Genomic DNA, 108,849 nt, shown 5'->3' on the forward strand with positions numbered 1-108,849 from the left:
CCTCATTGGAAGAGTTGACTCATTGGAAAAGACTCTGATGCTGGGAGGGATTGGGGGCAAGAGGAGAAGGGGACGACAGAGGACGAGATGGCTGGATGGCATCACTGACTCGATGGACGTGAGTCTGAGTGAACTCCGGGAGTTGGTGATGGACAGGGAGGCCTGGCGTGCTGCGATTCATGGGGTCGCAAAGAGTCGGACACGGTTGAGCGACTGAACGGAACTGAACTGAAGACTTCTCTAAGTGTATTTAATCATGATTTTAATTACAAAGAAGCCTTTAAACCCGCGGGAGCCTCGCACAGCCAGCCCCAGCAGCCCCGCTTCCTCCCGCAGTCCCCGCCCCTCTTCACCGGCCCCTCTTGGCCGGTCCCGCCCCGCCCCGCCCCCTCGCTCCTCCCACCGTGGGGGTGCCTGGGAAGAGGCGGAGAACAATATGGCGGATGGCGAGGAGCCGTAAGTACCCGGGCTCTGCAGGCGCCCCGGGCCGGGCTGGGTTGTGAGAGAGCGCGGCGGTGGGCGGTCGCCGCCTCCACCCGGGGTCCTCCCACCCTCCGCCCCGTCCCCTCGCCCCCCATCCCCTCGCGGCGCCCAATGTGTAGCGTGATGCTGACCCTTCTTTTATTCTCTCTTTCTTTTAGGGAGAAGAAAAGAAGGAGAATAGAGGAGCTGCTGGCTGAGAAGTTAGTGCTGCCGGGAGGCCGGGGCCCTCTCCGGGGGCCCCCGCCTCCCTTCACCCCAGGCCTAGGGGACCAGCCGCAGCGGGCCCGGGGGGCTGGGAGGGGGGGCACCCGGAGCGCAGGCCGCGCGGCCTCATCCCCCGACCCCCGCCCGCAGCCCCAGGGGCCCGGCGGGCCCTCCCGGTCTCTGTCTCGGGCGGGCGCTGGGCCCGGGTACCGCGCTCAGGGTCCGCGCCGGCCCGCCGGGGTGCCTGACCGAAAGGTCTTGCGGAAGGACCCTTGCGCCCCTCTCTTCCTCCATCCCAGATTGTCAGAGCCGAGACTTTGTGAGAAGGGAGTCTTATCAAAACAGATGAAACGGACGATGGGCCGTTTTTTGGCCTTTCGAAAACACTGAGACAATAGTATTTTTGCAAACTTTCGATGAGAACTTAAAGTCTGGTATCGTACTAAGCACTTCAGTAATTTTTGCAAAATCATTGGTTCTGAAAGGAGAGTGTTGCCTCCGGAGAGCTTATATTGTCCATATATTACACACCTTATTTCATATCAGATGCCTAGTTTTGTGGTAGTGAGACAGGTTTAAACGAAGTGTGTTACACCCCGGGCAGCATCACCTATTTTTTCTTCCTCCTTACTTGGGACGGAAGAAAGTGCTCTAACAGTGGGCGTGGTGAGTTAGTCATTTCTGTGGCAGTCCCTAGTAGCAGGGCCTTAGGTATCTCAGAAAGTTGAATTTCAATCCGCAAGAGAACTTGGAACAAGTTTAGTTTCACATTTCTTCCCACCTTTCATTTCATTCCACTTTTGCTTAAAATGACAGCTACAATTTGAATGTTTACTATATACCACGTATTGTACTAAGGCCTCTATGTGGATTATCTCTATCATTTTGACGTTAAGAAGTAGCTACAGACAAGCTATAGATGAGGTTTATGGCTGTCCAGTAATCTGCTGAAGGTCACAATACTATTAATTGTGGAACCAAATCCAGCTGTGACGTCAAACCCTGTGGTCTTTATTGCTAGGCAATACTTGGTCCGTTTTGTAAAAATTGGATATTATTAAATATGTTTGAAGGTAGAAATTGTGGGGTTGTAGGAAATTTGAAAATTAAAAATAGTTATAAGGAAACCTGAGTCTTGCAATGAATAGAAAACATATTTTGTTAGAAGAGTCCCTCCTTACTAGATTGTATGTTCTAAAAGGTTTATAGATGGTATTGCCTACCTGTGACATAATTATAATCTGAAACATTGCCTGTGTTTAGTGGCAATAGAAGCCACCTTATAGTCCTAAGAGATTCTTTTTTGAAAATTAGGACCTCAGAGAAAAATGTGATGTTTCTCTCATCAGAAATAAGTTATACCTTTCAAACTTGGAAAGGACACATGAGTTATGTTAGATGTCAAGCATTAGGATTCTGGAAGTGGAGGGATTTTTTTGGTTTTTGTATTTTCTTGTAGCTTGTATTTTCTGTTCCAAGGCTCTTTATAGAATAGTTTGGGCAGTTTGCAGTGTTTAGTAAGTTCCAAATGTTTAGAAAGCCCATTTCTCGCTGATAGATCAGTATCCCAAGTTTGATTTTAGGTTATTGTAGGAACCCAGAAACATATTGATTATTTCCTCAATCTGTTCTTACCTTTACATAAACTATATAATAGCAAGAAAAGACAATAAAAGCATAAGCGTAACTACGTTGAATATTACCCTTTGTATTTGAGAAGGTCTGGTGTGGTTACCTTTTCATTTGGGGAAACCATATTAGTTGTAGGTGTGGCTTTTTCATACTGATCTTTGCAGCTGAATTTACTGTGTTCTGTGCAGAATGGCTGTTGATGGTGGGTGTGGGGACACTGGAGACTGGGAAGGTCGCTGGAACCATGTAAAGAAGTTCCTCGAGCGATCTGGACCCTTCACACACCCTGATTTCGAACCGAGCACTGAAGTGAGAAATGTTTATTTTTAAATAACTCCTCTAATAGTTTTATGTTGCAAATATAATAAGATGCTTCCTTTTTAATTTACTCTTATAATAAAAATACTAATAGAATTGTGTAAGTTATCTTGAAATAGTAAATAGAATATTTGCAACTGATTTTATCTGAATAATATTTGAGTTATTTTCACATTTTTCAAATGTAATATGTTAATTTTTAAGAGTAAAATAACTTCATAACCTCACTTAAAATTATGTTATACTTCATTTAAAATTCCAGTTTAAAATTAGTTTTGAGACACACCTTTTTAATCCCTGCTATGAAAAATTTAACTTTCATAGAGATACAGATGTGCTTGCTTAAATTTTGAAGTTTATTTGAAATGAGTATCTTTACTTAGAATTGAATATAATTAGTTTTGGAATTGAATATAATTAATTTATATATAATTACTTAGAATTCAATATAATTAATTGCCTGTTAAAAAGTATAAAAAATACGTGACTGCTGTATCATAGAGGAGTAGAATTTGGAACTGGTAGTTTTTGACTTAAAGCAAATGTTCAATTTAGAGATAACTTGTTTTTTTTATTATGGGATGGGAAATATTCCTTTGCAGTACATTTTTTATCTCCTTTTATGTTGATGAAGAGATACTGTTTTGAAATAGAAGTATTGTGCTGCTCCTGAAGATAAGGTGCAGACTCTTAGGTTTGACTCGTCTTATCTGAATAACCTGAGTAATCTTGGACAAAATTGACAGTCTTCTGTATTTCTTTGGATAATCCAGCATATTTTCTCATGCTTCTGATTTTCTTTTTTTGCGGGGTTGAGGCAGGGAGCTAATAATTTAAGATTCTTGTGTTAAGTGGTTGTTTCAAATCATATTTCTGCTGATAGGCAAAAAATAAGAGTTTTACCTGTTTTTTCTTCCTGCCATCTCCTGTTTTGTAAGTGTAACGAACTGTATGGAAAAGCAGCTGTTATTGTTCTTACCCCTTTTTTTTAAAGACCTCTAGACAGCTTGTGCAGTGCTTGATCTTCAGTTCTTACAATTTTTACACTTTCCTGTTTTTAAGAAGTCAATTAAATAATTGAGTATGATGCTCTCCTTTCAAAGTTAAAAAAAGAGACAACTCTAGGCATATTTTTTCTTGTTAGAAATAGTAGCTTTTTAAATTTTAACCAATAAAACTCAATTTAGCAACATTAAAGTTGGAACTCTCAGAAATCATTAGGGTTATACAATTTCTGGTTCTACCTTGTTCATAAATTTAAATAATTTACTAATTTCAAAGGCTGCTCTTTATCTTCAGTTGCATTTTTCATGGAAACAGAGAAACTCTTTTATAGTTTGTTGCTTTATTGATGGTACTTATGGTTTTTATGAACTAGATTTTAATATGCCTTTTCGTTCTTTACAGTCTCTCCAGTTTTTGTTAGATACATGTAAAGTTCTAGTCATTGGAGCTGGCGGCTTAGGATGTGAGCTCCTGAAAAACCTGGTAATATATATATAAAATATGTACTTTCCTTCTCTATGATAATTAAACCTTTTTCCTTTTCTGTCATTTCTTTATTATGATTGTTAACTGTTTCTCCTGAGCCTTTGTCGGATAAGTTTAGCAGGTCAAATTCCAGATAGTAATTAAAATGATGATGTAACTTAACTTTTTAAACCCTAAAGTCCTTGGCTATAAAGTAATGATTGATAGACATTTTTATTTCTCCTTTCTTCTCTTCTTTTTATCCAGCAAATTTTTGTGTTTCCTCTTGCAAAATGCTCATTAATTCAGAGAAGTAAATAGCAAAACTGTTAATTCATATTTCACATGTGATTTCAAAGTATTTATTATTTTGTATGTCCCTTGGAATAATCCACTTAGGTGAATAGGACTCATTTTATAGAGAGTAAGACACAGGTTCAGGGATGTTAAATGACAGGTTTTTTCTGGATTATGGTGTTGTGCCTGGAATCTAATCCAGGCCATCAATTTTTAGTCAAGTATTTCACTGAACCATTGTGTCATTACATGATCTAATCATACAGTAATTTTTTTTAATAACCATATGGTAGTAGATCCATAAAATATGGGAGAGCTAAACCTTTTTTTTCTAGTTTTGGTCAGTCTGTTTTAAAAGAACATCATTTCAAGAGAGGGTACTATTTAGTGAAGCTATTCCTAGGTATTGGATGGAATCCATAATTTGTGACTTAATTAGTTTCATTGACTTCTGATAACTACAAAGTAGATCTTTATAAGATTTTATCAGTTTATTTAACAAAAATGGTTAGGGGAAGATTGATTTGGAGCTGTTGTATGCTTGCCTTCTGATTAGTATGTGGAAAAGTGGAAATGGTAGAGCATACTCCTTAGAAAATGAAGCAGGTAACAGCCAGATGAAGGATCTAAATAGTCAGCCTTGGGACCTAAATTTAAATATAAATAAGCACATTACTTTTGCTAGGAAACACTAATGTCACTCCTAGTGAGACTGCAAAAACTTAATACACTTCCTGGTACTTAGTGCTATGCTTGGTTCTGTGGGCATTGCAGATCATCATGATGTATGTCCTTAGTGAATTTGAAGTATTCACACAAAATAAATAGCCGTATGTATCATATAGGGCTTACCAGATGGTACAGTGGTAAAGACTCTGCTGGTCAGTGTAGGAAATGCAGGAGATGCAGGTTTGATCCCTGGGTTGGGAAGATCCCCTGGAGAAGGAAATGGCAACCCACTCCAGTATTTTGCCTGGAAAATTCCATGGACAGAGGAATCTGGTGGGCTACACTACATTCCATGGGATCACACAGAGTTGGACATGACTGAGTGCGCGTGGACACACACACACACACACACACACACACACGCACACACACACAATGTGCCCTGTGAGAGAGAGAGACACATACACACATGATGTGCCCTATGAGAGAGAGAGAGACATACACACACAATGTGCCCTGTGAGAGAGAGACACACACACACACACATGATGTGCCCTGTGAGAGAGCGAGACATACACACACACACACACACACACCATGTGCCCTGTGAGAGAGAGACACACACACACATGATGTGCCCTATGAGAGAGAGAGCGAGACATACACACACACACACACCATGTGCCCTGTAAGAGAGAGAGAGACACACACACACAATGTGCCCTGTGAGAGAGAGAGACACACACACACACATGATGTGCCCTGTGAGAGAGAGACACACACACACACACATGATGTGCCCTGTGAGAGATACACACACACACACACGATGTGCCCTGTGAGAGAGAAAGCAAGACATACACACACACACACACACACACACACATACATACACAAGATGTGCCCTGTGAGAGAGAGAGAGACACACACACACAGGATGTGCCCTGTGAGAGAGAGAGAGAGAGAGAGAGAGACACACACACACACACACACACACACACACACACACACCATGTGCCCTGTGAGAAAGAGACACACACACACACATGATGTGCCCTGTGAGAGAGAGAGAGTGAGACATACACACACACACACACACACACACACACACACACACACACACACACACACACACACACCATGTGCCCTGTGAGAAAGAGACACACACACACACATGATGTGCCCTGTGAGTGAGACACACACACACACCATGTGCCCTGTGAGAGAGAGAGAGACACACACACACACACACACGATGTGCCCTGTGATAGGATGCCAAAACAGTACTTTATTAGATACAAATACCCTTGCAGCATAAGAACCAAAGGATTTAGGAAAGATACTGTGGTTTTCATAGGTATTGTATACACAAATCTCCTAAATAGTTAGCTTTTTCCATTTCAGAGCTGTTACTTGGAAATGTGATAGATACCAGTTTAAAATGTAAAGTAATTAGAAGTTAGATCTGAGGAGTAGTCATCAAGCAACTTCAGAAGTGGCTTGTTATTCAGTGCATTGTAATAATCTCTTACATAGAAGAAAACTGGGTTTTCAATTTTACCACTTGTTACTTTGCTTGTTTCACACATAGATAACAAGAGATATGCATGCATATTTTTTGAATTAATCGTAAGCCACCAAAGGCTCATTCTAAAATAAAGGACATGACATTAGTATTATTGATAGAGCAAATATTTATTGAACCTCTTTCTCTATATACCAGGTACAGTTTTATATGCTAAAGATATAGCCTTGAACAAAACAGGCGTTTGTATGCTGAGGGCTTTTGTTTTAGTGGAAGGAACAGACAAGTGAACTATGTTGTATGTCAGATGGTAATAAATGCTTAAATGCTATGGAGAAAGGAAGGATGTAATATAGCCTGGCGGGAGGGGAAAGGGTTCACAAAAAGGTGCTATTTGGGCAAAAAGGTCAGCAAGAACATTCTAAGCAGAGGAAGTATCAGGTGCAAAAGCTGTGAAGTGGGAACATAACTGTTATGTTCCAGGAGGACACAGAGGTCATTGTAGCTAAAGCAGAAGTCAGGAAAAGGGGAATTTTCTAGGAGGATGAGATAACAAAATGAGCTTGGAGTGAGTCACGAAAGGCTTCAGGTGCTGCTGTAAAAACTTTGCCTTTTACTCCCAGTCAGAAAGTCATTGGAGGAGGTTTAAGTCTGTGAGTTGACTCCATACAACTTTAACGTGGGTCGCTGTGGCTGATGTATTAAGAAAAGTCAAGAGGAAGAACAGAGCAGAAAGCTGAGAGGCTGGTTTGAAGGTTGTTGAAGTCACCTAGGTGAGAGGTGATAGGTAGTCCCTTAGAAGAGGGCAGTCGTACTGGAGGTGGTGAGAGGAGGTTGGATTATGGATGTTTTGAAGATTAAATCAATAGGATTTGCTGGTGGATTGGTGTGGGACATAAGAGGAGTCAAGGCTGACATGATAAGGTTTTTGCTGTGAGCAGCTGGAAAGATGGAGTTGGCTTTCACTGAAGTGAGGGGGGCTGGGTAAAGAACTGATTTGCTGGTTTGGGTCAGCAAGGGTGATTGGCTTTGGTTTTGGAAGCTGTTAAATTTCAGATATTAATATCTGTTAGACGATGGTTTACCTTACAAGATGGTCTGAAATCGCCATAAGTAACCAGAACTAGTAAGTGCAAGGGCGCCCCAAATTCTGGCCAGTAAATGAGGAGGGAAACTCTTGAGTGAGTAGTGAATGGGAAACCAATTTTTAAAAAGTGTTCAAATTCTTGTGAGTGAGGTGACCAGGTGAAGAAAGTGTTTCAAGGAGGCGAAAGGATCCATATACCCTGCCAAATACTTGAGATGGGTCATGTCAGAGAGTAAGAGTTGGTGATGGGAGGTCACTGGTGACTGACAAGTGTGGTTTTCAGTGCAGTGAGAGCTTGTTGACAGCAAGTGCAAGAGAGGAATTTGAGAATGAAAGTATGGACAGCTCTTACTATAAAGAGGGCAGAAAAATGGTGAAATTATTACCAGGTGATTCAATTTGATTACGTAAGTAAACTGACCATGACCAGAGACGCATAATTGAGTCTTGAGACCTATTTTTTTTTTTTAATCTGCTAGTAAGTTTGAACACCTTGTACTGTTAAACTATGTGGCATTATCATTGAAACACAAGAGTTTTGTTGCTTTTCTCTAGCTCTTTGATTGCTTGCTCTTGATTCTCCTTTTAAGGTATTTCTTCTACATGTCCAGGGTGTATATATATATGTGTGTGTGTGTGTGTGTGTGTGTGTGTGTGTATGTTTATAATCTTACAGTTATTTCTGATTGGCAGCATGCTTACAGTAATATAAATCTTGTAGGAATTACTTTCAACAGTATTCTAGAAAAGAATAGCAACTATAGTTAAGTAGTAAGAAGAGTAAAATTAAAATATCTAGCAGCAGCAGCAGCAGCAAAACAAACTTTAACAGATGTGTTTATGGGATTATGAAACAACCATAGAAATTTTGAGTTATTCTCTTTGGGTTATGGATTATTTAAAACTGAGTACCTACACTTTTTTGACCTTTATAAGAACCCTGAGTTTTATATACCTTGTATGACTCTAACCATTGAATACAATTGTGCAGAACTTATTACTGAGAACTTGTAGATTTAAGACCATTGAAAAGAAATTTAAAAATTACAAATGTGATGAGCCTTTTGCTTAATTAGATTTTTTTTTTCTTTTATTTTCACAGGCCTTGTCTGGTTTTAGACAGATTCACGTTATAGACATGGACACTATAGATGTTTCCAATCTGAATAGACAATTTTTATTTAGGTGAGTTTTAATATCCTATTTTAAAATTGTGGTAATCATTCAAATTTGAGTACATTTTCAGTTTAATAAAAAACTGCTGAGAGGATAATGCTAATTTTGTTAAGAACTGTCACTCCTGTCTTAGGTAAATTTTGCAGGAAAATTTTGGGCATTATGGCAAAAATAGTTCTGTAAACAAATACATGTTTTTGTTGATTTTAAAGAAATGTCCAAAAGGTGAATGTGATCTTTGGGATGATTGTGCCTTGAAGACACCGAGTTCCACTCTTTGCCTCCTGTTGATTTCATAAAAGAACAATAAATATATATTAGGCCCTAGTGAGATATATTGGTAGAGACTTATGAGCCAAGACTTGAGGGGTGACTCTGGGGCAGTGAAGTTATGACACAGTTTGAACTTTTTATAGAAGGTGAAATAAGATGGTGAGTTAAGGAGAAAAAACCCAGGAGCAAGTGAAATGGAACAGAGAGGGATAATTACCTTAGGTATAAGTGAAACGCAGTAAACATCTAAGAGCAACTTATGTGGAGTGACTTTAAATTCTAGAAGTAGTCCTTACATGCAGATCTGAGGAAAAGTTCGTTAATGAATAATACTATGTAGTGTTTAGGGACTTGAATGGCTTAGATAAAAGTGTGTATTTGTTACTCAAAGAATTATACGGATGGGCTTCTCTGGTGGCTCAGATGGTAAAGAATCTGTCTGCAATGTGGGAGACCTGGGTTAGATCTCTGGGTTGGAAAGATCCCCTGGAGGAAAGCCTGGCAACCCACTCCAGTATTCTTGCCGGGAGAATCTCCATGGATTGAGAAGCCTGGTGGGCTACAGTCCATGGAATCACAAAGAGTCAGACACGACTGAGGGACTAAGAATGTCACAGAGATAAGGACTTTTTTCTCTCTCTGTAGTGATCATAGAGTACTGACAAAAGGTGCTCAAGTAGTCTGAGCAGGATGCAGGATGAGGTTAGGTAGCAGAAAAGATAAAATTAACTTTGGGAAAGATCTTAAACAGCTTGAAGGGTGGGTTAAACTAAGTCAAGTTAATGAAGTATTGTAATTGTAGGGTGAACCCTACATTTAACTTTTAAGGTTTTCTTTGTATATTTTTTAAGCCCTTGATATTTCTCTTCTCTTGATAGAAAAAGTATGTGGGCCCTTTCCAGTCGGACAAATATTTAGTGTAGGACTGCTCTTGAAATGACACCACCAAATTGATTGGTTATTGATAATAAGCTATGCCCTTTAATATAGGGCTGAAATAATGATTGCAGATCATAGTGACAATGAAGATTTGTGAAGTGCTTAGGATATATTAAGTACTTTCTGAGCTCTTTATCTATACTACTTAATTTAATTTCAGAGCAAACCCCACAATAGGTTCTTGTTTTCCAGGTTAGGCCAAGATACCTTGCAAGGATGACGTGTTGTTGTTGTATAACAGTGCCATTCTTGCAAGGATGATGTGTATGAAAGGCCATTTTACTCAAAATACAGTTTTTCGGAGGAGCAATTGAATCCCCTAATTCTGGGATGGTAAAGTAGCAGTTCCCACAGAAACCATCTTAGAGTTCTTTTTTGGGGATCAATTATGAAAGCACATATAATACACAGTCTGAAAGATTCTTGGAACTATTTTATCTACTCCGTATACCTAAAGAGCTCTGTCTAGGGTAGTTGGATGTAATACTGAAATCAAGTTGCTTGACTTGTGCTAGAGTCTCTTGTAATAACAAGTTTGGACAAAGAATAAAACTCTTACAAGAAGTTTTGAGTCAAAAAAGCATTCTGCCTTATTGGAGAGAAGAAATTTGACCTGTTAAAGCATTTTTTAAAATTCCTATTTTATTTATTTTTAGCATTTTATTTAGCACCAAAAACATTTTGTGTTGGGATATAGCTGATTAACAGCGTTGTCGTAGTTTCAGGTGAATAGCCAAGGGACTCAGCCATATATAGACATGCTGCTGCTGCTGCTGCTAGGGCGCTTCAGTCATGTCTGACTCTGTGCGACCCCATAGACGGCAGCCCACCAGGCTCCCCCATCCCTGGGATTCTCCAGGCAAGAACACTGGAGTGGGTTGCCATTTCCTTCTCCAATGCATGAAAGTGGAAAGTGAAAGTGAAGTTGCTCAGTCGTGTCCGACTCTTAGCGACCCCATGGACTGCAGCCTTCCAGGCTCCTCCGTCCATGAGATTTTCTAGGCAAGAGTACTGGAGTGGGGTGCCATTGCCTTCTCCGATACATGTTAAAAATTCCAATTTTAAATAAAAAACGATTTCTAATGTGCACAGTGACTGTTTAATTTTCATTTATTTTTCAAGTGTTTACTCTGTGCTTAGCTAGGAAGGAGTACAAAGAGATAAGAGTATGGTAACTTTCTTCGTTGTTCATAGTCTGGTAGTTATGATGGACCTATGTATATAACCAAAAATCATGTTGTGAAAAAGTAGTAATGAAGTGCTTATTATGTATACCTGAGGGAGTGATTTATTCCCATGGAAGAATGAGAAAATATTAGGAAAGAAAAATATCATTCATACTGAGATTAGAAGAGAGAACTCATGTCCTGTCCTGTCTGTAATTGTGGTTATTATCTAGGAGTAACCTTTTGAGGTCTTTTATTTTTACCTTCTTGAAGATAGTGGTAACATTTGCAATTCTAGATACTGCCTTTGGAATTATTCCTTCAAAAAACATAGTTATGGCTGCTTATGGGATTCAGCATTTACTAGTTAATTAGCATACATGGGAAGAAGGGGAAGAATGTATATGAACATTCTTGCATCTTTAGGATCCCTTGATTATTTTTCTGCCAAGACCTGCATAGTAACACCTTGAAGTTCTGGGATTCAGGGCAAAGACATGGAAATCTATGGATCTGGGATACTTTTTTCCATCTGGGAAACATGCTGTTGTTACACTTTAACTTAAAAAAATTCATGTTTTCACTGAAATACTTAATTAGACTTGTTAGTACTTAAAAATACTTAATTTGGAATATCAACAAGGGTTTACATTTAGTGTTGAATGACTCATTATTCACCAGAAATACTTAGGTAAAAATATTCCTTCTAAATAGCCTCTAGATAAATTCACTGTGGATATTTTTATGTGTGAAAGTAGATTATGTAGATAACCTAGATTTATATCATGAATAATAATTTAAATATAATTTTTTCTGTAGGCCTAAAGATGTTGGAAGACCTAAGGCTGAAGTTGCTGCAGAATTTCTAAATGACAGAATTCCTAATTGCAATGTAGTTCCGTATCCTTTTGACAAATAAGTTACTCAATACTTAACTATTATTTTTATTATTATACAAGAGATGTTTAACACAGAGAATACAGATAGGCAGAAAAAATCAGCAGCAGCAGTAAGCTTATTACTGACATATCTTTTGGTAACACTTTGTTTTAATGTCCTTTCAATCTTTTCTTTTCAGGTTATATAAAATGTTTTTTGCCCTAAATTAAACTTAGGTAGCAAGTACCTTCATTTATTTGCCTATTGTCTTTAATTTAAATTTCAATTGCATATGTCCTCGACTAGACTCTTAAGTTTGTAGGCTGGATACTGGTAATCTTTGTATCGCCTTACCATAGCAGGCAAAGTAAAGAGTCAGTATATTATTAATCAAATGGAAAGTGTGTCAGAATAAATATATTTTTATAAGAAACATGTTTTAAAAAAGGATTATTCACACTTTGTTGATTCCCATACCTTTAGATCCAGGGAACTTTTAGTATTTTATAGAAACTTAGGAAATGGGATTTGTTATGTTGGAAATACCACAAGATACAAAAGTTGACATACACAAATACTAGCAGTGAACACATGGAAACTGAAATTTAAACTACAGTGCCATTTATAACCACTCAAAGGAGAAATCTAACAAAATAAGTATGGGTCTTGTATGCTGAATATTGCAAAATGCAAATGAAAGAAATCAAAAGTGATCTAAATAATGGAATGATAGTGTTCAAGAACTGGATGATTCAACATAGTAAAGTTGTCACTTAGCCCCAGATTTGTGTACAATTTGTATACAAGTTTCTATCAAAATTCCTGCAAACTTTTCTGTTGCTCCAAACAGGATTATTCTAAAATGGATAGAGCTAAGGATTATCTAAGACAATACTGTGAAAGAATAAAGTTGGAGGAATCACTGGCCAATTTCAAGAGTTGTTATCCAAGTACAATAATCAAGACTGTGGTGTTGCCAAGGAGAGAGTATAGACACAGATCAGCAGGACAGAATAGAGAAACCAGAAATAGCCACATGCAAGTATGCCCAATTTATACTTGACAGAGGTGTAAAAACAATTCTCCCTGGGAAGGACCATCTCTTCAGTAAATTGTGGTAGCAAAAAAAAAAAATGCATCTCAAAACTCAAATTACAAAAATAAACTCAAGATAGATCATAGGTTAAGTATAAAATGTAAACCTGTAAACTTTGGAAGATAAGAAATAGCTTTGGGATGTAGGGTTTGATAAAAATCCATAGACCACATCAAAAGAATAATCCATAAAAGGAAAAAAAATGGTAAATTGAGTGTCATCAAAATTAAAAACTTGTGCTCTGTGAAGGATCCTGTTAGGATGACAAGATAAGCTACACACTAGGAGATACTTATGAAGTAGGTATCTGACAAAGGATTCATCAAGAATATATAAGGAACTCTCATAACAGTAAAAAGCAGTTAGAAAATGGACCAAAAATATGAAGGGATATTTCACTAAAGAAAATAGTAAAAAGCTCATGATAAGATATTCAGTATCACTAGCTTTAAGGGAGATCCAGCTTATGATCACAGTGAGATTACTACACACCTTTTAGGATAGCTGACATAAAAATAGTAGTGAATGTTTGCAAAGATACAGGAAAACTGGAAGTGTAAAATGATAGTCATCTGGAAAATAGTTTGGCTATTTTTAAAAAATTTGAATATATACTTTCCATACAACTCAGCAGTTTCATTCCTGGGCATTTACCTACCACCTGTATAAAAACTTATTCTCCAACGTTTGTAGCTTTATTTGCAAGTAGCCAAAAACTGGCAACAACTCAAACATCCATCAGTAGCTGAATTGTTAACCTGTATTACAGTTATACTGTGTATACAATATACAATTATTGTACTCAGTACAATAATACTGAGCAATAAAAAACTAACTAATGAGGTGCAGCTTGGATGGATATCAAGAGTATTATGCTAAATGAAAAGTGCTGGTCTCAAAAGATCATATATTGTATGATTGCATATAACCTTCAGATACCAAAATTACAGAGATGGAGAGCACATTAGTGATTGCCAGGGATTTGGCATGTTGGAGGGGACAGATGTGACTGTAAAGGGGCAGCTGCTGCTGCTGAGTCACTTCAGTCGTGTCCGACTCTGTGTGACCCCATAGACGGCAGCCCACCAGGCTCCCCCGTCCCTGGGATTCTCTAGGCAAGAACACTGGCGTGGGTTGCCATTTCCTTCTCCAGTGCATGAAAGTGAAAAGTGAAAGGGAAGTCGCTCAGTCGTGTCTGACTCTTCGAGACCCCATGGACTGCAGCCCACCAGGCTCGTCCGTCCATGGGATTTTCCAGGCATGAGTACTGGAGTGGGGTGCCATCGCCTTCTCTGAAAGGGGCAGCAGGAGGGAGATATTTGTGGTGCTGTAAGAGTTGCACATCTTAATTGTAGTTACACAGATCTACATGTATTTAAATGACAGAACTTAACACACACATTGTACCAGTGTCACATTTGTAATTTTGCTGTGGTACTGTAGTTTATATGATGTAACCCCTAGGGGAAACGGCATGAAAGAAATACGGGACACTGTGTACTGTCTTTGCAAAAATAAAAAGTTTAAACATGCAAATGCATGTCCTTATAGGGAGAAAGAGAAAAAAAGAATGTGTACACTCTTTTGTCTGTCTCCCTTGTTTAGATCTGGGGAACTTTGGGTATTTTGTAGAAATCCAGGAGATGGCATTTCTTGGTCTGGCTCCTGGGTCTCCTATTTTTGTTCTGCTAATGTTTGCTCAGGTTCTCTTTTGACTTCGTTTTCTAGCATACCTCTCGTTTGCCTGGTATTCAAAAGGAATAAGGGTGTTGGTGGGTGAGGGCTAGAATTGAACATATTTCTTTATTTGTAGGCCAGAATAATAATAATAAAAAAATCTAGAGCACACATACTATGTATTGTCCCTCTTTTCCATTTTGGTTTTAAAGCCTGCAATGGATGATTTGTTTTAGGGGAGTGTAATTTATGTGTTACTAAATGAAATTGCTCCATTAGAAACAATTAAAAAAAATGTTTTTTTGCATACTGTTTTTTTGTGTACTGTTCAGATGTTAAGTACTATGATTCACACTCCTAGCTGGTTTTGAGTGGTGTTCTCTTGGCACCCTCCAGGCTGGGGAAAGCCTGCTTATATGGTCAGGTTGGGTAGAAAGAGAGAGACTTGAAGAACTGAGTTTAGTGAGAAAGGAAGAAAATTCACCCTTCCCCCCAACAAGGGGGAAAAATCAATAACAAATCATTAGCACCTGAAAAAGCTATTGGAAACATCTGTGTTTTCTAAAAATTAGTTTTGCAGTAACTTTTTTTTTAATTGCCTATGTCTGACATATAAAACTAAAAATTTAAGGTGTACAGTGTATTAATCTGTGCAGTAGGTTAACTCCTAGAATTCGAATCCCCTTTGTAAGTGGGAACTATAGCATACCCGTTCCCTTCACTAAACAAATTTTTATTGCCTCTGCTTGATGCTGATGGGTGAAGACACACATTCTATTTTCCCAGAGTTTATGGTTTTACATAAGAATTGCAGCAGAGTAGAAAGTATATGGGGGGTCGCACAGAGTCAGATACGACTGAAGCGACTTAGCAGTAGCAGTACCAGCAGAAAGTATAACAGAGATACAGTTATACTGATATGGAAGCTTGGGGATGAGAGAAACTATTCTATGTCATTAGGGGAGAGGAGTGTTTAGAAAACAGTTTTTTTAGGAGGTAGGATTGTTTTCATTTTATCGGATTCCTTGAATTCCATTGCTTTGAACACTAATGACTTATGTCTTGTTTTAAATATACATTTATAATTTGATCCTGTGGCATTGTTGAATTCATCTTACAAATTAAAAATTTTTAGCAGCTTAAGTTCCTTTACTTATACTCAGACATTTCAACAAGATTCAGGATTTTAACGACACTTTCTATCGACGTAAGTTTTCCACTCGAAATTCAATTCTCACTAAATTTTTGTATTTTTTAGTTGCTCTTTACAGATGGCTAGCTATTTGATTGCTATTTCTTTATTTGCTTTCATTTCTTGGTGTTGGCTTTTCAGGAATATTGTTGACTGAAAGGATGGCAAACTTTTTAAATTCTTAGTTGGCACCATTAGCTGCGTTTTTATATGCTGTTCTGAGTAAGGATTACTCAAGGATTGGAAGCTGTATGTTTATTTTATAATGAAAAATGTTTTTTGTTTCTTAGAAATTGTGAATCATTTTGTGTGGCTGCATTTTTAAAAACTCAACTTGCATTTTTTTTCTTGTAGAATTTCATATAATTGTATGTGGACTGGACTCCATCATAGCCAGAAGATGGATAAATGGCATGCTGGTAAAAACTTAGTGTTTTTACAGTTCTCTGAAGTTCTTCCTGCTGCTCTTAACATACTAAAAATGAGACTTTGTGTCATATTTTTGAAAAATCAGGGTTTATTCAATTTTCAGTAATAGATGTAGTTCATTGTTTATTGCCAGTCATTAATTTGCAGGTTTGGATGTAAACTGCTACTAATGTAATCCCTTGTTTGGTGTATTAGTATTTAGTAATGTGATTGACTTTTAGAATTGTTGAAAGCATTCTCCCTTTTTGAATTCTTATCCCCCTCTCCTTTTAAACCCTTGAAACAATTTTCCTAGATATCTCTTCTAAATTATGAAGATGGTGTATTAGATCCAAGCTCCATTGTCCCTTTGATAGATGGGGGGACAGAAGGTTTTAAAGGAAATGCCCGGGTGATTCTGCCTGGAATGACTGCTTGTATTGAATGCACGCTGGAACTATATCCACCACAGGTAATCACAAAAGCACCCCGCATCTGTTTGATAGTATCTTGGGGTGAAATAAGGGTTGCATTATTAAGATTAGTCAATATTGAGGATTTTTACTTAGGAATAACCATATTTTAAAAGGCATGCTAAGAAGAATGGTGATGAAATACGAAATTTTGCTCTATTTAAGGAAAGATACAGACATAATGTATCTTCCCTGATGGCTCAGTGGTAAAGAATCTGCATGCAGTGCAGGAGACTTGGGTTTCATCCCTTGGTCCGGGAAGATCCGCTGGAGAAAGAAATGGCAACCTACTCCAGTATTGCCAGAAAAACTCCATGGACAGAGGAACCTGGTGGGCTCTAGTCCATGGGGTTGCAAGAATTGAACACGGTTGAGTGACTGAGCACACATATACATAGACTCAATATCATCATTTTGATACTGTTCTGTTCTCATAATTCATTTCTATTAGTTTTTTATTTAGAGAGTAAGGATCAAGGGATCAGTTAGAAAGTTATATGTTGGGATAGAGCTGTAATTTGTTTTGTTTAGTTTTTGCCTGTGTTTCAGGTATATAAAGACACCAGAGATGAGAATGATATTTCCAAAGATGAAGCTCTTTAATCTGCATTTCCACTTGAAAGGGCATTTAGAAGTCTGATTTATGAATAATTTTATTAGTTTTTATTTGAAATTTATTTGTTTTGGTTAATTTTATATCTTCAAGTTTAAATCTTAAACATAATAGGGTACTCATATTTGAGAATTTATTCACTCCTATTCTTCCCATGTTCTAACAAAGCTTAACTTTATATGTTTTTTTAAGTGTAGGGCAAACCTATTTTTTTAGGGAGATCAACCTAAGTGAAGTGACTTAGATCAGCTGTGTTAATTTCAGAAGCATTCTTAATAGTATTAAATATTTTGTTTCTGTAAATGGAAGGCTAATATGAATTATAAGAAACTTTACAAACTAGATCATAACTAGAAGTTACATTTTAAAATAATTTATTTAAAATCCACTAAAAAAGGCAAACTGTGTTTTTAGGTTAATTTTCCCATGTGCACCATTGCGTCTATGCCCAGGCTACCAGAACACTGTATTGAGTATGTCAGGATATTGCAGTGGCCTAAGGAGCAGCCTTTTGGAGGTAATAAACCTAATTTCCTAATTCAGAATTACATAAGGTACTTGTCTATATTATTTATTTGGACATTTACCTTAAAAATAAGTTGATTTATGTGTACATGTTTCTGTCTTCCATTCCTTTTTTCCCCTCTTTCCTGACAGAAGGGGTTCCATTAGATGGTGATGACCCTGATCATATTCAGTGGATTTTCCAAAAAGCCCTGGAAAGAGCATCACAATATAATATTAGAGGTGTTACATATAGACTCACTCAAGGTAAGTTAGTGAATTTTCATTAATAACGATCTTAAGATGGTCCCTTTTTCAGAGGATGTGATGCTTTGGGCGAAATAATTGATAAGTGATTTCAGATAATACTATCCCTTTGTGATTCAGTAAAGGTGCTCTGGAAATAACCATTTCCAGCTGCCCCAAATTTGTTAGAAGGAAACTGAGTTTACTAGAATTATAGCACTTTTTAACTTGGAGAAATTTAATCATTGAATCTTACTTACTTAGGCTTGGAGGAGTCCCTGAGTCATCCAGGGCAAGCCATTCTTTCACTTTATATCTTTTGCTGAAAGAGCAGCTTATCCATTTCTGGGGCAGTCATTTCACATTTGGACAGTATTGTGAAGACAGTTCTTCTATGTATTGAAGAAAAATCTCCATCTTTTTCGTGTGGGCTGGATATCGTCCCAGTATGCCATATGCTTATGCCATATGTAAATTTAATTCTCTTTCAAGTAATAGACCTTAACATATTGAACCCTCCAAATTGTTGTCACTCCCATCAACCTTGCTAGTTCCTTTAACCCATCAATATGTTTCCATGACTCAAATTCCCATCATGCTATTTTCTTCTAACCATATTTCAGTTATCCATACTTTTCTGAACTATCCAGGTGAGAATGCAATGCTCTAGGATGAGTCTTAGGATACACTTCTGAGCATTGATGCAGTTTTAGAGGAGGCCAGGGTTTTGTATTGTTTGTTTGTGGTTTACATTGATGCTATACTTTTGATTCCTTCAGGTTACTGTCTGCTAAAATCTGGAAGTTTTTTTCACATATGCAATTGCTAAGCCATATCCCACTGCTACAGATTTGGCAGTTTTGGGGGATGGCATTTTTTTTTTCCCTTTATATTCAAGTATAGGTCCTTTTAAGTTTATTCTTAAACTCATCCTGCTGTTTGTATATATATGTATTAGGTTGGTGCAAATGTAATTACAGTTTTGAACTGTGAATTTTAAATCATTATAACTAGGCTCGAACACATCTTTATTAATCAAAATAGGAACCATTATTAATCAACACATTTTTGCCAATGAAAAATAAGTTTGTTTATTCCTATAGTATAAAAATCCATGCTTGGGGATTTGACGAACTCTTGGAAAGCGTTTTCTGCTGCCTGCTGGTTGTGGAAGCATTTTCCCTGCAGAAAGTTGTCAAGATGCTTGAAGAAGTGGTAGTCAGTTGGCGAGAGATCAGGTGAATATGGCAGATGTGGTGAAACTTCGTACCCCAGTTCATTCAACTTTTGAAGTGTTGGTTGTGTGATATGTAGTCGAATGTCATGGAGAAAAATTGGGCCCTTTCTGTTGACCAATGCTGGCTATAGACGCAGTTTTCAGTGCATCTCATTGATTTGCTGAGTATATGTCTCAGTAATGGTTTCACTGGGATTCTGTAGTGGATCAGATGGGCAGCAGACCCCCAATAGTGACCATGACCTTTTTTTTGGTGTGAGTTTGGCTTTGGAAAGTGCTTTGGAGCTTCCTCTCAGGGCAGCCACTGAGTTGGTTGTCACTGGTTGTCGTATAAAATCCACTTTTTGTTGTACATCACAATCCCATTAAGAAATGGTTCATTGTTGTGTAGAATAAGAGAAGATAATGCTTCAAAATGATGGTATTTTTGATTTCCAGTTAGTTCTTGAGGCACCCACTTATTGAGCCTTTTTACCTTTCCAGTTTGCTTCAAATGCCAAATGACCATAGAATGGTTGACATTGAGTTCTTTGGCAGTTTCTCATGTGGTTGTAAGAGGCTTAGCTTCGTTGATGGCTCTCAATTGTCGTTGTCAACTTCCAATGGTTGGCAATGATGCGCCTCATCTTCAAGGCTCTTGTCGCCTTTGCAGAACTTCTTGAACCACCACTGCGCTGTATCTTCGTTAGCAGTTCCTGGGTCAAATGTATTGATGTTGTGAGTTGTCTCCGCTGCTTTATGGCTCATTTTGAACTCAAATAAGAAAACTGCTCTTATTTGCTTTTTGTCTAACATCATTTCCATAGTCTAAAATGAATAGAAAATAAATAGCAAGTAATAAGTCATTTAGTAAAAAAACATAAAGTGAGAAATGCACATTAAAATGATGTATAACATACTCACATTTATTGAGAATGTATTCCAACATCAAATGGCAGATTTCAACACTGCAAAACCAGTTACTTTTGCACCAACCTAATATGTTCTTTATGCCTGTCAACTTAATGTATTCTTTTTAGCTTCATATCACTTGTTTTGATAGTATCTTTTATCTCTTTTCCAAATACTTAAAAATTTTAACTAGACTAAAGTGGCTGAGAACAGATAAAACTGAATCATGCTTCTGGTCAGGACCTTTTTAGATTTATTCCCTTCTGTTGATCATATGTTCTTGAGTACTTCATGTTTCTGTATCTTGTTCACAAGGATGTCATGAAAGACCTTTCCAGATGATCTATTGAGGCTTATCTTCCACATTCCCTTGGCTCCAAAGCTAGTAGTCATGGTAACTAAATGAGGTAGTCTTGTGACTTGTCTCAGTAACAATCCGAACACTGAGTTTTAGTGACTAATGTTTCTTAATGTATCTACTCATAGTTCACCTTTCCAAGAATTTTGTCCAAGATGATTAAGCTCACCAGAAAGAGCTTTGTCTTTTTGAAAATCTGCCATTTCTCTCCTGTAATTATTTCCTTATGTTTACTGATGTTTTAGTACTGTCATTTGAAAATTCTATTCTTACACACTACTTGTTGCATTTGTACACTCATTGTTCTAACCTGCTTTGTGTTCCTGGAGGACACCAAGCATGATCCCACCTTAGAACTTTAATAACTCTTGATCCTTACGCCTGGAATACTCTTCCTTAGATTCCCCTCAGGGTTGGTTGCCTGTCCCTCAGGTATCAACTTAACGATTTCCTGATCATACCAACTGATAATGACTTATAAACCATTCACTATTTTACCTTTTTATAATTGCTCAGAATTCACATAGCCTTGTTTTCCTATATGAAGAATATTTCATCCTTACACTCTGATTCATCCCTGTTCTGGGACCTTTGCCCCTGCCATGTACACAATTGCACTTTCCCCAGGTCATTGCATGAATGGGTCTTTTTCATGGTTTAGATTTCTATTCAAATGATCACCTCCCCAAGGAGACGGTCTAATGGACTCCTCCATCACTGTAAGATATTTTTTTTTACTGCTCCTCTATACAGCACCTAGAATGGTATCTGGCATATAATCCACATTTATTTGCTGATTGTTTGAATTAACAAATGAATTCCGTTTGTCCTGATCAGGAAGTGCAAACTCATTTCTGTGTGTAGTCTTATTTATCCTTCCATACTTTTAGCAAGGCTTGGTGTATAGTTCTTAGCTTGATGTTTGAGGGCCTTGACTAAGAGTAGAGAAGCCAAATTGGAAGTGGAATCCAGATTTTTTGAGGGCTAAGAGATGTCCAGTCTTTTATTGGGCAGTGTGTCTTCAGCTTCTCACTGTTTGTGACAACCTGTTTCTCCTTCCACTACATCCTGCTCTTTGTGGTTCACTGGAGAGCTTCCAGGAATCGCCAGGAGGTTAGCTCCTCCCTATTTCCTCTTTTCTGAAATTGCACATAATGGTCAGATGGTCAGAATTAATTTTTTAAAACAGCTTTCCAGCTCCTTAACTATCTTCCTTTCACATCTTCTTAGATATTTGCCTTTTTTCTTAAGTTTGTAAAACCTGACCTGCCAACACCTAGTATCTTGGAAACACATCTTTCAGGGCTCTCTCACAGTCTGAGATAATATAGCTACTTTTATCAGAATTTTTGTTTTCTAAAATGAACAGTACAAATATAGTTACAGAATATTTATTTTGTACCTAAAAAATGATTTTAGGTGGGGCTTTGGTCATTCCTAATCTGTGGATACTAATATGAAAAAAGTGGGGTAGAAATAGAGAACTGTGTTTAATATTTTGTATAGTCCATGTTGTAGAGTGAAACAAAGTGTTTAGGGGCAGTTTTTCTGTTTGTCTTAAATTTTTGTGAATAGAATGGCTAAAACTAATAGATGAAGAAAAACTAGTTAGCTCTTACTCCTCATACTTTACTCAAACCTTACTGAGGATAGTATAGTATACTGTATCAGTTAAGACTATGTACATTAGGGCAGATCTGGGTTCATATATCACCCCTATCTCTTACAACATGTATAGCTGTGGATCTTGTTCATTTCTCGCAACCTTATTTTCCTTATCTTCAAACTCAGAGTAATAAGACTAACATGATGTTATGCAAATTCATTGAAATTTTATTTAATCTTCATACTCTTGGAGCAAAATAAACACCCGAATATTTAGGAGTTATTAATATATGATTGTCACATCTTTATATGAAACAGTGTGAAGAATTATCTTTCCTACTATAACTTAGGATTCTGAACATGCTGTTAATACAAAATAATGTGAGTGCGAAAGAAGATTGTTTCATGGTTAAACTTAAGTCTATTTTCTTACCTAAAAGCCTGAAAAATCAAGTAATGGACATGATATTTAATAATAATCGTTGTCTAATTTAAGATACCTACTTTTTAAAAAAAGGAATAACCATATTTTAATTAATATATTTTTAGGAGTAGTAAAACGAATCATTCCTGCAGTAGCGTCCACAAATGCAGTCATTGCAGGTGAGGAAAAATGGCCACTACTTAATTTTATTTCCTTCCCTTCAGATTTTCAGTACCTAAGTTGGTATTTCTGCAGCTACATGATCTCAGAAAACTAGTGTTTTGGGGATTTGATTATCTTCTTGGGTGGATGGTTGTATAATTAAGCTGCCCCCAAAACCACAAGTTACTGGACCTTGTATATATCTCATCTTACATTATTTCATACATAAAATGCTCTATAATAAGACATTTTAGTGCCATTTCTTTTTAATCAGTATAACAGGCTACTCAATCTGAAGAAGAGGGAAGAAAACTTGTAATGTTACTTTATCATTTGGATTATACAAAACAAATATAAAATGTTATGTTTTCAGTTTTTAAAAATAATAGTGTTTTTGTATGTATTTTTCTATTTGTAATCAATAGCTTTGTAAATTTATCTGTTCTGATTTGTAACTAACTTCTGTTTTTAAATGTCTAATTTTCATTGAGTTAAAGCATCTTTATTTTCTTTTCTCTTTAGCTGTGTGTGCCACTGAGGTTTTTAAAATAGCCACAAGGTAATGAGTTTCATTTTTAGTATGTATGTAAGTCTGTGTTTTGATCTGGCTCAGTTATATAAAAATGAACACTTTTTTCATTACAGCGCATATATTCCCCTTAATAATTACTTGGTTTTCAACGATGTAGATGGACTGTACACGTACACATTTGAAGCAGAGAGAAAGGTTAGTAGTAGTATACTAATGAAAGCTTTTTTGATTATGCATACTTTGATTTTTAAATATTAATTACTAGTTGGAAATGTGAATGAAATTTCCCACACCCTTTGTGAGTATTTTCTGACTTCCAGAACCCTATTTACTATATGTCTTTTGTAATACAGCCTAAAATAAATACTGTGTAGTTAAATAATTTAGGAAAAATAGCCCGTTGGGAAAAGCAGGTTTAAAATATAAAAATTTGTTCATAGGAAATGAAAAACTGATGATAAAACAACTTGATTTTTATTTCATCATTATAATTACACTGTTATTGATACATGTGTCACCGTGATTTGTGTTTATGTCTAGGAAAACTGCCCAGCTTGCAGTCAGCTTCCTCAGAACATTCAGTTTTCTCCATCAGCTAAACTGCAGGAGGTTTTGGATTATCTAACCAATAGTGCTTCTCTGTAAGTGTTCAGGACTTTTGTTATGTTGTAGAAAAAAATGTGTGAGTTTACAACTTTAAAAACTAGAATTGTTTTTTTTGAAAAATGATTCTGATTTTTTTTTCTTACAATTTAGGCAGATGAAATCTCCAGCTATCACAGCCACATTAGAGGGCAAAAATAGAACACTTTACTTACAGGTGATCAGTGTTCAGTCACCTCCCCCCCCAAATTAAATTAAAAGTTTAATTTCACTTAATGTACTTTACATTATTGTTTTCTAGTCAGTAACGTCTATTGAAGAACGAACAAGGCCAAATCTCTCCAAGACATTGAAAGGTATTTTAAATGAGTGTATTTACTAATGCTAATCAATTTCTTCTGGTTTTTTTCAGTAAAAGTAATAAAGGCCTATTTTAGATTTCCTCTTAATGCTTTTGAATGGTAATACCATTCTAATTAATTATATCTTAAGAAACATTAATAGAATTAATTGATCTTTGAGTAGAGTTAAAAAATCTGTGTGAAATCAAATATAATATTACCTTGATTAAAGACAACTGGATTTTGATGTTTGTTCAGACCATACTTTGCTATAGTTTGTGAATGTGTTATCTCTTTTCTTGAGATGTTTTTTTTGCTTGGGTTAATTTAGCTTTTTTTCTTTTAGAATTAGGACTCGTTGATGGGCAAGAACTGGCAGTTGCTGATGTCACCACACCACAGACTGTACTATTCAAACTTCATTTTACTTCTTAAGGAAAATAAATCTGCACTTAATAGAAAACTCATGAAAATATTATACTTTGTGGATGCTAAGAAATATAACTGATGTCATTTTTAGCATTAATGTTGCTGGAATTTGACTTTTTAAAATATGAGCCACTTTTTTAACTTTATACCTTTCCCTTGAAGACAAAATTTTGGGGTTGGTGCTTGTGAGCATTTTCATTAGTAATACGGAAAATGGTGCCTGGGGAGGGAGATTAATGAGCAAATATATTGCTTCTTTTAGAGGAGGAGACAAATACCCTCTTGTATGAGAATTTGGATATGGTCAAAGAATGTATTCTTCAGTTTTCATTTGAGCACCCACTATACAAAAAGATGTCCCTTAAAAAAAATAAGAAAATTAAGTTTTAAATAACATTAAATACTGACATCTAGAGCATATGTTCAACATAGCCTACTTCTTGCTTGATTTAATATTAATTGTGGCTGTCCAAATGAATATTATTGCAAAATTACCTTGTCCATAATAATTTGTAAACGGTATATAGCTGAACACCTGTGCATGGAAATAGGAAATATTTTCATGTGTTTACCTTCAGTGCCATAGAGGCCAATATGCACATTAAAGCCAAGACATGGATGTTTAAAAGAATTTAATGTTTAAACCATTACCACTGATGCTTTCACATTATTTATTAATAAAAATCATATATTGTCTAATTTTCTCACTGAAATTTTAAAAATATATTTAGTAGTTCTGTACTGATGTAGAAATAATTTTAAAACATGTAGCAGAGTTGCTAATACAAAAATTTTATAGTACTTGAATTAGTACTTTAGCAACAATAAATACCTACTGATTTAATTTGCTCTGGCATAATAATGTAATGAAATGGAATGACTTAATTTTTATATTAGGGCCTCTTGAAATGCTTTTTCCCCCTTCCAAAAGTCTAAGGCTTAAAACAGAATTAAACACAAGTACTGAAAATGAGTTTTAGTATCTTAGTGTGGGAACATATAGTACATGTTCTTTGTTTTTGATTTTTCTGGCAGTTTTCTGTTAAATGCTTTGTGACTATGTGTCACTGGGTTAGATTTTCATTTATTTTTATTCTTTCCAGTTCTATATTGACAAGTAATTTGTTTCATTATAAAAACATGGTATAAATTCATACGATTTCCTTAAAAAGTTACACATTGAGTTTACAGGTGCTGTATACAGATTGAGCTTACAGGTGCTATATACAGGTACAACGGTAATTCTTGTGTAAGTAGCCTTGTGAGAATGTGGTATTATCTTCATCTGAGAGCTGAATAGATTTAGAAATTTAGGTCATTTACCTCAAACTACACAGTTAGAAGTCTTGGAAGGGTTTCCAAGTCTAACATGACACTTCCTCAGGCTAGTTAGCTAAAGTTGTTTGAAGTTACATTGAGTTATTTAGTACTACTTTGTACATTACTGAATTGTAAAGGTTTCATTATGCACATTTTTACAGAAGTTAGATAAAATTATGAGAAGATCATAACTTCTCACAGGCAGAGTTTAAATCTGGCTAAAAAATAAATAAAAATAATTCATTTATGACATGGTTCCTTGCAGTGGGGTAAAATACTCATTAGGCAAAAACAAGTGAGAGTGGGAGTGTAATTAGAATAGTGGGGACTGTGACATCCTGGAGTGAAAATTGTCAAAAGGGGCAACTGTTCCAGCTGACTGTTGCATGTTGGTGTACATATTTTTCAAAATCAACTGGAAGTCTGGGTTTTTGTATGAAATCTTTTACATGTTGATAGAATTTTAACATGGTGGCCTAACCAAACAGCTGCTGACTAGATTAGGGAGGCCACCAATTTGATTTGTTTGATGAGCACATGCAAAAAAGGTGTGTTTTAAATAATATGCACGGTATAGAGTACTAGTCTTAATGCTAGTTTGTTTCAACTGTAGCTGAGAGTCGACCTGTATTGTGAGGAGGAGATTGTGTCTTGTTCTAATTCCTCCTTGGGGAAGATGGCTTTTTATTTTCTCGGATCAGGTGGGCCGAGTAAGGTCTTTCATACGATGAGCAGTATTTTTAGACAAACCCAAACCCAAAGTTACTCTTTGAGGCCGAGTTAACACAACTGATTAAATATTTGAGAGAAGGCTTTATGAAAGAAATGCCATAGCCAACTTCCCTATTTTTAATGGCAATGCGCTAGCTCTTAGTACGAGAGCTGTTTTACAGGAAGGAACCCACTTGAAAAAACCTGCCTATTCCTCCCTAAGGCATCAGTCTCTGCTGGTTTAGCCACAGAGTTTATCCCGGGGCGAAGAATTTTCGCTGTACGCCTGGAACCAGTTTCAATACGAAGCGTTCCGCGTTCCTCGGTAACTATAGGCGAGCCTGCATTCCCGGAAGTGACGTCAACATTCTTCAGTTCTTCCGTCTATGGGCGGAACTCCGGGCTCCCGGAGTTGCCGGTTGTGTACGTGGAAGCAGCTAGCGCCTGCGCAGTTGGACCTGTCGTCTCAGCTGTGTGGGAAGCGGCGAGGGTAACATCTCGGGCTCGGGGGAGATCTTCGGGGTCATGGTTTCCCACTGACAGGGCCCGCCGAGTGGAGAAGCAGGCGAGGCTCTCCGTGCACCCTCCCCCGGGCCCCCGACCGTCAGCCTTTCCCTTGGCCTTCCCGCTCGGTGCTGGTGCTGCCGCTGCCGCCGCCGCCAACGCCGGCGGTTGAGGAGGGGAGATGAGCTGGTTCAACGCCTCCCAGCTTTCCAGCTTCGCCAAGCAGGCCCTGTCTCAGGCCCAGAAGTCCATCGACAGGGTCCTGGACATCCAGGAAGAGGAGCCGAGCGCTTGGGCCGAGACCATTCCGTACGGAGAGCCAGGTAAGGGCGCGAGCGGCGGCGTCCCTCTATCCCGCGGGCGTCTCTCAAGAGGCCAACAGGTGAAGCGGGGGGCGGGGGGCCGGGCTCCTGCCTGTCGCTGAGCGACGGACTCCTGCGCGTCCTAGCCCCCAGCACGGCCCCGAACGCTGCTTTGGCCTCTCAGTTGAGCTTTGCTGTGGTCCCGAGGGAAAACCCAGCCCCGGGGTCCCTCCTTTCTTGTGGCCCCGGGTTGGGGGCTGACGGGGACCCGATTCCGTGCGAGTGGCCCCGCGCCCTCGCTCCACAGACCACGGAGCACAGTCCCCTCTCCCCCTCCCCCGAGCCCCGGTGCGCTGCGTGCTCCGAACCCCGGAGGAGAACCCAGTATCGAAATCGGTCCATAGCGACGGGAAGAACAGTCGCAAACACTTGGCGAGCAGTGCGAGTTCGCAAGCGCTTCCTGTTCTCTGTTATGAGCGTCTCTCCTGGGACGGCTCCTCGGGTTCAGGTGCTGCCCTGAGTGTGGTACCGAGACGCGCGGTCACTTCCTCTCGGCCACTCCACCAGGGGGAGGGTCCGTGGGGGCGCGCCTGGCGGTTGCGGCTTGCTGCGCAGTCTAGTCCATCAGAGTCCGGTCTCTTTCTCTGAGACCTTGGGCTTTATCTTTCAGGGATCTTCAGTTGTTTTTGGCGTTAAGTCTAAGGAACAGTTTATCCTTTTGGTGTGTGGCGTGAAGATTGGCCCCTCTTTCGGAGTGTGAATCTCTAAGAGAAAGAATAAATTATTCCTGACTACTTCTTTCTGGTTTGTTTCTAATTTTACGTAATTGAGAAGTTAGGACCTAAATTTGAGGTACCTCATTTTAAGATGGTTTGGCTCAAGTGTTTATGTCATCATCCTGTTAACTTCAGTCCTGAATATTCATTGGAAGGACTGATGCTGAAGCTGAAACTTCAATATTTTGGCCACCTGATGCGAAGAACTGACTCACTGGAAAAGACCCTGAAAGACTGAAGGCGAGAGGAGAAGGGGACGACAGAGGATGAGATGGTTGGATAGCATCACCGACTCAATGGACATGAGTTTGAGTAAACTCTGGGAGTTGGTGATGGACAGGGAGGCCTGGCGTGCTGCAGTCCATGGGGTCGCTAAGAATTGGACACGACTGAGCAACTGAACTGCGTAGGACCTTGGTGGGAGTAGCTCAACTTCCTTTTTGTCGGGCTACCCCACATATTGAATGACTAAACTTTGAAAGAGACAGAATATTAATTGTAAGGATACTTCTTTCTGTGTATCAGAAAGAAGTTCTGTTCAAGTTTACCCGGGACTTGAATCCTGTTCTGTGATTCATTTTTTTAAAAAAATAGGTTTTCCAGAATAGGTTTAGGTTTTAGTGAAATGCTATAAATGTTCACTGATCACCTGTGTTTTACGTTGCCATCACTAAAAGATGACCAATGATTATCGCATAATCATAATCACAAGTGAATATCGCATAACTCCACGATTTGTGTAAAACTTTATCCAGCTGGTAAATTTGAGTTCTATCATTCATTGACATAACTTAATACAGCATTTTATCTTGCTCATTCCTTTGTATCTTTAATTTTGTTTTTCACTTTTTTCCCACTGTTCTGCTGTACTGAATAAATGGATATAATACTATACCCCCAAGCTAAAGTTTCCTACATACCTCCAAAGTCATATTAAATTAGGATAGACTTTAGTTTCAGGCTTGACAGCTTTTAGGAGCTTTTAGGTACTTGTGCTCTGCCCAACAACTTCTAATTGTTCACAGTATGTGATAAATTCTGCTCAGCCACTTTTGAATTTAGAAATGGGTGACTTTTTTTCTTAAGAAATGCTTAATTTTAGCAAATATGACATTTTTTGTTTATCATTGTATAAATTATGTTAAAAATAATTTAACATTATTTGTATGACTGACACAATTACTTTTTTTTAAGAAATGCTTAAAAGTATTTTAGCAAATATGCCATTTTTTATCATTGTATAAATTATGTTAAAAATAATTTAACATATTATTTGTATGACTGACACAATTACCTTTTTTGCCCAGAAGATGGTTATTTTCTTCCAGGTTTTTTTTTTTTTTTTTAAATCCTAGTGTAAACTGCTATCTTTATCAAAAAGCAATAATTCTAAAAATGCAATTCTGAAATTCATATGACCTTCTACTAATTATTAACATAATTTAGAGTTCAGCAAGAGAACAAAAGTTTCTCAGGGAGTTGGTTTGGAGAGTGGGACTTGGAAAGTGAGTTTGTCATTAAGTGGATGGAAATGAGTTTGTCCTTTAGAAGTTACTGTTCCCATTAGTTTACTTTGATCTTTGATAAAGAATGTTTGTCACCAGTATTTTGGGTTCAGTGTTGAATGTTACTGTCTGTATAGCTGATAATGATGCTTTATCATTGATATTCTAAGAATAGAATTAATATGAAACTAACTATATAGAAGGTAGATTCTATTTTTCATGACTCCACATGACCTGTAAGTGAAGATACTGCCTATTATTGTGAGATGCATAGTATGTATTTTGGACTTGGCATGGATTATTAACATCTACCATTACTTTATTAATTTTTTGTAGGAGAGAATAACATACTTGTTTCTGGCATATGCCAGGTCCAGTCTTTCATGTTTGTTCCTAGTTCCTCTTGGGCAAATGCATACCAGTTTTCATCTTTATGGCCCAAAGTTAACCGATGAACTAATTAATTATGTTGTAAGTGAGGAGTGTAACAGATACAAATTATAGGTTGTACTTTGTAGAATTTTAAAAAGACGTATTTATATTGACTTACAATAATTATTGCAATTTGCATACTTTATATGTGTGTCTAAAATTTTCTTTTTTAATTTTTTTTTTTTTTGTCAAAGGAATAAGTCCCCCTGTCAGTGGAGGATGGGATACTTCAACCTGGGGGTTAAAATCCAACACTGAACCTCAGAGTCAGCCAGTAGTCTCTCCTAAAGCAATTACAAAGCCAGTTCGGAGAACTGTGGTAGATGAATCTGAAAATTTCTTCAGTGCCTTTCTCTCTCCAGCTGATGTCCAGACCATTCAGAAGAGTCCAGTGGTATCAAAACCACCAGCTAAATCACAGCGACCAGAAGAAGAAGTGAAAAGCACCTTACAGGAGTCCTTGCACACTGGACAGTCAAGAACAACTGAAGCCACTGAGTCAAAAGTAAAGGACTCTCCTCCATGTGTATCCAAGGAAACTCTGGCAGTCAGTACTCTGTCACCTAAAACTGAGGATAAGCACGAAGAAACTGTTACTAAAGAATCTGATACGAAGGTGCCAACAGTGCATTTGAAAGTATCTGAAAGTGTTATGAATGTGAAAACAACTAGGGAAAATGTATCTAATATGTCTACACAGCCTCTCACAGCAGAAACCAAGGACATGGCTTTGGAACCTAAGGAACAAAAACATGAAGACCGACAGAGCAATACACCTTCTCCTCCTGTTAGTACCTTCTCGTCAGGTACTTCTACCACTAGTGATATTGAAGTTTTAGATCATGAAAGTGTAATAAGTGAGAGCTCAGCAAGTTCTAGACAAGAGCATACAGATTCAAAATCAAGCTTGCACTTGATGCAGACATCCTTTCAGCTTCTCTCAGCATCTGCTTGTCCTGAATATAATCGTTTAGATGATTTCCAAAAACTCACTGAGAGTTGCTGCTCATCTGATGCTTTTGAAAGAATAGACTCATTTAGTGTACAGTCATTAGATAGCCGTAGTGTCAGCGAAATCAATTCAGATGATGAACTGTCAGGCAAGGGATATGCTCTAGTACCTATTATACTTAATTCTTCAACTCCAAAGACCAAAACAATTGAATCTGTTGAAGGAAAACCTGAAGAAGCAAATGAAACATTAATTATGCCCAATGAGGAAACAGAAATGGAAGAAAGTGGACGAAGTGCAACTCCTGTTAACTGCGAACAGCCTGATATCTTGGTTTCTTCCACATCAGTAAATGAAGGACATGCTGTGTTGGCTGAGGAGGCTGAGCAGCCTGAAGCTTCAAACCAGCCAGAGGCACCTTCTGAGAAGGAAGATGTCTGCAAGGTAACTCTAAGAAATGGAAGAGGGTTTTTTGATATGTTCTTCAGAGATTAAATCATTGGTTTATTTTTAATGTTCAATGATGCCTAATGATTTGTCTTGATTAAAAAAGACAGGCCTTTTGCCATTTAAGTGTGGTGTTAAGGATCTTAAAGATGAAGAACTATTGACGTTATTTGAAATTTCTTCAAGGCAGCTATGGTAACATAAGTTGATATTTCAGTATAACTGAGCATAAAAAATTCCCATCATAGGCCTTTACTGTTGAGTTCTTATCACCTTAATATTGTCTTTTGCTATATATTCTTTGTCAGTTTGTAAAGGACTGTCTTCTTATGTAAACAGATACCTTCAACTCCTTTGCAGATAGAAGAGCACAAGCAAATCTAAATGTTACATGATTTTTCTTACACCAAACATTTTTTGCACGTTCACATTATTTGTAGGGAGATCTTAAATGAAAAAATTTGGTTTCAGATCATTGATGTTTTTCTGTTATTAATTGCCTCATTTTGTTTTCTTGTTTATGTTGTTTTTGATATTTCCTATTGATAGCTGAATGAATAAATGAAAAAGAGAAATGTCCAAGGATCAAAGGTGTTGCTTAGGAATGACAAATTGCTTTTATCTAGTAGATGAAAAAACTTCCCAGGTGGTGTTAGTGGTAAAGAACCCTTTTGCCAATGCCGGAGACCTAGAGATGTGGGTTCAGTCCCTGGGTCAGGAAGATCCCCTAGAAAAGGGCATGGCAATCCACTCCAGTATTCTTGCCTGAAGAATCCCATGGACAGAGGAGCCTGGCAGGCAAAAGGAAAGTGGTGAAAGTTTTTTGATATTAAGTCACAGTTTTGTTTTTTCTATGATTTTTAGGTATAGAAATTGACTCTAATCTGGCATCTGTAGTAGACTCCTCTGAGATACAGGATATCTTGAAGAAATGTTCTCTAAGTGTCATGTATTTTAATTATGTAATGTACAAAAAGTACCAGATTCTGTTAACTAGGTTTAATATTTTTCACAAACAAAATGTCTCTAGCTATAATAGCAGTTTCAATTCCTAGAAACACTATTTATTATTAAGATATTTTTGAACCATTCTTAGGAGGTCAGTAATTTCTAAGTTAACCTAGACCTATATCAGGTTAGGACTTTATTTTTTAGTACAAAAGGCACTGTTCCTCATGCACAGGTGTATTACTGCTTCAGTAAGCCCTAAGGAATTAGATAGTCTGATCATTTCTTTTTGCTTGGCTTTATACTGATATATTGGAGAAGGAAATGGCAGCCCACTCAAGTGTTCTTGCCTGGAGAATCCCAGAGATGGGGAAGCCTGGTGGGCTGCCGTCTCTGGGGTCTCACAGAGTTGAACATGACTGAAGTGACTTAGCAGGAGCAGCACCATACTGATATATTCTGGAGATTTTAAAGTTACGTGCCTATGGATTTTCTAAAATTACTTTTGCTTTTTTTTTTTTTTTAATATTTATTTTATTTGACTATGCCAGGTTTTAGTTGTGCCATGCAGACTCTTCAGTTGCAGCATGTGGGATCTAGTTCCCTGACCAGGGATCGAACCCCGGCCCTTTGCATTGGGAACATGGAGTCTTAGCCACTGGACTAAATGCAGTGTATCATGCTAAAAAGTTTACACATTAGGGTTAAAAAATAATGTGGAGAAGCAAACACTTGTATGTCCACTACCCAGATAACATAGAGAACATCAGTAGAGGCTTTGATCTTTTTTGATTGCATCTATTTTCCTCTCTTCTTTTACTGGACATGTCCACTCTTCCCTACATTTTTGTTGTTACAAATTGCTACAAATGTTCTTGTACAATTATGCAAGAGTTTTCTCCTCTGAGGTACACCTAAAAATAGAATTTTCTACATGAAAGGTTATATAGATTTTCACCTAGATATTGCTTGTTTTCCAAAACATTTTACCAAACCACCAGCTATCCAGCTTTCTGGTTGTACTACTGATTTATACCATCCTACCCACTGTGTATGAGTTCTTGCTGTTCTATGTCCACTGTGTTTTTTTTTTTTTTTTTAATTCTTTTTATGAAACAATGCTGATTTATTATAGTGATTAGGTGACCTTTACAGTTTTTACCTGCATGTAAAAATGATGTTTTAAAGTTAAATGTTGGACTTTTGTGTATTCTTCTTATCTAGACGGTTGAATTTCTGAATGAGAAACTGGATAAAAGGGAAGCTCAGTTATTATCTCTTAGTAAAGAAAAAGCACTTCTAGAAGAAGCTTATGATAATCTGAAAGAGTAAGTACAAATATGACTAATTTTATTCATTTTGTATTGGCCCATGCACTTGGTTGTTACTTAAATATGTTTTTTAAATTGAAATATTTTATATTTTAACTTATTTATAATTACTGAAAATTGAATAGCATTTCAGTTCTACCCTTAGAGATTACTTTTCTCCTCAAATTATCTTACTTTTTTACCAGTGGCACTGAAGAGGGGTGTTTCGTAAAACAATAACAGAAAAACTTCTTCCTTTTTAGTTATTAATAATCTTTTAGTATTAGAGATTTAAAAGGTATATTTAGAGAAAACTTAGATTACAGTTTAAAAAAAAATTGAGCATTGGTTTGCTTTAAGGAGGTGAATAGCAAAATGTTTCACAATAAGATTCAGAAATAACAAGTTTTATTTATCTTTTTCTAATTTTTGCACATCAAATATTGGTGACATTTTCAATTTCTAATGAGTTTTCTTTGAAATGTTTTAAAATAAGCAGGTAATTTTTCTCTTAAAAGTTAACACTCCTCAAATTAATCTATTTTAGTAAGGTGCATGTTGAAGAGAATGTTGTTATTTTTGGGGGGCAAACTGAGCTCAATTTTGGAATATATAAACACATATTTTCAGTCTTAGTATTATTTTAAATTTAGTGAAATGATCAGAGTGAAAGAAGAGAGCAGCAGTATTTCTTCCTTGAAAGATGAGTTTACTCAAAGAATTGCAGAAGCGGAAAAGAAAGTTCAGCTAGCCTGCAAAGAGAGAGATGCTGCTAAAAAGGTAATGGAAGTTTAAAATAATATTAATCTAACTCTATAGAGACATATATTTTTGAGGAGTGCATTAATAATATTTTGGTATTGGGAAAAAAAGTAAGATTAAAAGAATACCATGGAGTATATTAACACTTAAATTTTAGATTTTTCAGTACCTTTAGAATTTCAGATTTTTGATACTTTAAAAAAATTAAGCAAATATTTGTTTGTACACTTTGTGTGTAAAGTCCTTGCAAGGTGTGTAGCAAGGATCTTTAGAATAATTTTTATGAATTATAATTCCATCAAAATAAATAACACTTAAATCTAAATGGTACTCTATAAATTTTTAAAGTTATCATTATTCTCGTTTGTTATTTTCACTTCCACCTCAAATATACACACACACACATACACACACACTCAATCTTTCAAGTTAAAGTTATTTTAAAGTAAAAATTCCTAATGATTAGTGACATTGAATGTTAGAATAAAATATTGATTTATTCTAATGTAGGATTCTCCACCTCAGCATTGTTGCTATTTTGGGCTGGATGATTTTATATTGTAGTGCACTGTCCTGTACATTGTAGGGGATTTACCAGCATCCCAGGCCCATATCTACAAGATACAGTATTGTCTTGCCTTACCCACCTGCCATCCCAGTCCCCCCCCAATTATGAAAATTGAAAATACTACCAAATGTCCCCCAGGAGCAAAAATACTCCTGGTTGGAAACCATTGTTCTAGTTCTTATCATTTGGAGCAGTTTAGAAATATTTTCTTGTAATTAGAATAAATATTTCTTATAATTTGGCTATTTCAGAAATTAGTAACCAATAGGTTACTAATTATTGCTTGTATCTCAACTGTTAATAGTAGCATTTCTTATTAGGTGCCTTTCTAAGCTTGTTTTCCCCTTTCTTGACCAATGTTAATTTATAATTTTTCTGTGCATATTTTTACAGAAAAGAAATACATGATATACTTCTGTCTGCTTGGCTGATTTAATTAGTGACTTCCAATTAGTATCATTTAAGACAGTAACAGTAACCTGAGACTATCTTAACTAACTTAATTCTTCTTGTTCTTGCTCCATTCCATCTGAATACAGTACAAAAAGTAGATTTTAAGGAATGTTTGTCTTCTGTAGTGCGCTTTGCATTGTAGATCTAAAATAGATCCAAACCAGTTATATTAATAGGTGGAAAAATCTTGGGTCCTAAGTTTTTTAATACATTTTATGTGTACTGCCATGTATGAACTCCCTGCTTAGGATCCATTGGAAATTTAAAGGTGAATTGAATTACCTTAAGTGAAGAGTTTGCCTTCCTAGTTTGAAAGACAAATAATATCAACAAACATATAGTAGTAGGTGGATGAATAAGGATTTTGAAATGGCATCGTGGAGGACGGATTTTAATCAGAGGAACTGAGTGTTTTGATGGAAGGTATGATATTCTTCCTGGACCTTGATGGATGGAATTTTGGCAGTTGAAAATGGACAGCAGTGCTGTTGATAGTTCAGAGCATAAGCTTTAGGGATTCACAGACCTGGGTTCAAGTTATAACTCTACCTCTTTATAGCTTTCTGACCTTCAAAGTTTGCTCAAGCTTTCTTAATCTTAATTTTCTTACTTGTGTAGTTGAATAGTACAAATTCCTCCCTGCCAGGACTGTTGTAAGGATTAAATGATATTGGATACAAAGTATACTTTAAATACTTAGTAAATGTTAGTTGATTTGAGCTGTTGTTTAGTTTCAAAGCATTGTGAAAAATTTTAAATCATAGGACACTTTATATCACCATTGTTTCCAAAGGTAAAATATCGTAACATGTTTCTATTAAATCTCTGCTTAATTAGATTGAACCTTATGAAGTTATGTTTTTTTCCTCTCACTTTGCAACATATTTTAAAGTATGAGGATGAGGAATATTCACTTTAAGTATCAGATGAGGAAAAGAAATACAGTGAAAAATGGAGATATACTAGTTGAATGTTCCAAAAATAATGTCTCAACTGTAGAAAATATGTGTAGAGATACTCAAAAAGGGTGTTGAAAGTTAATTTACTCTCATTTACATTTCCATATTAAAATCTGCTTATGTCTGATTTTAAGTTTTCTATGTCATTTTCAAAGCTCTTTACTTGCTTTTGATTAAACAAGGTGATATAAACTCAGGTTAACAAAACTTACGGATTGTTACTGAAAATGCAATTAATTGAATATGGAAAAAATGAAAAATATGCCCAGAATGAAATTAATTCTTTATGGTATTTGTGTTTTTTTTTTTTTAATTAGGAAATCAAAAGTATAAAAGAAGAACTTGCTACTAGATTAAATAGTAGTGAAACGGCAGACCTTTTGAAAGAGAAAGATGAGCAGATCCGAGGGTTAATGGAAGAAGGTACGTAAAATATTCAGTCAGTTGTGAAAAATATTGTGACAATAAAATACTTAACATGTGACTAAGTGCTGCTTTTTCCTAATGTAAAAACATGGGAAGCAAGAAAGGTTTGGACTTAAGCTTCAGAAGTGATAGATAACAGTTGATGGAAGAATGTGGAGCAACATGTAGAGAAGTAGAACTATAATGTATGTAGCTTTGTTTCTAGGGAGTTAAAAAAAACCCAACTCTGTGAGAAATAGAATTTTGTGCTTCCCTAAGGAAGCTTGTAACAGGTTTTAGAGCCTTGATTTAAACCAAGATATTTGAAAGTTCTAATTATAGAGTTTATATAGTATCTGAATCTCTAGCTTGGGTACTATATGGTATCATTCTGTTGTTCTGGAATTTGATAGTGAATTTTTTCTTAAATTCCTATTTTAATTTTTCAATTATTAAACACTTTGTATATGAAAAGATTTATAATTAATAGGGTTATGAAAATTAAAGATTCTTCAGGAGATTAAACATTGCAGTTGGACATTGGAATGTCATAGGAAAGAAGGTAGTTTTGGAAAAGATGGTTAAATAAATTTTTCTTTTTCTTAAAGTTTTTTTAGTTATAAAATAATGCTTGCTGCTTCCAGAAAATTTTTAAGTTATAGGAAGTATATGAAGAAAGAGAAAAAAGATCATAATCCAGTTTTATAAGGAATTATTAATTTGTTTCCTTTTATTGCATTTTTAATATGTTTTTAAACATAATATCATATATCTAATTTGCAGTGTTCTTTCTTTTAAATTTCCTTAAGCCATTAAATGCACTTTGATACCATTATTAATGACTGTATTAAAGTGCATTATATAGACATATTTGTTTTTCTTTTCCTAATGTTATGTGTATATTTCTAAAATGTTAATATTACAAATCATAGTGGGATGAACATTTCTGTACTTAAATCACTGCATTTAAGTGAATTTCCAGACTGAGAGTAATTGGAACTAATCACTTCATTTGAAATAGTTTTGTCCAATTCTTCTTTTTCATTTATTCAGCTTATATTTAACAGCTAGTTGGTCAGATTCTGTTTCATATAGACAAATGACAAATGTGTAATAAATGACACATTCCCTGTCCTTTAGGCACTATAATTTAATGAGAGGGAAGTATAGGTACAGAGATAATTAAAAACAATCTAAGCACTAAAATAAAAGAAGGAAGAGTTGATTAAACATATCCCAAGACATCTTGCAGTCTGTTACTATTTTCTGTTACAGCATTAGAGACTGAGGAAAAGGCTAAGTACGTGGTTTCATAATTTTAAAAAATTATTTAAAATATCAATATCAAATTTCACTGTGTTGGAATTTATTAATTTAATTGGGGAGTGAGCTGATGTTTTCTTTTGCTTAATGAACTTCAGAATGATTTCATATAGGTGTATTCACATACTGCTCCTGTATACCCTAGAGGTATTTTTAAAGTCATAGCTGAAGAGAGGCAAGTCTCAAAGCTGAGTACACTACAATGAGTATCTGATTACTTCATTAACTAGAGTCATTGACTGTTAAGATCTAGCTATACCGCCTCCATATCTTTCTGCACATGCATATACTACCCTTTTGCCTAACCTCTTGAACGTAGTTGACAGATATCGTATCATTCCACTCCTAAATTCTTTTTTTAATCCAACTTTGCTGTGCTGTACTTAGCTGCTCAGTCATGTCCGACTCTTTGTGACCCTGTGAACTGCAGCCCGCCGGGTTCCTCTGATCATGGGGATTCTCCAGGCAAGAATTCTGGAGTGGGTTGCCATGCTGTCCTCCAGGGGATCTTCCAAAACCAGAGGTCGAAGCCAGGTCTCCCTCATTTACTGACTGAGCCACCAGGGAAGCCCTTGAAAGTTGCTCAGTTGTGTTGACTCTTTGTGGCATTCTCCAGGCAAGAATACTGGAGCGGGTAGCTATTTCCTTCTCCAGGGGATCGTTCCAACCCAGAGATCGAACCCAGGTCTCGTGCATTGCAGGGGGAATCTTTACCGTCTGAGCCACCAGGGAAGCCCAAGAACACTGGAGTGGGTAGCCTATCCCTTCTCCAGTGATCTTCCTGACCCAGTGATCAAACCGGGGTCTCGTGCGTAGCATGAGATTCTTTACTGAGCTGAGCTACCAGGGAATAATCCAACTTTGTTGAGGTATAAAAGTTGTGTATTTGTAAGGTGTACAGTGTGACTTTTTTATATGTATATATTGTGAGATTACTACCACAGTGAAACTAAGTAATATATCAGTCACTTCACATAGTTACCATTTTGTATGTGTGTGATGAGAGGCTTTAACATCTACTTTTTTTTAGCAAGTTACAGGTTTATAGTGCAGTATTCAGTTCAGTTCAGTTCAGTTCACTCAGTTGTGTCCAACTCTTTGCGACCCTGTAGACTGCAGCACGCCAGGCCTCCCTGTCCATCACCAACTCCTGGAGTTCACTCAAACTCACATCCATCGAGTTGGTGATGCCATCCAGCCATCTCATCCTCTGTTGTCCCCTTCTCCTCCTGCCCCCAATCCCTGCCAGCATCAGAGTCTTTTCCAATGAGTCAGCTCTTTGCATGAGGTGGCCAAAGTACTGGAGTTTCAGCTTTAGCATCATTCCTTCCCAAGAACACCCAGGGCTGATCTCCTTCAGAATGGCATGGTTGGATCTCCTTGCAGTCCAAGGGACTCTCAAGAGTCTTCTCCAACACCACAGTTCAAAAGCATCAATTCTTTGGTGCTCAGCTTTCTTCACAGTCCAACTCTCACATCCATACATGACCACAGGAAAAACCATAGCCTTGACTAGACGGACCTTTGTTGGCAAAGTAATGTCTCTGCTTTTGAATATGCTATCTAGGTTGGTCATAACTTTCCTTCCAAGGAGTAAGCGTCTTTTAATTTCATGGCAGCAGTCACCATCTGCAGTGATTTTGGAGCCCCCCAAAATAAAATCTGATACTGTTCCCACTGTTTCCCCACCTATTTGCCATGAAGTGATGGGGCCAGATGCCATGATCTTCGTTTTCTGAACGTTGAGCTTTAAGCCAACTTTTTCACTCTCCTCTTTCACTTTCATCAAGAGGCTTTTGAGTTCCTCTTCACTTTCTGCCATAAGGGTGGTGTCATCTGCATATCTGAGGTTATTGATATTTCTCCCGGCAGTCTTGATTCCAGCTTGTGCTTCATCCAGCCCAGCGTTTCTCATGATGTACTCTGCATAGAAGTTAAATAAGCCAGGTGACAATATACAGCCTTGACGTACTCCTTTTCCTATCTGGAACCAGTATGCTGTTCCATGTCCAGTTCTAACTGTTGCTTCCTGACCTGCCATACAGGTTTCTCAAGAGGTAGGTCAGGTGGTCTGGTATTCCCATCTCTTTCGGAATTTTCCACAGTTTATTGTGATCCACACAGTCGAAGGCTTTGGCATAGTCAGTAAAGCAGAAATAGATGTTTTTCTGGAACTCTCTTGCTTTTTCCATGATCCAGTGGATGTTGGCAATTTGATTTCTGTTTCCTCTGCCTTTTCTAAAACCAGCTTGGGCATATGGAAGTTCACAGTTCATGTATTGCTGAAGCCTGGCTTGGAGAATTTTGAGCATTACTTTACTAGCGTGTGTCAAGAGTGCAATTGTGCGGTAGTTTGAGCATTCTTTGGCATTGCCTTTCTTTGGGACTGGAATGAAAACTGACCTTTTCCAGTCCTGTGGCCACTGCTGAGTTTTCCAAATTTGCTGGCTTATTGAGTGCAGCACTTTCACAGCATCATCTTCCAGGATTTGAAATAGCTCAACTGGAATTCCATCACCTCCTCTAGCTTTGTTCGTAGTGATGCTTTCTAAGGCCCACTTGACTTCACATTCCAGGATGTCTGGCTCTAGGTGAGTGATCACACCATCGTGATTATCTGGGTTGTGAAGATCTTTTTTGTACAGTTCTTCTGTGTATTCTTGCCACCTCTTCTTAATATCTTCTGCTTCTGTTAGGTCCATACCATTTCTGTCCTTTATCGAGCCCATCTTTGCATGAAATGTTCCCTTGGTATCTCTAATTTTCTTGAAGAGATCTCTAGTCTTTCCCATTCTGTGGTTTTCCTCTGTTTCTTTGCATTGATCGCTGATAATTTATAGTCACTATACTGTAAATTACATCTCTAGAACTTATTCATTTTGCATAACTGAAACTTTGTACCCCTTGGCCAACATCTCCCCATTTCTTCTACCTACTAGCCCTTGGTGACCACCATTTTGTTCTCTGTGTCTACAAATTCAACTTTTTTGTATTTCACATTTAAGTGAGATCATCTGTATCTATGTCTGGTTTATTTCATCCTCTAGATTCATTCATATTTTCACAAATGGCAAGTTGTTTTTTCAAAGCTAAATAATGTTTATATCTCTCTATAGATTTATCAATCTGTGTCACATTCTCTTTATCAGTTTATGCATTGACTAAACATGGATTATTTCCGTATCTGGGCTATTGTAAATAAAACTGCAGTGAACATGGGGATGCAGATCTCTCTTTGAGATCCTCATTTCATTTCTTTTGGATGTATACTCATAAGTGAGACTGCTGGATCATATGGTCGTTCTATTTTAAAATTTTTGAGGAATCTTCATACTGTTTTCTATACTGGCTATACCAATTTGCATTGTCACCACTGTTACTCAAGGGTTCTCTTTTCTTCATATCCTCTCCAGTATTTATCTTTTATCTTTTTGATAATGGCTGTCCTGACAGGTATGAGATGACGTCTTACTGTAGTTCTGATTTTCATTTCCCTGCTGGTGGGTGATGTTGAGCACCTTTTCTATACCTTTTGGCCATTCGTATACACTGTTTGAGAAATGTCTCTTCATGTCTTTAGCCCATTTTCAAAATTGGCTTTTTTTTATTTTGCTATCAAGTTCTAGGAATTCTTACATATTTTGGATATTAATTCCTCATCAGTGTATGGTTTGCACATATTTTTTTCCATTCTGCAGATTATCTCTTTGCTCTGTTGTTTCTTTTAATGTGCAGTAGTTTTTTACTGTGATACAGTCTCACATATCTTTTTTTTTTTGCTTTTGTAGCCTATGCTTTTGGGATCCTAGTCAAAAAGCAGGTCCCAAGACTTATGTCAGAAAACTTTTCCCTTTTTTCCACTATGTTTTCTTCTGGTAGTTTTACAGTTTCTGGTTTTATATTTAAGTCTTTAATCTATTTTGAGTTGATTTTTATTTTTGATGTATGATGCTATAGTGTTTAGTTTTTCTGCATATGCATATCCCAGTACCATTTATGGATGAGACAGCCCTTTCCTCATGGTTGTACTCTTGACATCCTTGTTGAAGATCACTTTTTAAGCTCTCCATTTTGTTCCATTGGTCTATATGTCTGTTTTTATGCCAGTACCATACTATTCTGATTTCTATAGTTTAGTATTATGCTTTGAAATTAGGAAATTAGGAAGTGTGGTATCTCCAGCTTTGTTCTTGCTCAGACTCACTTTGGTTGTTTGAGGTCTTTTGTGGTTGCATATGACTTTTAGGGTTTTTTTTTTTTTTCCTGCTGTTTTTGTGAAAAATGCCATTTGGATTTTGATAGAAATTGCATTGACTCTGTAGTCCACTCCTCAGTTCTTCCATCTGCATCTCCCAAGGGCAATTTTTCTTGACAGGCGCAACATTGTCATCTCATCTAAGAAAATCAGCATTAATTCAGAAGTGTATTCTAGTGTGTATTTTGTCCTTTATCTCAGTTGTCTCAAAAAATGACTCTCATGTCTGGTTATTTGTTCTGCCCTAAGATCCAAAGTTCATTGCGTTTGGAAATTATATTCTTTTAGTCTTCTTCCAATCTAGGATATTTTTTTCATGACATCAAAGATTTTGTGGAGTCCAGTCGTCCTGTTGACTACCCCCCCTGTTTAGGAGTTTGTCACTTTCTTCATGGTTAAATTCAGATCAGATTTCTAGTAAATATAAAAGGTGATATTGTGCACCTTCTACTCCATCACATCAGTGGACACATAAGGTCAGGCTGTAGCACAGTTTAGTGATGTCAGAATTGAATGTTTGGTTAAGATTATGACCAGATTTCTCTGTTGTAAAAGCATATTTTTTTCCCTTTGTAATTTATAATATGTGGGAATGATTCTTTAAGACTGTAAATATTTTGTAAATATTTTGTTCCACACCATCCTTCTACTTAGTAATTTTAGCATTCATGTCCAAGTCACTGATTCCTGTCCAAATCACTTTAACATTAACTGTTACAGCATTGTGATTTTAAAGATATTCTGTCATTTTCTGTCACTGGTTAGAGAAAACATTCTACGCACAGTCTTAGCGAATCATCATTATTTGAACTTATACTTTTTTGCCATTGCCAGGAGAGAAACTTTCAAAACAGCAGCTGCATAATTCTAACATCATTAAGAAATTAAGAACTAAAGACAAAGAAAATGAAAATATTATTGCAAAGCTGAACAAAAAAGTTCAAGAGCTTGAAGAAGAGTTACAACATTTAAAACAGGTGAATATTAACCATTCTCTACGTATATGTTGCTGTTACTTCCAATATGAATAGTTGGCCATGACATACCTCAATGAATTATTGAGGTATGTCATTTGGGAGGAATTTTCAAGCAAGTAAATAGTGAATGTTAAGGTTTTTCTTTGTTATTATTGATAGAATGCTTGAGATTCCTAGAACATGGTTATTGACTGTGGTCTATTTTTTTATTGAAATATACCTTTTTCTCTTTTTATAATATAGGTCCTTGATGGCAAAGAAGAGGTTGAGAAACAACATAGAGAAAATATTAAGAAACTAAATTCTGTGGTAGAACGCCAAGAGAAGGACCTTGGTCGACTTCACATAGACATTAATGAACTTGAAGAAAAGAACCGAAGTATTCAGGCTGCTCTTGATAGTGCATACAAGTAAGAAAATGAACAAATATTCAACTCACTGAAAATCAATTACCAGAGCAAGAAATGGAAGAAACACCTTTTTTTATTATCTGATCATTAATAACATATAAACTTTCTGGTATATGGAGTTATGACTGGTTAAAGCGAGCTTCACAGAGTCCTTGTAATCAGTGTTTATTACGTGGTAAACTTCCTCATTCTGTAGAGCTCATGGAAATCTACATGGAAACTTAACTTGGTCATGTAATTAACTGTATATTATTTTAAATTAAAAACTATCTATCTATTTTTAAGAGAGCTTACTGATCTCCACAAAGCCAATGCTGCAAAGGATAGTGAGGCCCAGGAAGCTGCTCTGAGTCGTGAAATGAGAGCTAAAGAAGAACTTTCTGCAGCACTGGAGAAGGCCCAAGAAGAAGCCCGTCAGCAGCAGGAAACATTAGCAATTCAAGTAAGCGTTGGATGATAAATTAGTCTTTAAAAATCTTTGTGCTTCTGCAAAATAAAGAATCCATTAGTAAATTTGAATAAAACCTTATATAGTGGCATATGTGTTGCATTTCCTTTATAATCTTATTGGGCACTTCTCTAAGAATACTAGATTGTGCCAAATTTAATTAATTGTGTGTTTTTTAAACTGTTGTTAAAGTAATGCTTACATTAAACCAGTATTGCTTGTTATTTTCATGAATTTCAAACTTATTTGAGAGTGCTATGAAAACTAGGGACATTCTTAACCAAAAGAATGCATGTATGCAGATAAATACTACACATTGCATATAATTTCCGGAGAATCTGTTTACTCCTGAGCTCATTCATAGCATCTATGGGAATCCATGGACGTCAAATGAAGGAGTAAAACCAACATTTGTCAGACTTTGTCTTATAAAATCATCAATTAATTGATATTTGGGTTATTTATACTTTCAAATTTTATTTATTTTATTGAGGTATAGTTATTTTATAATTATATAAATTTCAGGTGTATGTCATAGTGATTCACATTTTTTTAAAGGTTATAGTCCATTTTTAGTTATTATCAAATACTGGCTGTGTTCCCCTTGCTGTACAATATCATTAGCTTATTTATTTTATATGTAATAGTACCTTTTAGTCTTGTACTTCTGATTTTCCCCTCCCTTGTTTTCTATTCCCTCTGGTAATCACTAGCTTGTTCTTTAAATTCATGGGTCTGTTTCATTTTTGTTAAATTCACTAGTTTTGTTTTTTTAGATTTCACATGTAAGTGATATTGTACAGTATTTGTTTTCTGTCTGACTTATTTCACTAATCATAGTACACACCATCCCTGTTGCTGCACATGACAAAATTCCGGTCTTTTTTATGGCTGAATAGTATTTCAGCTATATATATATCACACCTTTTTATCCGTTCATCTATTGATGGATAGTTAGTTTGCTTCCATATCTTGGATATTATAAACAATGCTGCTGTAAACATTGGAGGGTGTATATCTTTCCAAATTAGTGTTTTCACTTCCTCTAGATATACACCCAGGAGTTTTTACACTTTTAGGTTATTATGAATAATGCTGCTCTAAACATTAATTTACTTATTTCTATGTGACCATACGTTTTAAATTCTCTTAGATATATACCCTTGGGTTATATGTTAGTCTTAAACGTTTAACTTTTACAGGAACAACCAGACTTATCCACAGTGGCTGAACCATTTTACATTCCCACCAGCCATATATATGGGAGTTTCAATTTCTCCACATTCTTGCCAGTATTTGTCATTGTCTTTTTTTTTTTTTTTCATTGTAACCCTTTTAGGGGTGTTATATGGTATCTATTATGGTATTGATTTATTTTCCCTTAATTATTAATAATGTTGAGCATCTTTTTATGTGATTATTGGATTTCTGTCTCTCCTTTGGAGAAATTTATTCAAGTATTTAAATCCTTTGCCCTTTTTTATATTATCATTTTTATTGTTCATTTGTGAGAGTTCCTTATATATTCTGCATACTAGACCTTTATCAAATGTGGGATTTGTAAATATTTTTCTCCCACTTTCTATGTTGTCTTTGACTTTCTTCAGAGTGTCTTTTGATACACAAAAGTTTTTTAATTTTGATGAAGTCCAGCTTACTTATTTTTTGTTTTGTTCCTTGTGCTTTTGATATCATATTTAAGAACCTCTTGCCTAATTCAAGATCACACAGATTTTCACCTATTTCCTTCTATGATTTTTATAGTCTTAGTTCTCACATTTAGGTCTTTTGCATGTGAATATCAAATTGTTCCAGCACTACTTGTTGAAAAGACTATTCTTTCCTCACTGATCTCAATGCATTTTTTATTTAATTATACATGAATATGTAAAACATTTACATGATTCCAAAGTGAAAGCTACATAGCAAAATATACTAGGGTAACATTTGCTGCCAACTTAGTCCCTCCTCATTCCCTTTCTTTGCCTATAAATAGCCATTTTACTACAGTAGGTTTTTTTTTTTCAGTGTTTCTATTTGTAAATGCAATAAATTCCATATCTACATTTATTTATATTCCTCCTCAATGTGTGTATATATATACACATACACTTATACATATGTTTATTTGTACCTCTTTCATCTTTTCTACATAAAATATAGTTTACTGTTTACTGGAGAAGGAAATGGCAACCCACTCCAGTGTTCTTGCCTGGAAAATTCCATGGACAGAGGACCCTGGTGGGTACAGTCCATGGGGTTGCAAAGAGTCTAACACAACTGAGTGATTGAGCACACATCCTTTCTCCATAAAATATAGCTTTCTATTTGGTAATATGCCATTTTATAGATTGCTTTATGTACTTAATAAAACATCCTGGTGATCATTCCATGGTAGAGCATAGAATTTTTTTAAAAAAATTTCTTTTTACAGTTTTGTAGTTTATCATTCTGTGACTATACCATTCAGTCAGTTCCTATTAATGTATATTGGGATTGTTTCCAATATTTTGCTGTTGTAGATCACACCATGGTCCATATACTCCTGTGTTTCTGCTGCTCCCTCACTGGGATAGATAAAATATTAATATTTTAAATTAAAAATACATTGGGACAATAATAATTGAGAGAATTGAGATAAAGAGTGCATGGGGTTACCATTCAAACATCACCTTTTACAAGTACTGTCAGTTTGTGTATTAATTTCTTGTCTTTATCTGTATATACTTTTTTTTTATAATTTGATATCATTTATATGGGCTTCCCTGGTGGCTCAGACGGTAAAGAATCTACATGCAATGCAGGAGATGCGGGTTTGATCCCTGGGTTGGGAAGATCCTCTGGAGAAGAGAATGGCCCCACTCCAGTATTCTTGCCTGGAGAATTCCATGGACGAAGGAGCCTGGCGAGCTATAGTCCATGGGGTTGCAAATAGTTGGACATGACTGAGTGACTAACACTTTCACACTTTTTTCATATTATTTTATAGTTTTTTTCATTTAAGATTAAATTGTACACTTATGCATGTTTTTTGTGGTCATATTTTTATTGGGCATATTCCTGTTGTATCAACATTGGCAAAAATAAATTACTGCTAATGGGTATTTGCAGCATTTCTTGTTTTGTTTTTGTTAGTCTAGCTGACAGTGTAGAGAATATTTTTGTATGTTTATAGATCTGTTTCTATAGAGTGAATTCTCAGGACTAGGATGATCAGATTAAAGAATGTAAAAAGTTTGATGATTCTTTCAATATCTTGCCATAATGCTTTCTGCAAAGGCTATAGCAAGTTTACAACCTGTGCAGCTGTGTGTGAATATAGCAGCCAGTTTTTTAAGCTCATATAGTTCCTATCACATTCTGCCTTACACTGAAAACATTCATGGATGCACTGTGTTTCCTCCTATATTGTATGTCAGTGTCTGGACCTTGTACATATGTATATGTTCATGTGTGTATGTGTGTGTGTATGTGTGTACACCTATTGTGCTTTCATAGGTACATATTGAGTACATGTGGTTCAGGGATTGCCTGAAGAATGAGATATGTGATATTGCATGTAAATTGCTCATGGATAGCATAGAATATTATATATGAATCATAAGTCATATGTAATCGTAAGTCAACACAACACAAAAGATAATAGCAGGAAGTTAGAGATAATATTTGACGTTGGTTGTGATAGTGTGTTGGTTCTCTTCGTGCAGGTGGGGGACCTTAGGCTGGCACTGCAACGTGCAGAGCAAACAGCTGCCAGAAAAGAGGATTATTTACGCCATGAGATCAGTGAACTCCAGCAGGTACTTGTCAGAGTTTCCCTAAAATACAAATCTTGAGATGTTTTTCTAAAAATAATAAATGAGTTAATTGGGTAATGTTCTTCGAGTTGAGAAGATTACTGCCATACTCTTCATTTTCTGTATTTGTATGTGGTTTATGTGAATAAAATCAGAGTGGGCACTTCAAAAATGTATAAGAAAAAAACTAATTTTCTAGAAAGTAATTTTATCATGATATGTAGTATTTTGAGTGTTTTTTTTTCATTTGTAATGGCTGATTGATTAATTATTATCAGTCTTTGATTACTGTGGGGCAGAAAGCAATGCCTAATTTTTATGCTACTACTCTGTTGATGTCAGTCAGTGAAGTTGTGCAGGAGAAGGGGGAGAAAATTCCACTCATATTGATCTTCCTGTTTTATAAATACTTAGAAATATTTAGAGAGGAGGCAACTACTAAGAAGTTTGGATGATACTCTTTATTACCTGAAGGTAATCAAAGGCTGTCATTACATAGAAATGCTTTGAAAGAAGCACATACTTAGTTACTCCATTATGCAACTTAACTATAACTTAAGGATTGAATAGTTAGAAAGTAATAGAAAACAAGTAATTTTTTCCCGAAATCTCTCATAAAGTTTGTTTGCTAGCATTTTTAGTGTTTTTACTGCTGTCAGTAATAATGACTTAAGAATGTCATAATTCAGAGACTCCAGGAAGCAGAGAATCGAAACCAAGAACTGAGTCAAAGTGTTTCATCAACAACAAGACCATTGCTTCGACAGATAGAAAATTTGCAAGCAACTCTAGGGTCCCAGACGTCATCATGGGAGAAGTTAGAGAAGAATCTTTCTGATAGACTTGGTAACTGCTTTAGTTCTTAAGCTCAATGCAGTTCTTAAGCCCTTCCATCCTGTTTTAGAATTAGGGTAATGGCATGAAATTGAAATTCACTGAATCTGATGGTTTTATTTTGTGTCTCACTTGTAGATTTTGACCTCTTCTCTCTTACATTTATTTTCTAATATCATAACTGACTCTTTTCAAATCATACCTTACATAATGTGTCAGGTACTGTCTAAAATACTTTCTTGTCATTCTTTTGCTCATTTTTACAAACTTTTGCACTCTATTGTTTCCTCGTCCATTGCTAAATCTGACGTTGTTTTAGCTTGTCGGCGGTAGTATAGGAGGTAGAGATCGAATATGATTCTAGTCAGTGGTGGAATTCCAAGAGCAGAGATAGGTCAAGTTAAATCAAGTTCAGATTCTGGTAGACAGATGCTATGAAGTCTTATGATTCCAAATTTTGCTTCTTTACAAAAATACCCTGTGCTGTTAATAAAAAGAATTTTTTTTTTCCCAAGATACTTACTCAAGCACAAACAGGTAGAATATGTATATATTAGATATCCCAGAAGCTAGCAAATGGTGAAAAATTCCTGTTTCTTTTCTATGCCTAAAATTAACTGTAATTTGAGAGACATCATGGTGTAGTGATAAAAGCCAATGTGAATGGGTGTCAAAACATTTGGACTCATGGCTTTTATGGTTTGTTTTCAATCATCCAGCCAAACACTCTGGAGCAAGTCATGTACCTTCTCTGGACTACTCCCTGTAAAATCATGAGGGGTGAGCTAGATTAGTGGGTTTGAAACAGTGTTCACTAGATCTCTCGTATGTCTTAGTGCTGGCTGTCATGGTGAGAGGGAAGCTCGATAAGTAACGTGCTGGGCTTCCTCCAGGCTGCTTTAATGAAAGTAGTGCCTCCTTTGACTACCCTTTTTTTTTTTTCCTTGTAGCTTCATATAAGATTTTGTCTGAAATAGATTCATCTGCTTAAAAAGAAAAATCCCTAAACAGATGAACCTTCATCTACTGTTTAATTTCTAGATACAAATTTTAGGTTGAAAATTGAAGCTAGAAGCAGGTATTTCTGTGGCTTTTAAACTGGAGCCTACACACTCTCGGGGATGTATGGTGTTGTGCTACAGTGTAGGCAAAGCCACGGGACAAACATTCTTTATAATGCTATAAAAGCATAGATACAGTATTGAAAAGAATATATAATGTAAAACAGAGATATGACTGGGTCTATTTTAGTGGGGAAAATTATGAAAATTCTAGCCTTGGTTAAATCTCAAAATTTTATCCACTATTTTTTTTTAGTTGAAAATTTCAATTGAGATAACTAGATTCGTATATAGTTATAACATATGCAGAAGTGATATGGAATGGCCCCTTGCACACTTTCCCCAATACTCAAATGTTAATGTTTTGCAAGATTGTAGTAGAATATCACAACCAAGATATTGACATTGAAACAACCTTCTGATTTTATTCTAATTTGCCCAGTTTTACTGGTACTCACTTGTCTATATATGTGTGTTTATGTCTGTGTGTGTATTAAGTTTTATACAAGTTGACCACGTGTAGGTTCATGTATCTGTCACTACAGTCAAGATATTGAATAGTTCTAACACCACAAAGACCCCTCATTTTGCCCTTTAAAACTGTACTACCACCCTCTTGGCCTTCCTTTCCAGTCCCAAATCTATGGCAATCACTAATCCTCTATTTCTAAACTTTTGGAATTTCAAAATGTTATATAAATAGAATTGTATAATATGTGACATTTTTGGGAATGGGCTTTTTTTGCTTAGTATAATTCCCTGAAGATTCATGCAAATTCTTATATATATTAGAGATTTAGTCTTTACTGGTGAGTATTTTTTCTGTGTTTATATGTAGCATATCTTATTTGACCATCTACCTAACAAAGGATGTCTGGGCTGTATCTAGATTTTGTCTGTGCAGATCAAGCTGTAATGAACATTTGTGTACAGCTTTTAGTGTGAACTTAAGATTTCATTTTTCTGGATATATGCCCATGTGTCTAATTGCTGGGTTGTACGTCTAGTTGTGTGCCTAGTTCTTTAAGCAAATGCCAACTATTTTCCAAAGTGGCTTTGTCTATGAGAGTAATCTAGTTTCTTTACATCCTTGCCAGCATTTTCTTTTGGTGTTTGCCCCTATTTTTTCTTTTAGTCATTCAGACAGGGGTGTAGTGATGTCTTATTATGATTTTAATTTGCATTTTCCTTGTGAAAGATGTTGAATGACATTTTATGTCATTTTATATGCTCATTTTCCATTAGTACATCCTCTTCAGTAAACTGTGTCTGTTGCCCATTTTCTAATTGGACCATTTATACTTTAATTAGTGAGTTTTGAGACTTCTTTATGTAATCTAGATACTAGTCTTAGATAAAATGGTTTGTATTTATTTCCTCCAAGTATGTAGCTTGTCTTTTCATTTTTTTCACATTAAGCAAAAGTTTAAAATTTTGAGGAAGTCTGATTTATCAGTTTTTCTCTTTATGGCTCATAGTTTTGTGTTAAACCAAAGTACTCTTTGCCTATCCTTGGATCCTGAAGATTTCTTTGATTTTTTTCCTAAAAATTTTTATGATTTTTAAAAAGTTGAAGTATGGTTGACTTACAGTATTCTATTAGTTTCAGGTATACAGTAGTAATTTGACATTTTTATTTTAAAAAAATTTTATTTATCTATTATTATTATTTACTTTACAATATTGTATTGGTTTTGCCATACATCAACATGCATCCGCCACGGGTGTACACGTGTTCCCCATCCTGAACCCCCCTCCCACGTCCCTCCCCATACCATCCCTCTGGGTCATCCCAGTGCACCAGCCCCAAGCTTCCTGTATCCTACATCAAACCTGGACTGGCGATTCATTTCTTATATGACATTTTTATAGATGATACTTCATATTAAGTTTGATGAAATATTGGCTATATTCCCTGTGCTGTACATTACATCCTTGCAGCTTACCTATTTTATACTTGGTAGTTGGTACCTCTTAATCCCCTTCACCTGTTTTGCCCCTCCCCTCATTATATTTTCTTTTGCTTTTAAGTATGTAATCCATTTGAGTTAATTTTCATATATGTTGTGAAGATTAGTTTGAGGTTTTTTTGATCCAGCACTGGTTGATTCACTACTCTGCTGATACATGACTCCACTTTCAAATTAAAATATATTGGTGAAAAAAATGGTAAAGCACCTATAAATTAAGATTTTTAAAATTTGTCTCTGTAGGCAGGTCTGCCTTACTCAGTGAGTACTTAAATAGTTTTAAGTGTGGCTATCTGCATCATTAGAAGTTTGAAGTCAGAATCTGTTTGGTATTATTATCTTGGCCTCTTGAATATATGTATATATGATTGAAATTTCTTACTTATCCTACCATCAGGTGAATCCCAGACCTTGTTGGCAGCAGCAGTTGAGAGAGAACGTGCGGCCACAGAAGAACTTCTTGCTAACAAAATTCAAATGTCTTCCATGGAGTCACAGAATTCTCTCTTAAGACAAGAAAATAGTAGATTTCAGGCTCAGCTAGAATCAGAGAAAAATAGGCTAAGAAAACTAGAGGATGAAAATAATAGGTGAGCATGTTTCTTGAGTGTTATTCTTGATAGTTTCTTGACATTTTAAAGCACTTAAAAAATATGCTGTTGGTGTTTAACTTCATCGCACTGAGAACTGGAAATACATACTTGTAGTGTTTAAAGTCAGAGTCATTAGTAATAGGATGTGGAACCAAGTTAGGTGTAGGATTCACTGAACCTTGTATAGTCTCTTGAACATGTGTGGCATGTTCTGAATGTATTTGCATTTTCTAGGGAAAGGATTCATTGCTTTAATCAGATTTTTTTGAAGGAGTCTGTAACCACAAAGTAGTTGAAGACCACACACTGGAGTTATTTGTGTATGACAAGGGTTTAAGCATTGTTCCTCTTTCTAAACAAACGTCTGGGCTCTTTGGAAATCACAAGCTGTAATGTCTATCTGTGTGAAGTTAATTAAGGCTGTGAGGATGGGTTTTATCCTGTGAGTTCTTTGGAAGTTTTACTTTTTAAAAAAAGTAGTCAGGGAAAAATGATTTATAAAGTAAAGAATATGAACTTCTGCAGACATTTTTGTAGAACTCTGTAATGCTTTTGTAGAATCTGAACATACTAATGTTATGAAATGGTGGTATTCAAAATTCTATTTAGGAAGTCTCTTTTTAAATGAAATCTTAGCCCAAAGAACCAAAAAATACGCAGACATGGTAGTTTAGCTTCTGAATAAAACCCAGGTAATCTGGAAAATACAGTTGGAAAATCAAGCTGATAATAAAAATGACTACTAAGTATGTAACTGGAGGTAATATAGTAGTATGTTTTTAATAGTCTGTACTATCATCTTTTTTTGTTTAATTCCCTTTGGCTTAATAGGTACCAGGTTGAATTAGAAAACCTAAAGGATGAATATGTAAGAACACTTGAAGAGACAAGGAAAGAAAAGGTATTTCTATTAGTGTTCACTTACCTCTTAGAGCTTCCATTAGAGAATGGTTGGGAATGGTAGCAAGTTAATGAAATGACAACATGAAATGGGTGATGTTTCTGCTTTTGGTACTTGGGTCTTTAGTAGTAGAACAAATAAGACTGTATACATTATATTCCTAATTTGGAGATTGACTTATGATAACTTGGTTTCACAGAAATAACCTGACTGTCTCTCTCCATTAGACACTGTTGAATAGTCAGTTAGAAATGGAGAAAATGAAAGTTGAACAAGAAAGGAAGAAAGCAATTTTCACTCAAGAAGCAGTAAAAGAAAAGGTATTAAATTTTGTTGTTTTCTTTTTTGATGTAACCAGTTAGTAGCTGTTGGGATTAGTCATTGTTTTGTAATTCAAGCTAAACTTTATAAATACCATTTCTTAACATCTAAAGTCAGTAGAGTGATGAATTCTAGTAGTATAATCAGTGTTCTCCTCAGAGTAGATCCAGAGTGACTTGAGTTTATACAAAGAGATCTGTGATTTCTAGGAGATGAATTATGGAACGTCTTGTCCCTTTTTATTTTGTGGTCTCTCACTGATACTGATGCACCTCATTTGGCCCATAGGCACCTGGGAATGAAACTGGTTTGTTCACTTTGTTTCTGGTTAATGAAGGCAATTTTTCTAAAGTGAGTTTCCTGTATTTAAAGGATGGGAGTATACTCAGTAATTAGCATAATAAGTAAAAACCACCTATATGTACATTGAGACTACCTTCTGAATTTATTTGGTCTAAAATACAGTAAAAATAAAATGGATAAGCCAGAAACATTACAGTTTGTAAATCTTGGTAATCTTATTCTAGAGAAATATGTTTAATTGGTGGTATGTTATATAATATGAAACAGTTCATGTAATTTCTCTGTTAAAAACATTCACATTTCATAAAACATAAACCAAATTATACTGTAGAATATAAATGAGTCTTGTAATGATTTGATCAAGTTTTTCTATACTTTTAAATTACTAAATAATTGTGCTTTTGATAAGACTTCAGAAATCATATCTGTAACCATTTTATGAGGAAATTAGAATGAATCTTTGTTGTCATTGATCCTAGGAAAGTTTCTTGCTTTTTTATTTGCCATTTTACCCTTTAATCTGAATTTAATTTTTTTTCTTTACACCCTAAGGAGCGGAAACCGTTTTCTGTTTCTAGCACTCCTACAATATCACGTTCAAGTTCAATAAGTGGAGTTGATATGGCAGGCCTACAGACATCTTTTCTGTCTCAGGTGATGTTTTATTTTTTGTATGCATTCTTAAGTTGAATAATGAGAGTGTGCAGGATAGTAGTTTGGCTCTCACCATGACCTTGGCATTCTATGCACAATTTATCTGCATTTTTGTAAGGGAGTGCTAATTTCACTGAGGAAATAAGAGAAAATTTTCTGCCTTTAAGAAAATCGTAGACGATTTAAAGCAAGAACTGTCCTAACTATTTTGTTTGTACCTTGTGCATAGTCTATAGTAGTTGAATAACTGTATGTACTTTCTTTAATTAACATAGGATGAGCCTCATGATCACTCATTTGGACCAATGTCTGTGTCAGCAAATGGAAGCAATCTTTATGATGCTGTAAGGATGGGAGCGGGATCAAGCATTATTGAAAATCTACAGTCTCAGCTGAAGCTAAGGGAAGGAGAAATTTCTCATTTACAGGTATTATAAAAATGAAATGTGCTATACAAGGAAATGAAATTTTGAGGCCCAGTAAGTTGCATCCTTCATTTCTACCTGCTTTTTGAGCAAATTGAGAAATAAAGTGATAGTGGCCTATGAAGCCCCAAATAAATCATGTATATTAACAATAAAGGCTGGTTGGAGAACTTAGCCAAGGATGAAAGTCAGATGGGTCTGCTGAGTGCCAGAATTTGGGAGACTGTCACAGAAAATGATAGGCTAGAGTAGGCCTCCCCACATGTGATAGGTAGCCTGCCTCAGTAAGACTTAGAGGCATCTAGAAGCAGAGAGCTCCTTGCAGGCAGCTTTTTCCAGACATGACAAAAGCTAAGTTGCTGCGCTGAGCATAGCCATTTAATTCTTCCCAGATTCACCTCGTATATAAGTTACTCCAGCTCCCCCTCTGAGGAAAGAACAAAGGTGATGAGAGAGATTAGAACTGTAACCTGCTATACAAAAAAGTAAAGAATTTGAGTGGGACATCCTCCTATCTCATCTTGCTTTTCATAAACTTAATGTGGTGAGAAATGTTAAAATATTTCACTTACCTGTTTTCATTGTTAAACTTGATACACTCAAAAGTAGAACTTTCTTATTCTTATTTTATGATTTTAGTTAGGTGAAAATATAACTCTTATTAAAGAGGATGTCCTTGAATTGGAAGAAAATAGATCAGCATGATCTTAATACCTTTTATGTTTATGTTGCCTTATGTAACGCTTGAGAGTGCAAACAAACTTCTTTGGTAATTGGTAAGTTCTTACCAATATGACCTACACAGTTGGCACTACATTAAAGTTAGTTTTTGCTTCCCTGGTAGCTCAGTTGGTAAAGAATGTGCCTGCACTACAGGAGACCCAGGTTTGATCGCTGGGTCGGGAAGATCCCCTGGAGAAGGAAATGGCAACCCACTCCAGTAGTCTTGCCTGGAGAATCTTATGGACAGAGAAGCCTGGCAGGCTGTGGTCCATGGGGTCGCAAGAGTTGGACACATTCTAGGGACTAAACCACAGAATAACAAATATATTGCTATTTCCTTAGATTAGAGAAAAATACAGAGTTGCATGTTACAAACATTATTAAATTTTCTTTAGTTCTTTCTCTCTCATAGTAAATCTAAATCCTGTGAATGATATACCTCTGAGGAAAGTTGAAACCCTTTTTGTGCCACTGTTTCCTTTTATTTAAGAAAGAGCTTGTTCTTGGTTATATATTCACATATCTATTTCTTAAAAATCAGCACATTATATATGTTTATATTAGTGGGATTATTAAACAAGATATATTTTGATTTAAATCACTCTCTGGTAATGTGCCTCAGCTAGAAATTGGCAATCTAGAAAAAACACGCTCCATAATGGCTGAAGAGCTAGTTAAATTAACAAATCAAAATGATGAACTTGAAGAGAAAGTGAAGGAGATACCCAGACTTCGAATGCAGCTAAGGGTAAGTATTCTTCACTCTTATTTTTAGTTACATGCACAGTGGTTTTTCACAATCATGTTTAGTCCAAGCATAGGAAAATAACTAGATTTCATTTGGCCAAGGCTTTAATAATCCTGAACTTTTGCATGATCTGAGTAATATTTTATTGATTACTGTTAAATGTATCCTCACAGTTAGCATATTTGGATTGCCAATTGCTGTTAACCTATATATGAGAATATCTTTTGGGGTAAATGCCAGATAATACTTAAACTACAGGGAACCAGACACTTAAATTGCATCAAATGTGCTGAAATTAATGGGAGAAAAGACAGATTAAGCTACATATGGGGAGAATTGTAGATTTAGTGAAGAGATAGGTTAAGATTAATAGCCATCTAGTCTAGTATTTTTTTTTTTTTTAGTCTTTTATTCTAACAGACTAAAGTGCAAGTTTAATTTTTACGAGAGATGACTATATACTTTTATTTAGATTGTAGTGTCTTTACTGGTGGCTTATTTATGATAATATAAATAAATATTAAAGATTTTCTGTATTTTATAGGATTTGGATCAAAGATACAACACTATTCTGCAGATGTATGGAGAAAAAGCAGAAGAGGCAGAAGAACTTAGATTAGATCTTGAAGATGTAAAAAATATGTATAAGACTCAAATAGATGAACTTCTAAGACAAAGGCTCAGTTAACTTCTGCAAATTACATTCCCATCAAACTGAATGTAAACATTTAATATCTACGTGCAGATATCCAATAAATTCTTTTATAGAATTAGAAGGTGGAATTTACTGTAGTGTTAAAAAATTGAAAAAATTCTTTTATAGTGTATAGTAATATTTCCAGTTAAATTATTTTGTGCAATATTTGAACTTTATTTTTAAAACTATTCTTTAAAAGATTTATTTTTTAAAAGGTCTTTTTTTTTTTTTTGCCTTGAATAGCACAGAGATTTATTACTTTATCCTCATATCAGTATGGTTAGAGAAGGAGAATGGTTCATATGTTGTATTGTAGATATATAACTAATTATATCTATAATTTGTATGTTTTTGTATATATTGAGAACATTTAAAGAGTTATAGTAACGTTGACACTTTGAAATCTTTCGCACTTAAATCTTCAATATATCTTAATTGTGATTCATGAAAATGGACATTGTTTTCAAGTAAAAAAATTACTAAATCTGCAGTTATTAAAGTTTTGAAATAATTTTTTTTCTTTAAAAAAAGTCTCTGAAGTTTAAAAGGTAAATAATTAAAACTTACAAATTTTTGTGATCTCAAGTTTTATTTCAGTCAGATTTCACAATTAAGTCTGTACAAACTTTGGTACCTATTTGGAGAAAGTTGTAGCTATTCAAAGTTATCTAGGCATAATTGAATAGTGGAAAAATCTACTTTAAAAGATTTTGTGATAACTTCATTAACATTTTAGTGGTTTTTGAAGAGGTATTGTTTTACTACCCTATAAAACGAATCAAAAGAAATAAAATTACTAATGTAATTTTCTTTTTAATTGTTCACATTTTGTAAAGTCTTATTTTTGGCACATTAAAAGTAAATGTTGACATTCATAATAATATTCATAACAAAATAGAGAAATTATAGGAGTTAAATTTGACATTTTGTAGTTTTCTGCAGTTTATCATTTAATTTTTTTCTTGGACCTTTAAAATAAAAAACTAATAGCTGAAAAAATAGCTATTCCTTCTCAGCTGTGTTTTAGACTTGTGAAATATTTTGATAGATTTTATTACTTAAAGTCATTTAGATGCCTTTACTTGAAAATAAGAACTCTGACTTAGTTTTTAGTTACATTTTAAACACTAGAACTTTAGAGTATAGCTAGAAGTAAGCCATGCTGAAGATTGTGGAATGCTTTTCAGGGCAATTCAAGTGACCTCATTTTTGTTCTTTTTGGATTCAAGACAGTATTTCTGTCATTGGATCTCTGATTTGTAGCATTAATAAATATTCTGTCAGTGTGAGCCAAATTCATGACATTAATTTTCTATATTTTAGCAGTAAAAAGCAGTAAAATAGCTTTTCTTTTTTTTAAATTATTATTAATATTAAGGGGTTGACAGAATAACAAAATTGATAGCAATAGGAAATTTACAAAATTAGAAAATACGGGAAATACAACTTGCAAAATTCTATCAAGTTTTTGAAATCAGAAGTTTAGGGATTATGAAATTGTTCTTTTATGGTATCCATTAATGAAGAGGGGAAAAAAACCTTCAGTGGAGAAAAGATTGAGATAAAATTGCTTTACTTTTTAATTTTATAATATTAAACATTCTCTTTTCTTAATCCTTATTAATAAAATCAATTCAACTTAAAATTTTATGGTGTTTTTAGTTTAATTTAAAAATGGCAGCAGCTATTTAAGTCTTTGACTGTATATTACCATATATTGTTCTTTATCCACAAATTAATAGCTGATATTTATACTGAGTTTGTTTCATTATATGTTTAGATTTTTCAATACATCTATAAATTGAGAAAGTGTACCAATTGCTTTCTTGAAAAACTCCACTAAGTGGCAGAATACGTATTGGATATTGGTTGCTGTATTTTGCTGTTTGTCATTAAAAATTATCTATCCATATTCTAGAAAATATTTGTATTTTAATAGATAAGAAAATAGTTTGCAGTCAGATGTTTCCATTCTTGAAAGAAAATAGATAATACAAATCATAACAATGTTAAGAATATTAAAAAAAAGAGTAAAAGGTATGAACATTGTCGTTTCCATATAGACAAGTAAGCACAGATTGTGGGCATCCTTCTAACTCTTGGGAAGCTAAATTGAGAGTGCCATTTCTTTCTTTTTCTTTGCCTCTTTTTAGAGAACTTCCAATTGTATAGTGTGTAGCATGTGGGGATGCATCAAATCTTTGATTTTTAAGATATTCTAAATATGGGAAATTTCTGACCTAGGGAAACATGTAGTTTAAGTAAGTAAAAAGAAAAGTTCAGGAAAATTTTTCTCTTATAATCCTTCATTTGGCACTTATTAATTGAAAATTTTATTTAAATAATTTAAAAGTATGTGATTTATAATATATAGAAAATAGACACTAGACAAATAGAAAATGACTATAGATACTTTATCTTGTTTTACTATTCTTTGTTTAGTATGTGTACATGTATGTTCTAATGTATCATAATTTTTCATTTTCATTTGAGTCTAATTTCCCTAATTTTGTTCAGTTTTAAAATATAACAACTTTAACTTCATATTTTGTAAAGGGCTAAAAGTATGATTTAAAACTACTTGATATTATATTTTAATTGATACTATATTTTAATTCTAAATGAAAGATAATGTAAATAAGCATGATTCTGATTTGAATAAAGATTTTAAAGTAGTAATGTATTTCATTTTTAGCATGATTTAGAGTGGTCAGTATCAATGAGTGAAGACAGTTCTGTTTTATGAAGATAGATGACTATATAACTTTGAAATTTTTATTTTAAGAAAATGAGGGTAAGTCCAGATTTTTTATGAGTTATTTTACTCAGAGTTTTATAAGAATTCAGCATAGTTTTCCTAATGAAGATATGTTTTTGGAAAATATAATTGTAAGAATTTACCTTCTTGTATAATTACTGTAAGGATGATTTGTGTCTTTTTAAGGTCTTAAACTGTATCAAGATATTTTTCTAAAAGTCTTTAAAATATTTTTGTATTCAAATAACAGATATAACCAGTATCAGTTTAGTCAGTCGTGTCCGACTCTTTGCGACCCCCTGAACGCCAGGCCTCCCTGTCCACCACCAACTCCCGGAGTTTACCCAAACTCATGTCCATTGAGTTGGTGATGCCATCCAACCATCTCATCCTCTGTTGTCCCCTTCTCCTCCTGCTCTCAATCTTTCCCAGCCATTAGGGTCTTTTCAAATGAGTCAGCTCTTCACATCAGGTGGCCAAAGTATTGGAGTTGCAGCTTCAACATCGGTCTTTCCAATGAATATTCAGGACTGAACTCCTTTAGGATGGACTGGTTTAATCTCCTTGCAGTCCAAGGGACTCTCAAGAGTTTTCTCCAACACCACAGTTCAAAAGCATCAATTCCTCGGCACTCAGCTTTCTTTATAGTCCAAATCTCACATCCATACATGACTACTGGAATAACCATAGCCTTGTCTTAGATGGATCTTTGTTGGCAAAGTAATGTCTCTGCTTTTGAATATGCTATCTAGGTTGGTCATAACTTTCCTTCCAAGGAGTGTGTCTTTTAATTTCATGGCTGCAATCACTATCTGCAGTGATTTTGGAGCCCAGAAAAATAAAGTCAGCCACTGTTTCCACTGTTTCCATCTATTTGCCACGAAGTGATGGGACCAGATGCCGTCCATGTTCTTAGCTTTCTGAATGTTGAGCTTTAAGCCAACTTTTTCACTCTCCACTTTCACTTTCATCAAGAGGCTCTTTAATTCTTCACTTTCTTCCATAAGGGTGGTGTCATCTGCATATCTGAGGTTATTGATATTTCTCCTGGCAATCTTGATTCCAGCTTGTGCTTCTTCCAGCCCAGCGTTTCTTATGATGTACTCTGCATAGAAGTTAAATAAGCAGGGTGACAATATACAGCCTTGATGTACTCCTTTTCCTATCTGGAACCAGTCTGTTGTTCCATGTCCAGTTCTAACTGTTGCTTCCTGACCTGCATACAAATTTCTCAAGAGGCAGGTCAGGTGGTCTGGTATTTCCATCTCTTTCAGAATTTTCCACAGTTTATTGTGATCCACACAGTTAAAGGCTTTGGCATAGTCAATAAAGCAGAAATAGATGTTTTCTGGAACTCTCTTGCTTTTTCCATGATCCAGCGGATGTTGGCAATTTGGTCTCTGGTTCCTCTGCCTTTTCTAAAACCAGCTTGAACATCTGGAAGATCACGGTTCATGTATTGCTGAAGCCTGGCTTGGAGAATTTTGAGCATTACTGTATTAGTGTGTGAGATGAATGCAATTGTGTGGTAGTTTGAGCTTTCTTTGGCATTGCCTTTCTTTGGGATTGGAATGAAAACTGACCTTTTCCAGTCCTGTGGCCACTGCTGAGTTTTCCACATTTGCTAGCATATTGACTGTAGCACTTTCACAGCATCATATTTTAGGATTTGAAATAGCTCAACTGGAATTCCATCACCTCCACTAGCTTCGTTCGTGGTGATGCTTTCTAAGGCTCACTTGACTTCACATTCCAGGATGTCTGGCTTTAGGTGAGTGATCACACCATTGTGATTATCTGGGTCATGAAGATCATTTTTGTAGTTCTTCTGTGTAAGTATCCTCCATTCACAAGTTATTGTGACTTCATATTGCTGGTACTATTGAACTCTGCAACTTTGATCCTTTAAAGTACTTTTAAGCTATTGTCATTCCCTTCTCCAGGGGATCTTCCTGACCCAGGGATTAAACCTGGGTATCCTGCATTGCAGGCAGATTCTTTACTGTCTGAGCCACCAGGGAAGTCCTATTGCCTTTACATATACTCAGCTAACTTGTAGCAAATCAAGATCCTTTAACAAGATAGAATGGAAATTAAATATATATTAATACTTTAAAAAATAAATTTTCACAAATAAAACCTTACAATGCTGCAGTAATCCACAATTGTGATATACAGAATTTACTCATAGTGCTGTCCTGAATTTATTCCCCACACTGACCTACTCCCAAGTAAGCTAAATTTCATTTCAGTCCTCAAATAATACTAAGCAAGGGCTAATGGGAGGTTTTTCTGTTAAACTCTCTTCTTTTACAGGTAGTGATTGTCAGAGTATGGTAGGTAGAGGTGTTCCATGCCTATATGTCTTTTTTAAAATGACAATCTTAATTTTTACCAATACACATTATCAAACAAAAATCTGTGGTCATGGGTGATAATAGGGTACACAGTGCTTGCTTTGCTTTTGTTTAAGGAATTCACTTATATGGGATCATAATCACTTATCCACTGTCGCGAAATCTAGAAAGCTCTGAAAACCAATTGCTTTTTAAAAATAAGCTTGTCAAGTCTTTTTTGGTAGTAAAGCTTGACCTTCACTAACACAAGGCTTTAACAGGCTTTATCTCACTTAGTGTGAGCATTCATGCATTTTGCAGATCATGGTGTTATAGTGTTTGGATGGTGTGCATACCCTATTTTATTTAAAAAAATTCAGGAACATATGTGGTACCAAAGATTTTGGAAAAGAGATTGTATACCTGCACTATATCCTCAGATCCTTTTAAAGCTGATACCATTACCATCTTCATTTTTAAAATGAAAAAAGGTTAAGCAATTGCTCAAGGTCATATGGCAAATAATTTATGCCATTGGGCTGCAGAGTCCAAGCTCTGAACCATTAACTATCCACTGCTGCTTCTCTTCCTGCTCTTCTGTAAAACTGTAAGTATATAGATGAGCTGTAGCATAAGATCAAATTTAGTCAAAATTTGCTTGCTTAAAATTTCAATAGCTTTGATTTATGGTTTAAGTAATTGGATATATCAGAGAACCAATAAGCTGTATTCTGCGGATAGTTCATACTAACACTCTGTGAGCTATCCAAAATATCAGTATGAGTGGCAAACTTAGAACACATTTAGCAAACTTGTGATGTAATGATTATCCAAATTTCAAAGTTACATAAAATAAATAGCAGATAAATGAGTCCAATAAACTTATTAACATTTGCTTTTTAATAGCATTCAATTTATGATCCATTCTGTTTTTTGTATTTCGCTTGTGCTTCCTATCAATTCATACTGACTATTTTGAAGCAAGTTTCAGAAGTATGACTTACTTAAATCTGAAATGTTTCTGTAAAAAGTAACTTTACCTCATCAACTATTTGGATACTTGCATCATAATTCATATAGGAAAGAAAGGATAAATATGCTCCATTCTTTTCCTTTACCAGATTTCACAATTAAAATTGGTTCCTTTCTGTCATCAGAGATGAAAAATGAGGTTTTTGGCTTGTGTATTTAATCGATTAGTTGGATTTTTTTTTTTTAATTAATTTATTTATTTAGGCTGCACTGGATCTTCATTGATGTGTGGGCTTTCTCTAGTTGCATCGAGCCAGGGCTATTCTTTGTTGCTGCTTGTGGGGTCTGGGCTTCAGTAGTTGTGGCACATGTGCTTTAGTTGCTCCTAGGCATGTGGAATCTTCCTGAGCCAGGGATTGAACCCATGTACCCTGCATTGGCGGGGTGGATTCTTAACATCTGGACCACCAGGAAAATCTCTAGTTGGATCTTTCTGAATTTAATATTTGAGTACATTTGTGCTTCAATCCATTATAGTTACCCAGTGGATGCTTTTAAATTATTCTAATTTTGACTGGAGGGAGTCTTCTCAAATTGGTTCCTGAGTTCTTATGATGTGACCCTCATAGCCTTTGATTGCTTCCTTGCATCCTCCTGTAAGATCTTTCAGATTTTTCTAGTACATTTCCTGCCCCACATCTAAGATGATTTTTCTTTGGGTATACCAATTTATCCATTTTTCTTTGGATACCATGTTCCTTAAATGGGAAAGTGTTTGCCAAGATCGCAGTCTGGGCACAAGGAGTGTTTCTTGCTATAATACCATGTTGGTTGTTTCTAGGCCTTTTCAACAGATGATGGAGAGATTTGTTTTTAAGGATAAAATATATTGTTAGTTCACACTTACTCCATTTCAAATTTGGAACTACAGCTTCCATCAGGCTTATAGCTATACTGCATGTCAAAAATTTTAGCTTCAAAGATACCATCTTAATTACTCCTATATAGTTTATCCCAACCAACCAACCAACGTTGCCACCAGTAATTTGGCTTCTGCAAGCAGTTTGTGATTTATTGTAGTTCTCTTAGTCCTGAAGGTACATTTCACCAAAATGTACAGATTCTATTTCAGCGTCACTTGGTTTAGTACCCTTGTTGTGGTAAATGCAACAACTGGATGGCAGTTGGATTTGTTTCATTTTACTGTCAGTTTTCAAGGATTACTTCTTAAAATTTACTTTTGTTTTATAATGTAAAATGTTTACTGATTCTAAATCACATCTATACAATGTATATTCGGAGAACTTATCTTCTTTGTTCCCTATACCTATATTCCTTCTTCCTATAGGTAATCATTTTAATGTTATTCTATTTGTAAATAATTTATATACATAAATACATATATGTTGCCTTTCCTCAGTGATAGCATATTGCACATTGTTTTTCTACTGTGCTTTTCCCACTTAATATATCCTGCAGTGTACAGTGGTATTTTTCAGTCCTTTTTTACACCTGCCTAGCTCTGCATTGTATGGGTGTATTATAGTTTATTTATCAGTCTACTATTAATAGACATTTGAGTTTATCATTTAAAACTAAACTTTAACATTGATATTTTGGGAGGGAAATTTCTATGTTAAGAATGGTTGTTACTGTATGATAGAACTCAACCTCTTGTTCTTAAAGCCCCCTTACATTTTGTCTTCTCTGAGTCTGAATGACCACAACTTAATTTTTAGCCATTTAAAATAGCACTATGTGCACCTGGCAACAGTTGGATTGGCCGGTCTGCTCTTGTAATAAGACTATTTTTAGAAGCCTTTCTCATACATTGTTCTCATGTGTTCTTATATATCTATATATCTCTCTATATATCTTTATTGCATATCACTTAGAGGCAAACTAGCTTGTATGTTCTTTTTGAATCAACTAACAGAAAAGTTGTATTTCCTGTATGTGACAAAATAGGTTGGTGGCAAGTAACCTGAGAAAGCACTTTTTTATGTCTACTGTCCTTATTAGTAAGGGGTGGGCAAAGTATGAAATTATAATAGAACAGTAGTTCCTTTAGAGGCAAAATCTTACATGAAGAGTAAATGAGTTAGTACTGTAAATTGCTTTAGAATAACACCATGTTTCTGCATTGCGATTACTTGAAAAAAAGAAATCCAGATAATGTGGCTCATTTGGCAGGTTATAATGGAACTTGTAACAGTTCTCCGAGCAGTATCTAAAACGATTATTTGAAAAGTATGTAAAGATTTAGAAACAATCCGTTGTGTTTTCTGATGATCATAGTACTTAAAACCGGTGACTTTGTGTCTGAGCATAAATATATTCTGATGACATCAGCTTTGATCAGTTCAAGATGAAGCAGTAATCAATGCTCAACTTGACTGTGCTCTACACTACACAGTATACTATATGGACCTAGAGTGCCAAGAGTAAAAATGTGGGGAGATGGGCGTTCAAATAAGTATGGTAAGATAAACCATTGCAATTTAAATAACTACAATAAAAGGATAAAAGTCAAACTCCACAAAGTGACATTTGAGCTGATGAGTTTTCTGATAGTCACTAAGAAAGATAAGAGGACTACTATTTAATGTACAAGGCTTCGAAGAATTCTTACCACCAGAAAGTGCGGCCAACTACGAGGCTCGGAGAATGAACGTGAGGGCGACAACGTGTACCCTAAATAAGGATACAGTAACCCTCCACCTCAGTGCAACGGGAAGGAAGAAGGGAAGGAGTCCGGTTTTCTATGCAACCGGTCGCAGTGTCCCTTAAGCGCCTTTTCGCTACCTCTCAAGGAGGACAGTCCAGTATCTTAAAGTCCTGACCCTCCCCTGGCGCTATGGCCGGGGTCGCAGCACAGAGGTTCTCGTCCTGGTGGGAAACGCAGGAAACCGCGGACCACGCCCCTTGACTCCTCGTGAGGTCGTGCGCGCGTGGTCCCGGCTCCGGCCCCAAGGACCCCATGCGGGGCGGGGACCGGCTCCCGGCGCAGGCCGGCCTAGGTGTCCCGGCAGCTCCCGGGCGCCCCCTGGCCCGGCTCCGGCGCCGGAGGTTTCCGGTGAGCTACAGTCGCCGGTTATGACGACTCCCTCAGTCCGAGCCGCCGCCGCCGCCGCCGCCGCCGCCGCCGCCGCCGCCGCCGCCGCCTCCGCCTCCGCAGCCCCCGCTTCCCAGGCTCCAGGTGGGACTCGCCCCGCGGTCCGCGGAATCTTCACCCGCCCCCCGCCCTCTGCCTCGCCCGGGCGCGCGGTGGGCGCTTCTGCCTGCTCCCCGCGCGGGTTCCCGGCGGGCTGGCGCTTCTCCACGGGTCCGCCTGCGCCTTCCATCGCCCGAGGGCCGAGAAGGAGGACGTGGGGAAGCCGACCTGATCCTCCCTTTACCGAGGGCTCGGCCCCCTTCACGGTGCCTGCCGCGGCGCGCGGGGCCCCGAGACCGCCGGGCGCGGGGAAGCATGCCGGGTTTCCCAGGCCGGGACGGAGCCTCCTTCCAGGCCCCTCCCGGGCGTGTTGAGGTCTGGGGTGGGAGGGTGCAGTGTGCGGCGTTGGGGGGCGGGCGGTCCCCGGGAATCTCTGCGCCCCGAACCCCAGCGCGGCATCATGGCTGCGGAAGGGCGCTCGCCACCGACCCCGCCGCCTTGGCTCAGACGTTGTAGCGGACCGCTGATGGACCTCACCTGGCCATCTCAGGCCCTTTCCAACCTCCTGCCTCGTAAAACTAGTGCTAGTTGGGGCGAGCCGTTTTAGGAGTCCTTGTGGGTCTCACATGCGTTTAACTTTTCACCTGTCCACTGGCTTCTGTAAACTTTCCAACCTCTGTCAGAATGTTGACCCATCTCACCCACTGTGTTCCTTGTCACTGTCGGAGTTTCACTTCTCATTCTCTTTCAAGCTTTCTCCCTTTCCCTTCCCCTTTCTTAGGCCAGTGGAAATCCAGTCATGGTATCCCCATAGAGAGGTGGGGGGAACCAGCAGCTTTGCGCAGAAGGAAAAAGTAGCTCAGCTGCTAAAGCGTCCATCTCCTGAAGTGTGCCCGCCTGTCCCTCAGGGGCTCTTCCTGCAAGAGGACTCAACCCCGGAAAGGCTGTGTCAGGCCCTGGGGTTGTGCTTTCATGCACAACAGCCACTCCTGCTAGTTTATGCAAGTGGTTACGTGCCCTCAGCAAAAGCCAGGTTTCTGATGTGAACCTTTAGATTTTTCCTTTGGCGGAAAAATCGTTTACGGATCCCTGAGTTTAGTTATGGCTAGAGCTCAGTAGAGGACAATGGACTTGGCTAACCAAAGGTCGACTTGGTCATAAGAATGACCTATTTCTGGGAGAGACTGGCCATTCTGCCTGTTGAATCTGAAGGCAGGGAGCAATTTCATTCGGTGAGTCGGATTACTGTGGTGAGAACCAGTTGGATTGCTTGCTCTTGGGAATGTTTTATCTGTTGAGTGTCCTGTTGGCCTGTACCAGTTGGTGCCGGTATGAAGTGGGTCATCTCCTTCCTGCTCACTCTTAGCATCTCTTCTGTTAAGTTACTGTGTTGAGGATTGTACCTGCTACCTCACTTTTAGTAGCTTTTATTTGTTAAGGCAGAGAAAGGTTTTATAAGCCAGGCCTTCTGGTTATGGCTTATCTCACTAAATGCCAGACCGTCTGCTTACAGGTTATCTTATTACCTTCTCTCTTAATATTTCTTTTAATTCACAGTATCACCGGGGATGCAGAAGTCTTCTTTGATATGTTTTTTAAGGTAATGTGTTTCATTTCTGACAGATTTTAGATACCTGAAACATCACAGCAACTTCTGGGTGGTTCTGAGGATTAAAGAGGTAAATGTTTCATTATAATTAGAGTCACTGTTACTATTAATGTGTATTTTAAATTTTGTGAAATTGTTACGAACTCACAGTTGGGTAAAAGTCTCAATTAAAAATATTGATTCAGGTGACCTTTATTACAAATAATAAGATACTCTTTAGGGATACCTAAAGCAATTCATACCCACTCCAGTGTTCTTGCCTGGAGAATCCCAGGGACAGGGGAGCCTGGTGGGCTGCCGTCTATGGGGTCGCACAGAGTCGGACATGACTGAAGCAACTTAGCAGCAGTAGCAGCACGACTGAGTGAACTGAACTGAACTGAACTGAAAAGAACAATTATATTTACTGCAGAGGGGAAAAGGATTTCTTCTTGGCATTCCAACTGTTCAGTTATGATTGCTTACTCTTGGAACTTGAGACGTGATTGAACATAGCGGTCTGTTTCTAAAGGCCCCATCTCCATCAGCCATATTCATTGAAAGCTGATTTTGAACTTTGGATTTTTCCAGTATGCTTCAGTGACAGCAGACCCTGCTGGGAAGCAACTAATATGTACTAGAGCTTTATCATCTGGTGGGGAGACCACTTTGAAAAACTAGAGCAAATAAATCACTAAAATGAACCCCAAATGGCATGTTTATTATCTGGAAATACACACACAAAAAAATCTGATTTAAGAGATTTAATCTTTCTGGGATGAGTTAGAAATGCAGGAAGGTTCATGACCATTATCTCTTTTCTCAATGCTAAAGCCGGATGGAGAGAATTTAAGGGTACAGCTCTGAGGCAGACTGTCTGGATTTCACTCTTAGAGTTTTCTTAGTCTTAGTTCTTAATATCATTGTTCTTACACCCAGTGAAAGAAAAGCTTCACAAGGGCTTAGGAGTTTACTGTTCAGCTGCCCATTCCCTGCTGCCTCCTTGTACTTAGCAGAGTACCTGGCATGCAGCGTATTCTCACATACTTCAGTGATTGTTAGTTTTAACCCAGCAGGTACACACTTGCTCAGACCCATTGTACTTCCTTTCTTCTTTCTTCCTGGTATGTTTTCCTGGATCTGCATCATGTAGATCTCAGCTTAAATGTTACTTAGCAACTCCGCCCCATTCCGTGTAGTTTTAAACTTTTATTTAAGAAACACTTAACATAGCATTTAACATGCCAGGTATATCTAGACATGTTGCCAATATTTACCTCTCGGGAGTCCTATGAGAAAGGGTTATTCTGATTTCCATTTAACAGATGGAAAAACCTAGACACAGCAAGGTTAAATAACTTGCTGAAGGTCATTCTTCTTAGAAAGCTGCAGCCACATTCAAACCTAGGTGGCCTAGCTTCAAAGTCTGCATGCTTAACTAGCGAACTGTGTTGTCTATCATATTACCTGACTTACTCAGGCATCAGCAAACAGGGTCCTGTCAAGGTCCTCCTCCCATCTTTGTAAATAAAATTTTATTAGAACACAGCCCGCCTTTCCTAGCATAACTATGGCTGCTTTCCTGATGGGTGCAGACACTATCTGACCTATAAAGCCAAAAATATTTGCTGCCTGGCTTTTTCCAGAAAAAATGGCTGGCCCTTGGTTTATTTGATTCACAGCCCTTGTCATTATCTGAAGTTGTTTATTTGGTTGCTTATTTTATATCTACTGCACTAGCTTCCAAGTTCCATGAAAGCAGGGGTCTTTCCTGTTTTATTGACCACCCTATCCCTAGCTCCTGACCCAGTGCCTGGCCTACAACAATCAGTATTGAGTAAAAGAACATTATTCAGTAAAGTAGTGAAGTTAGTTATAATTGTACTTAACCCTTAACCCCTTTGACTTTGAAGGCTCTGTCTTAATGAGGATGTTATCAATTTGATCTTTAGGTTTGGAGGTTGCTATGTTCATGCTGCTTTTCTTTGGAGCATTGCTTCCTGAGGTCCCCCTGAGTGGCCAAGACAAGGCTCCTCCCCAGGCCGATGGCATTTCAGCCACCCCTCTGTTCAACTATGCCAGCCTCCGCCTGCCGGAAGAGCATATTCCCTTCTTTTTGCACAATAACAGGCATATTGCCACAGTCTGCAGGAAAGACTCACATTGTCCTTATAAGGTAAATCTTATTTCTCCTCTTGCATATTTTTAAAAGGTTGCAATTGAGGCTGGTTTACTAGTTCCCCCATCATAACTTGAATCTGCAGGTAGACTCCTGGTTGTAACTGTGGGTCAGTCGATGTTTGTATTTCAGTCGATGTTTGTATTTCATCTCATGCTTCTTAATGACTCAACTTTGCTTAGAAGTATGTCCTACTCACAAGGGTGAGATTACAAATCTAAATCACTAGTAAAAGAAATAGGCAGTCTGTATGGTTTGTCTAGTCTGTAAATGAAATAAATTAGGTTTGATACAGAAAAGAATATGTAGTTAAAAGTAACTGAGTAATCTCACATTTCTTTCTTAAATTGCACTTAAGAGGATCCCTCAGCACTTCATTTTGGTAATAACACCTACATCTCTGTCTCTCCATAATTAAGACTGTTACTGTGGCCTTCCTTCTGTTTTAGAGTTGTTGGAAAGGTTTCAAATTGGAGCCATTCAGACATCTCCCGAGGCCTCAGAGATCAAAGCGGGGCATTGTGAGCCGTCTCCTTTCCCATGGTGCTGGCACAGGAAGCACGTGGACAGGCCGGGCTGGGAAGCCAGCTGGCACTGCCCCCAGGGGCCTCACAGAACAACCTTCTGAGCTTCCTGGCCCACAGCAGTTGTGTGTCCCCCAAGGGCTACAGAGCTATTCCCAGATATTCCCAGAGTATTCCCAGATCTCTGCTGGTCTTGATCAATCAATAAAGCTGCTGATCCATTCAGTTTAGTTGTGATCCTTTTGGTGATAGAAATTCCATTTTTTATGACTCTCTTGGGACTGATTTTAGAATCAGTTTACTCACTTGACTTCATTAAGCTACTTCAGGAAGTTTCAGTTCAGCCAAGGGGTTCGGGGAGGGATGAAGTGGGAGCTTGGGGTTAGCAGATATAAACTTTTCTATACAGAATGGATACACAACGAGGTCCTACTGTATAGCACAGGGAACTGTATTTGGTATCCTATGATAAACCATAATGCAAAAGAAGATTTAAGAAAAGAATGTGTATGTGTATATATATATATATAACTGAATCAGTTTGCTACAGAACAGTAATTAACACATTGTAAATTTCAACTATACTTCAATAAAAAATGTTAATTAAAAAAAAAAATCCCAATTCAAATGATCTGTGGTAGTCTAGCTAAAACCCAGACTTTTGGTTGGAAAACAGACCTGGTAGGGGAGGGATTGGGGACTAAAGATAATTGCTGTTAAGAATCTCAAGACTGTTTTTCTTAGAATTTACTTATTTCTCTTTCATGAGTATGTATTATAAAATGTAAAAGTGAAAGTTCTAGAAAGGTTTTTTTTTTTTTATGGAAAAAAAAATCTACGAGTCCTCTCTGAATGTCAGAAGGTAGACCAGTCTCAACACACACCTCTTATGTTCCAGAAATACTTAGAAAATTTGAAATACTGCTGGGGTTATGAGAAATCCTGCAGACCAGAGTTCAGATTTGGTTACCCTGTTTGCACCTATGTGGATATGGGATGGTAAGTTACTGGATGGACTCCCTCCTGCCCTATACTTACCTCCTTTCTCTGCAGTGTATGCTGAAACATCAATTCCCAGCTAGACTCTTTTGGTATTAGATCATAATTCCTTTAGATATTAATTTGCTTACACATTCATGAGTAATTTCACTTATCTTGACTGTCTCCCCCTGGGACAGGAATATCTCTCATTTCCTCTGCCAGAGGGATAAAACAGTATGGTTCACAGAAAATACTTTTCCTCACTATATGCAAAGAAAAGAGATGGATGGCTGACTTTGGTTTTGGAGAAGAGAGTTAAGTATAATCAGTATTTCCAATACAGGCAGGGTTAATGGGGCAAAGAAAATGCAGTAATTAACAGTTCATTGTCTTCAGTTCCAAATGATCCTGAATACATCCATTTCCATTGTGTATGTTTATTATCAGGGAGTAAGTCTATAAATAACTTATTTTGGTAACCTCATGTAGTGAGGGGTAGATTTTTAAAATTATTATAGTTAAGAAAATAATGACTGACTTCTAGCAATGTAACATTTAGAAAATTTAAGGTCCAAAAAAAGTAAAAAGTTGAATATCACAGAATTATTTTGTTTGCAAACAGGACGGACACTCTTGAATCAGCCCAGGAAATATTCTGGAAGCAAGCCGACTTTGGATACGCCGCAGAGCGTCTGGAGGAGCTCCATGTGCTCTGCCAACCGAAGGAAAAGGTGGATGTTCAACCCCTTCATAAGTGAAGATGTTTATTTAAAAATACCTGTGGTATCTATTTATTCATTTATTTATTGAGGTACAGTTGATGTATAATATTGTGTAAGTTACAGATATACAATACAGTGATTCAGATTCACACTTTTAAAGGTTATACTCCATTTATGGTTATTGCCAAATATTGGTTATATTCTTTGTGTTATACAGTATATCCTTTTAGCTTGTTTTATACATAATACTTTGTACCTTTTAATTCCCTGCACTCGTAGTGGTTAGATTGTAATATAAATACCAGATAGAGGGCATTATGAGAGGAAACCCTCACTCTCACTATTATTGGCTTAAAGTTTTTTTTGACTTCCAAAACCTAGTTGGAAGCCATGTCCTTGTTTTCACACACATATTATCAGATGGTCATATTTTGAGGTAGGTCAAATATTTAAATAGTTTTAGAATTAATTATTCCCCCCAACATACACTAAAGAAGGTAAGTTGATGAATTACATCTTTATAAATTTCCTTGCTCGTAGTTTGGGACAGGTGATACACTCCCACCATGCTGTTCTATATTTTTTGGCACTTTACATTTTGCAAAAAACTTTTCAGTATGTTATATGGTTTGATTCTCACAAACAGTATAACAGATAGGCAGGGCAGGTATTATTGGTACTGTTGGACTAGAGAGGAAAGCTGAGTCCTCAGAAATGTTAAGCAACCTGTCGAAGACCACACAGCTACTAAGTGTGGTCTTTTACAATTCTGCTGCTGTTGTTGTTCAGTCGTTAAGTTGCATGCAACTCTTTGTGACCCCAAGGACTGCACCAGGCCACATGAGGCTTCCCTATCTTTCACTATCTCCTAGAGTTCATGTCATCAGTTCATCTCCATTGAGTCAGTGATGCTATTTAATCGTTTTCTGCTGCTCCCTTCGCCTTTTGCCTTCAGTCTTTCTAGAATTAAAATGCAGATGTTTTTCTTGTGCTTTCACTCATACCCCATTGCACTCAGTGATAAACACATTGTCAGGAGGCAGTTTGGGGTAATAAGGAGAAGAATGGACTACGGGGTTCAAATCTTGATCTGTGCAAAGGGCACCCAAACTTTTCCGTGTTCAGCTTCTTCTGCTTTAAAGCCATTCCTGTGTTACAGCTTGTAGTAAAGCTGAAATGAGATTCTGCATTGAAAAATGCTCCATGCAGGGCCAGGCTCACAGCAAAGGGCTCAGTGATAGTTTTTTAAAGCCCCAGAGAATCATAAGCACTTAGGATTAAGGTCCACCCCTCACCTAGAGCCAGACATCCTGGGATGTGAAGTCAAGTGGGCCTTAGAAAGCATCACTACGAACAAAGCTAGTGGAGGTGATGGAATTCCAGTTGAGCTATTTCAAATCCTGAAAGATGATGCTGTGATAGTGCTACACTCAATATGCCAGCAAATGTGGAAAACTCAGCAGTGGCCACAGGACTGGAAAAGGTCAGTTTTCATTCCAGTCCCAAAGAAAGACAATGCCAAAGAATGCTTAAACTACCGCACGATTGCACTCATCTCATACGCTAGTAAAGTAATGCTCAAAATTCTCCAAGCCAGGCTTCAGCAATACGTGAACTGCGAACCTCCAGATGTTCAAGCTGGTTTTAGGAAAGGCAGAGGAACCAGAGATCAAATTGCCAACATCCGCTGGATCATGGAAAAAGCAAGAGAGTTCCAGAAAAACATCTGGAACTGCTTTATTTCTGCTTTATTGACTATGCCAAAGCCTTTGACTGTGTAGATCACAATAAACTGGAAAATTCTTCACGAGATGGGAATACCAGACCATCTGACCTGCCTCTTGAGAAACCTATATACAGGTCAGGAAGCAACAGTTAGAACTGGACATGGAACAGCAGATTGGTTCCAAATAGGAAGAGAAGTACATCAAGGCTGTATATTGTCACCCTGCTTATTTAACTTCTATGCAGAGTACATCATGAGAAACGCTGGGCTGGAAGAAGCACAAGCTGGAATTAAGATTACTGGGAGAAATATCAATAACCTCAGATATGCAGATGACACCACCCTTATGGCAGAAAGTGAAGAGGAACTCAAAAGCCTCTTGATGAAAGTGAAAGAGGAGAGTGAAAAAGTTGGCTTAAAGCTCAACATTCAGAAAACGAAGATCATGGCATCTGGTCCTATCGCTTCATGGCAAATAGATGGGGAAACAGTGGAAACAGTGTCAGACTTCATTTTTTGGGGCTCCAAAATCACTGCAGATGGTGATTGCAGCCATGTAATTAAAAGATGCACTCTTTGGAAGAAAAGTTATGACCAACCTAGATAGCAATTCAAAAGCAGAGACGTTACTTTGCCAACAAAGGTCCATCTAGTCAAGGCTATGGTTTTTCCTGTGGTCATGTATGGATGTGAGAGTTGGACTGTGAAGAAGGCTGAGTGCCGAAGAATTGATGCTTTTGAACTGTGATGCTGGAGAAGACTTGTGAGTCCCTTGGACTGCAAGGAGATCCAACCAGTCCATCCTAAAGGAGACCAGTCCTGGGTGTTCTTTGGAAGGACTGATGCTGAGGCTGAAACTCCAATACTCTGGCCACCTCATGCGAAGAGTTGTCTCATTGGAAAAGACCCTGATTGGGATTGGGGGCAGGAGGAGAGGGGACGACAGAGGATGAGATGGCTGGATGGCATCACCGACTTGAGGCACATGAGTTTGGGTGAACTCCGGGAGTTGATGATGGACAGGGAGGCCTGGCTTGGTGCGATTCATGGGGTCGCAAAGAGTCGGACATGACTGAGCAACTGAACTGAACTGAATGTTCCTGAACTCTGCCCAAGCCTCTGACATCTTAGGAGTCTCTGTTATCTCCAGGCAATCTAAGAAACCAAAAAATATTTAAATCACTTGCATTCCAAAAGTGAATATATGCTCTGTAGTGCTTTGGAATGGTGTCACATGATAGAACTTCAAGTGATTCTAGCAAGGTGCCTGAACCAGAAGATTCAGGCAAGGTATTAACCTGCACTGCTACAAGGTGTCTTTAACAGTCAGTACTTTATAGTTTTGCTCGGGTCTAGCTGTTCATGCGCAAAAGGGCAGGAAATAGCCTCAACCCCATGTTGCACACATTTTCCAAGGTGATTTGCAAAATGCTTTCCTCACAAAGATCTGCTTTGATAGGTTTTTTGCTATCAGGGTGTGACCCCTTACCAACTCTAGATTCTAAAACACCATGCCGGTCAAGGTTAATTGCCATTAAGGGTCAATTGGGAGTTATGGGAAAAGCAACAAAGTGGTGTTTAAATCTCGCACTACAACCCAGAGCAGATAAAAATTTTTGAAGCTATCCCTCTGTCAACACAGTTGGTAGAAGTAGAAACAGGCTCTATGGTTGACTTTTAAACTCCTTTGCCTGCATGCATACTCAGTCACTTCATTTGTGTCTGACTCTTTGCAACCCCATGGACTGTAGCCTGCCAGGCTCCTCTGTCCATGGGATTTTCCTGGGAAGAATACTGGAGTGGGTTGCCATGCCCTCCTCCAAAGGACCTTCCTGACCCAGGGACTGAACTTACATCTCCTGCATCTCTTACACTGCAGGCAGATTCTTTACTGCTAAACTACTGGGGAAAGGCTTGCTGAAAGTAAGTCATATTTGACAAACTACCCTTCCTGCCTAGCATTTTAAGGTCTGTGGCATGTGCCTTCTTCCTTGTTTCCTTTGGCTCGTCTTTGAAAATGCTTTTTCCCACAGCTGTGAGGGTTGTGAGTGCCCTTTTTTTTTTTTTCTCATGAAGATAAATTGAACCATAAATACAACTCTGGGCTCTTTAAAATTTGAAGATTATAGAAATAGAACATTTGGGAGTTCTTTGTAGTAACCTAAAAGTGTGCAAGTTGGCAAAAGTATGCTTGGGCAATGCCTCCCAGGGAGGAAAATTCTTAAACAGAAGTGTCATTGGGAAGTACTCATCACAGTGTGTGGTTGGAACCTGAAGGCTACATGCTGTTAGATTGATGTCTAGCAAGTTTGGGTGTGTCTTTGAAGTGTTAATGCTCACAGTTATCTTTTTCTTGTTTCTCCACCTTATTTCAGAATGACTCAAGTCTGGTGTGTTCCCGTTACCTTCAGTACTGCAGAGCCACCAATATCTACCTTGATTTAAGAAACATTAAGAGAAACCATGACAGGTACTTCAGTGGTGGATGTTAAAATCTAAGGAAAATCTTGAAATATTTGCAGGTCCAGGAATATGCCTTGGATTTGCTTCCTAATAATATGGTGATGAGGTTCAAGAATGAGAGAGGGAAATGAATGACCCACACCTGTCATAATGAGTTGATCATTATGAAGCTATGTGATGGCTACATTAGATACGATTTTGCTACTTTTTGTAGAAATTTGAAATGTTCTATTACAAGAGTTAACTTCTAATGAAAAATTGATTTTAGAAATTGGTAGACCACTTTAGTTATAACTTGTGTGCCTGAGTCATGAAAAAGAATTCCAAATTCAATTTTTTGTTATCCACTAGATTCAAGGAAGATTTTGTTCAGAGTGGGGAAATTGGAGGATACTGTAAACTTGACATTCGTTCGTTGATGTCTCAAGGTCAGCGCAAAAGCCCTCTGCAGTCTTGGTAAGATTTTTGGGGGGGGCGGGGGCAGGGAATATGTTTCTGAAGTATTTGTCTTTATTTTTGATGCTTACGAATTTTGGTGGGGACTCCAAATGGAAAATGTTACTCCATTTGTGGGTAATTTGGTCTGAGCTGCTGGGGAGTGGTGGCTCCAGAGTGAGTCATCAGTTGTATTTGACTTAAGTATGTGTTCATAAAATATTAGGAAGTGATACAGTATTTACTGTTAGCTAACAAAAACGTTCAAAAATGAATTTTTTTAGCTCCTCATAATTGCTGCATGTGTTTAGAGGAATACATTTTTAAAAATACACACTTATTAAAGCAGATACCAAGCATATAGAAAAATGTAGAGTTTGGATTTTCAAAAAGTAAGCCCACTTGAGTAACTCTTACCTGGGTCAGAATTAGACCATCATCTACCCAGGCTCTCTCCCAAAAGCAAACCCCATCCTCCTTTCCAAAGATAAACACTACCCTGATTTTAAGCACCTTTCATAAGCTTTTTGAACTTTAGATAGATTGAAGAACACATTTTGATTTCAAATTTTTTGAATATTAAACTAGGTCTATCAAGACACTTACTTCTCTGGAAATTAGAGAGGTGGGGCACTTTAAAAACTTATTAGTTTAAGATAACTTTAGAGTCATAGACATTTAAGGATAATTCAAAAGTAGCATAAGAAGTTTAAAAATAGTACAAGGAATTTCCATTGTACCCTTACCCCAGCTTCCTCTAATGATAACATCTTAAATAAGCATAGCACAGTAATCCAAAGCAGGAAATTGACATTGGTACAATGTTATTTTTTTATTTTTCTAAATTGTAAAATTTATTTTAATTGGAGGCTAATTAATTTACAGTACTGTAGTGGTTTTGCCATACATTGACATGAATCCGCCATGGGTGTACATGTGTCCCCCATCCTGAACCCCCCCTCCCACCTCCCTCCCCATCCCATCCCTCAGGGTCATCCCAGTGCACCAGCCCCGAGCACCCTGTCTCATGCATTGAACCTGGACTGGCGATCTGTTTCACATATGATAATATACATGTTTCAGTGCTATTCTCTCAAATCATCCCACCCTTGCCTTCTCCCACAGAGTCCAAAAGTCTGTTCTTTATCTCTGCGTTTCTTTTGCTGTCTCACATACAGGGTCATCGTTACCATCTTTCTAAATTTCATATATATGCGTTAATATACTGTATTAGTGTTTTTCTTTCTGACTTACTTCACTCTGTATAATAGGCTCCAGTTTCATCCACCTCATTAAACTGATTCAAATGCATTTTTTTAAATAGTTAAGTAATATTGCATTGTGTATATGTGGTACAATGTTATTAAATAAACACATTTGAATATTATTAGTACTTCCATGCATTCTTTATTTTTTTGGATATAGAGCTCAGTAAAATTTATATCATATGTTTAGATAAATGTAACCACTGTCACAGTCACTAAAGAAACTGTTCATCCTAGAAACTGTCATGCTTCCCTTTATAGTCATACAGGACACTCATAATGTTCATTTTCTTTCTTTTTGGTGAGATACAGTTGATATACAATATTATATAAGTTTCTGATATATAACATAGGGATTCACGTTTTTTAAAGGTTATACTCAATACTTAGTTATTATAAAATATTGGCTGTATTCCCTGGGTTGTACAATAATACTTCCTTATAACTGTTTTGTATCTGTTTGTACCTCTTCATCCCCTACTTCTGTCTTGTGCCTCCCCACTTCCCTCTCCCAGTTGTAACCATTAATTTGTTTTTTGTATCTGTGAGTCTTTTTTATTATAGTCACTAGTTTGTTTTATTTTTTAGATCCTACGTATAAGTGATATCGTACAGTGTTTGTCTTTCTCTGAGTTGTTTTGCTAATCATAGTACCCTCCAAGTCTATCCATGTTGTTAAATGTTTTTTATGGCTGAGTAGTATTCCATTATTTGCTGTTACTGTTGTTCAGTTGCTAAGTCATGTCTGACTCTTTGCAACCCTGTGGACTGTGGCATGCCCAGCTCCCCTGTTCTCTGTTATCTCCCAGAGTTTGCTCAGATTCATGTCCATTGAGTCAGTGATGCTGTCTAACCATCTTATCCTCTGCCACTCCCTTTTCCTTTTGTCTCTTGTCTTTCTCAGCATCAGGGTCTTTTCCAGTGAGTCAGCTCTTCGCGTCAGGTGGCCAGAATATTGGAGTTTCAGCTTCAGCAGCAATCCTTCCAATGAGTAGTCAGTGTTGATTTCCTTTAGGATTGACTGGTTGGATCTCCTTGCTGTCCAAGGGAGTCTCAAGAGTCTTCTCCAGCACCACAATTTGAAAGCATCTATTCTTCAGTGCTTCCCTGATAGCTCAGTTGGTATACAATTTTCCTGCAATGCAGGAGACCCCAGTTCATTTCCTAGTCTGGGAAGATCCTCTGGAGAAGGGATAGGTTATCCACTCCAGTATTCTTGGGCTTCCCTGGTGGCTCAGCTGGTAAAGAATCCGCCTGCAATGCGGGAGACCTGGATTCAATCCCTGGGTTGGGAAGATCCCCTGGAGAAGGGAAAGGCTACCCACTCCAGTATTCTGGCCTGGAGAATCCCATGGACTGTATAGTCTATGGGGTTACAAAGAGTTGGATGTGACTGTGACTGAGCGACTTTCACTTTCACTTTTCAGTGCTCAGCCTTCTTTATGGATCAACTGTCACATCTAGTATTCCATTCCATATGTATATGATCTTCATTATCCATTCATCCTTTGATGGACACATAGGTTGCTTCCATATCCTGGCAATTGTGAATAACATTGCTGTGAACATTGGGGTGCAGGTATCTTTTCAAATTAGTGTTTTCATTTTTTTCAGATATATACCCAGGAGTGGAATTCATGGGTCATATGGTAGCTCTATTTTTATTTTTTTGAGAAAGCTCCATATTGTTTTACACAGTGGCTGCGCCAATTTACATTCCCACCAACAGTGAATGAAGTTTCCCTTTTCTCCACATCCTTACCAGTATTTGCTATTTGTGTTCTTTTTGGTGATAACCATTCTGACAGATGCGATTTTGATTTGCGTTTCCTGGATGATTAGTGATGTTGATCATGTTTTCATTAGTGATGTTGATCATCTTTTCATGTTGGCTATTGGTATGTTGTCTTTAGAAGAAATTTCTATTCAGGTCTTCTGCCCATTTTTTAATTGACTTGCTTGGTTTTTTGATGTTGAGTTGTATGAACTGTTGATATATTTTAGATATTAACCTCTTATCAGTCATATCATTTGTAAATATGTTCTCCCGTTCTTTAGGTTGTCTTACCATGTCATTGAGGGTTTCCTTTGCTGTGCAATAGCATTTGAGTTTACTTAGGTCCTATATATTTATTTTTGCTTTTATTTCCTTTGCTTTAAAAAGAGATCCAAAAAAAAAATTGTTAAGATTTATCTCAAAGAGTGTTCTTTTTTTTTTTTTGAGTGTTCATTTTTTATGTCAAATGTTCATGCAAAGCAAACTGTTCAGGAAAACTGTTTTTCACAGATTTATGTGGCATATTAGAGTTTGCAGTGCAAGATCTTACTTCATGTAAGAGACTTTTGGAGTAGGCTTTTCTATTTTCTAGTGGGCGTTTCTATTCCTAGTATACTTTGATATCTAAGATCCAAAATCAAATATTTGATATTTGTTTCCTAGTATCTTTTGATATCATGATAGTTCCCTAGGGTATATTTATGTTAATTATTTATTGCTGTATCATAACTTACTCAAACATTTAGCAGCTTAAAACACTGAACATTTTTTATCACACACAGTTTCTGACAGCCAGGATTTGGGGGTAGCTTAGCTGTGTGGTACAGGCATAGCTGGGCCTGTAGAATCTGTTTCCTAAACTCACTCATGTAACTGTTATCTTTAGGTTTTCTTCTCTGCTTGTTGGCTAGTGGTGTCATTTCTTTACCATATGGGCCTCTCCCTGAGGCTGCCGACAGCCTGGCAGCCGACTTCCCCCAGATCACGTTGTCTGAGAGAGAGCACGTGTAAGCATGGCCCAAAACGGAGACTTCAGTCTTTATATTTATACCCTAATGGTCACACCGAAAGTGACCACCGTCACTTATGCCATATTCTGTTCATTACAAGTGAATTACTAAGTCAGCTCACCCTCCAAGGCAGGGGATTCATCTCCACCTCTGGAAGGGAGGAGTATTAAAGAATTTGTGGACATATTTTTGAAACCACTGGAATAAATATTTTAGCGTTATGTGTGTTTTAAAAGGATCTCTTTGATACTTGTCTTACGTCACATATAGTCTCAAAGATAAAAAGTTTACAAATGATCTGTAGGTTAACTTGTGATTGTCTTCTTTTGTATGGAAGAAAATTGTACCAAGTGGCTTCAGAAGTGGTTTTCCGAGAAATAGAGTTTTCTTTATTCTGGTAAATGTAGTTGTCTGCAGTTTTTCCCAAGGTACTTGGTAAGTCTTGGAACGCTGTCTTTCTCAGAATCCAAAAAGGTTCTCTGGGTCAGTGTTCCTTCTGAGCCTTGCCAGACTGCAAGCAGCCTTTCTGAATCTTTCCACTTTACTGGTAGATTTTTTTTTGCCAACTCTCTGTGGAAACTTCTTCTTTGTCAGAAATGTTCCTAGTTGCTCTTGCACATTAGACTGAAATTTAAAATCATTTTTGTTTCTTGTCTCAACATTAAAATTGATATCAAGCTGCATAAGTATTAGTAAGTTTGAGAAGTTTCACATGTGTTTATGAGTATTTTCTGGAAATAAAACTCACCTAATGAACAGATCCTGAATTACAGTATTGCAACAAGAGATCCAGGAAGAGCCCTTTGAAAGCATCTCCTGATTCTTAATTCCAGGTTTGCGGAGCTACAGAGCTACACTGAGCTCAACTTCAGACCTGTAGAAGATGCTCAGTGTGACATTGTTATTGAAAAACCAACCTACTTCATGAAACTAGATGCAGGTGAGAAGTTAATTTGTCTATTTTATTTATTGGTTAATGTGACTTTGTTCCTTTTTATTGATATATGTGTTCCTATAACTTTGGGAAGCACTTCATGGCAAATACATGGGAAAAGTGGAAACAGTTGTAGATTTTATTTTCTTGGGCTCCAAAATCACTGCAGATGGTGACTGCAGCCACGAAATTAAAAAAACACTTGCTTCTTGGAAGACGAGCTATGACAAACCTAGACAGTGTTTTAAAAAGCAGAGACATCACTTTGCTGACAAAAGTCCATAGAGTGAAAGCTGTGGTTTTTCCAGTAGTCATCTACGGATGTGAGAGTTGGGCCATAAAGAAGGCTGAGTGCTGAAGAATTGATGCTTTTGAATTGCAGTAGCTGGAGAAGACTCTTGAGAGTCCCTTGGACAGTAAAGAAATCAAATCAGTCAATCCTAAGGGAAATCAACCTTGAACATTCATTGAAGGACTGATGCTGAAGTTGAAGCTCCAATACTTTGTGAAGAACTGACTCATTGGAAAAGACCCTGAGGCTGGGAAAGATTGAGGGCAAGAGAAGAAGGGGATGACAGAGGATGAGGTGGTTGGATGGCATCACCAACTCAATGGACATGAGTTTGAGCAAACTCCAGGAGATAGTGAAGAACGAGGAAGCCTGGCATGCTGCAGTCCGTGGGGTTGCCAAGTGTCACACATGACTTAGCGACTGAACAACGGTAGCAATGTGACATTGAACGGTAGATTTACTTTTTGCTTTCTTCTCTTGAAAAAGTGAACTAATTTGAACTTCCGACTGTTTTATGTTCTGGTGTGCTAGAAGAAACTTTCACATCATTGTCAAATAACTCTGAAAATTGAAAGATGAGTGGAGAAAGCCTGGGTACCCCTTTTGCAACTAAATTTACCCCATGTGGCTTCTCTAACCCCTTGATTTAGCTGGTGCTTCAATAGAACTTTTTAAAAATTAAGAGCCCTGTATGCAGTGTAGGTGGGAAAGGAAGGCCCATGGCCTCTTCAGGTGGACTTTCTGATACTGTCTCCATGACTGAAGCTAACCTGAAATTCTTTTGGAAGTTAGCCCTGGCATATATTCTTGAAAAAAAAAAAAAAAGTTAAAATTATTGTCCTGTTTACAGTTAAAACTTCTAATTCTCTACATGCAAGCACAGCTTTTGCTTTGTGAACTTGCTGCCCTGGAGAGAAGAAACACAAATTGTATCTGATTATCCTTCTTATTACAAGAAATGGAGATTTCTGTGCCACACCACATTCAAATTCATGAGAGGCTGGGCTTAGGATGAAATATAGAGAGCCCCCTGTCACGAATATTTCAGAATTCCTCTAATTTATTGATCATATTTTTAATGTGCTCCACCTCCTGAAGTCGTAATTCTTATATGACAAAGCCTGAGGTTCAGAAATCAGACAGATTTTAGAAATGCGAGCAGGTAAAAATGTTGTGTTCAAGGTCCCAACACATTTTTAAAATACGCAGATTAAAATGGAGCAAAGAAAACACTGATCTGTCTGAGGAAGGGTTGAACATGTGCAAATGGTTGAATTTATGTAGCTACTTATGCAATAAAGGATATAAAGTTGGAATAATAGGCTAGGGTAGATCTGCATCCTTTCTTTCCTGTGTTTATAAGTCTGCCTTTTTCTTCCAACTTAATGCCATCAGCCCACATTCCTTCTCATATAAACTCTTCTTTTTTAAAAAAAAAAAACAGGTGAGCAAATCTCATAAACATACATCAGTTTTTGCTCTTTTTTAAAAAAATAATGTATATTATTTTATTTATTTATTTTTGACTGTGCTGGCTCTTTGTCGCTGCATGGGCTTTTCTTTAGTTGTGGCAAGTGGGGACTACTGTGTAGTGGCCGTGCCCAGGCTTCTCATTGGTGGTGATTTCTTTTGTTGTGGAGCACAGACTCTAGGGTAGTGCAGTGGGGAGAGGGGGAACGAGGAGGAGGGGTGAAATGCTTTAGGACTTGTGGCTTATGGTCTCTAGAGCCCAGGCTTAGTTGCTCCGCGGCGTGTGGGATCTTCCCAGATCAGGGATCGAACCCATGACTCCTGGATTGGCAGGTAGATTCTTTTTACCACTGAGCCACCAGGGATGCCCCCATATTAACCCTTACCTTGAGAAAATGAGCATTCCACAGAATAATACTCAAGTGGGGCCTGTTTCTTGAGGACAGAGCCTATGTTTTCTCCCTCTTTTATAAATCCTCCTGGCACTAATTGCTGTTTTGTGCATTCGGCCTCCCTCAGTAAGTGCTATGAAGTTGCTGAACAATTCATGAGAAGCTAATGCAGGCTGTGTGCTAATCTGGGAAAAGGAGACGGCTTGTCATAAAACATCATTTTTCTTGTTTATTCGACAGTGTGCTCTTTGGCAGGCTTTTTCTGGGTGAAAATAAAAAAGTCCTTCCAAACATTCGTCTAAGATACTGGTCTAAAAAGAAGGGAGTAATTTTTTTTTCTTTTCCTTTTCCTTTGTTGAGATATAATTGACATCCAGCACTGTTTATGTTGAAGGTGTACAGTGTAATGACCTGACTTTTATAAATGGAGTCCTTTTTCCTCTTAGTTTCTGGCACACAGTGTTATTATTTGCTAGGAAGGAAGTCAGAATACTTTATGATTTCTGCTTTTGAAAGTCTCTGTTTATGTTTTAACTGACATTTCCTTTAAGGTGTCAGTTCTTGGGATTTCACCCCATTTAGATTTATACATTTGTTTCTTATGAATGGCAGAATTAGGAACTTACAAAGAGCAGCACCACCCTCCCCTTTCCTCTTGGACCCAGCACGCTCCAGCTGGTTGAAGTTTTCCCTCGTGCCAGGCACTGGGCTGTCTCTTTCAAGTATGTTACCTAAAAGCTGGCATCTAAGTATATTGACTTCCTATTTCCAGTAGAGAAGCTGAAGCTTTGGAATTTACAGACTTACCTGAGAATGTTGCTCATAATTCAACTTCTTCTTCTGAGTCCAGAGTTCTTACACTTTTAATTAGGACATGAGATTTCAGCTCTTTAAATGATAACTGGTTACTGTTTTCCCAAGAAGCAATATTATAAGTAGTGATTAAAAGGAGAAAAAGAGACAGGAATGAAAAATACCAAAATGTTAATAGTTGCCATCATTGCCAGTACCATCATGAGCAGGTGTCGATTGATCTAAAAATTTTTTTAAAAATAAAAGACCATAAAAATAGTGATTAGTCTTAATGGCTCTATAGTTCTCATGTTGATTTAAATAAGCTTCTGTTACTTTTTCTGGGAACTTAATCATCATATATTTCTTAGTATGTAAGGAAAAGGCTGGAGAAGGCAATGGCACCCCACTCCAGTACTCTTGCCTGGAAAATCCCATGGACAGAGGGGCCTGGTGGGCTGCAGTCCATGGGGTCGCTAGGAGTCGGACACGACTGAGTGACTTCACTTTATTTTTTCACTTTCATGCATTGGAGAAGGAAATGGCAACCCACTCCAGTGTTCTTGCCTGGAGAATCCCAGGGACGGGGGAGCCTGGTGGGCTGCCGCCTATGGGGTCACATTGAGTCGGACACGACTGAAGTGACTTAGCAGCAGCAGCAAGGAAAAGGCATTCCTAATTTCACATGATTGATTTGAAAATGAATGTTTGAGCATAATCAGTCAACTGAGGACAACTTGTGTATGATCATTTTATGTTTAGAAAATTGTTAATTTTCCACTGATTCATTTCAGCTAAAAGTCTACCATACTGTAAGTAGATTGGGTAGAATAAAAATTGTGTAATCATTTTTTTGGGGGTTAATGGACATGAATTTCTTTTTTTCTTTCAATCCTAGGTGTTAACATGTATCACCACTTCTGTGATTTCATCAATCTTTACATCACCCAGCACGTTAACAATTCCTTTAGCACAGACGTGTATGTTGTGATGTGGGACACGGTAAGTAAGCACTGGCTTTCTGCTTCAGTGCTGTCTTTACCTTGCTCAGTACCAGTTTGACTCTGATCTTATGTAATAGAATTTTCTAAGATGCACACACTTACATTTACACATGTACACACACATATTCATGCATGTGCAGATGGTGTGAATGCGTCTGTGTGGATGAATTTACGTTGTAGGTATACATATGGCTGGGCGTCCCTGGTGGGTCAGTGATAAAGAATCTGCCTTCTAATGCAGATGTGGGTTTGATCCCTGGGTCAGGAAGATCCCCTGGAGGAGGGAATGACAGCCCACTCCAGTATTCTTGCCTGGAGAATCCCATAGACAGAGGATCCTGGCGGGCTACAGTCCTTAAGGTCACAAAAGAGTCAGACATGACTGAGTGAGTGAACCACAATCTCAATACATATGGGAAGATGCACATGTTTTTGAAGTTTAGAATGAGGTTGTAGAAGCTTGCTTGCCATGCTTTGAGGAGGTCGAGCTCAGAGTGCCTCTGAGACGAGCATAAAAGATCATCGTTCATTACATTGTGGTCCTTGGGTGGGGAGAGCCTGCCTCTGTTCACAGGCTGGCCTCTGGTGATCGGCATCTGTTTTGCTTCACTGCACCTTCCCTGTTGCTTCCTGCTGCATGCCAGGTTGCGCTGCATGTATCTGAGTGTTAGGCCTGCATGTAGCTACACGTGTTGAATCACAGCTGCTCTGGGCTTGTTTTTAGTGCATCTTTTCTTCCCTCTTCTCTTTCTTTGCCTGCCTATCACTTGTTTTTTTTCCTATAGCTGGCCCTTCCACTGGGCAAGGTCATCCCAAAGTTGCCTGGTACTCTCACCTATAAAGTGGGAGAATTACAGTATCTACCTCAGTGTCGTTTTGAGGATAAAGCATATCATGTGCAAACAGTCCCAGCGCCTGATCCACAGCACATGTGCTCTGAATGGTAACTGTGACAGTGGGCTGGAGAACACATGGTATATAGTGTGCATGCGAGAGGCTGCCTAACCTGGGAAGTGGCAACACCCACCGAGAAGTCACCTCAGGTTCACCCAGACACTCCAATGCTCAGGACGCTCACAGGCCCCCCTCTTACCCCAAGTCTGTTGAGAAGGATGGTTCAGGGGAAATACAGCTTGCTGGCAGGGCAGCATTAGGCACTGCTTCTCAGGACTCCTTGCAGCCTGTACAGCACAGGTCAGGTGCAGGGAGATGTGATTCCCCCTGGCACAGGTACAGGTCCCCCAGGGCCAGGATCTTCTGAAACAACTGCATTGGCCACACCACCAGGATCCTGAGAGGCAAGCCAGTTACAGGAGTCCTTGAGCTCTGTCCCCTCCACACTCAGTGTACCCGTCAGGTGTCTTAGAATCACAAGCCATGGCCCCTAGCACACGGTGGAGGCATGCTGTCCAGTTCCAGAGGGCAGAGCTGCACTGTGAACTGAGGTCAGGTTGTCTTGCAGAAGGGGAACTGTTTTGCTAACACTTTCTTTGCTGATAGGGGGCTGGTAGCAGAGCTGTGATGAGAGGTTTCATCATCACGGCTCCCTAGCCCTATAGTTTGATTTCAAGCCTGATGAGAACTGTTTCTAACATTTTCAGCAACTTAATGGTCACTTTTTGCTTTCCTTTTTTGTATGTGTTTTCACTTCCCTCTTGTGTTTCAGTTTTGCTGCCACACAGTTCTATTTCTTAGAAATGTTTTTCTGAGCAAAGGGATCTGCTGTCCCTTTGTTTCCTCTTTTTGTATATGATTGTGGTTTCTAGGTCCCATGCACAGACTCCCTGTAGCTCTGAATGATTAACTTAGGGTTGTTGTGGTTTTTTTATTTTTCATTTGCATCTGATGTTCTCATAATGCTCACAACTCTCGTGGGCCAGGGTTTTTATTTGTTTATTTTAGAGATGAGGAAGCTGAGGTGGTAGTATTTCTAAGACAACACAGTTGGTAAGGGGTGGAGTCAGGGTTCCTATCTAAGCAGTCGTCCCCAGACCTGTGCCTTGCAACCACAGTGCTTCCTCGTCTCCCTGTACTTCCCTGAAGATCTTGTTAAGTTGACGGAAAGTTTTCCAGAAGCTTCCTTGTATCTCGTTGCATGCTTTTCTGTGTCTTCCTCTAGTGGAGTAAACTAAACTGAGCCAGCGTCTACAGCCTCTCCCCTTCTCTACGCCTGCTGGGGTGGAGTGAATAAAGTGCGTGGCCACCTTGGGGCTCCCCAGTTACTCAGTTAATGGGACACATGATGTTCGTGCAGCCTGACCTCGACTGCCCTGTACTCATAGAGTGCATTTAGTCTAGCAAGTTGGCCGCCCTGATGTGACCTCCTTCCTCTGCTCCTCTCTGTGATCCATTTAGAACCTGTTTTCTTGGTCAGAGAGGCCTTTGCTCGTGGCTCAGTCAGGGTCTCAGGACAGGCAAGTACCAGGTTGTGTCAGAATCGAGACCCCCAGAAGCCTGTAGGGAGGATGTGGGTGGGATGAGGTGTCCCGTGGCTGCCACCTGGTTCTCTTTTGCTGGAGGCCCCCAGAGACCTGTAGGGAGGTTGGGAGTGGTGGTGAGGTGTCCTGTGGCTGCCACCTGGTTCTCTCTTGCTGGGAAGGCCTTGAGGGAAGCAGCTCTGCCACCCTAGGCTGACATGAGTTGAACCCCGCTGCGGTGGATGGTGTTGTTCTGGAATCAGTCTTTGTGGCCCTGGACGAGCTATGTGCCCTGAGGAGGAGTTGGGAGCTGGTGGTGATCTGCACTTCAGATCAGTTTACAGACTCTCCCCACAAGGAAGCGTCTGAGGTTGCCCGTCTCACCTGCACAGAGCTTGGCAGTGTAACTGCTGACCTGGAGCCACGCACCCAGGTCACTCCTGCAGACGCATTTCTGGCAGGATTGCTCTTATACAAGGAGCACCAGGGGGCTTACTGCAGGCTTTCCACCTTTCCTTGTGCTGAGAAGTGTACTAGAGCTTTATTATTACTATTTTTAATTATACAACTAAGACCAAGTTATAATGAGTTCAGTGAACCCAGAAATATATAAAGTTTTGTTTTTTTTTTTAAGTTTCCTTTGTCTCCTCGAATTCCATTTCCTTTGAAGGTTAATTGTGGTTAGCATATGTGAGAATCCATTGCAAGACTTTATTTTAATAAATGTAAACACATCTTTATACAACACTTATACAAGGACTTACATTAGGATGTATATATATATATAATGGAGAAGGCAATGGCACCCCACTCCAGTCCTCTTGCCTGGAAAATCCCATGGATGGAGGAGCCTGGTAGGCTGCAGTCCATGGGGTCGCTAAGAGTCGGACACGACTGAGCGACTTCACTTCCACTTTTCACTTTCATGCATTGGAGAAGGAAATGGCAACCCATTCCAGTGTTCTTGCCTGGAGAATCCCAGGGACAGGGGAGCCTCGTAAGAGGCTGTCTATGGGGTCACACAGAGTCGGACATGACTGAAGCGACTTAGCAGCAGCAGCAGCAGCAGCATATATATATAATGTGAAATCACTCAGTCGAGTCTTGACTCTTCGACCCCATGGATTGTAGCCCACCAGGCTCCCCTGTCCATGGGATTCTCCAGGTAAGAATACTGAAGTGGGTTGCCATGCCCTCCTCCAGGGGAGATCTTCCCAACCCAGGGATCGAACCTGGATCTCCCGCATTGTGGGTGGATTCTTACTGCCTGAGCCACCAGAAATGCCTTAGTGCATGTATTTCCCTCTGCCCCTACTCTGAACACATTTAATTTGTTTCCAGTTCTTTGCTTTTTACAGAAATTCTGTCCTGAACATCTTTTTCATATACATGTATCTTTACACAGTCATCCTAGAATTTCTGAAGGGCAGATTCTTAAAAGGGGAATTTCTAAGTCATAGATTGTCTTACATTTGAGATATACACAGGAGGAAATTTTATGTCATCTTAAGACTGTACAAATATTCTTCAACATAAGACTGGAAAAGTCCCTCCTTCCTCTGTGGCAAATCATTTGAATTTGAGGGATGTGGAAAAAGAAGCTTTTCGAGGTGTTACTACTGAATAACACATGCCATCTCTGAAAAGGGACCAGTCAGGATCACCGTATTTTATTATTAAATTTTACTTATTTCATCTTATTTCATCACAAGTATTTTATCTCAGGAAACTGCCTAGAATCACTTCTTTAATTACCCTTTATTTATTATTGAACCAAAACAGGAACATGTAATTTTTGATGGTGTTGAGAAGGGCCTTTATTAGAACAGCACTGGAGACCCACTGAAGCAAAGAATTTTTATTTTTTTATCTTCACATCTAACAGTTCTCAATACCTTTGAAATGACTCTAATATGTGCAATATAAAATTTTCAAAATCTGAAATAAAAAGAATGCTGTAAAGATAAAAAGACATGGACATAATGAATATCATGTGTAACCAGCTGGAGACCTTGAATGTAACCCTACAGTGTGTATTTCCTATTTCTTTTGGCTGAGTTTTTCCATCTAAATTCTACCATTTTTATATAAATTGATCTACTTCCTTCAGCTGATGGAGTAGTAATTAACTTCTACTTTTCAAAAATGAAATGCATTTGGTAAGTGTCCAGAAAGAATTAGTTCTGCCATATACAGGTTACACGTATGGAGTTTGGAACCAAATAGACTGGATTTAATCCCAGCCCTGTAAACCCAGCAGCTCTACAGTTGAGGTAGATTACTTTAACTTTGTCTCAGTTTCCTCATCTGTGAAATAGGGATAATGGTATTTCCTCACTCATGAAGTTAGTGCAGTGGTTTAATGTGTTAATAATGTCAAGTTCTTAAAACAGTGCCTGGGATGTAGGAAGTATGCAAGATACTATTGCCATTACTCTGATTAATGTCAAAGGGAATTATCAAATATTACTCATTAATCAACAGGGAGATCATTTCCTAGAGTTACTAACATTATATTTTTTTTTAACATTATATTTTTAATGTTAAAACTTTCAGAGCATTTTCTTACTCTCAGATTTTTTTTTCCTTGGAGGATAATTGCTTTACAATGTTGTGGTGGTCTCTGCCATACGTTAACATGAATCAGTAATAACTGTGTGTGTGTGTGTCCTCTCCCTCTTGAGCCTCCGTCTCCCTGACATCCCACCCATCTCAGTCATCACAGAGTGCCAGGCTAGGCTCCCTGTGTTATATAGCAGCTTCCCACTAGGTAATGTTTTACATATGATAGTGCATAATATATGTCAGTGCTCCTTCTTCAATTTGTCCTACCCTCTCCTTCCCCCGCTGTGCCTACCAGTCCTGCCTGTACATCTGCATCTCCTTTTCTTCTCTGTAAATAGGATCATCAGTACCATGTTTCTAGATTCCATAGGCGCTCAGATTTCTTTCCAAAAGTGCATTCTGTCTGCTCTGGTGTGGACAAAAGGTAATGTGTCTATGTGTTGTGTGGTTTGGATAGAAAATTCACAGAAAAAAAACCGCACAATGATTCCAGTGTTAAGGACATGAGAATAAAAAGGGCTAGGGTAGGAAAACAAAACATTTTTAGCAGACTGAGATTATAATTGTGATGATTATTTCTGATGCTATTCCATCAAATTAGGGACTTGCTCAGGCCCAAGATGAAAATTCATTTTTCTTCTATGGAATTTATGAACTGTGTTTCAGGTTGTTGGTTCACTAACAAGCTAATTCAAGTGTTTTCTGATGTTTTTGAAAAGCCAGGTTGAGCCACATTCCCTAACTTACTTTGTTTCCACTTTCAGAGCTCCTATGGATATGGTGACCTGTTCTCCGACACGTGGAAAGCATTTACTGATTATGATGTTATACATTTGAAAACTTATGACGCCAAAAGGGTACTGGAAGCTTTACTGAAATGCCTGTAAATAATTCATTATCAATGACTCACTCATCAAATGAATATTTAATCTGGGTTTCTATGAGCTTTTATCATTGATTTCTAACTCCTTAGTTTCTTTGTAATAACTAGAATTGTCATGATTATTTTAACCACGTAGCTTTTAAAAACTTTTCCCCATAACTTTTCTGAAAATACGAATGCCATTTGATTGAAATAATTAGCTAATCAAAATATTTTAATGCAAAATAGAGATTAATTTTTTCTATTAAAAAAATTGCTGTTTTGGTGTGAAGGATGCAGATTGTAATTCTCTTACCTTTTAAAATATCTCCATTCTTAGGTATGTTTTAAAGAAGCTATTTTTTCCTTACTTCCCCGGATGAGATACGGGCTATTCTATAACACCCCTCTGGTAAGCATGTCATCTGTGGTTGACAGTCATATCCAGAGAATTGATTCTTGGTGGATTTTAAGATAACATTTAAAAGAAAAAATTAAATTTTTTTTAATTGGTGGAAATTTGCTTTACAATGTTGTATTGGTTTTTGCCACACAACAATGTGAATCAGTCGTAATTATATATATATATATATGCACATACACACACACACATAGTTATATATATATATATACACACACACACATATACACATCCCCTCCCTTTTGAGCCTCCCTGCCCTCCCCTTATCCCACCCTTCTAGGTCATCACAGAGTGCCAGACTGGGCTCCCTGTGTTATGTAGCAACTTCCCACTGTCTGTCTGTTTTACACATGATAGTGAATGTATGTTATTGCTGCTTTCCCAGTTCATACCACTCTCACCTTCCCCTGGTATGTCTGCAAGTCCATTCTCTGCTAGGTTCATCAGTACCATTTTCCTAGATTCCATATATCCGTTAATATATAATACTTGTTTTTCTGACTGACTTCATTCTGTATAAGAGGCTCTAGATTCATCTACCTTACTACAGCTGACTCAAATGCATTCCTTTTCATTCCATTGTATGTAGGTACCACATCTTTATCCATTCATTTGTTGATGGACATCTAGATTGCTTCCGTGCTTTGGCTATTATAAATATTGCCACCGTGAACATTGGGTATATGTGTCTTTTAGAATTGTGGTTTTCTCAGGGTATATGCCCAGTAGTGGGATTGCTACTGGGATTGCTAGGTCATATTGCTAGACCCGGACTGGGGATGGAAGTAAATTCTGATGCTGTAAAGAGCAATATTGCATAGGAACCTGGAATGTTAGGTCCATGAATCGATGGTAAATTAGAAGCGGTCAAAAAGGAGATGGCAAGAGTGAACATTAACATTTTAGAAATCAGTGAACTAAAATGGACTGGAATGGGCGAATATTCTTTGAAAGAATTGATGCTGAAGCTCCAATACTTTGGCTACTTGATGCAAAGAACTGATTTATTTGAAAAGACCCGATGCTGGGAAAGATTGAAGGCAGTAGGAGAAGGGGATGATGGAGGATGAGATGGTTGGATGGCATTACTGACTTGATGGACATGAGTTTGAGCAAGCTCTGGGAGTTGCTGATGGACAGGGAAGCCTGGCATGCTGCAGTCCATGGGGTGGCAAAGAGTTGGACTGAGCAACTGAACTGAACTGATGATAGATTTATTGCTAGTTTTTCAAGGACTCTTCATACTGTTTTCCATAATGACTGTATCAGTTTACATTCTCACCAACAGTGTAGGAGGGCCTCGTTTTCTCCATATCCTCTCCAGCATTTATTGTTTGTAGATTTTTTGATGATGGCCATTAAGATAGTACTTATGTATAACTTGAGAACATCTTAAATAGCAATGCAGAAATTACTCATTGTAATAGGAAATATTGTTTTTTATTGTAGATTTCTGGGTGTCAAAATACCGGGTTATTCAGGGCATTTTCCCAGCATGTACTGCACAGACTGAACATCACACAAGAGGGTCCCAAGGTAATGGCTGCGTTATGGTTTCTGAGGTAGGCTCGACTTTTCACCCCCTGATAAAAGTCAATATCATCTTTACAGAAAAAGGAGATCATCAGCAGACAGTGTTTTCTGGATTAACCAGAAATTCTGACCTGGAGTAATTTGAAATCAGATGTCAACAACGTAGGAAATTTTGATAAACTAAGAGATAGTGGAAGAATGTACTTTTTTTTTCCTTTTCCTTTCCCTATCTCTTCCCTTCCTCTCCCAAGCTCTCACCCAGCCCACATATCCTCTGCCCCCAAATATACCCAAACAGAAGTAGTGTAATGAATGCATTTTGCCTTCTGTGGCTAAAGTGAGTACATTTTTATCCCCTGGGAGAACTGTGAAGAAATCAGGCTAAAAGGAAAACAAAAAGTCCCATAAAGATGTCCTTATTGAGTTTTTTCTCTTGGTGAAAATCCCATTTTAAGTTTTATTTATTTGTCTGTCCAGGCATACACAGCAATATTTTGCCTTTTTCACAGGGTGGAAAAATTCGAGTGACCATTCTCGCACGGAGCACAGAGTATCGGAAAATACTGAACCAAAATGAGGTCAGTTTTTGGTATGCATTTTTAATAGTGACATATTGAATTTAACTTCCTATGAGTAATGTGCTTTTTTTTTCATATCCTACTAAATGCTTTGGTTTGGAATTATTAGCTTTTAGAATATTTTGATGGCTGCACCCAGTTCATTTATTAGATTTCTACTGGAAATCATCAAACCAGACATTACTAAATGAGCCCTGCCTTACTATAGACGTTCCTCTGCACTAACTGAGAATGGAAACAGAGACAAAACTGCCCGAGTCCTGCCTTTGCTGCCATGGATTGCCAGGCGTTTTGTCTCTGGACAAACTAGCAGCTGAGCGAATATCTTTGGGCAGATGGTAGATGGAGTGTAGCAAGACTGTGGCCTCCAGCAGCAGATGAAGTTGGAAAAGTCCTTATCCTTTTCATGGGTATCTTAGAAATTGTTCCCCTTTTATGCTTCCCGACTCACTTCAACAATGTCAATTCATAATTTATACTTAATTTCAACAAGATTGCAATGGAAGGCTCCCTGCAACAGCAGCACAGGGCAATGTGCTTGCAATAGTAAGGTTTCTAGATGTCTGGAAAAGACAAGGATTGTCCCCTAGAGATTCCACAAGGAGTGCAGCACTGTGTACACCCTGATTTCATCCCACTGAGACTTCTGTCTCTGTGTGTCAAATTTCTGTGCTACAGAACTGTAAGAGGATAAATTGTGTTGTTTTAAGATGATAAGTGTGTAGTAATTTGTCATAGTAGCAAATAGAGAGGCATGAAACTGACTTCTTTATTTATTTGTAAATCACTCTGGCTGCAAGAATAGAATCAGGGAGATTGATTAAGAGCTGTTGCCCCGATAAGAGCTTAGATGAAGGGGAGGACAGGAGGGAATGACAAGATAAATGGTTTCGGGATATATCTCGGAGATAGGGCCTATGACACTGCGTGTGGGAGTGTAAAGTTATAGCCTCGGTGAGGCCAGGAGAGGTAGTGAGGATCAGGCATGAACTCCTGGACTGTTAGCCTAAGCACTTCAGTGGATTTGAGATGGGAGGAAATTTGGGGGCAGCTTTTGATGGGTAAAATGTTTGGCACAAGTTAATTTGGATGCCTAAGAGGCTGATCCAAATTGTGTAATTAGCATCTCTTTTTGAGACACATATGGATTATGGAGGACATGAACATATGGTGTGATGAGGCATCGATTGTAAGCTCTGTGGATGGAAGAAATGAACAGCGTGTGTATGTATGTTTTAAAGACCTGGAAATAAAAATGTATCAAGTAATGCACTGAGGGGTGGACAGATGAGATGCGTCATTAGTAGGCAGATGAGTAGTACTTATTGGAAAGGTAGCACGTTTTGGATGCAAGTATGTGCCAAGCATGTGTTCCCTCTGCCTGTCCTTCAACTCTCCCAGCAGACCAATAATATCAGTATTTTATTATTGTTCTCCATTCTAAACGAGAACACTGAAACTTGGAGGTTAAAAAAACATGCCCAAGTTCACCCAGCTGGTGAGCAGAGTAACGGGGCGGGGTGGGGGAGGGAAGGGAGCCTACTTCATAGGCAGAGAACACTCCATAGCTGTAACCCAGCTTCACGGGGCGGAGGCTAACCACTTTCCTTCCCTGTCCGTCGGTCAACTGCTGGAGCAAAGTCCAGTGGAAAGGTGCCACCAGTGGGTGCTGCTCTGCAGCCGTCCACGTTCTCACATCCAGCCCCGCAGGTCGCCTGGATGCTCTTGCCCTAAGGCAGGATTTGGTCATTTAGCTCCAACCCCAAGCCATCGTGTGCCCAACTGGTTGCTTTGCTCCCAGAATTGGTGTCCCTGAACTCCCAGGCAGAGAAGAAAGCACTTTTCCCTTTTCCTTGACTCGTGAATAGATAACAAAACCTAGATACCCTCTTTAAATGATGGTTCATGCAGTCTTGCCCAGACTCAAGGTTAGAGCAATCATTCCGGAAGGGATATGGCCATGTCTCTGGTCTGACTAGAAATCATGGAAAAGAGCACACTTCCTTCGGGATCCTTGGAGACATGTGACTCCTTTTAAGTAGACCCATCTCATTATAAGACAGGGGCTCATGCCCTCTGATTAATTCTCCCCTGGAAAGTGGAATTCTAATCTCTCCTCACTCCTTCAATTACTTGCTATAAACAGTGTATCTGTGGGCGTCCAGGGACTGGCCACTGAGAGAAACTTCTACTTTATAACTCTGTGAGTGTGTGATGGGGGATGGGATTGGATTTGGGCCATTGCTGGTTGCTTTTTATAAGCGATAGACTGGAAGTGCACTAGCGAAGAACGCAGGTTCTGGGGTCAGATGACCTAGATTTAGTTTTGGCCCTGCCACTTGCTATACGGGAGATCCTGGGAAAGTTGTTTACCTTCTCTAAGACTTCAGTACATCATTTATGAAATGGTTATAATATAATACTTCCTTGGTATGGTATTTGTGAGCAGGAAGTGACATATACCTAAAGCACTTGGAAATGCCAGCATGATTTCAGTGCAGAGTCAGTGATGCTTCTGTACCTGTTGTTGTTGCAATCAGAGTGTACACATGAGAAGGCAGGATACAAATACAAAATGCTTCTGAAAAGCAGTGATCCGAGGTATTGGGTTAAGATGGCTTATTTGTGAGGGACCTAGAGAACCATGGCGATGCTTTTGATGTGATGATGAATTAATCGAGCTTAGTTGTTTTCTCTTTGCTAAAAGTATAGTTGTTTTTCTATGTAGAGATGTTGAAATTTTTTTCTGCCAGGAGTTTAGTATTTTTGGTGGATGAGGTTCCAAAGCACTAGGTGTTTGTCTGAAATGATATATTGGGTAGGAAGAAAATTCTGAAACAAAGTCGGTGCCCAGTGAATACAGATTGAAAGTTGAGGGACTAACTATTAGAATAACAGTAGCTAAAAGGTAACATTTCACGTGTGTCTATGACAAGCCCTTTGCTTTTATGAATTTTCTCCTTTCATCCTCATAGCAGCCCAGTGCAGAGCAATTTTAGGAAGGTGGTGTGTTTCTCCCTAAAATGCAGAGGTGGAGCCTGCACTTGAACTCAGTTAAGGTTTAAAACTGAAACATATTTGTATGAAAATATAAAGGGGATTTAATACTTGAAACATAACTTTACATGAAAAATAAGAAATTTGAGGACTTCAAGGTAAATAAAACTGAAGAGAAGGAAGGAAAAGAAATTCTAAATATATTTCTTTTTTCCCCCAGCTTGTAAATGCACTGAAAACAGTATCTACATTTGAGGTCCAGATTGTTGATTATAAGTATAAGTAAGTAATAATCCAGTCTTGGGCAGATCCTGTCCTCTTTGGCTTGGATGAAGGAGGAGCCTCCTCATCCTTTGGCGGGGAGAGGAGGGAGGGCTTTGTGAATGGGAGGTGTTGGCACTGTGGATCTGGAAGGGACAAGTGGATACCATCAGTGAATGAAGTGGGCAGGTGAGGACGCCAAGTCTAGTGGGCGGAAGTTCTTCCGCTATGACAGGCCTGATGTTGCCACACTATCACTTTTTAAAGAGAAGTGATGAATCCTATTTTCATTTGAAATTTCTGAATTTCTAAAGTCAGCAACTGGGGGACTTCCCTGGCGGTCCAGTGGTTAAGACTTCACCTTTTAATGTAGGGGCTGCTGGTTCAATCCCTGGTTGGGGAGCTAAATCCTACATGCCTTGTGGCCCGCAAAAATCAAAACATAAAGCAGAAGCAATATTGCAACAAATTCAATAAAGACTTTAAAAATGGTCCACATTAAAAAAAAAAATCTTAAAACTAGCAAGTACTTCCAAATTTTAAAAAATGGCATAAATCTGAATTGCCCTGTTAGCAGCTGGGTTTCATCTTCTGGCCTAAGATTAGTCATATGGAAATAATTTGAGGTTCATTGAACAGTATGAGGTTTAAAAAAAATCTTATAAAATATTTACATTTTGGGGACTTCCCCAGTGGTTCTGCCTTCTGATGCTGGAGGTATGGGTTAGATCCCTGGCTGGGGACCCAAGGTCTCACATGCTGTGGGGTGAGGCTAAAAATTAAAAAGAAATTTTTTTTTTTACATTTTCTTTAAAATTCTAACACAAGTAAAAAGTTAGAAAGATAGAATTTACCATTTATGTAGCCCCTGTTGATACACATACTATATCATATGTTATATGTTATGTAACCCCTGTCTACGTAACCCCTGTTGATGTAGAAACTATAGGGCTATAAAAGTAATACATGTTCTTGATTGAAAAAGTCAAGCAGTATAGAAAAGTTCCAAAGGAAAATGAAAACTTTTCTCTCTCCTGTTCACCCACCCACAGTCATAGTGTTGTTTTCCACATTTAACAGCTTTTTTCTGTGTTAAAAAGTACACATTTACCAACATACAGTGCCTGACATGGTTCGGTTTAAACTTATTAGTAAGCCTGGGCATTTAGCACCTCATTCATTACACGTTTGTTCATTTACACAACAAGTCTTTGTCAGGTACCTGCCATGAACTGATCACTAGGCTTAAAAGTAGGAAGACAGTTATGGAGGAAGCATGGCCATGTCCCAACAGCAGACACTAAGTACAAATAAATAGCAGTTGCAAGAACAGCAACTGTTTGTTGAGACTTAGTCTTTTTTCCCCCCAACGTTTAAACTTTTTATTTTGTATTGGGGTAGAACCGATGAACAATATTGTGGTAGTTTCAGGTGGACAGCAAAGGGACTCAGCCATACATATACATATATCCTTCTCCCCCAAACTCCCCTCCTATCCATGGTGCCACATAACACTGAGCAGAGTTCCATGTGCTGTATGGTAGGTCCTTGTTGCTTATCCATTTTAGTATAACCGTCCATACATGATGATCTTCCCAACTGTCCCTTCTCACCAACAGCCATAAGTTCATTAATCTAAGTCTGCAAGCACTGACACGTATTCTTAATGCTTTCCTTGCTCTGGCTCATCTTCCTCTTTCAAGAGTCTTGTGAAGTTTCTGAAGCTATTTCTGTCTGACAGGTGACACTAACCCGATGATGGCAATCCTCACTGCCACCTGAGGAAGTGCAGAGGCAAGAAGAGAGCCCAGGGTTAGTGACAGTAAATTCAGACCTTGCCAACCTGAGGGACGCGATAGAAACATAATAGTTGAGCTTTGTGAGTTTTGATCTATAGGCATTTCCCAGAAATGACCAGTCACAGATGTGTTCCCTGGACAAGTGCCCCTTGTTCCCCTCAGTGTCAGTGGGCATCCCGGGGAAACTGAGGCACACGTACCTCGTGTGAGACGCACGTGGTGCCTTTGTCTTCCTTCCCTCGTGCAGGTGCGGGATTTCTGTTCCGTCCTGAGAGGAAGCTCTTCAAAGAGGAGAAGCTGATGAAGAGGAAAGTTGCTTCCCCTTCTTCGATGCAAACAGATCTTGTTCATTTATTTTTCTTCACTTTGGGTGGGTGGGACTCAGAGATTGGATTCTATTTTATTTATCAGAGTATTAGACTCTGTCCAGCATTTCTTCCCAGCCTCACTTCAGTGAACTTTTTTGGCTGTTGTTCTTGTTGTTCAGTCACTCAGTGGTGTCAGACTCTTTGCGACCCCATGGACTGCAGCACGCCGGACCTCCCTGTCCTTTACCATCTCCTGGAGCCTGCTCAGACTCATGTCCATTGAGTCAGTGATGCATTCCAACCATCTCGTCCTCTGTGTCCCTTTTCCTCCTGCCTTCTGTCTTTCCCAGCAGCGGGGTTTTTTCCAGTGAGGCAACTCTTTGCATCAGGTGGCCAAATCAAGAGGCTATTTAGTTCCTCTTTGCTTTCTGCCATAAGGGTCGTGTTGTCTACATATCTGAGATTATTGATATTTCTCCCAGAGATCTTGATTCCAGCTTGTGCTTCATCCAACCTGACATTTCACATGAGGTACTCTGCATATAAGTTAAATAAGCAAGGTGACAATATATGGCCTTGACCTACTCCTTTCCCAGTTTTGAGCCAGTCTGTTGTTCCATGTCCAGTTCTAACCATTGCCTTTTGACCTGCATACAGATTTTGCAGGAGGAAAAAGGTGGTTTGGTATTCCCATCTCTTTAAGAATTTCTCACAGTTTGTTGTGATCCACACAGTCAAAGACTTCAGTGTAACCAATAAAGCAGAGGTAGATGTTTTTCTGGAATTCTCTTGCTTTTTTTATGATCCAACAGATGTTGGCAATTTGTTCTCTGGTTCTTCTGCCTTTCTAAATCCAGCTTGAACATCTGGGAGTTCTTGGTTCATGTACTGTTGAAGAGAATTTCGAGCATTACTTTGCTAGTGTGTGAGATGAGTGCAATTGTGTGGTAGTTTGAACATTCTTTGGCATTGCCCTTCTTTGTGATTGGAATGAAAACTGACCTTTTCCAGTCCTGTGGCCACTGCTTAGTTTTCCAAATTCGCTGGCATATTGAGTACATCACTTTCACAGCATCATCTTTTAGGATTTGAAATAGCTCAGCTGGAATTCCATCACCTCCACTAGCTTTGTAGTGATGCTTCCTAAAGCCCACTTGACTGCACATTCCAGATGTCTGGCTCTAGGTGAGTGGTCACACCATCGTGGTTATCTGGGTCATGAAGATCTTTTTTGTACAGTTCTTCTGTGTATTCTTGCCACCTCTTCTCAATATCTTCTGCTTCTGTTAGATCCATACCATTTCTGTCCTTAATTGTGCCCATCTTTGCATGAAATGTTCCCTTGGTATCTCTCATTGTTTTGAAGAGGTCTCTAGTCTCTCCTATTCTGTTGTTTTCCTCTATTTCTTTGGACTGTTCACTTAGGAAGGCTTTCTTATCTCTCCCTGCTGTTCTTTAGAACTCTGCATTCAGATGGGTGTTTCTTTCCTTTTCTCCTTAGCCTTTTGTCTCTCTTCTTTTCTCAGCTATTTGTAAGGCCTCCTCAGGCAACCATTTTGCCTTTTTGCATTTCTTTTTCTTGGGGATGGTTTTCATCACTGCCTTCTGTACAATGTCACGAACCTCTGTCCATAGTTCTTCAGGGACTCTGTCTATCAGATCTAATCCCTTGAATCTATTTGTCACTTCCAGTATATAATCATAAGGGATTTGATTTAGATCATACCTGAATGGTCTAGTGGTTTTCCCTACTTTCTTCAATTTAAGTCTGAATTTTGCAATAAGAAGTTCATGATCTGAGCCATAGTCAGCTCCCAGTCTTGTTTTTGCTGACTCTATAGAGCTTCTCCATCTTCAGTTGCAAGGAATATAATCAATCTGATTTCAGTATTGCCCATCTGGTGATGTCCATGTGTGGAGTCGTCTCTTGTGTTATTAGAAGGGAGTGTTCGCTATGACCACTGCTTTCTCTTGGCAAAAGTCTGTTAGCCTTTGCCCTGCTTCATTTTGTTACTCCATGTATCTCTTTACTTCCTACTTTTGCATTCCAGTCCCTTCTGATAAAAAGGACATCTGTTTTGGGTGTTAGTTCTAGAAGGTCTTGTAGGTCTAGATAGAACCATTCAATTTCAACTTCTTCGGCATTAGTGGTTGGGGCATAAACTTGGATTACTGTGATACTGAATGGTTTGCCTTGGAAATGAACTGAGATCACTTTGTCGTTTTTGAGATTATACCCAAGTACTGCATTTCGGACCCTTTTGTTGACTCTGAGGGCTTCTCCATTTCTTCTAAGGGATTCTTGCCCACAGTAGTAGATATAATAGTCATCTGAATTAAATTCTCCCACTCCCGTCCATTTTAGTTCACTGATTCCTAAACTGTCAATGTTCACTCTTACCATCTCCTGTTTAATCACTTGCAATTTACCTTGATTCGTGGACCTTTTGCCTCTTACTTTCGTTTCAAAGTTTGCACATCTTTCAGTGTCTTGAATTCAAAGACCAGCACGCATAAAATTGTGGATTCATCTGTTGCACAGGCAGGAAAATGCCCTCATGGTATCTGAGATAATTTTAGCGGTGCACAGATGTCAATTGAATAACTCAAATCATGCAAGCAAGAATTTGTTTTATTTTTGAAAAGTTCTTGTATGATCTTAAGGAAATAGTTTTCAGTTGGTTGCTAAATATATCATAACATCACTATAATGCTTGCTAATTCCACTTTTTAAAAAAAGAGTGAGCCTTGGGATCAGAGCTTTGCCTTGTAGTGTTACCTACCTACCTTGGAATAATGTTTTTTAGCTTGATTATACCCATTTTTACAGTTTTATGTCATGTGTTATTAGTCTTCCATTTAAGACAGGTATAAAAGTTTCCTTCTAAAATAAGAACATGCAAGTTTTAAAGAAGGCAAGCTTAACTTAGAAAAAATGTTTATTTATTAAGTAAGCTGTTAGTTATGGAAGTAGGCTTGAAATTGGGAAATATCATGAAGAAATGTACTTTTAACTGGGAAAGACACTTGTATAAATGTTGTTACCATGAATCGTGAGCTTACTGAACTCAGTACTTTCCCTCTCCTCCCCTTTCTTTTGTTGTTCATTATGTTCACAGGGAACTTGGGTTTTTAGATCAGCTGAGAATCACGCATAACACAGACATATTTATTGGAATGCATGGAGCTGGTCTTACCCATTTGCTTTTCCTTCCAGACTGGGCTGCGGTGTTTGAACTGTAAGTATTTGGGGACACTTTAATATTGAGGTAGCTGATAATGCTTTTTCTGCTTGCTGAGACTTTCATTCAGAGCCTTAAAAGGCTTAATTATTACAAAGAAGTCACATCATATATACATCTTGAAAGAAAAGAAAAAAAGACCTAAAAGTTTGAAGACTGCGATTAGCATCCTTAGCAAGCAAATAACCCTTTCCTCCCCCATCTCAGCAGGATTCAGGAGATGTGAATCTGTGGTTTTCTTCCTCTGAGTGCATTCCTGTGTGCTTGTCAACTGAAAGCCTCTCCCTGCCATCAGTGTAGTGACTGTGTGAAAAGAGAACCTGTGTGTTGCATACCCATGTTCATGGCAGTGTTATCTTATTAGGCAAGTGGTGGAAGAAACTCAATTGTCCATTGACTATGGAACGGGTAAATGAAATGTGATGCAGACACAAACGTACCCAGTGGAATACTATTCAACCTTACAAAAGAAAGAAATCCTGTCTTGTGCAGTGACAGGGATGAACCTTGAGGACATTATGTTAAGTGAAATGTTACTCTGAAAAGCACGAATACTGTATGATTTCACTTTCATGAGGTACGTAGAGAAGTCAGATTCATAGAGACAAAAAGTAGAAGGGCGGGTGTCACGAACTGGTGGGAGAGGTGAAGGGGGACTTAGTGTTTAATGAGGACAGAGTTTCACTTTTGCATGATGAAAGTGTTCTGGTGATTGGTTATAACAGTGAGCTGTATGTACTACTGAACTCTACACTTAAAATGGTTAAGATGGCAAATTTTATGTCGTGTGTTTTCTCTTAAAATGAAAGAGAGAGGGTTTGAGTATCTGTACTTCTAGTGAAGAACACAGCTCCAAAACATAAGCCACCCTCTTTGCCTGGTGCTCACAGGCACCATACAATTCCATGGGCCTATTTGATTCCATATACACACACAGGAGACTGAGGCCTCAGGTGAAAGTAATTTTCCCACAGCGTTGCTCTAACTCGGTGGGTGGTTGTGGAGACATGGACCTCTCTCCTTTAATAATTCTACTCTGGATACCAACCGTGATTACTGTTAATGGATTCTTCCCCTTGCATCTAAATATCTTGATTTTGTGGTCGTATTTCAAAAATAACTTGGCATTTAAATGAGAGACTATTTAGAAAAAAAGTTGTCATGAACTTTCAACACCCTGAAAAACCTTTAAAAATAAATATATATGTTAGAGAAATAGCTAGATCATTGTGGGTTCTGTTTTAGTTCTTCCTTTCTCCCTGAGAGAGAGGGGCGGAAAGAGGAAAAGGAAGGAAGAAAAGAAATGTCACTGAGACATTTCAGTCCTTGGAGGTCAACAGTCCTGGGATCAGTTTCTTTTGGAGAATGTGTTACCCACCCGCCCCAAGGCCATGTTCATATGCACAAGCTGGGGTTATTAGGAGTTAATATTAAGTTCACAGTCCTGTTGATAAAAATCCCCTCCATTCTTTAATCCTGTTCTGGTTTTTGAAAGTTAAGATGATTTAGTTATGAAAATATTTAAAAAATAATGTTTCACTCTTGTGTGTGTGTGTTTCTATAAACCAGTTTTATTTATCTACCATACTACAGTTCACTCATATAATTCAGTGCTTTTAATATATTGACAGAGTTGTGCAACCACCACCACAATTTTACAATATTTTCATTGCCCCTCAGAGAAAATCAGTCTTCTTCAGCAGTTACTCTCATTCCATCTTTCTCCCAGCCCCTGGAAACCACTAATCTCCTTTCTGCCTCTGTAGATTTACCATTATGGACATTGCACAGAAGTGGAATCATGCAGTACGTGGGCTTTTTCTTACTGGCTGCTTTCACTTAGTGTCATGTTTTCAAGGTTCATCCATGTTGGGGCGTGGATCAGTGCTCATTCCTTTTTATTAGCATAATTCCTTGTATGGTTATGTACCATGTTTTATTTATCCATTTGTCAGTTGATAGACATTCAGATTCTTTTCACCTTTTGGCTATTGTGAATGCTGCTGCTATGAACATGAATCTCTCTCTCTTTCTTGTTTACTGTTTATACAATATTTTGCAAGAACATATTTGGGAGGTGAATTTTTTTCCCCAAAGAACTGTGGATTGGTCAAAAATCCCAGGCCAAAGCCCCATGTACAGATGTCCTTGTGTTCTTAGGTACAACTGTGGAGATGAACGTTGTTACCTGGACCTGGCTAGGCTGAGAGGTGTCCACTACATCACTTGGCGAAGGCAGAACAAAGTCTTTCCTCAAGATAAGGTAAAGTTCAATGACAGAACTCATCTTGTTTTATTTTTTAATTGGCTGAAAGTGTCTAATTAAATTGCAAATTGTCTTTAAACTTCAATCCAAAGATAAAACTGTTCTCTGGAATCATAAGTTGTTATTTTTTATATTTGCAAACTTGTGGGAGAGGGGAAGTTAATTATTCTCTGTCTTTATGTGGAAAAGTGACCTTCATGAAATTTGGGACTAGAGAGAGCTGTTAAATTATTTAGAGACGGGATCTGCAAACTGTAGACCAGTGGGCTATATCTGGCCCTCCACTCGTTTTTATAAATAAAGCTTTATTGGGACACAGTCCTTCTCTTTTGTTCACATGTTTTCTATGGCTCCTTGAGTACTCCAGTGGCAGGGTTGAATAATTGTGGTGGAGACTCTGTGGTCCACAGAGCTGAAGAAAGTACATGCTATCTGGCCTATTACTGAAAAAAATTGCCAGCCTCTGATGTAGAGCATAAATTAAAATAGTTGCTTTGACCAAAGTGAAATAATTTTCTTCTTGTTCAGAAAATCACATCCTTAACAGCTTACAAATTTGTCTTTTGCTATTTTTGCAGGGCCACCACCCAACTCTGGGGGAGCATCCAAAGTTTACCAACTATTCTTTTGATGTAGAAGAATTTATGTACCTTGTCCTTCAGGCTGCAGATTATGTATTGCAACACCCAAAGTGGCCATTTAAGAAAAAACATGATGAGTTGTAAATCTGTTCAGTCTTTTTGCCAAAAGGGAGTTTTTGAGCAGTCCTGCACCCAGACTCACCTCACAGTTAAATAGGTAAAACAGCCTGTTATCTCCTAGCCCCAAATCATCTTTTTGTTTTTTAAAAAAAAAAAAACCAATACAATGCCTTCAGGATATTACTTATGTCTTTTATAGCTTTTAAGTGTTTTGTTTGATTTTTGTGTCATTGCTATTTATCAAGATACTATTTTTGCACTGAAAACTTTACTTTTTATAGTTCAAAAATTGGGCCTGGGCTCACTGGTATCATTGAGCTTTTTTCTTAGGGATGCCAAAGTTCGCAACTTTCTTAGTTTTAGAATTTGTAAGTGTTTTTGTAGAATACCATGAGATCATCATTTTAGAGGCTTCCAGCTTGATAATGATATGTTTAAGTAAAATCACAACTCATTTATTTGCCATAGTTTGTTCATAGCACTGTTCATAGTTGGACAGGAAAACATGCAATGCACACACACACACTACTGTTCATAGTTGGAAAGGAAAACATGCAACACACCCATGCACACATGCGTGCGCACGCACACACACACACACACACACAGAGTTGTGGTTTTCAGTACCAAGCTATAGGACTGTGTTATAGATCAAACAGTATTATAAATAGATCTATTTTATTCTTTTCAGAGTCCAAACGAGTTCTCTGTTATATCCTTATAGTCAACGGCAGGTTATATTCATCCAGAACCTGAATAAATCATGCTGTTTCCTTAATTCATATTCATATATTTCATATGCAAATCATGTTTTCCCCACGTGTAACAACCACGTATGATAAAAGCAAATGAGAACATTCTTTAGAACGGTTTTATGTATCTTCTAGCTGGTTCCCACCGGCTCTTTCTTAGCTGTGGAGAGCATTTATGTATGAAACAGTGGTTTCATTGTGCACATATTTGTAAGTGCATATACCTGTGTGTATCCGTCTACCTCTTTTAGCATGAAACTATTCCAGTGTTTGATTTTGCAAACTTCAAGTTAGCCACAAGTAGAGATTTTTTTTCCCCTATAAAAAAAGTAAAGGCAAAAAAGGGTAAAGACACACGTGAATTAGCCAGTTCAAAATGAGTAAGAAGCCATAAGAGAGTGTCATAGATTAAAAAGTATCTGACAGCCACCCCTACTCCCTCAGTGAGATTCACTTCTTACTATTTATGAACCTTCAATTTAGTGGTTGGAAACCACGGTTTTATTTTATTGCAAAATGTGAAGTTTACATTTTATTAACACTGAGTAATCTCATTTAGAGACTAGCAACTTCTATTTTTTTAAGTAAGGGATTAACAAAGTACAGCAGAGCTAAAATTTTTTTTATGTTTTAGAGTAGTTAAAAGAAAAAAGAACATACAGCAGACAAGTGACCTGAGAATCCTAAAATGTTTATTATCTGGACCTTTACAGAACACATTTGCTGACTCCTGCTTTAAAGGATTATCAACAATCTTCTAGAGTTTAGGAATATTTATTAAAATATCTGTAAATGATTAATGAATCACTGTAGCAGTAGCTTTGATTTGAGACCTTTACAATATTTAAAAAGACTTACAACATGACTTTTGAAATGATTGGTGTTGCTGCTGTTCTTTGTCCAAAATACTGAGTAACTGCTGAGAAGATCATTCACGTGAAAGGAATTGTCAAGGCTATGTTGCATGTTTAGTCAGGGAGGCAGAAACATCTAAAAAAAAATGGCCTGAAAAAAAAAGGTTTCAGCATTTATCTTCTTACCTCATTTTAAGAAGTGTTTGGCAATGTGATTCTGTAGATGAGCAAGAATTTTAGACATTGAAAACAATTTCATAATAAAATGTTACATTTGCATATTTCACAAAGAAACAGTACGTTTTATAGAAATGAGAAAATACACTAGGTACTTTATGTAATTCACTTTTATCAGACTTTTTGATAGAAGCAAAAGAAGGTCTTCAAATTGTTATAAAATTTTAAATGTAAAGACTGCTCTTTTATTAAGTCTTTGAAAGAGATGCATGTCATTGTTTGTACATTTGGGATATGGCTTTGGAATAAATCTTTTTATATTTTATTTGAACACCAGACTATTTTCAGGATTTTCTGTGTCTGAATGTCAGATGTTTACCTTTTTTTGTGTGTGTGCAATCTGGTCACTCCAGATTATATGAATTGAGTAGGTCACTGACAATTCAATTTAAGGAAAAGTTGTACCTTATAATTATTTAGCAGTTTATTATGTGATGCTTTCATGGTATATTGCATAATCTGTATAAACTCAATTTAGTTGTTCCCATTTTTTAATGTGACAAAAGTCAGATGCTGTTTAGGGGACCTCCCTAAAGATCACATGGCTTCTGATTGCACATCTGTAGTCCTACATTTATA

General features: G+C 37.8%; 3 protein-coding genes across 10 annotated transcripts; all 3 read left to right on the forward strand.

Annotated features, from left to right (window-relative positions):
• The first annotated feature begins 349 nt into the window (after window positions 1-349).
• Window positions 350-25,608, forward strand: UBA3 (ubiquitin like modifier activating enzyme 3). Of its 3 annotated transcripts, none has more exons than XM_070359847.1 (18): window positions 350-456; window positions 642-683; window positions 2,508-2,628; window positions 4,045-4,125; window positions 8,788-8,870; window positions 12,059-12,139; window positions 16,055-16,098; window positions 16,438-16,502; window positions 16,808-16,963; window positions 17,992-18,094; window positions 18,238-18,348; window positions 22,968-23,021; window positions 23,527-23,563; window positions 23,650-23,731; window positions 24,077-24,177; window positions 24,293-24,356; window positions 24,441-24,495; window positions 24,827-25,608. In XM_070359847.1, the coding sequence occupies exons 1-18, from the start codon at window positions 437-439 to the stop codon at window positions 24,913-24,915; spliced, it is 1,389 nt and encodes a 462-aa protein (XP_070215948.1). In that variant the 5' UTR covers window positions 350-436; the 3' UTR covers window positions 24,916-25,608. The 3 variants fall into 3 exon arrangements, with proteins under 3 accessions (XP_070215948.1, XP_070215947.1, XP_070215949.1); XM_070359846.1 differs by having other exon boundaries at window positions 351-456; window positions 18,235-18,348; XM_070359848.1 differs by lacking the exon at window positions 642-683 and having other exon boundaries at window positions 383-456; window positions 18,235-18,348.
• Window positions 25,609-26,801: 1,193 nt separating this feature from the next.
• On the forward strand, window positions 26,802-60,302 carry TMF1 (TATA element modulatory factor 1). The gene is made up of 17 exons (XM_005890964.3): window positions 26,802-27,767; window positions 30,654-31,855; window positions 34,031-34,134; window positions 34,770-34,896; window positions 37,176-37,281; window positions 43,676-43,818; window positions 44,062-44,228; window positions 44,514-44,670; window positions 48,384-48,476; window positions 49,163-49,319; window positions 52,736-52,928; window positions 53,763-53,832; window positions 54,060-54,152; window positions 55,009-55,110; window positions 55,386-55,538; window positions 56,881-57,006; window positions 57,551-60,302. Exons 1-17 carry the CDS (start codon window positions 27,626-27,628, stop codon window positions 57,692-57,694), a joined length of 3,279 nt encoding a protein of 1,092 aa, XP_005891026.1. The 5' UTR covers window positions 26,802-27,625; the 3' UTR covers window positions 57,695-60,302.
• A 6,270-nt stretch (window positions 60,303-66,572) lies between these two features.
• EOGT (EGF domain specific O-linked N-acetylglucosamine transferase) lies at window positions 66,573-108,541 on the forward strand. 6 transcript variants are annotated; one of them, XM_070359841.1, is made up of 18 exons: window positions 66,851-66,905; window positions 66,936-66,968; window positions 68,547-68,602; window positions 70,464-70,687; window positions 72,113-72,213; window positions 72,818-72,926; window positions 77,019-77,113; window positions 77,458-77,562; window positions 82,427-82,533; window positions 86,372-86,475; window positions 92,224-92,316; window positions 92,662-92,733; window positions 94,192-94,278; window positions 94,785-94,853; window positions 98,071-98,132; window positions 103,338-103,457; window positions 105,621-105,723; window positions 106,305-108,541. In XM_070359841.1, the coding sequence occupies exons 4-18, from the start codon at window positions 70,478-70,480 to the stop codon at window positions 106,449-106,451; spliced, it is 1,584 nt and encodes a 527-aa protein (XP_070215942.1). In that variant the 5' UTR covers window positions 66,851-66,905; window positions 66,936-66,968; window positions 68,547-68,602; window positions 70,464-70,477; the 3' UTR covers window positions 106,452-108,541. The 6 variants fall into 6 exon arrangements, with proteins under 6 accessions (XP_070215946.1, XP_070215941.1, XP_070215942.1 ...); XM_070359845.1 differs by lacking the exon at window positions 68,547-68,602 and adding an exon at window positions 68,481-68,523 and having other exon boundaries at window positions 66,573-66,968; XM_070359840.1 differs by having other exon boundaries at window positions 66,576-66,968.
• The last annotated feature ends 308 nt before the right edge of the window (window positions 108,542-108,849 follow it).

Source organism: Bos mutus, chromosome 22 (assembly GCF_027580195.1).
Source record: "Bos mutus isolate GX-2022 chromosome 22, NWIPB_WYAK_1.1, whole genome shotgun sequence".
In the NCBI taxonomy this organism is placed as follows: domain Eukaryota; kingdom Metazoa; phylum Chordata; class Mammalia; order Artiodactyla; family Bovidae; genus Bos; species Bos mutus.

Bases quoted from the DNA above. Each gene is read 5' to 3' on its own strand.
- UBA3 (XM_070359846.1), top strand. From the start codon at position 437: ATGGCGGATGGCGAGGAGCC. The intron at 16,099-16,437 runs GTAAGTTTTCCA...TTTTTCTTGTAG, and splicing joins TAACGACACTTTCTATCGAC to AATTTCATATAATTGTATGT. The intron at 24,357-24,440 runs GTGATCAGTGTT...ATTGTTTTCTAG, and splicing joins ATAGAACACTTTACTTACAG to TCAGTAACGTCTATTGAAGA.
- TMF1 (XM_005890964.3), top strand. From the start codon at position 27,626: ATGAGCTGGTTCAACGCCTCCCAGCTTTCCAGCTTCGCCAAGCAGGCC. The intron at 44,229-44,513 runs GTAAGAAAATGA...TCTATTTTTAAG, and splicing joins GCTCTTGATAGTGCATACAA to AGAGCTTACTGATCTCCACA. The intron at 49,320-52,735 runs GTAACTGCTTTA...TCCTACCATCAG, and splicing joins GAATCTTTCTGATAGACTTG to GTGAATCCCAGACCTTGTTG.
- EOGT (XM_070359845.1), top strand. From the start codon at position 70,478: ATGTTCATGCTGCTTTTCTTTGGAGCATTGCTTCCTGAGGTCCCCCTG. The intron at 94,279-94,784 runs GTAATGGCTGCG...CCTTTTTCACAG, and splicing joins TCACACAAGAGGGTCCCAAG to GGTGGAAAAATTCGAGTGAC. The intron at 105,724-106,304 runs GTAAAGTTCAAT...CTATTTTTGCAG, and splicing joins AAGTCTTTCCTCAAGATAAG to GGCCACCACCCAACTCTGGG.